Raw genomic sequence first — 119,391 nt, forward strand, 5'->3', positions numbered from 1 at the left:
TGAGTCATGTAAATGCTTCATTAATATAGAGAAAAAAATTATTAAGGATAATAAGAAGATGTAAGGTATTTTTGGAATAAAAAAAATAGTGAGAAAATATTGAATATTTTTAAAATAAATTAAAATAATAGAAAAGTAGAAACACCCTTATCCAAAAATTGGCAGGACTTTACCAGCCCACACCGAAACAATAATTAATCAACATAAAAAGAAATTTAATATAGGTTTAATTAAAAAGCTTGAAATTTAACTAGACTTATGAATAATTATGATTTTACATTTTTGTATAATTTTAACCTTCTTACTTGTTTTAAAATAAATAAAATACCAAAAAAGAGACTGAGAAAGGGTGTAAGTAAGGTATTGCTTGCAGCAATCGAACCGTGATTTCAACAATAGAGAGCAGAAGGAGCTATTCAATTCTCAACAACCGGAAGCACTCAGCACACAACAGATAAATCCACACATCAAATCGCAAATCCTAATTAATTCCATTTCCCCCTTTTCTCCCTCCAAGCAACGTTCACTCGTAGTTGGAATTGGCGACCAAAATGCAGGGGTGGTTCTCGGCACCGAGCGGTGGTGAGGAGGAGGCGAAGCCCTCGTCGTCGTTGCTTGCCGATTGGAACTCCTACGCCTCTAATCAATCCTCCCAGGACAGCTCCAGTTTGGGTCTTTCCTTCGATCTCGAATCCGCCGTCAGGTCGGCCAATGACACCGTTTCCGGCACCTTCAGCGTGTAAGGAACCTACTTCAATATCTTACCACGCCTCTTTTTTTGCTTTATGTGTTTGTATGCAAAAACAAATATGGTTTTAATTTTGTGTTGTGAGAATCGTGTAACAGCTTAGTGTTTGTAAGTGGAATTCCAGATCCGTATCTGAGAAGCTTGGGGTGGGAAATATTTGTCCCTAGTAATACAACATCATAATTATCGGTCGAATTAGGCTCAGTTTGGATAAACTTGTCTTTGGAAGCACTTGTAACTTATAGAGAAGAGATTAAGAAAGTATAATGGATTGGGAATCTAATTTTTTTAACTCACTTAGGCTCTGTTTAGATTAACTTTTCTGTTGAAGCACTTATAAGAGAAGAAAACAAGGAAGTAAAACAAGTTAGTAAAATGGATTTGGACTCTAAATTGAGTGATCCACTCTAAAACGTAAAAATAAGTAATTTGATTGTTGATGAGAAATCGACAGTGGATGTTATTGTACATTCATGCAAATCACGTTTGTCTTAAAATATCAAAGGCTGATTTTCTTTCTTATCAACAACCGTACTTCCTCCACTCCCTAAAGCGAGTTACTTGTTTTTGAGGAAGCGGACCCAATTAACTGAACTTGTCATTCGTATGTTAAAATCAACTTGTGCTTTTACTTTTTAAAGAAGCTCTTTTATACAACTTCTTGAAAAGCTGAGGACTTAGGTGCAAAAGTTGTTTTTTGTTATGGAAGAAATTTGATTCATCTTACCTTCATATGTTCTTTTCTTGTTAGTGTTTTAGGGAGAAATTTATCCTAACAAAGTCTTAGTTTATAAGCTTGAGAGACTTTGGTTTAGTCCTTGAAAAGAACCAATGTGACTGACATTGTGATTTCTGGGGACTAAGGTGGAACTTTTCTATTTTTAAGGATGGAGAGTGCCATGCCATTAGTCACTGGTGAAATTCGTTTAAACCTGAAGATATTGTCAAAATAACTTTAGCTTGGATTTTGTTCCCTTTATTATTATAGTTGTTGTTGTATTGTAGGTTTTGGTTGGTTGTACTTCTAGTTATTTTGTTTATTTAAGTATAACGTTAATTATTCAATGGATAATTCACCGGGTTTAGAAAAAAAAATCATTTTTAGAATGTTGATTTAATTGGAGTCATGTACACTGTTGATTCAGAAGGAAGTTTGACACACAACTAGATTTGTGATAGGCTAACAGAACCCTCAGTAAGGGGTAAGATAGATGTTGCTTGGTGTTATTAAGCTGCTTAAGGGCAGGCCTACACCAAGATGGAAAGCCTTATTATCTTGGGATTAACTCTATTGCTCGCAAGGTTTTGGATCAAGGAAGTGCCTAAGGTGTTTCATAACATGAAATGTGTTCATCATACACAAGGATAAATCTGTTTTGGTAACCATGTCCTGTAGACCAGGTGGATAGAGTGGACTAGAGACTTGTTTCGCAGGTCCCAACTTTTACTTTGACTCAAAACTCAGAACTGGACACCTATGTCTTTGATGCCACTGGAAACTTGAGCCTCCCAAAACCCACCTGTTAACTATAGTTGTTGAAATATAATGTCTTTATTTTATTATTAATATTTATGTTAGAGTTNTGTTAGGGGCTTCCCGCCCTTTTATTTTTCAGAACTACTGTCTCAAAACTCAGAACTGGACACCTATGTCTTTGATGCCACTGGAAACTTGAGCCTCCCAAAACCCACCTGTTAACTATAGTTGTTGAAATATAATGTCTTTATTTTATTATTAATATTTATGTTAGAGTTNTGTTAGGGGCTTCCCGCCCTTTTATTTTTCAGAACTACTGTCTTCTATATATACAGTAGAAGTTGTATCAGACCTAATTAATCACAAATCATTAGACTGTTCATTTTCTCTCTTCTCACAGTTTTTAAAATGGCTTCCTCTATTGGCAGTAATTCCTCTTTATCTGCTACCCCTATCATTACATCTGCAAAACTGAATTGGAAAAATTATTTTTCATGGTCCTCTACTGTGGAATTGTGGTTTCTTGGTCAAGGACACCATGATCACCTTGAACAAGATATTTCTATGGTCCCAGATGAAGAAAAATCCCAGTGGCAGAAATTAGACTTTCAGTTATGTGCTGTTTTGTGGCAATCAGTTGAGCAAGAGGTTCTAGATATCTTGAGACCTTATAAGACATGCTTTTCTTTTTGGAAAAGGGCCCAAGATATTTTTGCTAATGATGTACAACGTCTTTTCGATGCAACCCAAAGAGCAACTTCTCTCAAACAAGTCAACCATGATATGGTTTCCCATGTTGCCAAAGCTCGGGCTGCGGTAGAAGAGTTAAAGAACTTCTTTGTAGCTGATTCATTAGAAAATCTCAACAAAAAGCTGGACAAGTTTTACATGGTCCTAATTTTGAAAAGTTTGCACTCTGATTTTGATCATGTACGTGATCAAGTTTTAGCTGGTGATCAAATCCCGTCGATGGATGGCTTAGTTACTCGACTCCTTCGAGTACCTACATTGGTAAAAGACGAGAATTTTAGTGATGCTACTGAAACATTCGCAATGGTGACACCGCGAGGAAGAGGAGGAGGTAGGAGCAATCGTGGAGGACGTGGTGGTTGGAGTGGACGTCCTCAATGCTCATATTGTAAGAGAATGGGTCATACCCAAGATAAATGTTATTCCTTGCATGGCTTTCCAGACAAAGCTGATGTGTCTAAATCTGATAATTCAGAATCTAGAATTTCTGATGAAGAGTACCAAGAGTTTTTGAGGTACAAGTCTGAAAAATCTTCTAATCTTGGCCAATCCTCCTCAATGCCAAATGTGTCAACTGCCCGCATCTCTCAATCTGTGGAAGGTCATAGTCCATGGATTCTTGACTCAGGTGCCTCAGATCATATTTCTGGTAAAATCCCTTCATTTTCTTCCATGTCCTCTCCGAAAACTCCTTATTTCATTACTGTTGCCAATGGATCCAAAGTTGCATCTCAGGGGATTGGCACAGTTTCCCTATCTCCTTCACTAAAATTGAATTCTGTTTTGTATATTCCTCATTGTCCTTACAATTTAATCTCTTTGAGTAGACTGACTCGTTCCTTAAATTGTTTTGTAACCTTTTCTGCTAATTACTTTGTTATACAGGAACATGGTACGGGTCGTCTGATTGGAGAAGGACATAAGTCATGAGGACTTTATTTCTTGAAACCTAACTCCTCAGTTTCCTGTTTTGCAACTTCATCCCTAAAACTTTTGCATGATTGGTTGGGCCACCCAAGCTTATCCAAGTTGAAGATGATGGTTCCAAGTCTCAAACACATTCAAGTCTTAGATTGCGAGTCTTGTCAGTTAGGAAAACATGTTAGATCTTCCTATCCTAAAAAGTATGAGACACGTTGTAATTTTGCCTTTTCAACTATTCACTCTAATATTTGGGGACCAAGTCGTGTTACTTTTTTTGGTTTTAATTATTTTGTAACCTTCATTGATGAATTTTCTCGATGTACTTGGGTTTATTTAATGAAAGAGAGATCTGAACTTTTGGCAATATTTGTGTCTTTTTTTAATGAAATTAAGAACCAATTTGGGAAGACAATTAAAATCCTCAGAAGTAATAATGCTAAGGAATACTTTTCTGCAGCATTTTCTTCATTCTTATCTTCCAAAGGAATTTTACACCAGTCAACATGTCCCCACACTCCACAACAAAATGGCATTGCAGAGAGAAAGAATAGACATCTCATTGAAACTGCACGCTCCCTGATGTTGAATACTAATGTTCCTGTTCATTATTGGGGTGATGCAGTCCTTACTGCCTGTTTTCTGATCAATAGAATGCCTTCTTCCTCTCTTGAAAATAAAGTCCCTCACTCTGTAATTTTTCCGAATGACCCTCTTTTCCATGTCTCTCCTCGTATATTTGGGTGTACTTGTTTTGTTCATAATGTGTCTCCAGGTCTTGATAAACTCTCTGCAAAAGCTATTAAGTGTGTCTTTTTGGGATATTCTCGCCTTCAGAAAGGGTATAAATGTTATTGTCCCTCAACCAAGAGGTATTATATGTCTGCTGATGTCACATTCTTTGAATGTACGTCTTTTTTCTTGTCCTTCATGGAGGATCGTTCATCTGTTCAACAAATGTTTCCTCTACCATCATGTGATCCCTTGGTTACTCCTGCTTCCTTACCTCAAACCCCAAATGCAAATGACATTGTTCCTCCACCTCTTCTCACATATCAGTGTCAGACACAATCTCAAACTCCAAACACTGAAGATCCTCAAGACTCAGATCCTCCTTCATCAGTTTCCCAACCCATGGATCCTTCATCCTCTTCACCCTCTCTTGACTCAGATAATAATTGGCCTATTGCCCTTCGGAAAGGTATTCTTTCTACTCATAATCCTTATCTTGTTTATAAATTTTTGAGTTATCATCGTTTGTCTCCTCCATATTTCTCCTTTGTTTGTTCCTTATCTTCCATTAAGGTTCCTAATAATGTTCATGAGACACTTGGTCATCCTGGATGGCGACAAGCCATGATTGATGAAATGCAGGCACTTGAACACAATGGCACTTGGGACCTTGTTCCTCTTCCTCTTGGTAAGAAGCTTGTTGGTTGTAGATGGGTCTATGCTATTAAGGTTGGTCCTATTGGTGCAAATGATCGTCTCAAAGCTCGTCTGGTAGCTAAGGGATACACTCAAGTCTAGGGCCTTGACTATTGTGATACCTTTTCTCTTGTGGCTAAAACCAATACTGTTCATATTTTGCTTGCTATGGCTGCCATTCGTCATTGGCCCCTTTACCAGTTAGACATTAAAAATGCCTTTCTTCATGGTGATCTAGAAGAAGAGATATACATGGAGCAACCTCCTGGGTTTGTTGCTCAGGGGGAGTCTTGGTTAGTTTGTAAATTAAATCGCTCCCTCTATTGTTTGAAGCAATCACCTCGAGCTTGATTTGATAAATTTAGTCGGGTTGTGCAGAATTTTGGATTGAAACAATGTGAGGCGGATCATTCAGTATTTTATAGTCACTCTTCTCCTGATAGATGTGTTTATCTTATGGTCTATGTTGATGATGTTGTCATTACAGGAAATGACATCACTGAAATTGCTCAATTAAAGAATCATTTGTTCAACCACTTTCAAACCAAAGATCTGGGTCGGCTAAAAAGTGGCACAATCAAAGGAAGGTGTTATCATTTCACAAAGAAAATATGCTCTTGATATTTGAGGAAACAGGCCTAACAAATTGCAAGCCCATTGATAGTCCTATGGACTCAAATCAAAAGTTAATGAAAGACCAAGGTGAATTTTTCTCAGACCCAGAGAGATATAAAAGGCTTGTTGGAAAACTCATCTATCTTACCATAACAAGACCTGATCTTTCTTATCCGGTAGGAGTTGTAAGTCAATTTATGCAAAATCTACACGTTGATCATTGGAATGCAGTGATTCGCATTCTCAGATATGTAAAAGGGAACCCAGGACAAGGATTGTTGTATGAGGACAAGGGAAGCACCNGTGTTGAGGGATATTGTGATGCAGATTGGGCTGGTTGTCCAATTGACAAAAGATCTACCTCAGGATATTGTGTTTTACTTGGAGGGAACCTTGTGTCTTGGAAAAGTAAGAAACAAAGTGTTGTTGCTCGATCTAGTNCTGAAGCTGAGTATCGATCTATGGCTCTAACTACATGTGAACTTGTGTGGATTAGACAACTCCTTCAAGAGTTGAAATTTTGTGAAAATGAGCAGATGAAATTGTACTGTGACAATCAAGCTGCCCTTCACATTGCCTGCAATCTAGTGTTTCATGAAAGAACAAAACAAATAGAGATTGATTGTCATTTTATCAGAGAGAAGTTATTGTCAAAGGATCTTGTTACTGAATTTGTCAACTCTAATGAACAACTTGCAGACATTCTGACCAAATCTCTAAGGGGGCCTAGAATTCAACTTATACATTTCAAGTTTGGTGCATATGATCTATATGCTCCAGCTTGAGGAGGAGTGTTGAAATATAATGTCTTTATTTTATTATTAATATTTATGTTAGAGTTGTGTTAGGGGCTTCCCGCCCTTTTATTTTTCAGAACTACTGTCTTCTATATATACAGTAGAAGTTGTATCAGACCTAATTAATCACAAATCATTAGACTGTTCATTTTCTCTCAACTTCAAGTATAGTAAAGAGGGAGACATTGAACTAAAATCATGTGTTTCTGAGACAATACAAATGCTTTATTTATATAGAGAAAAAGAAACCAACACAATAAATATAGGAGATTTGATATCCTCTAATAATACTTAGTCTGTTTGTCTAGTACCTCTGCATGAGTAGCCTTTTCCTAAATATTGACAACCCACTCTTATTTAATTTGATTTGCCTTTGTGTGTGTATACGTGTCTCCCAATGTCCTATATTTTAGACATTGGCGTTTGTGATTTATAGTCTTGTAATGTTGGATATGATACTTAAGCATTTCATAGTATCCAAGTCCCCATCAGTATGTTGATTCCCATCAGTTGGGAATAAAGTTTGTATGTAATTGTTTTTTCCCTTTACACGCCACTTCCACCAAAGGATTTCTAACAAAATGTAGTTGTTAACATAGTATTTATTTTTTAAATACTTAGGAATGTCATTCCCATCATTATGTTCCTGGGATCTTATTCCCAAAAGTAAAATTTGATAACCTGAAACACAATTCATGTGTTTTGCTAATATCAACGTGATCATCTAAGTGTACACATGATATTTCTCTTCTCTCTCGTGTCAAAAACTTCACTCTAAGGTCAAATTTATTAGGCTGAATCTTGGTGTCAGGAACTTTTGTGAATTAATGTTACAACTGAACGCAGGTTTCTGATGCAATTGTCTATGGAATAACTGGCTATTTTGTCTGCCTTAAATGCATGTGATAAGGTGGTGGAGTCGGAAATAGCTTTTGTTAGACAAGAGCTCTAGCGGCTAAACTTGATCCGTTTAGAACTTATAAGCTTAGGTTAGCTTGAAAACTTAAAAATGTACGTTGTGGTAAGACTTTTTTAATAGGTAATTAGCCTAATTCTAAATAGGTTAATGGGCCTAAATTTATACCTGATGTAGTTTGGTGAACTTTACCCTTTAAACATGTCGAGTTATAACTTCAAAAAATCTCTGTAAAAATTAATAGCATTGTATTTATGATTTAAGGATGTCAGCGAGTTAGGCCTTACAGCTTTTTAGCTAAATAGATTTTTTGTGAAAGCCTAAGCTGGAAAAACTTGTGGTAAGTTAGCCTTTTTGGTTTAGGCTTGACTCGGTTTAGAGTATAAAATGCCGCAGAAAGAACATATATTCTCCTAATTTGTCTTAAATGTATTTTCTACATCTTGGCAAAAGAACATGCTGGTAAGAAATCTTTTTGTAACAAATAATAATGGTTTTTTGCCTGGGCTTATCAAGTAATTTTTTTCTTATTATTTAGGGTTTCTAAAGGCGTGAGAGATCTACCTGGCAATTTTCAGTCTGCTACTAGTAATGTGCCTTCTGGCAAAGCACTTGTATATTTTGGTTTGCTTCTGGCAAGTGGAGTCTTCTTTGTTTTCATAGCATTTACATTATTCCTGCCCGTCATGGTGGTTATGCCCCAGAAGTTTGCTATATGCTTTACACTTGGCTGTGGATTTATTATTGGATCATTCTTTGCTCTCAAGGGTCCAAAAAACCAGCTTACTCACATGATGTCAAGGGAGGTAACTTGCTAGAATTTCATTTCCTATTGCCTGCATTATGATAAGAAAACTTGACCTGCTGTTATGTTGCTTCAATGAATTTGTTTGGTCTCTTTGATTCCCGCTTTGCTGCTTCTTCCTTACAGTCACTGTTATAATTGTTTTTCAGAGGCTCCCTTTCACATTGGCTTTTCTAGGCAGTATGATTGGTACCATATATGTATCAATGGTGCTTCATAGCTACATCCTCTCTGTGGTATTCTCTGTAGTGCAGGTATCACCTTCACGTATCCTTAAAAATGCTTCCTTGTAGCTTAGCCATGCCCATTCCCTAAGGTCCTTGTGTTATTGTTTTGATTTTCTATTGATCTAAGATATTATGCTAATGGTTTTTTGACTTCTATTTTATTGAATTTATTATAACAATTAGGAACACTTCTTTCAATCTAGCAAAACCGATATAAAAATTTAGGAACTTCTATTTACACACTCTTGATAGTGTGCTTTATGTGATGTGAGTTGCTGGGTGTGTGGAGATAGGTCATCTGTACAGTTTTTTTTTTTTTTTTTTTATTCTTCTGTCATGTTTCTTTACATTAAAAATGAAATTTTGACTTTACTTGCAGGTTCTCTCACTTGGCTATTATTCTATATCATACTTTCCTGGTGGATCTGCTGGAATGAAGTTTCTAACTTCTGCTCTTACCTCTTCAATAATGAAATGTTTTGGGCGGTGACCAATTTTTTGGTTGACAGTTGAGTTGAGTTCGGACCAGTGTCTATAGAGTAGTTGACTTGTAAATTTATCTATCTGCTGAAGAGGCCTAAGAATATTACTGGGTTGAAGCATCATCTAACAATTTCCTAGGCTTCAACGTTTGTGAAAACAAAATAACATTGTCTGATTGATGAAGTTAATTCTACCTGTGTTGCTCCCTTTTGCAGTTGGAATTTGAAATAATCTTTGTTTGTTTGCGAATTTCATTTTTTGACTGAGAATTGATTTCCCCCTTTTGATTTTGTCACCTTATGTCAAGAAGATGCAGAGGTCACCCTTTTGGCATGGAGGTAGATTAACCCAGTGGCATCAATACTCCACCTAAATCTTAAAAAGACTTGGATGGGTATCACTTGAACTACAATCGGCAATATCTGATTTCCCACTAAAAGCAAAACCTAACGAGAGAGACCAATCATATATATATATATATGTATGTATTAAAATTCAATGGCTCTGCAACTGATGCAGAGTGCCACCTCAATTCATGGACTTGTCCGATATATACAAAATATAGCTATTTGATGAGGAACAAAAATGATGGTTGACAGAAGCAGAAGGGAAGACATCAAAGGCTCTTTCTTTCTTTGATGACCTCAGTTTTTTCTTATCCTTCCACAAATGTAGAAAGGGTCTAAATTATCTGAGATCGATAATATTCTGAATTATACGTTTTTAAACTGTGGAACTAGAAAATTTAATTGATGAATAATTTATATTTTTCAATACTAGATAGAGCTGCATGGAGAATTGATGAGGGTGGGGAGGGAGAAAGAGGGAAGGTTATTTTGGTGGATGTTGGTTGGATTGTAGCATGAGTGGTTAAAGTAGAATGATGAAATGGAATCTGACAGATTTGGTGATCCTGCCAAACAATATGCAGAAATTTGGTTGAAACTGGAAGCATCCGGCCCTTCCCCCCCTCACTCGTTTTGGTCCCCCTCTTCTTCTACACATTATTCAATTCAATACTATATACAGACATAACCTTTCCCGGATTTAAAGGGCCAAAATATGCTCCCCCATCTAACTTTTGACCTGGCTAATACATCATCTTACAACATATTATGTTTTTTATGAAAAACAAAACTATCTTTTTGAGTTTTGCATAAATGATACTGTAATAAGGTAAATGAAATTTACTGTTTCTGAGTAAAAAGGAAATGGAAACAACATCCTTCCCCTCTCCATCTTTTTTAGTTAAGTATGTATTTAGTTTTAATCTTTGAACAGAAATTGAAATTCTGTCCAAAAATTAAAAAATGAACGAGTTTTAATTCAATTGAATTAATTTTTTAACGTCTCAACTGATGTTTAAATTGTTTACATTATTTTAATAAATTTTAATTTAAATGTTAACATAAAATATTATTTAAAAAATAAAATAAAAAATTATAATCATTATATTAAAAGTAAAAATATATTAAAACATAAATAAATTTTAATTTCACATTCAAAGTAAGAAAATATGAGCCTTTCTTTTTAATTTTCAAAGTCCAATGCAGAAAAAAACTTTGTATACCAATGTTGACTGGTGGAGTTGATTTGACAAGTTGAACGAGGTGTGGTCTTGGTGAAAAGGAAGGATTTGTAATAATTTATAGTGATTGCAAAGTTTATTAGGGAGCATAAGCCCCGGATTCAAGGAGATATTTGGACATAATAATGTCTGAGACTGCGATTTGACCTTTTAATATGAAGATTATGTGTGACCAAACCATGTTTCTATTCGGCAAAAACCTTTTTAATAATGGAATTATTGATTTGCATTGAGAGAAAACAAAGCTTAAGTCAGTGGAGCACTTTGAAACTTTCAATGAACAAAAAGTAAACTTAACAACAAAATCAAACTTCACACTCACAAAGTAATCAAATATAAAACCATCTCATTATGAGGGACCCAATAATTTCAATTCTTCTTAATCAATTTTCTAGATGGTGGATTTCAATTCTCAAGGCAACATACATAATCAGAGAGAAATGTCTAAACTTAAAAGTATATTACTATTAGATAAGGAAAGGAAGTAGAAATGAATGGAAAGATGGTAGATGATTTGATTGATATAGTATAAAACAAACATAATAATTTAAACACATTAATTCAATCTAACAATAATCACACATAATAAGTACTTAAACACCGTATTAAGTACTTGAATACTGCAATTTAAATATAATCTTATTCATACATTCTAACTATAATCACACATAATAAATAGATACGATTGTTTGAATAATTACAAAGAAACAAAAATCGAAATCGGTTTTATTTTCTTATATGATTTATGTATTATATGAAATATATTCATTGAAGTTAACATATATTAATGAATCAGATTGTCTTACACTTTACAAATATATGATATTAATTATTGATTAATGTGTCATATTGTCTTACACTTTACAAATCTACATTAATTATTGATTATTGAGTTTGATTACCTAAAAGTAAAATGCACTAATGATTAATTAATGGATTTGAGTGTCATATGCCATATAAATATACAATTGATGTTTAGATAAAGATAACATTTTCTATCCTTTTCTAATATTAGTTTATCCTAATAAAAAAAGATCTTTCCATGAAACGTATCTGACTTTAATGTCAAAATATCTTCTGTAAGTCAACAATCTATAAAAGTAAATTGCATTTTTGAAGAGATTAAACGATCAAAATATAAAGCAAAACAAAAAGAACGACCAACCCTTAAACCAATTGAACCTAAACAATTTCAAAGACAAATACTATTTTGGATGGATTGATTTGTATGAGTGTTGTTGGGTACTGAAAAGTCCACGTGTGCCGTGCATATAAGGACAAAAGTTGTTATATGATATTGCAATACAGTAGAATAGCAATTGCAACAATAGAAGAGCATGTCAAAAGGAAATATCATAATGTAATTTGGCTACATGGAACCCATTCATTTTCATCTTTTATATACATTATACGTATTTCTCACAATTAAAATAAATAAATAATAATAATAATAATAATAATAATAATAATAATAATAATAATAATAATAATAATAATAATAATAATAATAATAGTGTTTCTCCATATCATTGATTTGATGAAATCCAAGAAGTCATGAGTATAATTACTCTGTTTAATATATACACATTCTTTTAGGGTTTGATTAGTTTTTAAAGACTCCTAAAAGAAAAGAGGAAATCCTTGGTCTCATAATTATCAACACACTCTTAACTTTTTATTTTTAGAAGAAACAAGTTTGGAACCTTACATTTTTTGAGTATTTAAACAAAAAGTTATAGTTTGTTAACATATTCTTTTAGGTAATAATGTATCTATGGTATGAAAAGTTTCTCATTTATTTGTTCCTCTTTTTCTTTTTACCCATCAATGTCAATGTGAGTAGAAGGAGTAGTTAAAGATGATGTACAACTAATGGCCCATATTGCACACGCCCACAAATAGTACTATAGTACCTAATTCATAAAGGCTTACCGACACAATAATCAACATTAATTTTTTAATTCATTATTGCTATCAAATAGAATGACGAAGGTAATGTGATTTTTTAATTGGATTTTTTCTAGGGATAAAAAAAAGGGGTCAAGTTTCACATATTAGCCTATGGGAAAAAGGCGAAGACAATGTTTTTAATTCAGAAATCTAAACTAATCCGGCTCATCAAGCCCCACTAATTACTTTGTGGATCAAATTGAACCAACTTAACAATTCAACTTTATTAAAAAATTCAATATTTCATATTAATACAATTCAGTAGCTTCGGTCAAGGTCTAATACAACTCAATTAATATTTGAAACAGTTCGAACAATAACTCTTTTCAACCTGGAACCAGTTTGACAATTTGACATCAACCCATTTACAACATGTTTTCATGTAAAAAATAAAAAGTTTCAGTTTGTTTATATGCTATATTAGATTTTTTATGACAAAAAAAATATTAAAGACGAGCTACTCCAACAGTTTGACGGGATGAATTTTAAAATTCAATCCGTTTTTAATTGGCAAACCAATATGATCTAATCTAATTTTGACAAAATCAGGTCAAGCTTAAAAGGGTTAAGTCAACCTATTTTGTCATTCCTAATTTCTTTTTGTCTTTTGTATCTCATTTTTTAATTACTTTTTATTCATTGTATTTTCTCTTCATTTCATTGCTTGCATTAGTCTTAACAAATATGTGGTCTGAAAGTTAAATTGAAATTGTGTTGTTGAGATTGATTTGTACATATGAGAATGTTGATAAATAAACAAAATATATTTATCTATAAATCCTTAATTTATGTAATGAAGTTATACTATAAGAGAATGTGAAATATCGATTTTTAATTGAAGTATGTGAATTTTGGAATTAGTGAATATTGTGAAAAGTAAACATGAGTTTTAGAAACCTTAAATATTGAAGTTGTAATTATTGTTTATTGTGTTTAGTACATGGATAATATGGTAACGTTGGTTAAAATAATGGATCCTGATATGTTAACAATTTTTTTTAACAATTTTTTTATAACAGGACACATGTCACTATTTTATTGGTCTGTTTGAATTTATTTTTAAAAAAATATTTAAAACAGACCAATCACAAACTATCACATATGTATTGTCAAAAAGTTGTCAAAAAAAAGTTGTTAAAAGAACTTTTCTATATTAAAGTTATATTGAGGTATTTTTAATATTTTTAAGAGTACATATCTCATGTTTGAGTAAGGACTTGCGGCTAAGCGATCATTTGTTTTGTTTTAAAATCTTGTAATTGAGATTTTGTAATCATGCAAATTTAATTATACAGAAAAATAAAAAGCCTACCATAATTTGTTTAACGTCCATCATATATATTAATTAAGATTTAAGTGTAGGATAAAGGTAGATATTCTTAATTGAGTTTTTATTAATTTTTTTTAGTTTATATTGAATATTAAAATATTTTATATTTTTTAATTAAGTTGTTGTTTAATTTTTATGTTTTCTAGGTGACATGGTTGTTATCTATGTCTTTCTTAGTTGTCTTTATATATTATTTTGTGTTAATATTAAATGATGTAGAATATATGACTTTTATTAGATAAGAATAAGTAAAAATGAAGAGAAAAATAAAACAAAAACGTAAATACAATTTGGGGAGGTTGGAAAACAATCGTGGGGTTGAACAAGGGAACAAACATAGAATAAGATTGAAAAGAAAGTGAAAACGAAAATGTATTGAATAAGGGTAAAAGAAAATGAAGAGGTTGCAGAGTAACAAGTAGTAAATATAGTTTTTTCTTAAGAAATTTGTACAACACTTACAACTCTTTTAATTCACAACTTAATTAGATACAAGGACAACAAAAACACAAGAATTTTTTTTTATATTTTTATCAAACAATTGGTGTGTAAGGAATATAAAGTATTTACAATTTGTTAATACTAGAGTTCATACACTCCATTCTCATGTATTAATAAACATTTCAATTCCATATTCATTTCAAAATCAACTCACAAGCATACTCAAATCCTATCCTTAGTGACTTTAAGTCTATCACAATTTATCTAGTTTCAATCCCTTGAATCCTCAACCAACAACCATACATGAAGTTCAAGAGTATAAGATTACTAATGAATCAAGTTATATTCCTAGATTCAAGCATCCATTAGGCATTTAATTTAAAGTCTAGATTCCAAAGATATTTTTCAACACCTCAAGAATCACAAATCAAGAATGAGAACAATCAACATCAAACCTTAAACATGAAAATTGAATAACTGACATGAATTGGAAAGACATATCTCATTAATAGCACATTATACAAGAGTTTCATGTTTTACAATTTATCTTAACACCCCAAACAACTTTCAAGGGTCTCTCTTAGTCGCCCTAGGTCGAGAGTGAAGTGTGGGAGGAAGAGAAATTTTCAAAGATCCCGAAAAACATGTTTAAATACTTCATTTTAACATGGCAGCAATGTTGGCGTTCAATGCCATATAAGTACCGCTCAACGCCACATCAGTTAAAACACGAAAGGAGCTCTATATCAAACCACCACTCAACGAAATTTCACACTCTCAACGCAAACACTATTGGACTAGGCGGTGCTCAGTGTCACGTTTGTGTCGCTCAACGCGAGACTCTTCTACAACACTGGTTATTCTTTGACTTTGCAACACTAGACGCGATTTTGGCAAAATGATCAATTCTTGTCCAAAACATGTTCCTTTGAATTCTATCTTGTTATCCTCCACTACAAAAGCTTTCTTGTCACTTATTTTAGACTTATAAATAAGAAAGTTAAAGATAAAACAAACATAAAACAACTAAAATACAAAATAATACAAAATGTCTTAAACTTAAGAATAAAACAAGATTAAAGTTATGAAAGAATTGATTTATTCATAATAATAAACACACAAAAACAAGTAAAAATGAACATTATCAATAATGATGAGAGATTACAATAATGAGATTTGAGTTACACCTCAAACCAAGTGAGAGATTATGGAAGAGAGGTTTTCTTAAGAAAACTAAGATACATAAATGACGTGAAGTTGTTGATACTTGTAATGAAAAATAGCATTTAGGTGGCAGGACAAGCTACAACTCCAAATGATCAAAACAAAATAAAAGAACAAAGTTATGCATCTCAATCCACGACCACATATCATGCAAACGATCGATTTGTATTTTCAAATAAACATGAGAGTTGAAGGTCTTTCTGGTGACACATAATTCTATGACAAGATATATGCATTCATCCAATAATTCAAATCATCTATTATGTTAACCACGAAATTAAGTTGTTTAATATTAACAGAATACATAGAGAAATAAATAACTATGGTGATCAAACAATATAATAATCACGTCACCTAATTAATAATAAATTAAACAATACACATTTAATTAAATTATTTAAAGCTTTTTAATATTCAATAAATCAAAAATTAAATTTAATATATATAAATTAAAAATTGACAAACATATAATTTAGTCTTTTCCAAAATTACTATTTTAGTTTTAACAAAATTACAGTGAAAGTAAATAATGATGTTTTAAAGCTTATCTAATATCTTAAAAAATATTTTGGTTCCATAGGAAAATGCAACTTTATAACATTTCTCTTTTCCTTTAGCAGTGTCTGTCTTAGGTTTGTTTCTCACTTTTAATATTCTAAGTTGGTGCTTCTGAGTCACAAAATATATTATAATGTGACTTTGGTAATCATATTTAATCTTCGCACATGTTTGTCACAAACCTTCAAAATAGGAAATAATTAATTATTCAAATTATGTGATCCAATCTCACCAACCACAATTAATTCCCAAATCACATGATGATGTTATTCAAATTATATTTATTTCTATATCATTAAGAGAGGAAAAATGGTAAAAGCAAAAGAAGAAAATTGAACTATCACTTTTCTTTTTCTTTTCTTTCTATAATAAAAAGCTCGACCTAATAAAGTCAAGATACTTCTTTAAGTGATTGAACATTGAAACTCTAAAATGTTTCTAAAAATTTTTGTGTGATTAATTATAGGTTAAGTGGATCTAATAATTATTTTGATTGATTAGCTTTTGTTCTTATTCTTCTAAAAATATGATTATTTTATTGATAGCACTTAATGGTTTTGCCTCGGAATTAGGAAGTGATGATAACAATGGTGGGTTGGAGTACCACAATTTCCAACTATACAAGATTTCTCATGTTGGAGTTTTGTTGAAGTGCAATTCACAATTTTTCTTTTATAATAATAATAATAATAATAGTTAATCAATTTTTCTCGTGAAAGTTATAGTTGGATATATTTTATATCAATGTTATAATTTAAAAACAATTTATGTTGTTACGTACAAGAAAAATTTATGAAATTTGAGTAGAATCATAACATTTTAAGTGATAATGATTAGGCAATTTACTATATTTGATACACATGATAATACAAGAAAAACGATAACATTCTGAGGGCATAAAAATAAGTTGGTATATGAATTCAAATTATACCTATTTACATTATTTTATTTATTATCATAATTTTTAATAGTTAATAACTTTTAAGAATAACTTAGTTAATATAATAATTAATTACTTTTTTATTTCTAAATTTGGTTTTTGGTTAGTGATTTTCTTATAGTGAAATTTTCAAATAAATAAAGATGAAACATCCTCCTGAAAATTTGTTTATGATAGAACTTTCCAATATTTAACAGATTTTTTAATTTTTTAATTAATTTATTATTTTTTTCCCATTTTAATTATATCTTAATTACTTTCAAGAAATTAACTCATTTTTTTTTTTAAAAATTGGTTTTTCAACTTGTTTCTTTTTTCTTTAAAACTTAAGTTGATTCATAAGTTGGAGATAAATAAACAATAAGAATAACCACTTCATTTTATTAATTATATAACTAAATAATAAAATTCTTAAACAAAATTAAAAAATATTTTAAATGCTTAATTATCCAAATTTATATTACAATTTCGTTATACTTATCATGAAAATGTATGTGTTGTATTATAGTATAAAGGGTTTGAATTTGTTATTTAAGAGGAAATTAAGTTTATTAGTTTTTAAACTTACATGAAATATTTTTATTAGTTGACCATTAATTCTTTTTATACTAATCATGCGTAAACATTACAATATGCATTAATAAATATTTAAAATATTCAAAATGTAAATATTTAACTTTTTATTGTAAAATTATGATTTGAAACTACTCAAACCCAAGTCCAAAAATAAATTCAAGAATCAATAATAAATAATAAATGTGATATTATATGGAATGATAAATATTAATATTGATTTGCATATATAACGGTTACTTCGTTATAAAATATTAATTTTAAATATCACCATAATATTTATATCAATAATAATTTTGATTTTAATTTTAAGAAAGATGACATTGTTCCATTTAAAAAAATATATTCAATTAAATAATATATATATATATATATATATATATATATATATATATTAAATTAAATAAAAATAATAATATTTCACAGAGAAAATATGACACTAATATTCACATAAAACATTTTTACAGGATTAGATATGAAAAAATAAAAAAAAATTACAAATTAACATCTAATATATCTTTAACTTGATTGATATGATAATTAATTGAATCAACTTTTAAAATTAAGGACTTTATTGAAAGAAGAAAAGAAGACCAAATTAAAACTTTTTAACTAAAACTAACTAATTAAACCCTTAAAATATTAATATAAAAGTTATTTTATTATTAATTAATAAAATATATGTACTAATAAATTATTTTATAATATGTTACTTTCGTTATTTTTAAAATATGTAGAATATTTTTGTTAATCAAATCAAAGTTATCTAATTTTAATTAGAAAATATTTTTTTTAAAATTTAAAAAATTAAATATATTTTTAATTTCTTAATTTTTGTGAAATTGAATTTCGTTATTATCTAATAAGTTTAGTTCAATTTACCATTAAACTTAAAAATATGTGAACACACATTTGACAATGTGGTTTATCACATAAAAAAATCTTTAACATTACAATAATTAAATCTATTTATTAATAAAATTTAAAGATAAAAATAATTTAAAATTTAGAATAAAAAAAAATATAATTTAATAAAAAAATTAAATAACTAAAAACATATATAATCTATATTAAAATTCTGTTTTTATTTTTTTATATAAGAATACAATTTAGGAGTTAAAATGACTTGTGAATTATGTAATTCAAAAGTTAAAAATAATTTTGGAATTTATAGTGCGAAAACTGAAAATGGTTTATAATTTGTAAGTAAAAAAATGACTTTCAGATTATGTGGACTATAAATGTTTTAGTCATCTTCAACTTCTGAAAATTATTTTTAAAGTTTTGGAATTACATACTTTGGAAGCTAAAATAGTTTCTAGATTTTACTTAAAATACTTTGGAAGCTAAAGTGAAAAATATTTTTAGAGTGTAGAATAGAAAAGCTAAAAATGATTTTTAGAATATATAGTTTGAAAAAGTTTGGGATGGAGAGGAAATAACTTTGACAGCCTTCAAAGTGCTTTTCAAATGTAACCAACCATACATCAAAATCCACCTTTTACTTTCCAACCTATCTTTTTTTTCTTCACTCTTTAACTAAATTAATTATCTTTTTTCTTTTCATTAAGGTGTGTTTAATTGGGGTGATCGGAAAGAGTGATGGAGTGATTTGAGAATAATTTTTTGTTGTTGTTTATTTGAGTGAATTTGGAGGTAAACGAGAGTGAATTTTAAAGTAAATTTTTTTAATTTGTCCTATAAATTAAATTTTACACCAATTCTCACAAACTTTACTTCAAAATACACTCTCGTTTATCTCCAAATTTACTCAAATAAACAAAAAAAAAAAAATTACCTTCAAATTCCCTCAAATCCACTCAATTACTATCTCCCAATCATCCCAAGTGAACACACCCAAAATCACTTAAATCTTCTCCTTAATTAGTACAAAACCTGTTTTAATCTAAATTTTCTAGTTTTAACCCGTGACTTCATAATGCTCACTAAGTTACAAAGAGCTGACAGAATAAAGAATATTTAAAGAGATGATAATGTTGATTTTTGAATTTACCATTTGAATATTGAAAAGATGCAACTTTCTTCCTTCCATTCATTCTTTTAACTAAACACTATCAGATATCAGAGCAGACAATATGATCAGATCTTTCAGAATTTTATATCACTTTTTTTATTACACATATTCTCACCTCTTCATCAGATTCCTCATCTAAATATAAACAAATCCTTTTAGTTCACTCCGTATGAATCAAGTTGAATCATGCAAAAGATCAGAAATCATATAAATTTGATAATTAAGTTAGCTGTTGTAAAAATTAGCAAAGATGTGATATCATATATGTTAAATTGATGAAAATAAAACTGTTTATACTTGAGATGATGAGTTAGTTATAATTGAGGAAAGAACATCTGTGCATTGTTTGATTACTCTAGGGAAACAAACAAGGTAAGGACATGAATGCCTTATCAAGTTGAACCACATAAAATAGGTGGACCACAAGATAAACAAAGGGAGAAGTTATATTCTTCAGTAAACAAATCAAGAACTATAAAACACTGAAAATAAAATGAAACATGTATCATATTGTCTGTTATGTTGGATGATCAGGCTATCACTATCATTGAGGTAATAACCTTAATGTTTCATTAGTTCAAAAGCCATTTTCCTAGTCTAGTGCTGACTACATTTACTTTGTTTCCTTCCACGTGGGGAGCAAAAACTTAGGAAATCTTTTTACATGATTTTCAGCTCCACCATTTTTGAAATGCTATTCTAGGAACCATTGAGACTGCATCTTACATGAGAGGTTAAATGTGAAATTTACTTACCATAATGAAAGACTAAGCAACATGGACATGTTTTCATTATTAAACAACAACTTCCATTACAATAATAAAAGCATAAAGAAGCAAGCTCTTGGACCCAGATCTTCTACTCTTCTTCCTCTATAAACAAAACATGGGGTTTCCCCCTCTACAATCCCAAAACAGATCAACCGTTCTCTTCTCTCAGCAATGCCTGCAAGCTTAAGGAATCTGTCACTTTCTCCCAAAATCTTCTCCTTCACCTTGCTTCTTTCATTAAACTCCCTTCTCTTTTTTCCATGTTCTTGTTACTCCCTTGATCACCAAGGTGAGACTCTTATAGCATGGAAAAACAGTTTGAACATCACTTCAGATGTGTTACCATCATGGAACCCTTCAGCCTCAAGCCCATGCAACTGGTTTGGGGTGTATTGCAACTCACAAGGAGAAGTTGTAGAGATAAACCTCAAGTCAGTCAACTTGCAAGGCTCATTGCCTTCAAATTTTCAACCTCTAAGGTCCTTGAAGTTTCTCATACTCTCATCAACCAACCTCACTGGAAGGATTCCAAAACAGATTGGAGACTATCTAGAGCTCACCTTTGTTGATCTCAGTGGCAATTCTCTCTTTGGTGAAATTCCAGAAGAAATTTGCAGCCTCAGAAAACTTACGAGTTTGTCTCTCCATACAAACTTCCTTGAAGGCAGCATTCCATCCAATATTGGCAATTTATCAAGCCTTGTGAACTTGACAATCTATGATAATCATCTCAGTGGTGAAATTCCAAAGAGCATTGGCTCCTTAAGCAAGCTCCAAGTTTTCAGAGCCGGTGGCAATAAGAACCTCAAGGGTGAGATCCCATGGGAGATTGGAAACTGCACCAACTTGGTCGTGCTAGGCCTTGCAGAAACCAGCATTTCTGGAAGTCTTCCTTCTTCAATCAAAATGCTGAAAAAAGTCAAAACCATAGCCATATACACAACTCTATTGTCAGGTTATATTCCAGAAGAGATTGGCAATTGCAGTGAGTTGCAGAACCTGTACTTACATCAGAACTCTATCTCTGGCTCAATACCAAGCCAAATTGGAGAACTCAACCAGCTTAAGAGTCTACTTTTGTGGCAAAACAATATAGTTGGTACCATCCCAGAAGAGCTTGGAAGCTGCACAGAGATCAAAGTCATAGACTTATCTGAAAACCTTCTCACTGGTAGCATACCAAGAAGTTTTGGCAACCTTTTAAATCTCCATGAGCTTCAGCTAAGTGTCAATCAGCTCTCTGGTATAATCCCTCCAGAGATTTCAAATTGCACTTCTCTGAATCAACTGGAACTTGACAACAATGCTCTCTCTGGTGAGATTCCTGATCTTATTGGAAACTTGAAAGGCTTGACTCTTTTCTTTGCATGGAAGAACAAGCTAACAGGAAACATTCCAGATAGTCTTTCTGAGTGCCAAGAACTTGAGGCACTTGATCTTTCTTACAACAACTTGATTGGTCCTGTACCCAGACAACTATTTGGGTTGAGGAACCTCACCAAACTTCTGCTTCTTTCCAATGAGTTATCAGGCTTTATACCACCTGATATAGGAAATTGCACAAGCCTCTACAGGCTGAGGTTGAATCACAACAGACTAGCAGGTAACATTCCTCCAGAGATTGGCAACTTGAAGAGTTTGAATTTTATGGACATGAGCAACAATCATCTCACTGGAGAGATTCCTCCAACGCTATCTGGATGCCAGAATCTTGAGTTTCTAGACCTTCATTCCAACAGTCTCACTGGTTCTGTTCCAGATTCTCTTCCCAAAAGCCTTGAGTTGATTGACTTGTCAGATAACAGGCTAAGTGGTGCGTTGAGTCACTCCATTGGTTCATTGGTTGAATTAACCAAACTCAACCTTGGAAAGAATCAGATAAGTGGAAGAATCCCTGCAGAGATCTTGTCCTGTACTAAGCTACAACTTCTGGACTTGGGAAGCAATAGCTTAGATGGAGAAATTCCCAATGAAGTTGGTTTAATTCCTTCATTGGAAATCTCACTCAATCTTAGCTTCAATCAGTTTTCTGGTAAAATTCCATCCCAGTTCTCTGGTCTTACCAAACTAGGAGTGCTTGATCTGTCTCACAACAAGCTCTCAGGGAATTTAGATGCCCTCTCTGACCTTGAGAATCTTGTCTCCTTAAACGTTTCCTTCAATGGCTTCTCTGGTGAGTTACCTAACACTCGATTCTTCCACAAACTCCCTCTTAGTGATCTTGCTGAAAATCATGGCCTCTACATTGCCGGAGGCGTTGTAACTCCTGCTGACAAAGTCCATGCTTCATCGACCATGAAGTTCATCATGTCCATTCTCTTAAGCACCAGTGCAGTTCTAGTGCTGCTTACAATATATGTCTTGGTCCGTACTCACATTGCCAGCAAGGTTCTCATGGAAAATGAAGCTTGGGAGATGACTTTGTATCAGAAGCTTGATTTCTCCATTGATGACATTGTCTTCAATTTGACATCAGCCAATGTGATTGGCACTGGAAGCTCTGGAGTGGTGTACAAGGTGACAATTCCAAATGGTGAAACACTGGCAGTTAAAAAGATGTGGTCATCAGAAGAGTCAGGAGCATTCAATTCTGAAATTCAAACATTGGGGTCAATTAGGCACAAGAACATCATCAGGCTTCTGGGTTGGGGATCAAACAAGAACCTGAAGCTGCTGTTTTATGACTACCTCCCTAATGGAAGCCTGAGTTCATTGCTTCATGGTTCAGGAAAGGGAAAAGCTGAATGGGAGACAAGATATGATGTTATATTAGGTGTGGCACATGCACTAGCATATTTGCACCATGATTGTTTGCCTGCCATTATCCATGGAGATGTCAAAGCCATGAATGTGTTATTAGGTCCAGGATATCAACCTTACCTTGCTGACTTTGGCCTGGCAAGAACTGCAACTGAAATTGCTGACAATACTAACTCCAAGCCACTTCAAAGACATTACCTTGCTGGTTCTTATGGATACATGGCTCCTGGTATTTATTTTACTTTTTCTACTAAAACTATTGAGTCATTAGTAAAATATGTTTTAGTTCCTCAAATTTTGGTAAAAAGTTTCATCTCAGTCCTTTGAAAAAATTGTAGTTTTAGTTTTTAAATGAGGTGGACTTGGTTCTTGACTTTATATATACTTTTTAACCTATGGATGGTGGAACAAATCTACCACATCTGAAAGAAATATAAAGAAAAAAACTACCCTTGTTAAAACATGAGACTAAAATTAATCTAATCAAAACATGAGAGATTTGAAACACATTTCTGTTGACCCTTTGAATAGTGTACTAATTTGTGTTGTCTTTGGTTTATTCACAGAGCATGCATCTCTTCAGCCTATCACTGAAAAGAGTGATGTGTACAGTTTTGGCATGGTTCTACTTGAGGTTCTCAGTGGAAGGCACCCATTAGACCCAACTCTGCCAGGGGGTGCACACTTGGTTCAGTGGGTTAGGAACCACTTGGCTAGCAAAGGAGACCCTTCTGACATTCTTGACACAAAGTTGAGAGGGAGGGCTGATCCAACCATGCATGAAATGCTACAAACTCTAGCAGTGTCATTTCTATGTGTAAGCACTAGATCTCAAGAACGTCCAACAATGAAGGATGTTGTTGCAATGCTGAAGGAAATTAGACCCCTTGAGACCTCAAGAACGGACTCTGATGTATTGAAGGGAGGTTTAACTTCACACAGTTCTCCACCACCTCCTAAGAATGTGGTTTCACATGGATCTTCTACATGCTCTTATAATTTCTCAGATAACTCAATCAGTTGAGCATGTATATGAAAACTTCATTCCAATTTGTACATAGTCTAATGCAGTGCCAATTAGAGGTGCCTCAATCATTAATTAAATGATATTATAGTAATATAGTGTGTTAATTTCCCCCTTTTTAATGTAATGTCACAGAGATGCAGATTTCAAGTATCCATATATATATATATATATATATATGTCAAACATTTCAACTCAATTACCATAAATTCATATTGGTATTTGAATTGTTCATACCGTATGACATGTTGTACTTAATATTTGAGTTATATCTATATCGTATGACACATTATGCTTAGTGTTTGAGTTATTTAAGTTGTTTACACTGATACTCTACGTGACACTCTACTATTATAAGATGAGTAGAATGTGGTCTAATTCTCGTTAACATTCTATCATAATTGTAATGGAATGAACATAAGAGAAATCAAAGACATTTTTTCTTTGCTTGTAGAAATTAAACTTCCTCAGTGGCAACTGAAACAGTGAATGCTGGTAACTGTATATTAAGAGAAAGAGCTCAAATCTTGTGGAAAGTTGAAACAATGATTGGTTGTTTTGGAAATATGTGTTTAGAATTTATTGATGGAGAACAATATTCCATGACTCATTCTCTTTCTCTCTCTCTCTCTCTCTCACACGTCCCCACAAACAGACATATCGAAGCCAGCCTTTCATAACTGTACTCACATGGTCCCATGTTCAACACCACATGTCCATGTGCTGTCTGAGAGAGACTCTTACTTTCCAACCATTGGAATGGAAACTTCATTGGATACATATATTCGGTGAAAAAGTCACAGAAACTATAGCACTAAGTTCTTCATTTTTTTACATTGATGTTTACAGTAACATAGTTGAACATATGTTTCACTTTTCATCATTTAAAAAACAGGAAAAAATGGTATGTGCAGTGTAAAAGACTTGTTCTTTGAAAGTGAAAAAGAAAAGATTACAGTGAAGATGAAAATAGTAAAGTTATGTAGTAAGTTGAAGTTATCTGAGGTTTCTGACACTGAAAGGTTGCATGCATCGTAATGAAATGCACATGCATATGTGCAGGATCATTATAAATGGAACAGTGAAAGATGACATTGAATAACTATGGCTACTTTACCTGCACCCAAACCAACTTCAGCATTTGTAAGTCAAAGTTTGTTTCCAATTATAAGGGCCATAAAATGTCACTGATTCAATGCTTTTGATTGTTCGTGGATATTTTCTAACCTAATAAAGAGATTATATCATTATATTTAACCAAAACAATAATAAGTTTGTAAGTTTTTTTTCTTTCTATATTAGTCAATTTTATTATTCTTTAAGTAATGTAAACTCGTATTCATATTTGAGTTTCTATATATTTTCGGTTGTAAACTTTCATGTTATTTTTTTTTTAAATAATGAATTCTTTTAGATAGTAATCATATATTATAACTATAAGATAATTATCATTATTTTTAGTTTTTCATATTCCAATTATATCCTGTAGTACAATTTTATTTCTTTATCAATTTTCTATAAATATGTAATAAATTGGTTGTGGAGACTTAAATGATGGATTGTTGATGAGAAATTTTCTATTAACTAGGGAATACATATCTTCACTAATGAAAATACTTTGAAAATGATATTTTAAAATTGAAATATGACTTAAAAATTATGAAATTTCATTATTTTAATATTAAATTTTTTTTAGTATAAATCATTTTGTTATAGACAAATTTTATTATTTTAAATCATACAATCTTTCTATAAACTATGTTTTTAGAGTTTTCTAACTTTTTTTTAGGAGTTCTTCCTCTTTGCTTTGTTGATTAAAGAATTGAGACCATAGGATTGATCCTCGTGGCGAGCTCTTCAATTTCTATCAATCAATTTCTCAGTTTAGGTAAGTTGAGTTTCAACCCTTAATCTCAATCTATTACTGCTTTTGGTTGCATGTAAACCTTCTTTCACTTGCATGCATTTTTTTAATCCTCTATATGACTTTCTATTGATTAGTGACTATAACAATATATTATGATCGTCTTAGTGATTTTTCTATGTATAGATAGAGCATCTTATGGAGCTGAAAGGGTTTTGGTTGTCTAGAGTTGTTTGAGTTGTCCTAACAATTTAGGAAAACTAATTCTTGATTTTTGTATGTTGGGATTTGTTAACGAGTACTATCATATATGAATGTGGTGTTTTAAGTTATGCATATGTATTTTTTGGTTCTATGATGATGAAGTGCATGTTTAATTGTAAAGTTATGAATTGAACGGTATGTTTGAGCTCTTGATTTGATTTTGAAGTTGTGCAGTATGCATAATTTTGTGTAACATGTTTTGTATTAGTGAAATTGTTTTTTTTTTTGTGCGTTTTTGAATCTGTGATGTTGTGGTACAACATGTATGGAATGATATAACTGAATAATTTTTGTTTTGGGTGGTTGAATTGAGATGTTAGCTAGTTTATTGGATTGTCTGTGAGACTTGAATTGGATAATATGACATTAATTGAGCTAAGAATCACAAATTTTATGATCATAAAGATGTTTAACACTTAGAATTGACTAAGGAAATGTCAAATTACATAAATCAAACTCAAAAGGAGAAGTTGACATTAACTATATTATTGGGCACCATTAATAGTGGCTCTACTAAGTTGGTTGTCGATGGACAATGATTCTTCTTGTTAGGCAATACCAAAGTTAAAGAGCTTAATAACTTGGTATCAATAGGTGTCGATCAGGACTATTGAGTGCTAGAAAATCAATTAAATTATGGGAGCTCCAAGAGTCCTCTCATTGGGCAATCATTAGACTCGCTGGGCACCTAGGCTAGCTTTGGGTAGCACTTAATTGGTGTTGAGCACTACTCTTCCAGGAACTCCTCTGTTTGAGTGGTTTTGGACAATAGTAATTGACATTAGGCGACGACTGGATGACTTTAAAAATGTATTCTAAACTTCATAATGGTTCTTTTATGTATATATGTGTATAAATATTTATGTGTTAATGCTATGAATGTATGAAATTTGTTAAGGTATGGTTTGTGTAGATGAATGATTTTTGTATGAGATAATGGTTAACAAAGATGAAGTAATGTGGTTTGTTTTGGAGAAAGGAATTCTATGAGGAAGTTCCATTTGTTATGTAGTATATGCATTTATGTGAGAGTCCATGATTGGAAGTTATCTTGATACTCTCCCATTCAACTCATATAGAGAAAAATGGTTGAGGGATTGAGCGAGACACGAGGTCTTGGTCTAAATAATAATGTCATTCTTATTATAGTATAGGATAAACCTTATAAGTGGAAGATAACCATCACAAGTGTAGAGACACCTCTAATGGTTGAAGAGTTAGTCGCATGGGAAGTTGAACAATATTAAGATCATATTAGGTATAATTTTGTAATAAAATCATAGTATATTAGCTTAAGAATGTATATAGATAATATTATTGTATTCCTATCTTGTAAGATTATACTAATATATAATATACATTGAATTATGATATTAAAATGAGATGTTACACCTAATGATAAAGGATTAAATAATAGTTAAATATATGAATTATATGCTTAATAAAAATTCATTATATTAGTCAGTAATTAATCATAAAAAGAAGTTTTTATCATTTATTAATATCATTTATTAACTTTTGAAAAAGTTGAATTTTGTTATTTGTGAAAAGAGATGTTATTTGAGTGTTATATATTTACTTGTTGATTGAAAAAAAAAATAGTGCAGAAGATTCATTAAAAAGGGTAATTAGGTTGTACGGTAGGTACCGGACAGTACCGAAAGGTACACATACGGACCACTCACATAACCACCCGACAATCAAGGCATAGAGCCCGGTCGGGACCAGTGTGGTCAAACGAACAAGCGGCCAATGACAGTTGGGACGTCAGGAGCTAGGGTTCACAGAGGGTTGCTGACTAAAGGTGGCGGACGCAGACGGACGTCCCATGATGGCAAGAGCTCGGTTCGGCACAAATCGATCAATAAGGACGTCTGGATAACTAACAGTCAGGGCCGGACGCAAACCGGTTATCGAGAACCTCGCGCTGTCATCGCGAAACGTGTATAACCCAGGACGATCGTTGAACGTCCGGTCGCCAGCGACCCCTAAGAATATCGTAAGTAATTCCGGATTAAGGTAAATTGGGATTAGCTTCCAAGGGCCTGCAATTGGGCCTTGATTAAGTATACACTAATTGTTGGCCCATAAGAAAANCTATAAATAAGAGTCAAAGGTAAGAGGTAGTTGGTTACATTGAATGCACATTTATTTCACTCTCTTTCTATCTCTAACTTGAGAACTAAAACTGACTTGAGCGTCGGAGTATAATTAGCAGGTACCCGACCGAACCCGACTAAGAGAGAGATAACTAAGAACGAACAGGAGGAAAACAGACGGTTCGAGAGAAAAGTGTGAAGGACTAGGAGGCATTCCCGACCGGAACACAGGTTATTACAGGTTTTTCAGTGTAATTTTGTTACATTTTAGTTGATACTTTTTACTTATATATTGATAACTTAGCATTTGTGTTTAGTGTCTTGTAAATATTTGAGTATTTTTTTTTTTATAAATATTTTTGAAACGTGTTTTATGATTTTGTATTTCTTTTTTACATAAAAATTCTTACAATTAAATAATTCAATATTTCGAAAAAAAAAATCAACGCAAATTGTCTAGATTAATTAGATAAGAATTTAAATAATATATAAAAAAAATTGTGCTTCATGGACTTCATCTTTCTTTCCTTATATTGGATTCTTTGTTATTGTTGGTATTCACCAGGTTACGCTTAATTTCTCTTATAACATCATGATTTTCTTTTTAATTTTAAAACTCATTTTTAAACTAATTCAGCCCCTCTTAATTATGTTCCCAGTCCTTCTTTATTTTACAATTAAATTATAGAAATTCTGCCAATTATAGAAAATATAATAAATAATTATCTAAAACATAATGAAAAAAAAAAGTATAAGAGCACGAAATAAAAATTCAATTTCTTCAATTGAACCTATAAATATTTCATAATTTCAATAACATCATCGGTTGAAATAAAACTATTAATTATTGTAAATTCAATGGTTATACTCCGTTCTTATTTTATTTATACGCAGAAAAAAAAGTACACTTTTGCTATACTATTTTGAATACTTTTACATCGTTTAATGATATTTTTTTTAGAATATTTTAAATTTAATTACATTCTGGCATTTTTTGTTTTTGGTTTTAAGATAAGAATATTTTAGAAAAATACTAGGACATTAGTAAGATTTAATTTAGATAATTAATTCGTTAATAAGTATATGAGTTCACTTTGTTTGCAATCCAAAATTTCTTTGCAGGTGCAAATAATGCAAAACAAGGAATTTTTTTTTTCTATCATTTGCAAGGTTTGACGAAACTTTGTACTTATTGAAATTCTTAAATCAAACTATTTCATAGTATATTTGAAAAGGCCATTTTTGGCTTTACCATGCAAAGAGTAAGAGAAGGACAAAAATCAAGAAACGTGAGAAATAAGATATTCAAGATATGTTACAGCAGAATTAGAGAACAAATTTGAGTGTTCTTTATTAAAAAAAAGGATAAATGTTTTGTAAAAATAACAATTTTTTTTTGTCTTTATAATTTTTTTTTTAATTTTATCTTTCAAACTTTATAAATTTAATTTTAATTTATATAAAATTAATAAATTTGAAATCCATGTAGAATTTATATTTTATCGTTTTAACTTTCTGAAATTCAAAATAAATATTTTTATCTTAATAGTTATTTTAAGATAGATAATGTAATTTAATTTAAAAATCTTGAACAAAATTTGTGAAAGTGTCATATTTGATCACATATAATAATTATAATAATAATAACTATAGTAATAATTACATTTTAGAATAATTACTTAATCTTTGTTCGTCATTTTCCTATGTACTTAAAGAGGTAAAAAAAAAAAAAATAGAATCACCTACTATAATTTACTGATTTTATTTTAGGTATAATAAAATTGTATTTAAGCTTTGGTAATGACAATGTTTCTCATAAATAAAGAGAAAATGTTATTTTTGATAGAAAAATTAAGGAGACTACAAAGTCAAAGATACTTGAGGTCATTTACATGTACTATACCTTAAGGAGATAAATTCATGGAATGTTTCTTCTTGGGAAAAAAAAATTCGTTATATTATTTAGTTATGTATTTAAATCCATTCAATAAATAGTAATGTTATTATTTAATAAGTAATGAACGGTAAACTGAGATATGAATATCAAATATGTTAGCATTAGGGAAACTTTTTCAATATAATGGTCTTTGTATTATCAACCTGTTAATTCATAATGTAAATTTTTTGAAGTAATTATTACAATAGTTTATTATCATAATAATATGACAAAAGTATAAAATGCATCAAAATATCCTATTCAATTCATTATCAATTTATTTTCAATAAATTATTAATGTAAATTTTTAAAATAATAATTTAAAAAGCTAAGTTATAAAGCATCATATTTTTTTTTCTTCAAATTATTATTTTATCTTCTTCTTTTTTTTTATCATTTTTCATCTTTTTCAAAATCTTATTACTCGAGTCGGGAAATACAAACACTAACAAGATCTGAGTCTAATCATATAAGAGATTGACGTCAATCTCTACCCAAAATCTTAAAATAATAAGTTATTGGATCTTTCATCTTTATATAGTTTTTTAAGCGTGCACTAAAATTGATCACTAATTTAGTCATAAATAATGACTAATATTTTCGGTCACTAAAATTGATTACCATTTAACTTTTTTTTAGTGTAAGATGATGGAACTTCAATGTGGCTTGATAGGTCTGTGCATCCAATAAGTTGGCAACTAATCCTTTTTACATCTCTACAGTTACCAACTTCACCTCATAATAATAAGAAAAAGACTTAAACACCCTTTACTATTGCATCATGCTATCCTCAATGTCTCTTCTATATAAAAGAATATGTAAGAATGTATTTTATGTATTACTTTTTTGTTGTGGAAGCTTATTCTGAAATGTTTTCGAAACATGTAATCAATAAGTCACTTTCAAATAGGGTAAAATGGTCATTTTGAACATTTGGAAGGTGCACAAAAAATTATGGAGGTGCAAGATGTAACTATGTTAACTTACCCAATCCAAGTTATCCACCGGTGTACAACACATTGTTGTCATTGTACATCACCACCACTGTGTAGAGGAAGAAGAACATGTTAATAGGGCTATTTTGGATAGAGGTAATAGTATAGTTATGTGTTTGTTTATGATTTTTTATAAATTATATGGTTTATATAATATTGTATCTAATAGTTTTGCCCTATTAAATAGAATACATAATTCATTATTTTCTTTATTCTAAAAAAATCATAAACATTATCGAATTAATTTATTCTACACAAAAATGAAATGAAACCAATCATTTAAAGAAATTTAAGAGTCTCACTGTTAATTATATATTAAGCAATTGAATACATATAAAAGTTACATTTAAAAATAATTTAAGAATAATTGTTTTAAGAAACTCCAGCAAAATTTCAAAATAGCACAACCAAAATAAAGTTTTCATTATCAAATAATTTTTAATTATTTCTTTCTAATTTTAACAATATTACAAAACAATTATAGTCAAAATAATAAACTTTGAAAGAAAAAAAAAAAAACTTCCCAATTACTACATACTTATTAGGATTTTGTATAACTTAATCGTTCATTGAGATATTCCATTCAATACTTATTTTTTTTTTCCTTTTAGAAGTATTTTAAATAACCGTGTTATTTTAAATTCTTTTTAATTAATATTAGTATGACAAAATTGTCCACTCCTTCTCTCTAAGCATTCATTTTTAATTAATTAATTAACTTTTAAATATATTTACTCTTCTACTTTTTTTTAACTAAGGTAATTCACCTAAAATACTGAATTAAAAATATTTTATTTTCAAAACTTAATTTAATATTTCAAAATTGAGTCCTTAGAAATTAGTCTGTAATTATATAGCTGAAGCACGTTTTCTACTATAAAAGGAACAATAAAAGACAATAAGCAATGAAAAATTGATGTATTGATTAACAAGAAGATCAAATAGTGTTGTATTGGTTACATTCTATGATTTTCTACTTTGGTAAGAATCAATGCTATCCCACAATTAAATATTGTTTTCTCAGATTCTATCATTTTCTGGTTACTCACTATCGCTATTCAATGACCTTATAAAGAAGAATCCCTAAATATTTATATCAGCAGACCTTCTGTTCAGCTAGCAAGTTAAAAAAGTCTCATTACTTAAGACTCTCACAAGCAGCTTGAACTCAAGATATATGAATTGCATCCAATCTAAATATTTATCCTTCTTCCTCACACATTCAAATTGTTCAAAATTTCAAATCTAGAATATTATCTTCTTATTTCTAACAGGTTTATTTTATTTAAGAAAAATATTTTTTTTAATTAATTCTATAGTCGTAGTTAAACTTGTATAAATTTATAAATAATATTTTTTTCACAAAATCCTCTTATTTTTTTCTACATCCAGGTGGATTCGTGAGTATGACAATGACTATTAAACAAACAAAAGTACTCATATCATTTACAATAAACATTTAAACTAACAAATTGTTATGAAATGGTTAAATACTCATATAACATTTAATTTTTTTTTTACGCAATAATGTTTGGACATATTCATTCCCGTATATTACATAGTTTCATTAATGCGAATCATAATTTTGGTTTTTTTATTTTAATTCAAATTTAACAATTATGGTAAAACTTTGTTTTTTTTTATCTGAATTCATTCTATAAATTCATTCCTAGCTCTCCTTTGTAAACATTTTTGATGATGAGAGAATTGTTTGTTGATGCATTTTCCAGTCCTTGTTAAGATATGCTAAATATTTTATTAAAGGATATTAGACAATCAAATATTGTGTTAGTTATAATTTAGATATTATTTTAATTTGTGCAGATTTGTGCACCTGTCATTCCTTTAATAAATGAAAAATTATAGGATCCTTATATGTATATATATGTATTCTACTTTTTGAAATAATACATCAAAATTATTCTTTAAACCTTTTATTATGGTATCAAGAGCCAAACACTGATATCCTCTACAATATAGGAATGAGTGCTTTTTTTCATTGAATATTTTTGATGGCTTCTTCCGATGACAATCAATCGAAGAAACATAATTTTGGAACTTCCACTCCTTCCAAGAGTTATATTTCTACTGCTGCCGAATTTGTGGCCAAGTCAGGTCTATCTAACTTTGCTCTTAATCTTTCTGTTGTTACTAAGGGTAGTGATTGGATAATTGATTCAGGTGCTACTGATCATATGACTTGTGATCCTCATATATTTACTAGTTTTTCCTCTAATTGTTCTAAAAGTGTTATTATTAATGCTAATGGGGTCTCATCTCCTATTGAAGGTATAGNTACTATATCCCTCTCACCCTCCTTATCAATTCCTGATGTTTTATTTGTTCCTACATTAAATTGTAATCTTATCTCCGTCATCAAGTTAACCAAATCACATTCTTGTGTTGCCTTGTTTTACCCAACCCATTGTCTTTTTCAGAACATACATTCCAAGGAGAAGATTGCCAGTGGTAGAGAGAGTGAAGGACTGTATTATCTGGAAAATGTCTCACGACAAAACCATAAAAGAGGATTGACTTGTCTTACGAATGATCACATACAAGATAAAAACAAAAAAGAAATTTGGTTGTGGCATAAACGATTGGGACATCCCTCATTTGGTTATTTAAAAAAATTATTTCCATCACTATTTCATAAATGCAATATTTCTGATTTTTTTTGTGAAACTTGTGTTTTGGCAAAAAATCATCGTGTTGTGTTTCCTTTAAGCAATAACAAAACTGATTTTCCTTTTTCATCAATTCATACAGATGTTTGGGGTCCTGCCCCGCAATCTACACATAATGGAAAAAAAATGGTTTATCAGTTTTTGTTGATGATTGTACTCGGGTAACCTGGGTATATTTGCTTAAACATAAAAGTGATGTGTGTGATGTGGTTCGTTCATTCTATCATATGAATGTTACACAATTTAACACATCTATTAAGGTTATTCGATCAAACAATGGAGGAGAATATTTTAAGACATAGAGTTCATGAACTCTAAAGGCATCTTGCATTAAACTACATGTCCTTATTCACCACAACAAAATGGAGTGACTGAGAGGAAAAATAGACATATATTAGAGGTGACTAGATCACTTTTGATAGATGGTAATGTCCCATCTCATTTATGCGGTGAGACTATGAGCTCTACCGTTTATTTAATTAATCGAACCCCTTCAAGTGTGCTTAACTATCAAAGGCCTTTTGATGTGTTGTCTGATCATTATAGCCTTCCTCCTATAGTTTATTTACCACCTCATATTTTTGGATGTGTTATATATGTTCACTTACACCCACATCAACGTACAAAGCTCGAAGAACGAGCGATCAAATGTGTTTTTGTTGGGTATGGAACAACTCAAAAAGGTTATCGTGTTTACCATTCACCATCAAAGAAATTTTATATTTCTATGGATGTGACATTTAATGAGCATGAATTTTTTTATGTTGATTCTGCACTTCACTTCAGGGAGGCAATGAAAGTGAAGAGCATAATCATGATGTTAGTATGTTTGATTATATATTATTGTGTGAGGATCATTCTGCAGCAAGTGAACCAATCCTAAATATGGACACTTCTTTTCTAGATAATACAATGTCTTATGATCATAACCAATTGGCTCAATCTTCTCGACAGGTTCAGCTTGACTCTTCAGAGGTACCTTCTGATCCTATCTCTGATAATACTAATTTAGATGAAATTGATTCTTGTCTGCCTGAAACCACCAGCACACCAAACACTGAGTCTACTACTGTTCAATATAATCTTCCACCTCGTTCTAACCGTGGTCAACCTCCAGCTAAATATGAATCAGACCTCCAAGCCAAAGTTAAATATCCCATTAGTAAACATGTGTCATCTCACAGGTTATCTCAATCATATGCATCATTTGTATCTCAATTATCTTTAATTTTTATTCCTAGTAATGTACAGGAAGCTTTGGCAGATCCTAGATGGACCGAAGCAATGGTTGAGGAGATGACGGTTTTAGAAAACAACAACACTTGGCATCTTGTATCCTTACCAAGAGGGAAGAAAACTGTGGGCTGCAAATGAGACTTTACAATTAAGCATAAAGTTGATGGAACTATTGAAAGGTATAAAGCACGACTTGTGGCTAAAGGTTACACTCAATCTTATGGTGTAGATTACCAAGAGACGTTCGCACAGGTAGCCAAGCTCAATACTGTGAGAATACTTTTGTCGCTAGCTGCAAACCAAGATTGGCCTCTTCTACAATTTGATGTGAAAAATGCTTTCCTACATGGAGAAATTTCAGAAGAAATTTATATGGATTCTCCACCAGGCATGACAGATTCAAATGGAATGAAGGTTTGCAAATTAAAGAAGGCTCTATATGGATTAAAAAAATCCCCAAGAGCATGGTTTAGAAGGTTTACCAAGTCTATGAAGGCTTTTGGCTATAGAGCAAGTAACTCTGATCACACCTTATTTTTAAGAGAGGAAAATGAAAGATTACAACTTTGATTATATATGTAGATGACACGATTGTTACAGGAAATGATCAAGATGAGAGTTCTAATTTACAACGATACCTTTCATCTGAATTTGAGATGAAACAACTTGGAAACCTCAAATATTTTTTGGGTATTGAAGTAGCTAGATCAAAACATGGTATTTTTCTATGCCAAAGAAAATATAATATTGATTTACTATCAGAATCTGGGCTGCTTGGGAGTAAACCAGCTGATACACCAATTTGAACAAAATCATAAACTCTTTCAATGTTCAAATTCAGCAAGCATAGACAGAGGAAGATACCAAAGGCTGGTAGGAAAATTAATTTATTTGTACCATACACGTCCAGATATCACCTATGCAGTGAATGTTGTTAGTCAATTTATGCATGACCCACGAAAGCTTCATATGGATATTGTTGAAAGAATTTTAAGATATTTGAAGTTTGCTCCTGGAAAAGGAATTTTGTTCTCAAATAATGGAAACTTAAAGGTAGAAGGGTACACTGATGCAGATTGGGCAGGTTCAAAAGATGATAGAAGATCTACCTCTGGATACTTTACTTTTGTAGGAGGGAATCTTGTAACTTGGAGGAGTAAAAACCAACCTGTAGTAGCAAGATCTAGTGCTGAAGCAGAATTCAGAGGCATGGCACTAGGTGTATGTGAATTTTTGTGGATTAAAAATGTGTTATCAGATTTGGGATTTAAACCAAATGAAGCTATGAGTTTGTACTGTGACAATACTTCGGCTATTACAATTGCTCATAATCCTGTTCAACATGATAGAACAAAGCATGTGGAGATTGATAGACATTTCATCAAAGANAAGATTGAAGCTGGAATAATTTCCTTTCCTTTTATAAGATCAGAGTTATAGTTGGCTGATGTTCTCACCAAAGGAGTGTCAAGAAGATTGTTTGATGAGTCTCTATTAAAGTTGGGAATGTGTGATATCCATGCACCAACTTGAGCGGGGGTGTTAAGATATGCTAAATATTCTATTAAAGGATATTAGGCAATCAAATATTGTGTTAGTTATAATTTAGATATTATTTTAATTTGTGCATATTTGTGCACCTGTCATTCCTTTAATAGATGAAGAATTATAGGATTCTTATATGTATATATATGGTGCTCTACTCTTTGAAATAATACATCAGAATTATTCTTTAAACCTTTTATTATTTCTCTTGCACGAAAGTCACCTTTATTGAGCTTTACCCATCCATCTAGCTTCCTTCCAAGTGAGGGCCGTTTGAGCTAGCTTTCCACCATCCACCGAGAGCTCTACCTCCACCAAAATCCCCCACTGAAATCCATTCTCTTTGCTGCCACTTGATTCTGTGCAGAAGCATCAACTCTATTCACGATTTCATCATCTTCCGTTGCCTTAAATCCACACCTCTACTGGAGCATCCATATCATTTACGCGGGGCCAAGTCCAATAAATAAAATCCACCAAACCAAGAAAAAGGGCAAAGAAGTCATTTACACAAGAGGGGTTGACCTTAGTAAGTATGGAGCTGCACCAGCGCATTTCATCTTCAGCTTAGCATCAGCAAATCCGTTTCCTTTCTTTAAGCACGTGGAAGGGATGCTTATTCTAGAATTTCAACAACACACCTCATGCTTGTACACATGGCACTTGATCCATCTTTGTAGGAGTTAATTGGCACCGTAGATTCAAGTACTAGTTTTTCTTTTGTACGTATTCATAGGTGGACAAAAGAATAACCAAAACTCCAACCCTTTTAAAAAACTCCTAACTTTCTTATAAGGTTTTCCCCCTACCTGCCTAACTGTTAACTGAATAGTTAACCATTTTACATCTTTCTAAATAGCGCAAATGGTCTATTAATTCTTCTTCCTTCTCTTATACACTCTTAATCTTAATATTCTATCAGTTGGCCAATTTTTCCAATGTACTCAATCTGTCTCTTCTTTTTTTTTATTCAGTAGGTCGAACCAATTGTTAGGTTTTTTTATGACAAGACTTTCCTGTGTTTCAATAACATCAAGGAAACAATCTCCCTTCTCACATGTAGAAACCTATCCACAACAAAGATACAAAATCGTGTTTGTCTCAAGACACCTTCCCCTTTATATAGCTAAACCTCAAAGAGACACTACATAGCCTAACAACCCCAACACCTCCTAACAAACTATGTTTTGTGTTTATTCTCTTTTCTCCTAAACTCTCATGACCCTATCAAATTGAATTTGTGATTATGGTCGTTTCTTTCTTTTTAACTGTGTTTTAAGAGTAATATAATAGTTTTATGTTTATTATTATTTTTTGTTTGGACAAGAAGGAATTCACTTGCACTCACGATTTAAACTTTTTGTTTTAACTTTAGTGAAGAATATAAACTTATGTGACGATGAAAACAAACATTTATTACACTTCTATTGGAAATCTTGTTGTCGTGAAGTGAAATCGTCACAACCAAAACCAAGTTTCAAATAAATTAAGTTACCTTTTTACTTGATTGTGCCCAATTAGTATTTAATAATGTTCATAGAACTGAAAATATATTTCCTTGAATTTTATTTACCTATTGTCCATTAATAACATGAATTCATCATTTCAGGTTGTGTGTAACCTCAAGCCATGGTCGAGTAGAAATAAATGATATTCAACATGCATCATTTGAACCATTGGTAGGTGTTGTTTCTATTCTTAGCTATTATTTCTTTGCAACATGTTCCATTATTTTTAATCGTGTTATGTATGAGCTCTTACATATTAGAAAATAATTGCCAATAAGAATGAATACATTGAGTATAACGTTTGCAGATATCGTTATATTTTCTTCTTATCTCTAAGGATACATATATATGCATATTTTAAAATATGTCCTTAAACTAGTGTTTTTCATTGAATTACATAATAAAGGTGTACAGACCAAATTTTCAAACACTCGTACAAAAATCGCGTACAATGTCGAATATTTTTTGTCTTTCACATTACTTTAACTTTGAATTTTGTACGTCGAATTTTTTCAATATACGACATTAATCAAATTTTTTTTATATTTTTTTAAATTAATTGTGATCCTTTTTTACAACTGTACAAGACCTGAAAAGCAAAAACAACAAATTTCAGTTTTTGACATTTTATAAAGCATGAACACGGTAATATAGGATCAACAAAAAAGAACAATAACAAACAACAACAAACAAGTTCAATCATAAAACAACAAAGTTTTAAAAAATAACAAATAAAGGTAAACCTCATTTCTACCGGTTAGATCCTTTCTCACCGATTAAAATCACTTCTCCATCGTTCAAATCCGCTTCCGCCTGAAACCTTAGGTTTTGACCGAACAGATCTTTGAATCCTAGGGTTTTCTCCGATTTGCATCTTCCACTGCGTCTTCTATCCGGTTATCTGCTCGATCTGAGCCAGATCGACAGTTCCTCGCCGGAGTGGACCATATCATGTGGTATCAGAGCCACCGGTCCTTTTACGTCGAATTACAATTCTAAACGATGTTTAATAATTGCATTTATTTACAAAAATGTCACCGGTCATTTTTAACGTTAGCTATTGAATGGTTGAAAATTAAACGCGTAACATTATATGTTGTTTTTCACTAGTGAAGTAACCGTTGCTTCATTATGTGACATGGTTTAGCTTCAAAGCATCCAGTTTAAGTTAGCCTTCGTTTATAGGACATGTTTTTTTAACTGGTAGAAGAGATAACTTTCCTATGGTAAATACTTGATTCATAGTTTTGTTTAATATGTTATCTTGTTTTAAGCTGGATTTACATGTGAATAATGACTAAAGTTTTCCATGTGATTATTACAAATATTACCATGCAATTTTTTTTCCACGGTTAGTTTATTTTGTTAGTTGTTATTTATCCCTCCACCACTTCCGTTATTTCATATACACATAATTACATGAGTTCATCTTTTTTTTATTCTTTTTCTTTTTTCATTTTTTCCTCTTCTGTTTTGTATAAGGGAACTTTGTTACTTTTTTTTTTATATAAATATATTTATTACTCTCTTGAAAAAAAAATACAAGCTTCCAATTTCAAGTTCATCTAAATTCGTAGTTTAGGTGTAAAGGTGTAAAAAACAGTGTTAGAATAGTTAAATATTTATAAGGAATTAGGCATTAAATTTTGTGAAAAATTAGGATGATTGGTTACTAGTTATTAAATATATTTATTAGTATTTTCTTCATATAAATTCTTTTGAATTTTAATAGGATATATGTTTTTAGTTGGATATGAGGGTTGTGTATAGTTGGATACGAGAAAAGGGAGTCTACCTTGCCTACGGTTTAAAGAGATGTGGAAGATCAGGTTATCAAGTGTTTACGTCAATCTATTGCATCATTTTGTGATTATCTAACTTGTTTATTGTCTTCTGTCAATATCATTTCACATTATTTCATATTATTTTCGATGAGGAAATATCTAAAAAGGTGTATACATGCAACATTCTCACCGGAAGAGATTTTGCCAATAAGGATTTAATATGCTTAATTGACATATGACTTCTAAGATAATGCTATTTTTAAATTATACAATCTAAGTGATGTTATTCCAACTTATTTGGCTTTCTAGATAAGTTGGACAGTAAGCAAAAGGCATCTGATAAGTCTTTTCTCATATATTGCTTTTATATATTAATCTGTATTAATTAATTCTAGTGTGAAGACTTAAGCTAAGTCATTCATACATATTTTCATGCAGGGGTGCGATCTTATATAGCCATCAACAATATTTGTCTCAATTTTCTGTCCAAATCAATCAACCTTTCAGTTTAATAACTGTTGGTATCTTTCATGTGTCTAAAATAATTAATTATTTATAGTTGTATTTTGTGAGCTAATAATAAAGGCTTTAATAATATTCTATATACCTTTTTCTGAAAATTTTTATGTACTGGTGATTTTCATAAGATTGACCTACTTTTGTGAAAGGTAAGTTAATTCGTTTTTAAATCAAAAAGAAATATATAAATTGAAAAGGATTTAGAGTGTAAATATAGGAATCCAGTTGATAACTCTCAAATAATAACTCTATCAATTTCAAAAGACGAGATGGGTGGACGTAAGATTCCGATAAAATAAAAATATTTTTGTTTTTAGTAATTTGATCAATGTACGGGAAATGTGTTATAATGTAGTATAATTAATAGCTTGTTTTGTGCTTGAGTGTCCATTGAAAAGATGGTGTGTAGGTGAGTGTATGACTAAGGCCATTGTATGGATATAAAAATGACATTTTATAACGTATAAAAATGATCTTTTATAAAGTAGTTATTGAGAACATAGTTGTTGGCGATATAATAAGTCTGCGCATTGTTGAACATATTATAACGTAGTTTTTGAATTCTCTCATAATATGCGCAGTTTATTATGACAAATTTTCATTTGTCCATTATAATAGGATAGAAGGTATTATGGCGTAAAAGTTTTTGTACATTATAATATATGATCTATTATTACGTATATATTTTTGTACATTACAAATCAACATATGCTAACGTACATTATTTAGTACGTCATAATATATATTTTTGTACATTATAATAATATTCTTATATTATGATCTCATCCAATTAATTTACAATCAATATAACTTCAAATAAACAAATTTAATGAAACTAACAAAATAAAATTTCTTTCAAATATTAAATAGTCTAATAATATTTAATACATTATTTATACATAAAACTATATATTAAATCCAAATATTATATTAATATAAATACACTATTGAATTATAGCCAAGTTTCTCCTAACAGTTAAAATAAAATAAGTTGAGTTCCTTCTAATGTCTTCAGCTTATGAATCATTAAAGATCTACCAATAAAATAATAGAATTAAAACAATATTGTAATCAATAATTGGATAAGTATTTTAATACCTTATCCCATGATTCATTTATACAAATAATGGTCTGCATGTGTTTCATTACATATTGTCCAATTTGTAAGTAGAAAATTTAAGCAAAAATTGAAAAAAAAATATTTTTTTTTTATTGATTCAATTTTCAATCAATTTATTAATAAGAATAAGAAACGAGTAATTTGTCTCAACACTAGACTCATTCAAACTCAGGATACAAAATATCATATTATATTCTAACTAGCCTTTGCATTGTGTAGCTTTGTATATTTTGTTAAATGAAATTTCACAAAACCAACAACACAGCCAATTCCTCACCAAAAATAACAATCACAAAATAAAAAAAAAAAATAACTTCTGTTACGTTACATTAAATGTAATTATTTGTATCTTTCTAGATGGAACACCCCGCATGTGATTATTGCAATAAACTAAGTTAATCAGGAATGCTTTTCAGACAATTTGTCAGCACAAAAGCAAATGACGATATTAGTTTGAACCTGCAGTATAGAAGGTCACCAAGAGGTTCTGTAGAAAGAACATGGCCTTAGGTATAAGGGGAGAAAAAGGAGAAAAAGGAGACTAACTATCGTGTAACATATCATGACTTCATATTATGTCATATATTAAAATGTGGTGGTATGATTGTAAAACCCAAAGCACAAACTCTTATTTGTACTAAGTATATCATTGGTCCCTTAGTGGAGAGGGTATACCTTGGTACAACTAAAAGGATGCCACTTGCTATAAGTAGCAGAAAATAGCTAGCTCTATAACGGAAAATAAATTCTGAATATGGCATGAAAGAAAAATAGATATGCAATAAAGGAATCCTTTTACAATAAGCTAAATAAACATCATATAGACAGAGCGAACAGATGTTCAGCGAAAAATCTACCACAATTAAAAATAAGTAAAGCAAAAAAAATAGCTTGTTTCTTTGAAAGGTGTATAATACTTATATTCTAACCTTTAAAAGGTGTATAAAAACTTCAAACTAAATCTTACTTTGGACAACAGCTGCTGACTTTCGGGAGGCTGTTTGCTTAAACTTTGTGGTAATATAACTCTAAGCAACTCTGGTTTCTCTGCCACCTCGGATAACAGCAGCATTAGTCCCAGATGCTCCAGATATGTATATATATGATTTTTCTAGAAACAGAGACATAAGCTTTTTTTTAACAAAAAATCATAACTAGTATTGAATAAAATTGTGTCCTAAACCTAAGATATTCTCGAATAAAATAAAAGCATCTTACAGTTATAACAAGAATCTCAAAATGAATTCCATGTTCCGTGTTCCAAAAAAGCCAATAGCTCTAGGTCCTTGTTGTTGTATGGCCAATAACTCCTGTTCCAAAACAAATCTGAGTTCAAAATAATGTAACTGAGCTTGCAATAATTTAAGATTACGAACATTTGTCAGCTGCGTTAAAATGAAATGTCAAAAGTTTGTAGGTTTTCTTTTCATGTTGAGGTTGCAAAGCAAAGTGAATAAGGAGTGGGGTTTTATTGGTTGCCTCGGGTCATATAATATGATAGTAATAAGTTCAATGAAAAGGAGTGTCTTTATGGGTTGGAAAATTAGAAGTTATACAAGGTGGGTCCACTTCATTTTCTTCAGTAGCTTTTATTTAGATAATATATGGGATTAGCAATTGCAGTGAGGAGTGTTTTGCTTTGTTGCCAAATGAGGTTATATAGGTGACGTGATGCAGAGCAATTATAAAAACTAACTTTTTATTTTACTTTTGTAATTTCTAAAATTAAATATTTATTTATGGTCGGTTATATATATATATATATATATATATATATATATATATATATATATATATATATATATATATATATATATATCATACCATGCTGCATACACCTTTATACAACATATATATCATATCAGGCCAATGCTCAGTGCCACTCATATCTCTCTATATAAGAACTTATCAAGGACGTTACACATCTCACCAATGTGTAGTGATTGCTTCCCACCGCTCGCCTATAGAGTTTATTAGCGCAACTCCCACCATTTATCTAGTGAGCTTATCAGTAACATCATCCCAATTGTAATGAGCTTATTAAGACCAACACTCTGCATCACTCCCATCACTCTATATATAAGAGCTTATCAGGGCCGATACACACCTCCCTCGATGTGTAGGGTTGCCTCCCACCACTTATCTAAAGAGCTTATCAGGGAAGTTCCCACCACTCATCTAGTGAGCTTATCAGAGCCGACAACCACAACGCTATTGTCCACCACTCAAACAACGAGACCATTCTAGGCCAACATACATACCACATATCTCATACCAAATCATGTCATATTCACAGTGCACTCACATAGCACAATTCAATCATGCTTAACATGCATATAACAACATCGCAACACCATAGCATACACATCACAGTTTCCTCATATCACATAACAGTCTCACACATACCATATAACAATTTCATGATCATTTGATGCATCAAAACAACATAATCATACAATGCAGTCTCAAACAGACAATACCACATGTTCACATACATTAGATGCATCAAATACAAAAACCATTCCCATCAGAAAACATCACAAAACAGCTCCCAACACCCGAGACAATAAACCATTAGAACCAACAGCATCTTCTCATAACAATCCAACCAAAAACGGAAGCATAATCTTGTTCTAAAATCATTCACCGATTCAAAATGCATAACATGCACATAATCTCATTCAAAACTCATAAACAGGTTCAAAATCACCAAAACACAAGCGTATCTTCATTCCAAAACCTTTCCCCTATTCAAATATAGATCAAAAGCATAATCTTATTCCAAAAACAAAAATATATTCATAATCACAACATGTTCATGGATCAGAAACTCATAGAAATGAAAAGCAATCAAGGTTAGCTCCCCTTGTGGTTTTCTCCTTAGCTAGCTCTTCAAAAACACTTTGCAGACGTTTTGTTTAGGAACACAGCTCCAAAGTTCACTACACCCAGATCACCTCGCCACTAGCCTCAGGTTCCATTTAGGAATCTTTCCAACCCCAAAACGTCCTTAAATAGCCAAAATGACTTTCTGAACTTGAAAGCAACTCGCCCAGCGAGCTGTCACTCACCCAACAACCTGGCTTCACTCGCCTAGCGAGCCAAAAGTTTCTGACAGCTTTTTCTGTTGTCGGCAGCCTTCCAGAAGGAATGTTGACTTTGGTGGCACGAGGTCACTCGCCCAGCGAGTCTTCCAATTCTCCCTACGAGTGGAAAAAGCTCCAGACCACACTATTTAGAAGGAATCTTGCCCTTTCCACGTTAGCATCTTGCCCAACTACTGATCTGGCTCGCCTAACTAGTGGCAAACTTTCCATACTGCCATATTTCCCTTTAAACATTCTTAGTCTTCCAATGATCTAAGACTACTCTTACCCTCTGAATCTCAAGGGTCTTACACACACAAGAAGGTTGGTTGTTTGACAAATCCCAAAGCTTTACCTACAACATATATTAGCAATTATAGGAGACAGTTCCAATAACAAAAAGTAGTAGAACTATACACAAACAACAAAAGTGCTTTCATTGTTACCATTTTGTCCTCTGATCCAGTAGCGAGAAGTTGCATGAGGTCATTTTATGAAAGTTGAGTAAAACTAAAGTACATAACTTATAGAAGTTATAATTAAAATATTGAATATACATGCTTTGATATAAAAACTTCCTCTAACTAATTTAAGTACACAAAAAGCAGGGTTTAGTGATCAAATTGAATCAATACAGCTCAAGATGTAACTATCTAGAATAATCAAAGAAAACTAGGATTTAAAAGGTAAAAAGCTAAGGAATAGTTGATTTTTGTTCAATATTCAATGCAGAAATAATGGTAAAATATAATATTATCAAAGCACTGATCAGTAGAGACTTTTAAAGAAGACTCAAATACCACATGTGATCCTACGTGGTTCACATGCATAAGAAGTCTAAACAAAGCAAAGAAAGTGACATAAAACCAAATAACTCTAGAAATCTGATCAAATGGAAGTGGAGAACTCGTCTCAAGGATCACTTTAGCGGTCTCCGATCTTTAAATAGATGCACAAAGGGTTAGAAATTTTTATAGAGAATTGAGAAAGATCTAAAGGAAAGGAATTTAGAGAGATGATGTAATTTAAGATAATGAAATTTGTTTATAGAAATTTTATTTATACTTTAAACTTTTAGTATTAAAATAATTTATTCTCATTATTTAAAACACACTACCAATTTTAAAACAAGATTTTCTAAACTCTTACATTAAGATTGAATTTCACAAAATTATCCATTCAAAATTTAGAAATAAACTTACATTAATAAAATATAATCAATGTACTAATTTATTAAAATCTTAATTCTTTAAGAAACATAAATGAAATTAATTTATTATAATCTTAATATTTCTTTTTTTACCATTATAACCCATCAACAATCATCATAGTTAGAGTTTTGTTATATATATTATTTTTATCTTATATATATCTTTTATCTTTTGTTATTTGTTATTATTTTTTATTTGTATTTTGGACTTAGCCTATATTTCTTCTATTATATATATGGAGTATCCTATACAAGGGAGATTAATCTCACATAGTTTTTCATTCAATGTCATTTAAAGCCTAAGTTTCTTTAGAGAAAAAAAAACTTATGTTGCCTCTAGCATTACACCCGCCCGTCGCTGATGTTGATGACGACGCCCTTGTCTATTGTTGTCGTCTATCGTTGCAACTACCGAAGTTTCAGTTTTGACTGACGACCACACGATTTTGATCGTCTCGACCAAGCGACCATCATGTTGTCAATGACGCTTTCATCGAAGCTCCTACGCACTTTTAGCACCTTTTGAAGATGTGGATCTGCTCCTTTTGAAGATGTGGATCTGCTCCTTTTTTCGTCATTCGTGGTGACATTTCTCGTCTCCTCTCAAACAGTGATTTAGAGCATTAAGGTCGCTCTTTTTCCTCTTTCAGGTTCATCGTGCATGGTCACACGCCCCGTCTCCTCTCAGGCAACTATTTAGAGCATCGAGGTTGCTCTTTTTCCTTTTTCACGTGCCTTGACTGTAGAATCTAGTATTTTTAAGGTTTCTCTCTCACAATTTGTATGCACCAACTTGAGGAGAGAGTTAGATATATTATCTTTATTTTATCTTTATCTTTTATCTTTAATTAATTTTTCATTGTTTCTTATTTGTATTTTGGACTTAGTCTATTTTTTTTTCCATTATAAATAGAATACCTTATATAAAAGAGATTAATCTCGTGTATAGTTTTTCACTATATTCAACAAGTTCGAAAAATCTCTAATTAATTTAAGTCTTATTACATTCAATCTTAAAGAAATAAATTAAACACTCATTTTTTCACTAGAGAGAGAATTTTGGATTATCACTCAGAATTCTAAATTTATTTCATACTCTAAAAATTGTATAACATGTCTCCCTAATAATAAGAATTTTATTGGACCCAAACAAAATATTGCATACTTTCACAAAAAAGAATAAAAATAAAGTGAAATATGCACACAAGCTTTAAATTAAAAAGAATATTCAACAAAAACATGTACACAAGAAAACTGACTCAGAAATATGTATTGATATACCAAGCTTCATATTACAAAAACATGCTCAAAATACAAGGGATGGGTGACACATACATATTAACCTCAAAACCTCAGTTTGTATAGAATTGTGTGTGAGGAACTCAAACATTGATTGTAGTTCCTGTACAAAAAAAAAATACTATAAAAAAATGCTCACTGTGTATCATGAACTCCTCAAGATAAACCAAAAAACTTTCCACGTGGGGTAGATCTGCTTCTTCTAAATTCAGGCGTGGATGCATTGCTTCCTTCTTTAAGATTGCTGGCTGAACCATTCAAAACTTTGTTTTCAACTTTGCTAGCCAATAAATGTTCTCCTGCTTGAACTATTCCTCTGCATGTGGACAAAATGGTTCTATTATCAATACCAGTAATGCTACTATTTTTGCATATGCATTTACAGAACTAATATTGAATCCACATGATTTTATATAATTCATTCTAAGTAAAGGTGAGTTTGTAGTAAGATGCTTGTTCTGTGGATAACAAAGAGCAGAAAATTGATTTTGACACTATTGTTTGGGTACTGTAATCAAATCGATTTTGAGCGTGTAATTACCAAAATAGCTTTAGTCAAACAAAGGTATATATAGGGCAAATAATAGCAAAACAGTGTTCATGCAAAAGCTACTTCTGATAGTTATAATAAGTAAAAATAAGAAGAAAAAGTATAAACTGTTCTTTGATAAGTTAGAATTAACTAAGTTTAAAGTTATTTTTTAGAAAAGTTAACACAAATTTTCTTTTACATTACTTTTTCTAAGTGTTTTTCAAAAAGTTCATCCGAAGTTTAAAACTTGGAATCATGTTTCAACATATTGCAAACATCATGTGCGTCCTAAAGTCAAGCTGAAGTATGTCATAAGTTGATCCAAACACACCCTAGTGTTAGTCATACCTTGATTCGAGGTTCTGAAAATTCCTTGCAAAGTTCTGACGTATCTTTTTGAGACTTAAAGCACCATGGACAGCAGACTCCATAAATATAAGATCATTTTCAGCCTCAGAGTAATCATTCTTTGGAGGTGACTCCACATTACTTTCACCAGCAAATTCCATGTCAGGAATGAATGGTGAGGTCAAATCAGGCTTTTGAATCTTGAAGGGTGATAGTTGATTATGCTTGGGCTTAGCCTTACTCTCAACCTTGCTTTTTCTGATGGCACCTTGTCTTACTGCACTAAGTGCTTGCTTGAATTGTTCCTCTTCATGTTCTTGATGAACTTTCTTATAGTTGAATTTCTGGAGGTTGAAGATTGTTTCTGAAATGTTTTCATGTTTTACAGTCTCTTGTGAATTCACATACATTCTTGAGTCAGTGGATGCAACCACTGGCATTGTGACAAGGGATTTGTTGGCAGCTGGAAATGGATGCTTTAATATTGGTTGGTTGTCCATTGTTTCAGTTTTTACTTTGTTTTTAATGACTGTCCCTCTATCATTGGATTGTGATCTTCTCACCGGAGGAGATGGTGATCTTCCCTTCACTGAGCTGACTAACTTTTCTTCAGTCGGAAAAGACATTTTTGGCATAGAATCCTTCTCCATTAGTGTTGAGGGAAACCTTGACCTTCTTTGCTTACCTGAAGAGCAACTTCTAGACTGAAAAAAGAAGTTCAAATTAAGTTAGAGCCTATATGAATCTGCATCAACATGGCACAATGTCCAAATGCATATTTACATATTTCTTACAAGTGGATACATATTTTATTTAACTACCTCCAAGCTTCTATCATCCATAAGTCTTTGACCAGTTTCATGCTTCATGTTGCCACTGGTACCATATTTTGGTAATTGAAAAGGTGAAACAGCTCTTGGTTTTTGAGAATCAATGCCGTTTCTAGCATTCCCAGCCTTCCACTGATCCAGTTCTGCTTCCTTCCTCTCCAATGCCAATTTGAGATTTGATATCTAAGAAAATAAAGAACCGTTTACATATGTTGTGCATGTTACGTTCAAAATTGCACTACTTGTGACTAAAATGCAAACCTCTTCCTTTAGTTCTCGGATTTCACCAGTTTCCTTGTTAGATTGAGCAGCCCCAAGTTCAATGGATGAAACCCTCTCAGCAAATTTGAGTGTGCTAATTGTCTCTCCAAAAGCATTAAGTTCAGGATTTACATGAACAAACATCAAAGTTTTTGCATGCCCTCCTATTGATAAAAGAAAAGAAACACATATCTCAAGTTAAGTTTGCAGAAATTCAAACAAGCAAACAACAATGGCAATAACCAAATTAATACCAGTATTTAAATTTCTAGTCACTTATCAGCCTAATCTAACAACCTGGTCCCAAAAGAAAGATTGTACATATAGTGGTCAAATAGTATTATAACAATATGGTAGTCATAAGAGAAATGGAAAAAAATTCCAAATCTTAATGCTGCCATAACCTATTGTTATAGGTAACTTGCATCAAAGGGGAAAAAATTACATGGCAAACTGTTACCTAAAGAATCTTGTAACACTTGTGTGAGCTTGCTATTTCTATAAGGGATATGTGGACTCTTCTGTGCCAAGGCAGAGATAACATCCCCAAGTGCAGAAAGTGATCTATTTATATGTTGCGCTTCCTTTAGTCTCTCACCTACTGCCTCAGATTTGTCAACCCTCTCACTTCCAGCCAAATCCACAAGATGGAGACAACCTCTTAGAATGGAGTTGGAAACTAACTCCCTTCCTCTAACATGAACAGTCAAAACACTGCAAAAAGTAAGAACTTAGTTAAATATATTTGATGATTGTTGGTTATCCATCTATGTTCATGAAGATGTCACTTTACCTATGGGAACGACTGCTTCTCTCATTTAGAGCTGTAGCACCCACGGCACGGTTCTTCTGACCAATTCTCATCAAGTCTAGAACATCTTGAGTACAGGTAACCGGAACTAAAAATGCATCAGGCACATTGATGCCATTCATTTGAGAATTGTTTCGTATGTCTAATGTATATCTTGTTAAGGAACTGCAATAACTACATAAATTTCATTGTTGATATCTGTATAAAATTAAGAATTTGAACTGCCTTGCTGAAGAAAAAATTATGATAGAGCACTGCTTAAAGGATATCTTCTGTTAGAGCCATCGCTGACTAGCAAATCTCTCACTTGTTCATTGTATATTTCAATCATCTGAACGAAAACTTCATATTTTACAGAATCAGACCTTTCCTTTGATATATGAAATAAATCACCCAAAGCCCTGTAGTTTACACCCCATGTCTCTTCTGTTGTAAGATCAGGTCCACTCTGCACAAGCAAGTTAATCGCATTAATAGGCATGATAAAAAAAAATGATGGAACAAGAAAATATATCGTAATTGAACTTATTATAGACCTGGTTGTTTTCTGATGTAGCTATAGTTCCAAGGTCTATAAAATGGACGTTTTATCAATTTATTTTGACAAAGAACAAGATAATTTAAATTTGTAAGTAAGCTGTTAAGTTAGAGGTTGAGTAAGTTTCAAATAAGGAAGTTTTCAAAAGAAATGGCTCCAAACCAAGGTTTGAACTAGTACTACTAGAGTCTTTAAACCCAAAATCGCGTGATGGTGTCTAACATGTACCATAAAATACAAAACTAGAAGGAAAAACATATGATTGGTAAAGAATACATGGATATCCCATGAAAAGAAATCCAATGGTGGTAAGTTTAAAACCACATACATTGTGTTATTTTATGTGTAAACAACAGTCAATAATAGCCAAGTAATTTAAGATACATTACTTTAGTTTAATGAATAAACATTATGTAAAATAAACTAGAACTGCTATGCGTGTCTCATACCATTGTGTATGTTTTCCCGGAGCCAGTCTGCCCGTATGCAAAGATGCATACGTTATAACCATCTAGAACGGATCTGATCAAGGGCTGAGCGTCAGCATAAATTTGTTCTGCACATGACAAAAAAAATATCATGAAAAGCATCAAATAAGAACTAACATAATAAAAACTCTAATAAATGCAATTTATCAGTAAGAAAACCATAAATTCACTATGAAGCAAGGAAAGATTTTACTGACTGAATATTAAACAGGAGAAAGAACATTCCTCCAAGTATTTCAATTTCCCAAAGAGACAGTGCTCAATTTACAAACAACAGAGATAATGAATCTCTTCCTTCAATCCGAACCCGTCCCTCTAACTAACTAATATTTCCTAAATAACTGTGATAATTTTCTCCTAACTTCTAACCTGAACAGTCCACCTGTCTGAGGAGTAGAAATGTGGACATGATTCCAACATTGATACCTTTCCAACACTTTACAACACATCTTAGACGATCCTCAACACTTGACCCAATACCTTCATATGAATGGATACTCCAAGAACACTAGTACTATTAAACATTTGAAATTTATTTTAAACATTTAGACAAGTAAGTTTAAATCTAATCTAAAGTATTTAGGGTAAATGATCAATTTGAACCTTAAACATCTGTGACAGTGCCAATTTAATCCTTCAAAGAACGAAATATTTCCATCTGGAAGGTATAAAATCCTTCAATTGCGTCCTATCATTAAGATTGTGTGATTATTTGGTTAGCGAAATATAATATTAAGAACCAATTTAATAGTCCTCGACCACCTCGTTCTTTTCCTCTAATGTCACGTCCTCCTCTTCTTTGTGTAACAACCATGACAGATGGTTCCACTAGTTCATGCACTTCCTGAGTTTGAGGTGTCGGGACAAGTAGAAGGCGAGTGGTCAATGTTTCCATGGAAGGGACCTCATGACTGATTAGAAGTTGATCTCTAAGATGATCAAAATCGGGATGTAGGACACGAAGAATCAACACCATGTAAAATTTGTCTAGTTTCTTCTTGATATCCTCTAATGGATCCGCTTCCAAAAACATCTTAAGTTCTTCGACAGCAGATTGGGCTTCAGCCATAAAGGACAACATGTCATGGTCTGCCATTTTAAGAGATGCAAGCTTGGTTGCAGTGTCATAGAGACGTTGAATATCGTTGGCATAGATGCTTTGAGCTTTCTTCCAAAAGAACTGACAAGTTTTGAAAGCCCTCAGAGATATAAGAAGTTTGGGTTTCCACTTATTGCCATAATAGGGCACACAACTAGAAATCTCCTTGTTTCCACATCAGCTTTTTGAGCAGGCACATGGCTTCCATCTCGCTCAAGGTGGTCATAATGCCCTTGGCCAAGGAACCACATTTCAACGACAACAGACCATGATAGATAATTTTTTCCATTTAGCTTCTCAGAGGTAATGGATGGACTTCCTGAGAAAGAAAGAGTATTGTTAGACGCCAACTTTGAAGAAGACGAACTGCACCAACGAGGAACAAGAAAACCCTAAGGGTTTAGACAAACGAAATTGTGACAACGGTTGGTGGTGGATGATCGACGACGATGAACGGCAGCAGCGGTGGAGGGCCAACGACGATGGCCGGTGACGGTGGCCGGCGACGACGGACAGCCAGCGGTGGAAGGCTGGTGGCAGGCTGCAACGAGCGGTGGCAAACAGAAACACCGGACAAATGCAATACAGAAACCAAAGCATAATCGACGAGCTCTAATACCAAGTTGAATATAGTGAAAACTCCCTTGTGTTCAATATACACATAGGGTCATCTATTTATAATAAAACAAATATGGGTTAAGCCCAAAATACAAATAAGAAATAATAACAAAATAAAAAATAATATATCTAACAAGTAAATTAGAGACTATTTTGTCATTGGGCTATAGTATTAGGGATCAATTTGAATATTTTACACATTCAATAACTAAAGCATATTTTTTATTCTTCTAAGGACTAAATTTACAGTGTCTCATATTTAAGAATCAAATCCAAATGTGAATCTAAGTTCTCATTGGGTAGAAATGACAAAGTTAAACATCATATAAGAAAAAAGACCCATGAACCCAATGCCTTAAGGTTTTAGGTTAAAAGTAGTGTGAATCCTTATGTGGGTTGGGCTTGTATCACATATATAATCTCTCTCTAATGAAACTATCCCCTCAAAAATCATAAAATTCCCATCAGTGGTATCCTAAACCCAACAATGTTTAATGGGTATCAAGTTTCACGTCTACTAAAGATACTAAAGATAATGTCATAATATAATATATAAGGGAGGGAAATGATCCTAAACCCTCTTTATAGGAATACATAAACATAATATGCCTATATTGGATACTTATCATATTATATTGCCTAAACCCTGCACAAATCATTATTGTCCATTGAATTAGAGTCATAATACAAGATCTATGTAGAACAAATCAACAAAGTATATCCTGAAAGATGTAGAAAATTAAACTACCTTGTGTTACAGTTGTTCCAAAAACCTTATCGAATGAAAATACTCGTCTAGCATCTTTTCCATGCTTAAGGGGATTTATGATCATCAAATCTCCATTTTCTCCAATATAGTCCACCGTAGACTGCCCGTTTGATTGTCCTGGTAAGAATGGCCTCACTCTACAATACACCCTGATGGCTCCTGCAAAACAGAAATTTAATTAATCACATTTTAATTAATAAGTTGATCCATGAAACTCGTTGTTAGGAACCTGGGTTCTTATGCACCTTTAAGGTCTTGTACTTCATTGTAAAGAAGGCGGTTCTCCTCCAAAACTTTGTGGTAGGAAGTGGAGGCCACTTCAAGGCTTTTGATATGATCCTCTAAGTAATAGAACTCGTGTCAGTCCAAATAGTACCATGTTAAAACAATTCTACAAACAAGATATTCAAGGAAAAACAATTCTTAGATGGTTACCCAGCCTACTCAATTCTTCTTCCCACTCTGATTGAATTTGTTTGACCTCCAATTTTGTTTCTTTAAAAAAGTACTTCATACCCTGAAGCCGGATGAAAACCTTAGCACACTGTGCTGAACAGCTAATCCAAACTCATGTAAAAGTAACAACTAACATTAGCAATAACTCCAATGATCTAATTTATACCTCAAGTTGTTTCTGTTGAGTATTAATTACTTCAGCATACTTTGCAGAATAATTGGCATTTTGTTGAATACTATCACGTTTTCCACCACAATTGCAGAATTTGGAGAAGTCATTTGATGCCAAGCTACTTCTTTGGTTAAGATATAGTGAGATGGTTTCTATGAACTCTCTCTTTGAGAGACAACCCATGTCACCTTTCAAAATTTTCTTTAAAAAAAGTCCAAGCTGCAAAGAATTGTTGAGAAGTGTACTTTGGAAAACCATTAGAAGGAAAAGGAAAATGTCAAATGAATGGCAATTGTGAAGTTTGGAAACAGATGTAAGTTGCATACAAGAATTAAACTATGGAGTACCTGAGTGCCTTGAGAAACAAGCAAAGACGAGAAATCCTTGACTACCTTGCTGAGTAAGGTATCAATTACCTACAAATTGTCACCCATATCACAGATAAGACTGCATAAAGAAAAGAAAATCCTTATGCAGATTATTATTGGAAAAATTCTAAAACAATAACCTTATTTGCCAGTCGTATACTCTCAATAGCAGTGCAATTTTAGTTGACATTATATTTGTCTATCTTATTTTCTTAAAATGTGGCTTAGACCTAACTTAACCTACAAAATCAACTGTGAAATTTACATCTTATTTATATACTTTATTTTGATTTGATCATATTGATTAAACATCTGTAACTGATCCTATATTGACCAAATAGCAAGTGGCTTCATAATCCCATCAACAATCACTAGGTTTAAACGAAACTTAACACTACAAAACCAGTTTGTTTGGTGAGGTTTGTTCCATTTATATATTTTAATTCTAAGATTGTCTAAGTAAGAGATTATCATGCTTTGCTTAGTGAGTAACATACTCTTTTTATAATATTCATATATTAATCTTTTCAGAAACACGTTTTATAAAAATAAGAATAGAAGTTACAGCAGTACAACAAACTGAAAAGGATCTTACCGACCATTGCATTCAGAGGCAGATCTTCAATCCCATTGGCCTCTCTAAGGTAAGCCTGAAGAAGTCTGAGTCCAAAGTGATCATAAAGGAAAGCCAAAGCATTGGAAGTTCTGGTTTCTTCAATCAAGAACTCTTCAGATAATTGAAGAAATTCAAGCAGTTGTTCATACTGTGATGATTCTGACTCATCTAATGATTCATCAGCACTTTCACTGCCAACTATGGAGGAAGGAGACTTCTTTGGAAAGGAAGTGATCCTCACAGTTCCACCATACCTCCACACACCAACCCCACCAGATAACTTCCATTCATAAAACCCCTTCAAACATAGAATGCAGTCCACAACTTTATTGGATGAACCTCCCTGCATTTTCAAGTTTTAAAACACAAACCCCCTTTCAACAGAAAACTCAAAAGTAGTGTCAAATCAACAAATAGATAAACTCCATCACTAAGGTACCATCTTCAATAGAAAAATTGAAAGATGTGCTCTGAACAATCTATCTAGCATTGGTTTCGTTTGCCAAAATTGTTTGTTTGGAAAAATATAAAATTTAAATAGATTTTATGTGATATTTAAAAAATATTGTAAAGAAAAACCCATATTTGGTTGAATTTGAATGGAATTGTGTTTTTTTTTTTAATTATTTTAATTGACAACTTAAGCTTTATTGTTATAGCAGTACCCATAAAATAAGAGTCATATGGTTATTATTTCTTGGATATTTTTAAATTAAAAATGTAAAAAAGTAAATAACTTGTATGAAGTATTTAAAAAAGTATAGAAATGTACATAATCGATTAAAAATATGATTAATTCAAATGACTTTATATCTAAAATTATGAAGAAGAAAATATGATTAATTCAAATGACTTTATATCTAAAATTTAGAAACCTTTTTCAAACGTATATGGGTTACAATAAGAAATTTAATAATCAATATAAAATATTTTTAATCATCCAGTACTTTTTTCTTAGTTATTTTTAAGTACTAAAAAAACAATAATGAAAATATTTATTTTCAAGAATATTCAAATATTTTATTTTCATTAATTCTTTTTATAAAGTACTAAAAGATTGAACATATTAGTTAAACCAGATAAAATTCATTCAATCTTGAAACTTAATTAATTTACCAACCAATATATACTTTTTTATTCTATAATCCAATTAGAGATTACCAACAAATGTATTAATTAATTTATATAATCTAGACTTATTAACAAAAAGTGTTTCTCCTTTTTTTTAAATTTCTTTACATGCTGTATTGCCAATTTTATTCTTATTAATACAACTTATGTCATTGGTTTTATTATTTACATAAAAAAAATAATCTGAAATAAATAATAATTTTCTTTATAATATTATGAAATATGGCCCATTTTATTATTTTTTATTCTTTTTTACTATTTTTACTTTCTTTTATCCTAATTTTTGTCAAACAACTTTTTAGCTTCTGTAATATGTAAGAAATACCGGATTAAAAATATTTTTATTGTATAACTATTAACACCTAATAAAACTAATATTTGTAACTAGTTTTGATTTATTTATTCTAATTCTATTTTTTATATCTGGATACTTATTTTTATAATTATTATTATTAACATTGTTATTTTTTATTTTTTATTTTTTATTGTTATAAAAAAAGGGTATTTCCTGTAGTAACTATTGCAGCAGTAATGTCGAAAATCGTTTCTTATTAGGTGAGGGTGTTAAAAGAAATAATGATATTTTGAGAATATTTAACATCATTTAATAATAATAATCATAAAAACCATCATGGATCAATTATCGTAATATTAAAATATTGTTAAAAAATGTTGTTAAAAGTATAATCTAATTTCCTTATAAAGTAATTCATTCAGTAAAAGAAACCTGACAATTAATTCTTTTATTGTTTAAACAATAGAATGCACATCGCACTCCAATTTTTTTATTTGACGAGCAAAACAGAAAATGATTTTATTAATTATTAATAATCTTATTTATAATTATTTTTAATTAGTTATTATTATTGAGTAAACCAAAATAATTCCATAATTAAAAGATTAAAAAGAGAATGAAAAGAAATAAATAGAAAATCCAAAGGCCGAACCTTCTCCAAATCAGATGCTTCAAATGTGAGAAGCTGCATCTCCTTAACAGCCTCTAAGAAATTCCTCATGTTTTCAAAATACTGAATTGCTGAGTGGGCCGCACCCTCTGCACATTGAACAGCAAGCCCAGGATTCTCCACCACCTATCCAGCCCAATACATAAAACAACCAAATAAAAAACATTGTCACCAAATTAACACTTTAAAAACTAGGCTTTTACTTCCTCCAGCCTCATAATTTCTTCGTACACCTATCAACTTTTCAAAATGACCATTTTGCCTTTTAGAAAAGTGACTTCCGGATTACACATTCCAAAAGCTTTCCAAAACAAGCTTTTCAGAATGAAATTTTTAGAGCAAAATTTTAAAAATAGAATTTTAGAAATATGATTTCCAGAACAAAAATTTTGAAATGGATGAAATAAACTTTCTGGAACACATATCATGTCTTCCGCAGCATTCTTACATGATGTGTATCATGGAAAAAACTTTCCAAAATATATGAAATATTCCCAAAAGAGCTTTTCGAAATAAGTTTTTTTTCCTGCATTTTCTCTCTTCTCCTTCCTCTACAACAGAGATAATGATGGCAGTGTGGTGCAGTGACAAAGGGTGTTTTAATCTTTTCCTCTTATATATGGAGTGCAATTAGTAATTGTGCGGGTGCAAAAAGCAATAGTATGAAAACCAAAGTCTTGTCCTATTTTGACCGATTTTGTGTTTGATCAGGTCAAAAATAAGTTTATAATGTCTTATTTGTCCGACATAATATATAGATACTAATAATTTTTTATATTAAAAGATTATAATTTTTCAGTTAAACTTATATTTATAAATAAAAGAGGAAATTATAAGTTTTGAAAAATGGAAAAAGTGGACCTTGAGAACAGCACCGGGGTTGACTTTGTTGAGGACATTGCAGAGAATGAGACCATTGCGTAGAGCAAGGCAAAAGTCTTCTTCCGAGGGTGTTTCAGTGAGTGACAATGATGCAACATTGTCCATTTGGCGTAGCCATTCTGTTGCTTTGTATCTTCTCCAAGCTTCCACCATTCAACAAAAACCAAACCATTTTCATCACAAAAATGAAAGGTGTAATAGGAACTCACCAAAAAGACAAAGAATGGTTGTATTATGTCAAAATCATCAAAGAAAACTTAAGAAACTGTTATTAGAAGTTAGGTGTAAAAACATGGACACTAACAATGATTAATAACAGCAAAGTGGCATTTGAAATCTTACAAATTTATGCTGCTTCTTGCTTACTTAGATGTAGGGTCTTGATAATCGATAATGCTTAACATTATGCTCTAAAATCATAGTTGGGAAACTTATAATCATGATTATGTTCATAAAAAAGTTAAAAATATATCTCATAATCATAATAATAATATCTCACTATAATGATAATGAACCCTTTAGGTTATAAGTAAGATACTTGATTGCACAAAATTTGGACCCGACCCTTATGGACAAGGGCACAGTCCTACACCTTAATTGAGTGGTGGGGTGGTGATCCATTTTAGTACAAACACTTTCCCCCACACACTATTCTTCATCATCAATCTCTTGCTACATCTCATTCTTTTTTCTTTTCTAGCCACCCCCACTTTGTTTAACATATAAACCTAACTTTTTGTATTTTGACATTGCTTTTTCTGCTTTTGTTAAGTAAAGAGGTCCAAGTAATAATTTGGTTGACCAAAAATGAAAAGAGAAAAACAACAAATGAATTGTTAAAATAACCAAATGATATGCTGTTTCTTTTCTTTTCATTGGGTCATAAGAAACAAACATCACACCTAGAAACGTGCCTCAACTTAAGCATCTTTTGTCAATTATCTACTTTTTCACAAAGAGCTATTGTCTTCTTTCTTTTTTTTCTTTTCTGGAAGAGGAACTACTCACCAAAGATATGTGCAACAATTTTTTCTTAAGTTATGCCTACTTTCACAAATTTGCAGATTGTATGCACCCTTTTGCTACTTCCAATAAGGTTTTCCAAGAGGAGAAAATCTTATTCCCATTTCAGGATATGAACTCTTTCAGTAAAGTGAATTATTCCCTCAATTTCAAATTGATCCATGTTAAAGTTTTTATACAGGAACAAAAACAAAAGTAACCACTTTAAGATAATAGTATGAGTGAAGGGATAAAATGAATAAATTTTTAACATTTATTAGAACAAAAAACACAAAAAATACTAAAGTGTAAATCAATTTGAAATATCAACATTTTTTATATTGTGAGTGAACAAGTTTTGTATAGTATCAATCAATCTCTGATCCCCATGTTCCTAAAAAAACATTAACAATTGTAAAATATAAACATAAAATTATTCTATTGAGGGATATTGAAAAATAACTCATACCAGTAATAATATATGAAGATTAAACTATAATTATATTTACATATCTGGTATTAAACTGCATTATTACACACCTGTATTTATATTATAACTAGATATTAATGGCATGCATGGTGTGTGACATTAAACAAGCATACCTGCTTCCTCTGCCTTCCTCTGTGCCAATTCATTGTCATTGAAACCTTCCTCTGTGACAGTGCATGAAGCCTCCTTGTTCATGGTGGTGACCACCAAACCCTTCAATCCTCTCTTTGAAGGAGATGTGAAAAATGAGTTTTGGCAACTCTCTTGTGGCATCTCAATCTCTCTGATAATCAACCAAGAAAATTATGTTAGATGACAGCATAATGTATGCATAAAAAAAGTTCCATACACAACAAAATTCCCATGTAAATAACAGAATCAAAAAATTGATTGTGGGTTGCTTCATAAACATAGCAAGAACTAAACTTTTCATCTGATCAATTCTTACTTGGATGCAAACAAATAAAAAAACAAAAACTTGACCAACTATATTATATGGGTTTTCCTTATCGATAAAATTTAAAAGAAAAACAAGAGATTGCAGAAAGAAGAATAAGATTACCTGGGGAAGTGAAAGATTGAGAACAAGAAAGTGAAGCTTGGTGGATGAGGAGGTTATGGAATTGGAAAGAGGGTTTTTGTGTGATGGTTTTTGTGAATGAATAAGCATTACAGAGAAAGAAGAAGCTTAATATGTGCAATGCATAGTAGCATTCAATGGTAGTGTGAGAGTGTGGAAACTGAAGAGAAAAAACAGAAACACATGAAAACTTGCAAACGTCGTTATTGGCATTCTCTGACTAATATAGGACAAATGACGGCGTCATTTCACGGATTTTCTACCCATTCTTGCCGTCATATCTATTTTAATATTCTCAATAAACTAAATTTCAATATTAATGAACTAAAATTTATTATGGAAATATTTGAAATAATTTCTTCTCAAATAAACAAATTTAAAAGTTCATTTATTTAAGAAATATATACAAAAGGACATTTCTCTTTAATCTGTTATTAAAATGAACACTTAAAAAGCATAAGTCTAGTTATTTTTATCATAATACATTTTAAAAAAAATAAATACAAACAAATTGGATTTATATATATACATATATATATATATATATATATATAACTTTTAAAATGATTATTTACCGTATACAATAATCTATAATTGGATGACACTCAATTCTAAATAAATTCATATATGGTGATAAAAAAATTTAAATCTAACAAACAAATTTAAATATAATGTTTTATATTTATTTTAATCTATACAAATTGAATATGTATAAAAAAATATTACAATAATTAATGTATGTTAACTAACTGAACTAAACTTCATTCGCAGTTTTATAATCTTAGGTTTTACAATCTTATATTACATTTTTTTTATAAAATAATAGAGAAAAAGGATGTTACTTTTATTTACCAAAAAATTGTAAAAAAGGTACTTCAATAAAACTATTACTTTTTTACAGTATAATAGTAATAATAATAATAATATTTTAGAAAACAAGTGTAAAATAATTTATAATTATAAAATTAGGATAATGATATTTAGACAATATTTTTTGACAATATTTAAACATTGATTACGTGACAATATGTGATTGGTCAAAAATTACTCCACATAATCATAAACATTATTATGGAGTAATTTTTGACTAATCACATATTAATATATAATCAATGTTTAAATATTTTAAAAAAAGTTATCTAAATATCATTATCCATAAAAATAAAAATAAGTATACGAGACAAAGAATTAAATTGAAAATTAAGTAACTTTTAATATATTTATTATTGACTATACCGACAATATTATTTACTAATAATAAATAAGTAATTAAAGACAATAAGGTGGTGTATAAATGACATGAAACACACTTCCTACCAGTATTATTGTCTACTGCGTGTTGTCTCTCCGTACTACAGTATTCAAAATACAATTAATTTATGTTCTACACTGTTAATACTCTTTCTATTAATTTATAAGTTACATCTAATTAAAGTTGATCATACACAAATACTCTATTTTTAATTTAGCAACTATTCAACAATAATAAAATAATATTTTTATTTTACAATATAAATTATTTAAATAAATCAATTAGAAAAGTAAAAAAAAATCTTCATTAGATGTTAAAAAAGAATAGGAAATTTGAGAGATATACTTGAAAAGAAATTATTAATTAAATATAAAGAACTTTTTCCCTTAATTTAATATCAGAAATTTTTTGTTGACTTCTATTTATTCTTATATATCTATTTGACTTAGTATATTATTAGAATTTGAAATTTCATTTATCTTTCAACTTAAAACTTAAACAAAATTTATCAATTTTATGTATAATTAAGCAATTTTTTTGTTGTATAAATATTCTCAATTGATGAAGAATGACATCCTTTGTTAATCTATTAATAATTCACTTCTCAAAATTAGAAGTAAATTTATAACAAAGTCAATGAATATTTTATTGCATTCTAACTCAAATCTTAAAACATTGCAAAAGTTCTCTAAATCTTTGGTATTCTATCTTAGCTTCCTGATGAAACAATTCCGGAACTAAGAATCACATTTTTTTAATTAATCACTAGAATACTTATTCAAAGTTTTATCATTTTAATCATGTTACAATGTAAACTAAGTATATTTTTAGTTTTATTTCAAATGCAATGTCTTTAATTTTAATTTGTTTGTTATCTCCTTGTAGAAATATCATGTATCTAAATCTCATAATATCATTCTTATCCAAAAAGAAATCATGTGATCAGCACTAAAAAAAATTCGTAAAATGTTAAAGATAGGATTTACTAGTTTTTTTTTATTAATTATGTCGAGAAAATCGTTACAATTAATAACTATCACATCATCTGAATAATGTATTTACATATTCGTACTTTTAAACTACTTATTCTTCTAATTATTTTAATATAATTGAAAATAGGTTTAATTATTCAAGAGATTTTTTTTTAAGTTTAAGATGGATTTTTTTTATTCAGTCAGATTCCTAATTTTGAAAAATTAAAATAATATAACTCTCATTGTTAAATTAGCTCAATCTAGAAGAACTCAATCTTGGAGAGCTTAACTTAGAGGAACTCATAAAAGGAGAGTTTGACCTATAAGAGTTCGACTAGTAGAGCTAGCGTGGTCTAGGAAAGCTCAACTTGAATGAGGTCAGCCTAAAGAGGTTGGCCTAGAGAAGTTCAACCAAAAAGAGCTTAGATTAGGGAAGCTTGGTTGGAGGATCTTGGTCTGAAGGAGCTCGATTTGAGGGAGCTCGAGCAAAATAGTTCAGCCTAGAGGAGCTTAGCTTGAAGAAGGTCGACCTAAAGAGCATGGCCTAAAGAGGTCGGCCTAGAAGAGCTCGTCCATAAATTCTTGGCCTAGGTGAGCTCGTTTTGAAGAGCTCGATTTGGAGGAACTTGGCATGTACAAGCTCGACCTAAAGGAAGTCTGCATGGAAAGCTCGCCTTAAAGGAAGCCGACTTGGAGAGCTTGGTCTGAAGGAGGTCGCCTTGTTTCAAAATACACGTTGTAATTAATTGACACTTGTCCAAACTTTTTTAGTTACTTGCATTCGTACTGATTTGACAGTTTACTGCTTTCAAAAAAATTGGAACGCAACACTTCAATTATGTGCTCATAAATACCCATTGGTCGTCCTAAAGGAGCTCGATTCGTAGGAGTTTGGCTTAGAGAGCTTGACTTAAAGAAAGTTGACTTGTAGGAACTCCGTTAGAAGAAGTCGACCTAAAGAGCTCGGTTTAGAAGAGGTTAGCCTGGAGGAACTCGACTTGCAGGACTTGACCCATAAAAGCTTGGCTTAGAAGAATTTGGTCTAAAGAAACTTAGCAACGACGAACTCAACTTATATGAGTTTGGCTTGTTGGAATAAAACATAAGTACAATTACTTTAATAATAACAATTACAACAATACAACCTTTTTTTTATCATGTTCATTACATAATAATTTTAATACTTTATTATTTTTACATATAAAATAAAAATAATTATTTACAAAACAGAAAAAAAAAACAACTGTACACGATTCACTCGACTAGTTTAGATAAAAAGAATAATAATTTTAACAAGATTTATTACGACAAAAAAAAGAAAGAAACAAGAAAATGCATTATAATAAGCAATCACACCAATTCCATTATAATTTATAGAGTAGAAAAAAGAATGAAAAAACCAGAGAAGCATAAATCAGCATTATGTTGATGAAAAGGACATAAAACTAATTAAAATTTGGTTAATTAAACAGGAAAAGGTAGAAAATTAACAATCTTTTGACTGTGGATTAATGAACATGCTTAGCACTGATTTCGATCAATCAATGGTTGGTTTCTTAAGAACAAAATATGATTCATTGTTTCTTTTTCTTTTTTTTTTCTTTTTCTTTTCATGCGATGTGAAAATGAAAATGATTGCAGATGTTAGCTTTGTGCTTTTGGTGGTTTTACATTTTGCACCCCATTTAGTGGACCACACAAAAGGGGACCTTATCGTTTCTCTTTCTCTCATTATTTTGTTCATTCACTTTCATAGCCTTTCTTTTAGGTTGGTTGGTTAAAGATACAAGAAACTTCACCTACAAGCATGCATCTTACTATTATACTCATTTTACACTTTCTTCTTTCTCAAAACACCTTAATTACAAATCGATTATTACTAATCATCAAACAATTTAAGAGAATATATCATTTCATTTCCTAAATTTATGTGCAATTTAAATATTTACTTAAGATTTTTTAAAATTCTAAATACTTATCAATAACTTATTAGTTAGAGTGCTAGTGAATTTTGTTTTCATATAGTTTTAGGAAGATTAATCATAAATAAATACAATATATAGATAATCTCACTTTATCGATGTTGAGAAAATGAGTTAAATTTAAACTTACTAATATGACATTAAAATTTATTTTGTCGAGATTTGTTGGATTTATTATATAATTTTCTATCATATCATCTATTAATATCTAGTCTCATATATAATATGTATATATTTTGGTACGAGAATTGTGCTAAATATTTTATATCAAATAAACGTAAGATTAATTTATAATACATAAATCTTATAAATTGGTTTTATAAAAATGAATTAAATTTAAAAACTATTTTTCAATATAATATCAACGAAATAACATGGTTATTTTACTTATGAAATGAGTTTTATGAATTGAGAAAAAGGTTGGTGTTCATATATTTAAGATTGACCACCTTAGCTTGATGAGTGGAGAAAAGGTGGATTGGAAAATGCACCACATAATCAAAGAGTATTATAATTGGAACCAAATAAACAAACCCTAATCCTTTGTTGGTAGGAAAAAAAAAAAAAAAAAGGCATGACATTCTTAACATATGTTGATGCATGTGTGAAATAGAAATTGTTGTTGCTCATGATTGATTTGGGTCCATTTGGCATTGGAAATATTGCACACTAGCATGCATATTCATATATTATCATCATTTATTTAAATAATATAGATATCATGGAAAATAGAAGACCTGAGAAAAATAATCTATATGTATATATCTTCTGTAAATGGGTTAGAGCATTACCGTGTTTCATTATATATATAAATATTTATTTATCGATAAAAAAACATTTTTAAAACCATGATATGTAATTAATATGTGATTTTGTATAACTTAGAATTACTATAATTTTATATAACTTATTTTTAATGCATAAAGTTAGTGTAAGAGATGCGATTTTGACATTGCTAGAAGAAGGGAAATAAAATTACGTTGCACTGAACTTAACTTCTTTTCGGTTTCTGTAGAGACACTTTGAATAATTCAATAATCAAAATAATTCAATTTCCAATTTTGGAAATAATTATAAAATTGTCAAAAAATAACTAGGTTTCTACTTCAGAATGAACCTATAAGGTATATCTGAATAAGTTTGATGTAAGAATTATTCTAAAAAAAATGGAATATATTTTTTTCATTAACTAAATTTAAAGCTTATTGGTATAATTTTTATGAATTCATATTCTTAACTGATTAATTTATTTTAATTTTCCAAACAGTTTTTTATTTTTCACTTATAAAAATTTGTCCAAAATGTATATATGTTTGTATAATGTATCTAACTTTGAACTTGTCCTTTGTTTATAGATTGATTGTATCTGAGATACAAGTTTTAGGGTTTTTCTTTTTGTATCCTTATAATTTTAATTTGCACTGGCATAAGTATAAATATTCCAAATATAGTTCTTGATTTAAGATTTTCAGTTTCAGTTAGAGATATTTTAAATTATACAATTTAAAATGTTAACATTTAATGTTTATATTATGAAATGTATTTTATATTATTATACAATTCAGAATACAAACTAAAAAATGCATTATTTGATTGCATAAATACAAATATAATTTTATATTATTGATTGGCAGGTGTTGGAAGAAGAAGAAGAAAAGGATGAAGTTGAGAATATGAAGATAAATTGATTATTTGACCACTTCTCCGAGATGCAAGTTGAAATTACGAGGGTGTAAGAAGAAATGTTCCAAACAAAAAACATCCCATGTCTTGTTACTGGGCTATTACTTCCTGCATCCTTACAAATACTAAATGCACCACTATCGTACTGCCACCACCGTCGCAGAGGAAAAAGCTGCCTGAGAAGTAGAGAGAATTTGGTTCATAGGATAAAAGATGAAGTTGGAGAAGATGAAAGAATTTGGTTCATGTTTTGTTTTCTATTAAAGGTAAACTGGACATTTTATCCCTATGGAGCTGCAGATTGAAATCATGGAAGTGCACGAAGAATTGGCCAGCAGCGTATAGGTTTCGGCTTGCAAGTTTCAGGCCCAATGAACACATGATAGTTACTATTTCCATTTTAATAATAGGATAACGATACTTTGATATAAAAAAATGACAAACTTTTGACACTGCATAAGTGTTGTGTTTTGAATGGTTCATTTGTCAAATAAAAAAAAACAAAATGACCTGTTGAGTTTGAAGTGGCGGGTTTCACTTTTCGAATTGAAAATCAGAACATACATGTGGGATTAAGAAAACCCTTGAAAGAAGAAACACCCTAGCACTGCGTGGCTGGTAGAAATCTTTTGTTTGAGTGATTTTCCACATTTCATCTCTTGCGCCGTAGTTGTTGACCGTTTATCGGAACACTTTCTGAAACTATTCTGTCATTAAATGAAACTAACAGTACATCCTATAAGGTGTGTTTCTCATGGTTTATGCAACACAAAAAAAAATCAAAATGATCCCGAAATGGTAGCAAAATTAAAAAAACAACTCATACTCACTGAAAAAAACAAAGGAATCGCAAAACGAAGGGCACAATGATAAAATGACATAGCTTTCGATAACTTGAACTGCTTCAGAACGACGAAACAATATCAGAAATGCTTCGAGAAATGATCAATGATGACGAATCAAATGAATGATGAAAAGTCACTCAAACAAAAGATTTACAAATTATTTTGTAGTAAATAAGGACTACAAGATTATATTACAGATAAGAATTAAAAAGTAAAATTCTTTTAATTATACAAATAAACGAATGGTTTAATTTTAAATATTTTATAAGAAAATAATTTTAGAAATCATTTTTCGTGAAGTGTTTGACGGTGGAATGAAGGAAATTCAATTGAGAACTGACTTTGGTTTATCGAAAGAAAGAAACAAAAGAAGTGTTATGTCAATGGAATTACGAAAGAACTTTTTGTGTGTAAATTCACAACAAAAAGATCCTAACATATCACTATGCACTTTATTCTATTATACTATTTACAAATACAAAAGTATACTAACACCGTGACCAAATAAACCTTCTTTCTAATTTTGCTACATTAGAAACTTCAACATTTAAAATTCTTCTACGTATGAATAAAAATAAAATAAAGCATATAATTTTTTAATAATTATATTCTTTTATGTAATTTGTTAGTGTTTTTTTTTTCAAATGCCATGACGAAGTCGTTTCAAACCAAACCAAAAAATATCTCAAAATATAAAGAGCTTAACAAATAAAAAAAATTAGGTCATTTTTATTTTTTCAATTAAAAGTCTCCGTACAAGACAACCTAATTCAATAAATATTCATTATAAATAAATAAGTGTTCCTCTATTAAGTAGTTTTAAATATCATAATTTAGAAAAAAAAAACACATTCATGATATAATATAGGTTTAATAGGTTCGGAGGTCCGTATATTTGGAGGTTTGTTTCAATTGGGTCCTCCAATTTTGAAAGTGATCAATTAGGTCCCTAATTTTGTCAATTTGAATCAATAAAAGTCTTTCCGTTAAATACAGTTAACGTCGTGAAGTTTTTGAACATGTGGCACGGTGACGCTTCCAGGTGGCACCGTTTCAAGTGCATAGGTGGATTATAAAAGGGTGAAATCCCTTTTAATATAGGAATTTCACCTTCAAATACACCCTTTTAATTTAGGGATTTCACCATTTTATAATCCACCTATGCACTTGAAACGATGTCACCTGGAAGCGTCAGCGTGCCGCATGTTCAAAAACTTCACGGCATTAACTGCATTTAACATAAAGACTTTTATTGATTCAAATTGACAAAATTAGGGACTTAATTGATCACTTCAAAAATTAGAGGACCTAATTGAAACAAACCTCCAAATATGGAGACCTCCAAACCTATTAAACCTATAATATAAAAGTTAATTTATTTTTCACGTATACATAAAAATATATAATTATATTAAATATATGAGATAATATAAAGAAATAGTAATTATATATATATATATATATATATATATATATATCCATAAAGTAGAAGAAAATAAAAAATTCATAACAATTGCCTTCTCAAAAACAAATAGTAAAAACAAGATTAAATTATGTTTTTGTTAACAATTATTTTAAGAAAATATCTAATTAGTCCATTTGTTTTTATTTATTTCAATTGAGTCTTATATTAAAAAAATTGATACAATCATGTCATTTTTATTAAATTTGGTTAAATTACGTTTTGAGATACTTAGGTGGATTTCTCTAACGGATACATGTTATTTGTCTTTGAAATGCAATTCAACATCATGTCTTTATATGTTTATTATTACACCTTTTTTTGGTTGAAACCCTAAATTAGTAGTGTGGGTCTTAATCATGGTTCTTTTTCTTCCATATTTTGGTTTGAGTAAGTGAGGTATGTCTTTGGACCACTCATGTTCATATTGCACATGGTTGAGGATGCAACACCTAGTGTCTCATCTCGTGGTGGTGGTAGGTGTAGGAGTTTATGTGTAACACTCATTTGTTATTGTGGAGAAAAATGGTCTTAAGAACTGCGAGAACTGTAAAGAACCCAAGGAAACAATTTTAGTGTTGTCCTAAGTACAAAGTAAGATACAAGGAAGTTATCCTATGGTTTGTCTGATTTTGATTTTAAAAAAGAGAAGTCATTATTAGTATATTGAAGGTGGCATTATTGGTGATTTTTGAACAAATTGGAAGTAAAGAACTTGTTGGGTACAATTACTTCAAATGGTGCATTGAAGATGTATTTGAAGAAGAGGGTGGTGCAACTGTGAAGATTGAAGAAATGGGTGGTTCCATTGTGAAGATTGAAGAAAGGGGTGGGAATTTTGTCATAAGTGAAGAAAGGGATGGTGATGGGAAGAATATATGTAATTTGGAGAAATCTACTAAGGTATTTGAAAAATGGATTAAGGTGTCGATAAGAATGGTTTGTATTGTTTGTGTAATTAACATAATCATACTTTCGATATTGATGACAAATTCATGATTTGTTGTAAAAGTTCTATTGCAATCTTGTTTTATGTAATGTTTTTAAATGGAGTGTTTCATCCTACACCTCCAACTCTTTCATCCTACACTTCCAAAGTTTTACAAAATGCCTAAATTACCCTGTAATTAAAAAGCTTTTAATTTAAAAAAAAAAGACGAAAAAGTGATTAAAGATTTTTCTTTGAACGTTGTTAGTGTGCAAAGGTATTTTTCGTCTTCCTCAAACAACCGGTTTTATTAATAATCCTAAGAGACACAACTATGAAACTTGAAAAATTATTCTAAAAAGCTCTTTAAAACCAGAGAAACAACAATGACAAAAGCTTCAGTGTTATTACCATGCTTGATGGTTTTATAGGATTTGGTTGTAACAACCCTTGCCGTGACCCAAGTGCTTGTGCTAAACTGCCTGCTCCTGACTGCATGATATGATGCCGCCACATTACAAGTAGATCTGGATGTCTAAAAAAAATGTAAAAATATATGCATCGTGTTTCCAAATGCGATAAACAAATCTTTCCCATATGTATTGACTATCGACATCAGATAAAGAGTAAATCGGATATCCAGATCCGAAATTCTTCTTTCATCTGATATATCTTCATACCTGAATAAATAAAGGAACACTTTAAACTGCTTTAATAATCCCTCTTAAATCTCTCTCAAGTATCAAAGCCATACTCACTAATATGGAATACAGAGGAACTTAATGAAAATAAAAGAAATAATGGAGAGAAACGAAAGAGAAGAAGAGGTGCAATTCAAATGGAGTGTAGGGGTTCTTAATAGTAGATAAATGAGGTACATGTTTCGTGGTAGGAAAAAATGTAGTGCAAGGGTGTATGTTTGCTGATAGGGGTGTAGGATTTCAATGCATAAACATAAAATTATTAGATAACCACTTCATTAATTAAGGATATTTTAGGAAATTGGAGGTACAAGAGGTTGAAGGTGTAGGATGAAACATCCTTTTAAATGAATTAAAAGTTTGAGTATTTTATAATTCTTCATTCCAAAAAATTGTTCATTTATGATTGACGAGATGAAAAAGTTTAATTACTTGGACTACTTTAACTAAATTAATGAAACAAATAATCATACTTAAATGTTGTTATACATACATATAACAAATAATGTCCAAGAGTCCAACACTTATATATAAAACCTGTTATATAAAAGAGCACTTGTTTCATATTGATAAACAAAAATTAAATATTGTCTTTTTCACAACAAAGTTAGTTCAACAATTAATAATGACATCATAAAATAAGTTGTCCACCACTTCATAATAATATTATCATGTCTTAATTAAAAATAAAAAATAAAATAGGTGCTATAAAGTCTTTAAGGTTCAAAAAACTTATACAAAATAACATGATATAACAATAGTTGTAGCTCATGGGTTCCATATCCATGCCCCCCTAGCATTGAGTTTCTACTTCTCGTTTGGTCTGCCTCGTGATGAGTTATTTGGTGGACGAATTGTGACAGAAGATTGTGATAGTTGGTTTGCTTGTTGGGATGATTGAGTGGAGGGTTGTGATGGTTAGTTTGCTTGATGGGACAATTGAGTAGAATGTTGTGTTGCTTTTGTTGGAGGCACATGGTGCATTAAAGTCAGTAGCTTCAACATTCAGAGTTGATGGAAGGATGTAGGTCCATCTGGTTGAGTTTAAGTTTGTCTTATATGCTTGGAGCAATTGCTTATGTTGTATCCAATTTGTTTAAATATGTGATTATAGACGAAGTCTTCTCCATTTATATTTAAAAACTCTATTCCAACAAGGAAATGATAGTATGGAATCTCACTTATGCTCCACTTTCTACATATGCATGATGTTTGGTCAATATTCACCATAAACTTCTCAACGTACGAGGAGGTGCGCTTGACTTCAAATATCTTCTCTAGTGACTAGTTATCTAAGACTCAAGAAAAATATTCATATGAAATAAAATAGATAATAGATAGTAATATATATTTAAATTATTATTGTTGTATTAAAATATTGTGATCATTTGTTTGGTGTGTCCAAAGGTGTAAGATATTGAATTCATAGTATTATTATCTATAATATTTTTATTTATGTTTATTTCCTTGGTAATGCAAAAAATTTTGAAAATTTGGGTTAATAATATTGTTACGTGAGTTATTATAAATCTATAAATTTATAATATTTGATATTTTATAGAGGAAACATTTGAATAAAACTATATATGCATTACATAAGCATTCTATGTGTTAATTAAAAAAAAAATTATGTTGTATGTGACACTCCAAAATATAGCAAAATACTATATAAAAGAGTCATCATAGATCTAATATGATAGAACAGTTATTGACCAAAATATAAAGTATCAACTTTACATTTATCCCAAAAACAACTATAAAATTTAAAAGTTTATTTACAAACTGGATAAGCAAAACTATTTACAAACTAGCCTAAAGAAAATCTACGCCACAGGGTCTCCTCCGTCAAGCGTATGCTCCAGTGAAACCTCCTCTCCCTCTACTCACACCCACAGAATGATCATTGCAAAGGAAAGGACACTACAACATACAAAACACAAGCATAAGCAACAAGGTAAGCTAGTTTAAATAAAAGAACAAACATCCATTACATTACACACAATCACACATAGTCATTTAACCACACAAGAAACTATATGCATGACCCTAAAATTAATTGACTGTCCGGACATAGAATGATTGCCAAGCTATGATGGGTTGTGCACTTGTGGTGGCTTCTACAGCTTTGCAAAGCCATTGCCAATGGGTTTCACCCTACCACACTCACAAGGTTAATTTGTTCCATGCCTTGGAGCATACTGGAAGCCCCCAAGACTAAGACCTCATATTACTCCTCACGACATGGATCAATCATCTCTACGTGAGAATGAAAGACCATTGGAGTTTCAGGATAACCCCCACGACTAAGCTCCTGCATTCATTCTAAACATACTTAAACCACACCAAGAAGTTCCACCTTGGAACCAACATTTCCAACCTCGAAACCATTGATATCATTTCACATTCACATAATATACCAATACATGAGACTACTAATCATACATCAAATAAATAGAAACACTCATACAAGTCATCAGAAATCATACAATAACACAATTTCTTCATGGCATATTGATACTCATATTTAGGTAAGGAAAACAGCTCTAAAACCCTCACCAAAAGCTCTAAAGGGTCCAAAACCCCTAAATAAAAAAAAAAGATCGTCCAAAACGGATACCGGAACCCTAAATTTGAGATCCCAAAAACTGAAAAAAAAAAAAGAATCTGCTAAGTTGCGCCCGGCACCTCAAAAAGGGTGCTCGAGTGCCAGACCTCTGGAACAAGGGCGTTAAGGGGGTGCCAAGCGAATTCTTCTCGCAAAAACGCCCAAGGGCCTCTTTAAAGGGTGCCCAACACTGCACCAGGTCCTAAAATTCACCTATTTTAACTTTGGTGACCCTTTATACAAGTTTAAATGATACCTAGACACTTTTAGGTGTTGAGAAACATCTAAAAACATACCTCTTACTTGAATTGACCACTCCAAACCCAAATTAACCTATGAAAACCCAAATCCATTCCTATAAACTACCCAAACTCAAATCTACCTCTTATACCACCCATGTTACTAATTTTACTACACAACCAATCTTATATTGACTCAATAATGGACTCTAATCCGACTCTCACCCCACAAAACTGCCCCTTTTTAAACTCACTATCCAACACCCTCTTAATGGACTTAAATTCACTTCAACCAAGCCTCACCATCACTTTTCTGCATAATAAACCAGATTTTATTGGTTTAATCACCCTCACAAGTCCAAATTAACTTCAAAACAATCCCTAAACATCCATTTTTCCCAACCCAATGCTTACTCAAAAATCCACCTACCAAAATCCCAAATTTCACTCCAAAATAAGTAAGATTTGAACTCATTTTATCTCCCTCCCTTAACCCTCTAAATTTTGACTATCTAATGATGATAACCAACCATAAATCACTCCAAAACCAATTACAAACTGCAGATTCCACAATGTGATCATAAGTTCGAAATTTGACATACCCACTTCATCAATTTAAGCTATAAAACTAGACTGTAGTTTTCACACCTTCCTAGCCATCATTATTAATACCCTTTTATTTCAACAACACATTAATTTCATCATATCATAACTCATAACAGCAACCATAACTTCATAATTCTAAAACACATCACAATGTACTCGCATTCAACATTTTTCCCAAATTTAACATCATAAATTACTATATAATTCAATACACACAACTCACAAATTTCAAACATCTTACAATACCTATGAAAAGCAAATTAGCTTCCCTTACATTGAGGAAAGCTAAGACAATCCAACAATTACTCGACCGACGTTCCCACACCATGAAGAATTTTAGGTAAATACCTATAATTGACAGAATGATAGTTGGGATGAAATCTTAGGACCATAATTAACCAAGAATCAAAGAATAAACACACTTTATACATGAGGGACAAATTTGATACACATGATCAAAGACCAAGATAGACCGAGAAAAAAGGACAAAAACTTACTTGCTCTATTGCAGAAATTGATTGGTGAATAGTGAAGACAACTCAGCGGTGATCACACATGAACTTTCTGATCATCAAACAGATGATCAGAGAGGAAGAAAGGGTAGAGAAAAGGTAGAGAGTGTTTAGAGAATGAGTTATAGAGAGGTGAAGTGTTTTTAAGTAATGAGACAATATATGAAATTTTTATCTATACCATAGACTTATTTTTAAAATAAAATAATCAATCTCAATATTTTAAAACACATATCTATTCTAATACTCTATTTTCTAGATTCTTACATTATAACTTTTATATAATAATAAATAATATAATAAATTATCTTTTTTAACGTGATGTTAGAGTCATTTAAGTTTATCTTAATTGATATTTAAATATTTTAAACTTCGTCAATTTTTAATTATCCTACTTAAAATTTGATTCTACACTCAGTGTGAAAATATACATTAAAAATCTTACCTTCATTAAAATAAAATCAAATTAATATATATATATATATATATATATATATATATATATAATATGGTCAGTTTATATTAAATAACATATTTTTAAAATACATAAATTGTAATGAAGCTAATACTCTTTTCTGATAGAGAAATAAAATTTCAGTATTTATAATATTTTAATAGTTTATGCAAAAAAATAAAAAATTAAGAACTTATAGAGACTTCAAAATATAAATAACTCTAAATTCAAATATTCGTTTAAGTGAGATAAGATGATAAACATGAAAATTATTAATCACATAAATATAATTTTCAAATCACTATTTATTTTTAAAGCTATATCTAAAATGAGAAATTATAATCTCTTAATTTTTTAATGACAATTTGTGTTCATTGTCATGATGATGTTAGTCGGCAGGGGTAGAGTGGATCCAATCGAATCTTTTCAACGAATAATTTTACGGAACTTTCTAAAATGACATGATGTGAAGTTTTGAAAAAGATACATTATATTAATGTCTAATATCATAAGATTATATATTACTTCTTTTCTTAATTTCTAGTTTTAACAATGAAATTTCACATTTTTATATATTTTATATATTTTGTTACTTGAGTTTTAGTTTGACAAATTTCTATTTAAGGTTTATCAAACATTTAGCATTGCAGTGACTTTTATAAATGTGTGGATTGACAAATAATACATGTTAAATTTAAAAAATATAAATTAAAAAAGTAGAAATTAAAATAAATATTTTACTCAAAAAAGCTTCATCATATATTTTACATTTTACCATTCAATTTTTAATTTAATAAATATTACCAGTAATATTTTAAAAAGAAATATTTATTTTATTTTTTCTAAATTGGTCAAATTATTTCAATTATAATAATTGTAACAACCCAATTTTGTTAAGCATTCACATAATAATAATTATATATCATATTTTAACACCTTGCTAACATCAATCATTATAAACTAAAATTGTTTTATTACAGTTAACAATCTAAAAATGTGATCAACATAACTCATAGAACTAAATATTTGAACTAAAAGCTCAACATTCTCTTTTCAAAAGGCTAAAAAATAACATCTAAGATATTTTTATACTACTTCTTTAGTGACATGTTTTAACTCTAGTATTATTATCACGGTCAATTCCTATATCGGTTTCCATATTCAAAGTACAATCATCGAAAAAAAAATACAATTTTACAAAAATAAACTAATTATCACAAAAATAAATTTCAATTTGAAAATTCTATAACTTTTACAAAAAAATATGAAAATAAATCATTGAGATATATACAATAAAAATCACTCCAAGATTTAACTAAAGAGTAATCCTAGACTTAGTATTCTAGAAGATTAATGCATTGAATAGACTTGTGAGACTATCCACCTATCATAGTATCTCTTTTCTTTTTTATTTACAACCTTTTATCACATGTAACTCATACATTTTAACAAGTATTAACAGTGTTAACTTCACTAACTCCTTAAATATGATTCTCTTTTTATATCATACCGTCTGTCAAGTGAAGTCTTTTTCAACTCTCACCACCTAGTTATCTTTCTCTAAAGTTAGATACTAGTAGAGTCAAGATAGTCCCATAGAGTAAATTTCCTTAAATACACTTAGGCTCACCATAGATTAACATTTCTTTCTTAGAAATAACTAATCTGACAATTTGAACACATTAAACATTCATAATTACTCATGCACTATCAAACATAACTCAACATAATCATAAACATAATCGGTGGCATAAATATATAAACCATTTGTAATAAAAATAATTTTTAATACATCATTTAGTCCCTACTTTGGGAGTTTGGTTCAAAGTGATCCTACCTTTTAAAAAAGTTCAGTAAGACCCCATATTTCGTTAAAAAATGTTCAGTAAGGTCCTTTTCGCTAACGTCGTTAAAAACATAACGCTGCAAATGCCACTATGGCTAAACCTGAGTAAGCTGCGCAGTTTGATGAATATGTGGCACTGTGTAAATATTTTTTAAAAATATATAATGATGTCAGCTAGGTTTAACGAAATGGGTTAAATCAAATTATCCTTATCTAAGAATCCTATTGCAATTTCTAGGTTTAACAATCTGGTGAAACTGGTCTTGTAATCACTATGGTGTGGTGATTCATTGAAGGTCAAATTTGAAGAGCGTACGTACATGAGGTAAGTGTTGCTAACCCTAGCCTACTTACTTGATGTTCTTGTTGTTGGACTTGGGGGTTAGGGTTTGAGGTAGAAATAGAGGGTGGAGTGGAGATGGAAAGTGATGGTGGAGAGGAAGTGGATGGTGGAGTGGAGGTGGAGATAGATGATAGACTGAAGGTGGAAACTAATGGTGGAGAGGAGGTGGATGGTGGACTGGAGGTGGAAACTAAGTCAGATATCTATCATGTGTTTTCCGTTGATGTCCATTGGGGACCAAAGTACACATTTTTAAATTGAAAAGGGGACCACATTGCACATTTTTTTACTAAAGGGGAAACTAAAGTTAACATTACGTATAAACACCTGAACGTAAACATTGAGCTTCACCTTCACACTGTTTCTGCGTTTCTAGCTTGTGCAATTTGCAGGTTGGTGCCCATGGATGCTGCTTATGAACTAGGGTTTTTGGGATTTGGGTAGTGATTATGTATGTTTGTGGTTTGCTGCAGGTGTGAATTGGGTTTCTAGGTGTCATAATTGTGATTTTCTTGCTCATATTTGGGTTGGAATTTCTAGTTTGTAGGTTAGGGATTTCGATTTGGTTTTTGCTTAATGGTGGTGAGGTGCAACGCATGGTGGAGATTTTGCCCTGATTACTGGCAACGCAGTTTAAGGTTTCATGGTGACTAGGGTTTGATTTCTGGGTTTTCTGTTGTTTTTTTCTGCTTCGAATCGTAGGTCTGTGTTGATGATGGTGACGACGACATGGTGGCCTGAGGGTTTAGTGGTGGCGCGTTTCGTTCTGCGGCAACAGTGACAACACTGATTAGAACACCACTTTCACCATAATGTTGAACCCAGAAATGGCGAAATCACTCTTAGATAAGGGTAATTTTCTTTAACCCGGACTTAAACCTACCACCTACCTTATGTCCTTTTATTTTTTTTAAAATATTTACACAGTGCAACCTCTTCACAGTGTCACGTATTCATCAAATTGCATAACTCACTTAGGTTTAGCCATTGCACCGTTATGTTTTTAACGGCGTGAGCGAAAATGACCTTAATGAACATTTTTTAACAAAATATGGGGCCTTACTGAATTTTTTTTAAAGATAGAATCACTTTGAACCAAACCCCCCAAAATACGGACCAAATAATGTATTAAACCTAAAAATAATTTCACAAGGTTACAACAATCACACAAACCTACTATTTTCTTAAAAATATAAGCATAATGTCACATTTAATACTACATTATTCATTCTCACGTCTATACTCTCTACACACTGGATTAACAAGTCAAAGATGTCTCTAATTAATTCATCAATCAAACAGAATCCATAAGAATAAAAAAACAACATCAAATACATTTAATCATTTAAACACCAACAATAACTCCACTATAACATCATCAAGGTCACATTCGTTCCACACTTTTATTATAGGTCATTTCTTTTATAAGCCCCTCATACAATGTCATATTGTGAATATTTCATTCACAACTAATTTTTCTATTTCAACTATCACATTCACAGTTCAAATCAAACACGTTTACTCAAATTTTCACAGCCTTCTCTATTTATAAAATACCATACCACTAACACTATTAATCAAACTCACTATTCTCGAATATTTTTAACTTTACTCAAACAAGTCATCACACTATTTGTATCATAATTTATGAATTAAGTATAAAACATTAAATTTTCAAAAATATTAGTTCCTCTTATCTTAAAGAATGTGTTTAATATTGTTTTTCCCATGCAAAACTCCACTCCTTACTATTATTCTAACTACACAACAAAAAGTTTATCAATGATCATGGTATGATTTTTTAGAATCACAACTAGATGGAATTTCATCTAGAAAACATAGAGATTATATGCAATCTAGAAAAAATTGCATGTATATAAGGAAAACATATTTCCTCTACAAAAATGACAAAAATTTGAATTTAGTTAAAGATAAAATTAATTGAGGTATTTAGTATAACTTTTCACAAAAATCGCTTTTAAAAAATAACTAAAATGAAATAAGTGTGTTTTAACAAATAATATGCATCACAGTTAAAAAATCATATAATTTTTTAAATGGTCGCTGACGATAATATTTATATATTTGCTTCTAAGAAAGAAATTGGAGAAAAGAAATTATCAATTTGAATTTGTAGTTCTGAAACAGAAACTTGAATGAAGATGGAAGTAGAAGAAAAAAAAAATCCTCAACCCTAAATAACACCATTAATTATAATTTAAATAAAAAATAATGATTTCTGAAATTTTCGTAAAATATCATCTCTCGTTTCTCATTATGGTTCCATTAACATTTCCCACATACACTTAAAGATATCAAATATACTTAACTTTTAAGCAATAGTAGTAAAACTCACCACATTGAAAACTAGATAATGAAATGAACAAAAGTTTGAAACGTTATAAGTAAAATATATAATTAAAATTCGAATGAAAAAAAAATCATATCTTTCTTTCTAATTGAGTATGGATTATTTGTAGAACATAATTATGTCACATCCTCATAATGTTAAACATTTAATGAATCTTAAATAAATAGAAAAAGTTTGCTTAATTTTTAAACATTAGTGGTAAAAATCACGAAATTAGAACTTTAGTGAGAAAATTGTAAACTTTTAGTAGTAAAATGTTCAATTAAACTTATATTTTTATGTCTTACTTTTGTTTTATGATTGCATTAATGGGTATAAAAAGCTTTTATTTCTTTATTAAATTGACATGTGTAACATTTCTAAACTATTTATATTAAGAAAAATGATATATGAACAACACTTTTGAACAACATTTAGACACGGGACACGTGTTTAAATGTGAGTGGTCCACGTGGAAATCAATTTTTAAGAAGAATAATGACGTGGAAACAAATTTGGGGGCAGAGTTTTGAATCTGAGGTTTGGGAGTTCATTTTCACAATTTAGATTTTGAATTTGAGACTTACTTAGAGAGAGAACCGCGCTTAGAGAGAGAGCGCAAAATCAAGAGAGAGTCCCATCTTCCTCCCACCCACCCATTTTCGTTGTCCACCGGAGTGTCGCCTAAGGAAGTATTGTTTGTTCCGATGACTGGCGTTGTTCAAAGCTTTGATTGCAACGGCAACCGAAAAAGATGCTTTTCGCCATTCCACAGTCGTATCAGCTTCGCGCGTCTTCCTCCCACCCAACCATTTTCGTGCCTCTTCTCAAAAGCGTCGCTTTCCATTGTCAGAATTTGCAGTCCGCCAGAGTGTCGTCAGTAGTTTGTAGCGTCACTTTTGTGTGTCTCATTTCTTGTTGTCCATTTGACTTTTTAGCTTTAGAGTTTATTATGTATATTTACTCTCTAATCTCTTACTAAAGATTTTATTGTGCTGGAGAGGAAAAAAGAGAGGTACAAGCAGGTACTGATTATTGATTTGTTCTAAAAACTTAGTAAGCGTTGAACGTTTTTGGTGAAAATGTTTATGATAATAATTTGCATATTGCTATGAAGGCATTTTTTTTTTCTATGTTGATACTCTATCTGAAGGTTATAGGTTGCTATTGGTATAATATGTTATTGATAAATATTTCTTCTAGATATTTTGTCTGAAAACATAATTGGTAATTAATCATGAGTACAACATGATTTATTGGATTATGAATGTTGCTTGTATATGATATAAGATATAGAAAATTAACGCAGTGGTCATACTGGATTTATTATCGATAGTGCCCATAATGATTTAATAGAGATGCAATGCAACAAAACTAATCTACCAAGTATGATGATATTAGACCTAGTTATGTTGTTTCATGTAGCATTGGATTGTTTGCTATCTTGTGACTGTAATAAAGTGTGTGTTTATAGAATAGATGTTGGCTGTAGAAAGTGATTGGATTATGACTGACCTTGGCGTTTTTGGGCAGATAATGGAAAATTCTTCTGTGCTGGAACGGAACATTAGAGTAGTAAAAGCTTGTGATGGAAATAAAACTAAAAATAACGTTGTTTACATTCTCTACGTATTTCTTTCTAACAGGTACTAATGCCGATATAATCAAGGGTGGTGGCTATAAGCTATCTGCATTGGAAATTGAATCAGTTATCATAGAGGCAAGATGCTACCATTTCCACATTATGGGTTGTTAGGTGTTATCAACCCATGTATCTGTTACATTTTTTTTTCCTCCATGGAAGTGTTGAATATATGGATATTCACAATCAGAACATTTTTTGCAGCATCCAGCTATCTTAGACGAGTTCTAAAGGTCAAAAGAGAAGATCATGACCTATGTATCATATGATGGAAAATTATTCTAAAAATTGAAATGCACTTGATTTATTTCTTGACTATTTCTCATACTAACCAAACAATTAAAATGCACCATCTGTTTTTTCTTGGTGTTTTCTCTGTTGCTAATTACTTTACTTTTTGATAATTTGTTTATTATTTTTGTCAGATTCCAACTAATCTAATCCTGTGGGAAAAGCTCCCTCCTAATGCCATGGGGGAAGGTAATTTACTTTTGCTTCTATTTTGTTCATATGGACAAAATTTCCATTTTTTCACCTTGACATGCCTTCTGAGATGGAAAACTAGTTAATTGTTTCCCCTGTGAAATTTCAGGTAAATAAAAAGGAGCTGAAGAAGCTGGTGGTTTCAGAACAGTGAACACCATTTGAGCTTTATTCACTGGTCAAAGTTTAAGATTCTGAAGCCAGTTTTTTAAGAACACCATTCCAAGATTTGTTGAGAGCTTCGCCTCTCCCTGCCTAACCATCTTCTATCTTCCCTCCTCTCTCACTTTTCCCCTATCTTTTTTTTCCTTGATCAATAACCACTTAGAGGTAGGCTTGCCCATGAAAAGAACTGCTACAACTGAATAAAAACCGTTAACCCTAGAACAATTCATTCCTAATTCAGAACCTAATTTCTAGTTCTCCTCTTATAAATTATAAGAGGCCTATGAGAAGCATTTGAAAAGCCAAAACATTTCACATTATCAAATTCCTTATAAATATATCAATAGTGAGATATTCATGTGCAATAATTGGAATGCTTGATTGATGTTAATGCTAGATTTCCATGTGGATAGGTTATATTTGATGGTTTTACTCATGTCTAATTTGCTGGACAAACCTCACATATGTGTAGAATGAAAAACAAACTTACCATACTATGTGTCTCTAAGCTTCTCATAATACTTGTTACCGAATTTATCAACACCAACAAGCGTTGCCCAGACTCGTAATTTTTAGATCACAAAGTTAGTTGCAGTAAAAATTTTAAGAACAAAATTTTAATCACGTTTTTTTGTATTTTCAGTTATGACCTTTACTGATTAATTTGCTTATAATTCTCTCCACATAACTTCAAATGAATAAATTCTTTTTGGGTTGGATAGTAGACTCAAAGATATCTCTAATGACTATAAATTCATAAATTTTGAAGCAGTGAGCTAATTATGGTTAATTTTTCAAATTTTCGTAACTGTGCACAAAATTTATAGACTCAAGGAAATTTTAAATTGAAATAAGGAGCTGGACAGTAGCTTGAGAAAATTTTCACCGAAAGTATGGTCAAACCCCATAAGCCAAGTTGTATTAACTAGACCAATAATACCATGGGTCATATGACCAAACATTTCTAAAGTTATGCAATATCAAATGGTGTAAGACCCTATGCTTATCATTTACTCACGGTCTTATGGCATTTAGAAGAGATTTGAATCTCTAACTTTGTCATTTATAATTAAGGAACCAAAATTTTAACAATTTCAAAACATCATCCAAAGAGTTTAGAAAAAACATATAGCACAGATTTGCATACAAGCCTTTTATTCTTTCTAAACTCAGACTTACAAGGTATTTATGCGGTCAATCATCTAGTTCACTCTTACAAACCAAACAAATTCAAACTTTCCTCACAAAAACCACATCAACCAATATATGTTCTAGACAATTTCATGCCACATTAAACCATACCACCAAAAACACCCAAATAACAAAAAAAACTCATAAATGCCTAAACAAATTTAAATGAACAAATTAACCAAACACAAAAAAATGAGTTACCTAAAACAACGAAGACAACCTTCACAAAGCACCTCCGATGACGGTATCCAAGTACGTTGTTTCAAAACGACTAAAGTTTGGTGCCTACAACGTTGCCTTCAACAACGACAGTCCAACCAACGCCAACGCTTCTCCGTGGCTGGGAGGGAAGAATATTCGTGGGTGGGTAGACGTCCACGACGACACTCCGACAGACAACAGACCGCAAAGCTCCAGAGAAGAGGCACGAAAATGGAACGGTGGGTGGGTAGAGACGTAAACAACGGGGCGACAATGGGTGGATGGGAGGGAACTCCTTCTCTCGTAGGTTTGGTGGGTAGGAGGAAGTGACATTCTCAAAGGCTTCCAGTTCTCTCTAAGCTTCGGTTCTCTCTCTAATTAAGTCTCAAATTCAAAATCTGAATTGTGAAAATGAATCCCCAAAATGAACCAAACCTCAGATTCAAAACTCTATCCCAAATTTGTTTCCACGTCATTATTCTTTTTAAAAATTGATTTCCACGTGAACCACTCACATTTAGACACGTGTCCCGTGTCTAAATGTTATATTAATTGAATATATATATATATATATATATATATATATATATATATATATATATATATATATATATATATATATATATATATATATAGACACACACCCGTAGGCTGTTTTTCAGTTGATACATTTTAACAATACCCTAAGATATTATGGATTCTAAGTTTTAAAGTCAAGGATATTTAAATAATTTTCATTCTCAAATCTAAAAGAAAAAGAAATCCCCAGATCCTTACATTCTCTCATTCCTCTCAATCTATTCTCTTTCATCTCTCTCAATCATTCTCTTTCATCTCTCTTACTCCAACCTTTTTTCTGTCATGTCTACTGTAGCCTCAATTAAAAAAAATCAGAAACACGAACTATTAAGCAATTTCTTAAAAAAAATGTTATATATATATATATATATATATATATATATATAATATTTTTAAATAATATATATATATATATATATATATATATATATTAATTCTTAAAAAAATCTTAATTCTAGTTTTAAAAACGTTTTTTCTATATGTTAGGTCGAATTAAAAAGAATCAGTTAAGCAATTTCTTAAAGAAAATATATATATATATATATATATATATATATATATATATATATATATATATATATAAAAGTTAAGTTTAAAAGCTGAAATACAAATTTTGAAAATAATTTGATCCATAGAAAATATATTAATTCTTAAAAAAAATCTTAATTCTAGTTTTAAAAACTTTTTTTTCTGTCATGTCTACTTAGATCTAATTAAAAAGAGTCAGAAACACAAACTCCTAAGCAATTTCTTAAAAAAAATATTATATATATATAAAAGTTAAGTTTAAAAGCTGAAATACAAATTTTGAAAATAATTTGATCATAGAAAATATATTAATTCTTAAAAAAAATCTTAATACTAGTTTTAAAATAACATAACTTTTCTTTAAAAGTACCGGGGCCCACATCCGAATCAATTCCACGTAGATTGTGAAAAACGTGATAAGCTTTGGGTCAGCAGTAACGTATAGAGACGTTTTCAGCTTACTGTACAAGTCAATTTCAAATACAGAAATATTCTGGAAACTTTCAACATTCATCTATTCAAACCATAAAATTCAAATATTAAAAATATTTCGTTTTCAAAAATTTGTTTTTTATATAAATTTAGGATTTTAAAAAAATTTTAAAAATTACTTTCTACTCAAAAAATTAAAACTATCCAAGTTCACTCGAAATGTTAAGGATTAAAAACATTTTTTAAAAATATTAGATTTAATTGTAATTTTTATTATGATTCGTGTTCAGAAATTTGTAAATACTTTTCATAATTTACATTTTTTTTATCAACCTAAATGTTTTAAATATAAATATTAACACTATAAAGCTTTTTAATTTTTTTTTTCAATATTTATCACTTCATTTCCTAGATATACTACGAAAGAAATAGGTGAAAAATTATCGCTATGAGAAAGGTAATTACATAAGTTGATTAATTATGAAATTAACCACACTATATAATTCTAACGTGATGATTTATTTTATAAAACTCCTTAATTTATTGATTTTTCATGAGTTTTCGATTTTATAACTTAAAATATAAAATTTAAATATTTCAATAATTGTAACATTTAAATTGTCAAATAACTAAATAAAAATTTAAACTATATATTTAACTAAAACATAATATATTTCTTGTTTATTTTTAATTTATCATTTTACGCATTTTTGAACTAAAATATAATTAATATAAATTACATTAATATGTTTAAAAGGTGTGATGAATTACTCGTATATTTACTCAATTTTGTCTTTTGTGATACACAACTTTTTATGATTGGTCTAGTTGCCATGTAGTTACAAGGAGAAATAGTTATGTGAAAGATGTTAAAAACATATTTCGATAATATTTTGCATTTAATTTATTAAGTGAATATAAAAAGTAAGAATTAATGTCTAATAATAGTAAATTAATACTTAACTTGAGATTATTTATAATGTAATCATGATATATGAAAAAAATAATTAGTAGTTTGAAATTATTCCACATTTGCTAAAAAATAATTAATATGATTTTAAGTAACTATTCACGTTTAATTGCAGATTAAAAAATTCACTCAATATGAAAAATTAATTTTGAATTAAAACAACTTTAATAATTTTTATTATTAAATAGAGTTTCATATTGGGTTTTTGTACCCATTTATAATTAAAATGGACTATTTAAACATGATTTGTTCAATTTTAATTAAAATCAATTTTACGAACGCAAATTCAAACTTAATATAAATTAATATAAAATCAACCCAGACAAAACAGAGAAAGGATGAATAGATAAGTTTCAGTTCATCCTCAGAGAAAAAAAAACTTTACAGCAGTATGTCTGTCCATATCCGAATCTTTTAAAAAAGGTAAAAAGTTGTACGATTACAAAAATATGGTAAAATGAAAAAAAAAACGAAAAAATGAATATTTAATTATTTATTTTATTTCTAAATGTTATGAATTTCATGGACAATTGTCATCAGAAAGAGAATAAAATAAAATTTAAATGGTAGGTGAAGGTGGTAATTTTGTGGAAAAAATGGGGTCCATTTGCCAACAACTATTGTATATAAACCAAACCAAAACAAAGGGATTGCATAAAACCTTCATACTTAACTCATCTCTGTCTGTTTGCAGTAAATAACTCACCCTTCTACTGTTTCTGTGCATCTCTTTCCCTCTTTGTCAAATTCTTCCACTCAGCCGCAGGTATGTTAGGAATCAGCATTTGTCTATTTGGTATAATAATTATTGTGTGCATTGGTTGGATTGTTTGGGGTTCAACTTTGATGAATTATGCAACTACAATATTTGCCATTTTTTTTTCTCTTTTTCTTGGATCTGGATTTCGCTGTGGGAAACCTATTAGAGAATTTTGGGCTGTGATGACTGGGGTTTGTCTGTTATACTCAGTGGTGAAGTGGGTAAGCATAAAGTTAGTTTTTTTTTTTATTATTTATTTTTGTTTTATGGTATTTGGTTGTTACTTGCATAGGTAGGTTCTTTATCCTATTTGCCCTCTGTGATGTTTTGTTATTTGATAAGTGAAACTTGAATTATTGCTGGCTACTTTGTTGAAAGGATTTTCATGTGTGGGTGAGCACAGTTTTGTGTTTGATGTATATGCTGGAAAAGTAATATGATGTGTTACTCTTTTCTGGTCCATAATAGACAAGGGCAAAGTGAAAGTGGGATGCACAACTTTATGATATACTTGAGGAATTAGAGGAGCTTAGCCTATTTATAGGGTTCGGGTAGATTTACGAAAATGGTGCTGGGAGGTCTGAGAAACCTTTTGGATTCCCTTGGTGTATACATATATGCTTTGAAAGCCTTAGATAATCTGCAATTACTGAAAATGGTACCAAAATTACCAAGGTCCAAAGATAGTGTACCGGAGAATCTCAATCTGTAATGATAGTGGAAGATAAATGGAATGACATGCTACTTTACTCTACTTTAGTCAGTGCAAAGTCATGATATGCAAAAAAGGAAAAAATGATTTTTAGTCTTCAATCAAAAAATAGTGACTAAAAGTACCAAAGGTTAAAATGGTTGACTTGATCCAATCGTTCACATTTAACAGTTTATGTACAACTTAATATGAATGCTTCTTCAGTTAGTGGCAAACTAAATGAACTCCAATCTTTAATACATTAGTGTGTAAGTATACGTACACTATAAAGTTGGTTAAAAGATGGTGGTTAATCTGTTCACTATATCTACTCATACTAGATTCAGATTAGTCTTGCTGACTTTTATTGTTTCTATTTTCATTTCTCTATGTGTAATTTTTAACTATTAGTTTTTTTTCAGGTATCTCTGCCTGCCAATGGATGCTAAGTCGGCTGTAGAATTAATGGAGTCTTCTAACGAGGTTCATTTTTCTGGATTTCACATGGATGGTTTTGAGCAAAGAAAGGACAGCATAGAACCACCAACAACCTCGGAAACTGACATGTATAAACAACCTTTTGTCATAGGTGTGTTTTCTTGTGTTTCAGAGTAACAAAATCACTTCTGTTAAAGCACAATTTTGTACTAGTTGAAGTACAGAGTTTTTTGACTTGAAACCTGTGTCTTTGTGTGAAAATTGACCTACTCAGGGCAGAAACATGTCTGCTTTGAATATAAATCACAAATTCATCTTGCTGGAGCTATTAAAAATTGACATGAAATTTAGTTACATAGCTTCTGATATGTGGCTTAGTTACGGGATGATACATTTCAACTAATATCGATGTCACATGGTCCTTTTATGCTTTTCATTTTCTGCCAATTAAATTGGACTAGAGCTTTTTCATAGCTCAAGGTGCTAAGTTTGGATACCTTGCCTTCAATTCTTACAGCTTCTCCTTTATCTTAATGATTCTAACTTGCTTATGTTTTATGATGCAGGTGTTGCTGGGGGTGCAGCATCTGGCAAAACAGCAGTTTGTGATATGATCATTCAACAGCTTCATGATCAACGAGTTGTACTTGTTAATCAGGTATTGAATTATTTCTGTTTATACTTCTCAATTATCAAATTGAAAAAATATATTAAAGGGATCATTGAAAACAAACAACCGATTGGTTTCTACATTAGGCCCTATATGCATCCTGTTCTATCCATGATCCGAATCTCTTGGGATTCAGTTTTCCTTTGATATTCAAAAAATTTTAAGGAATGTTTTTATTTCCATTATTGTAAATTTGACCCCATTCACAACAAAATACATCATTTTTGTTTATTTTTATTCTTTTAGTATTTGTCTAAGCTTCTTTCTGACATTTTCTGATATCAAGAGCACACATGTCTCTCTGGCTAATATAGTCAAAATATACTCTTATGTTATTTCTTTGCCAATCATGTCATTGATTATCTCTATTTATTCATTCTATTAGTTATCCCTTTCTTTCAACTTCCTTTTGGGTGGCATGTTGCCAAGTTTGGTCCATACATTTCTTCTTGTGCTTATTTTGATACATTGAGCTTAATAAATATACTATTTATGACAGGATTCCTTTTACCATAGCTTGTCTGAGGAGGAACTTACACGAGTACAGGATTACAACTTTGACCACCCTGGTAGTTCACTTTTTGGTCATTACTGACATTCGTTCATATTAAAGTATAATGGAATGTTCTATGGCCTTGTCTCTTTTATTAACTTGAATTTTTTTTTTTACTTTTGAGAATGAGGATCCAAAACATTTGTTCATTCTCATGTTTTTGTTATTCTAGTAAACTAATTATGAACTCGTCAACTAAAATTACATGCTAGTGAATTAAAACATTATTTAATGATAATGCACTGACAGTGTAAAATAGTTTTACAGTATTATCCAATCACAAATCGTGTTGATATGACTTTTGAGATGTTATTACAAACTTACCACAGTGATTGGATGACATTGTAAATATATTATAGAGTGAACACCTTTTTCTTTCTCTTAAAATGTTTCTGAAAATTGATGGGGTAGCGAGACAATTGAAAACATCGACATTTTAATTTTATTAAAGGAACTGTGTTAATATTCTTGTACTTATGTTTTGATATTGAATCAGATGCTTTTGATACCGAGCAATTGCTTCGCGTTATGGACAAGTTGAAGCATGGTGAAGCAGTAGATATTCCGAAGTATGATTTTAAGACTTACAAGAGTGATGTGTTAAGAAGGGTATATCTCTGGAACTTCTGTTTATATTAGAACTTTTAACCATTTGGTTAAAATGATAAACAACTCAAGATAGACTTAATACTTGTGAAGATGCAAATATCATTCAAAAGAAAAGTTTTCTTCTTTTAGTACAAATTGAAGTATAAAATATATCTATGTGATAATTGAAATGCATATTTTAACTTATAAAAAGTTGTTGTCATTCTCTTTTCATTGTGTTGCTTTAACGTGTTTTCAGGTGAACCCTTCAGATGTCATAATTATAGAAGGCATCCTTGTTTTCCATGATCCACGTGTCCGGGAGTTGATGAATATGAAGATATTTGTTGACACAGGTCCTTTATTATTGTTTTTCCATATTTAACTCTATTTATTTTAAGTTGTGCTGCATCTGTTAATTAAAATGAGATATGTTGTAAGATTAACCTTTTTTCATCTCTTGGAATTAGTTTCTTCCCTTCCCCCTGTAATTCACATTATGATATAGGAAAATTTGTATTCTTCATATTGTTTTATATCATTTAAGAAACTTTGAGGGTTTGGGGCACTATGAGCCTATTTGTTACACTTTGACCCATTTTCATATTGTTACTTTTTTCATTTATTTGTTGGTTCTTTGTTACTTCATTAAATTATTATTGTGTGAATCTCCTAGGTACTTTCTAAGCCTGTATATAAACTTAATGTTTAAAATTGTTAACCATTGAATTCCAACTTGTACTTGTTTTACTTATGTGTCTTTGTTGAAATACTGAGTGAAGCTGTTACTTTACATTTTAAAATGTTCAGTGCAGATGCTGATGTTCGATTGGCAAGAAGGATTAGGCGTGATACTAATGAGAAGGGTCGGGATATTGGAGCAGTTCTTGATCAGGTAGCAACTTTCTACCGCACCATTTGCGTGACATCTTTTGACTATTTCTTAATTCTTTTTCACCTTGCCATATTTACTTCAATGCATGGATTTAGAAATATTACTTTTAGTTTCATGCTGCTGGTTGGTTACTGTGCAAATTCCTTAATATAAAACATATGATTGTATGGAATGAAGTCATTAAGGATTCTTTTTGTTTACAAATATTTTTCAAGCTATGATATCATGCATTAGATTTTCATGGTTATTATTAACCATTTAATGGATATTTTGCAGCTGACTTTTATGTAATACTTATTGCAGTATTCAAAATTTGTGAAGCCAGCTTTTGATGACTTTATTCTTCCAACAAAGAAGTATGCTGATATAATTATACCCCGTGGAGGAGATAATCATGTGGCCATTGATTTGATTGTACAGCATATCCGCACAAAGCTAGGTCAGCATGACCTGTGTAAAATATATCCAAATTTATATGTCATTCAATCAACTTTTCAGGTACCCCTTGATCATGGACATTGTCGGTGATACTGCTTAGTAAACACCAATATTTGATTCTTACTTTTAAGTTAAACCATCATGGTCAATGCTACTCTGCAGATACGGGGTATGCATACGCTGATACGTGATGCTCAAACAACAAAACATGATTTTATATTTTACTCTGATCGGTTGATTCGATTGGTAAGTAAATAAGTTTGTTTTTTGTTTCTGAATTTAATGGCAATATGACATCATAATAATTGAACTTGACCAGGTTGTTGAACATGGTTTGGGGCATCTGCCATTTACAGAAAAACAAGTAGTCACTCCCACTGGTAATCTTATTTATCTTTTTAAATACTTTCCTCGTAAGATTGTTGTGATCTGCACGTTTCTGTGCTATTCTTTTCTTTCTGATCTTTGTGGCAACGGTATTTAGATGGACATTTTTACTTCCGTATCTGGTTTTTTATTGCTGTTGTACATGCTCCGTTCTCTCCTTTGAATGCAAATTGTTGTGGATAAAATGTACATTTGATGTCGAGGTTATCATGTGTTGGTGTATTGTCCCAAATGAGGAATACATAAACTACGAGTGCTTTGCTATATTCTACAAATGGCTATGGCTATAATTTTAGTTTGTCTATTTTCTGGTGTTAGATTTCTGTTATCTTATGCCTTAAATGGTAGCCTTGGCAGAGGTTCTAACATTATTGAAGTTGATTAAAAAATGTCATCATTCGTGTATGCCCTCTAATGATTTTTTTTTATGCCTCCATTTGATATGAAATAATGGTATGATGGCATAATGCTCTACTTCATGAATCAATGTGGAAAGGAGACAACAAATAATTCATTCATTTTGGGTTCTTCAATGTGGGGGAACATTTATTGATGGTGTGAACAAACCAAATTTCTGTCATATTTTGCGTATGTTTCCATGTAGTCGTCATATTTGTTATTTGATTTGTCTAAAACAGTTAGTTTGTTCTCATTAGAACCTTCGTATGGTAACTGTTGATTCTTGTCCTCATGTGCAGGTTCAGTATACACTGGTGTTGATTTTTGTAAAAGGTTGTGCGGTGTCTCTGTAATCAGAAGGTATTAGTCTTGTCCAGAGCTGAAGTATCAAGTCCATTAGATTGAACTTACCTTGTATCTGCATGAGGAATTTTAACAATTCCAAGAAATTGAAATACTTAAATAGTTTGAATTACTCAATTGAGTTCCTTTCATTTCTTAAATAGTTTGTTTGGATATAATAATTGAAATATCTTAGATTTCAATTTTCTTGTTTCGATAAAACAATTTAATTTCTATTTTAAGACAAACTCAACTCTATCCTTGAGCTCAATTGAGTTAGTTCGACCTTTGATTCAAGATGATTTGTATTGACTTTTAGTTCAGGTTATCTCGGCTCGAAATCGAGCCAGATTAACTTGGCTTGACTTTTCTCGGCTTGATTGTTGGTTTGAGTTAACTTAGCTCAACTTTCTTGATAGTCAATTCAGCCCGACTTTCGTTCTAGACTGGCCTGGTTCAACCTTTGTGAGTTGAGTGATAGTGAAGTGAAATTTCAAATTTTTTATACTTTTTTGCTTGTATTTGAAATTCTTCTATTTTGTTAATTTGAAATACCTTCCAAAATTCTTTAAATTTGAATTTCTTTTTATTTTATCTAAACAAGTCATTTTCATTTTAGTGTAAAGAATTTTAAATTCTTCAAATAAATGAATTATCCTTCTAAATTACTTCATCGAAACACAACAGTAGTGTCATTCCTTAAGAAATGGGGTTGATGTGAACTTGTGCCTCTGCAGTTTATAATTTATTAGATTCATGTTCTGTTATCATATAATTAACGTACTCTCATTTCAGTGGGGAGAGCATGGAGAATGCTTTGAGAGCATGCTGCAAAGGTATCAAGATTGGTAAAATTCTAATTCACAGGGAAGGCGACAACGGTCAGCAGGTTTGTCCACTGCATGTATGCTTTAGTACAAATCTCAGTTTCATTTCTTGGCACTGATATCTTATCTTTGATCAACGAGCAGCTAATATATGAAAAGCTGCCAAATGATATCTCAGACAGGCATGTATTACTGTTGGACCCTATACTTGGCACAGGTTTGTCATTCTCTTTTGTTTTGAAGTTGCAAGTATTGCTGCCTATTGCCTCTACATTGATATTTGGTTTTGCTTCTTTTCATTGAATTAGCTTCTTAAACATTTTTCATCCTATAGGTAATTCTGCTGTTCAAGCAATTTCTTTACTCATAAGAAAAGGTGTACCTGAATCCAACATTATATTTCTTAATCTCATATCTGTAAGTGTTGCCAATGTCTATCTCTTTTTCCTCTATTATTGTGTTATTTATATAATTTTAATCCTATCTCTGCATCTTTTCAGGCTCCTAAAGGTGTGCATGTTGTATGCAAAAGTTTTCCAAGAATAAAGATAGTAACATCTGAGATTGAAATCGGTTTGAATGAAGATTTCCGTGTCATACCTGGCATGGGGGAGTTTGGAGATAGGTACTTTGGAACAGATGATGATGATGAAGAACAAATGGTTGTTTCTTCACAGTAGTTATAGTTTGGCAAAATCCATGATAATTTTTTATTACTGTGCTGGGGTCTGAATTTTAGTTCTAAATCAATTTTGACAAGGTTGGACCTTAGATCACCCTTATATTATACTCCTGCTTATTCAAGTTTATGGAAAATTTTACAATATTACCTTTTTACTGCACTCTAGAAATTTTCTTTGAACTTGTGTTGAAATTTGAATACTGAAACCTTACCCTGTATATGTTGAAATTAATCTTATGTTTATTTGATAGATTGCATCTTTGGATACCCAAATCTGGTTTAGCTAAGTTTCTACTGCACATGCATTAGAAATGTATAAATATGTCATATGATTAAGAAATATTTATATAAAGTAGACAGTAACTTCTAGGTTATCTAGATCCTAAGATAAGTAATCAAATATTTAAATTTAAGAAAAAGTAACTCATTGATATGTTTTTCGCAATAATGTAAATGGGTGCAAGTGTTGCCTACAACATTTGCCCGAAATTTATTTATGGCTGTGAAAGTTCTGCAAACAATCTTTTATTTTTCTTACATTTATTTTGACAAATAGTTAATTCGGTATAATATTGATGTATTTTTTTGAACAATAAAAGAAATTATGATTTTATTATATATATTTCTTATTTTATTAATTTTGTTTGAATTTTATTAATAATTAAAATATCTTAGTTTTTAGATATTATTATGTTTGTTTATTAAAATAAAATAATCTTAACATGTAATAAATGTGACACTTCATTTTAACATATTTATGACTATCATAAAATTATCACAAATCTAATAACACAAAAAATCCGATGATAAAATAAATATAAAATTTAGTTATTATAATTATTCAACCTATATTTTTACTTTTTCTTTTTACAACAAAAACTTCAAAAAGAAGTTTGAATGCAAGATTTGAAGTTTTTCAAAAAGTTTTAAATAGTAAAATAGAAGAACTAAGTACTTATCTATGCATCAAACTCTTTACTACTTAACAGTAACGTAATTTCTTCCTCTATTTTCATTGAAGTTGACAAATTCTTTTAAAAAAAGACAAACACAAACCAAACAAAAAAAAAAGTTAAATTTCAAAAGAAATTAGCTATTAAATCAATTAAATAATAGTCATAGTTATATTAACATGTTTATATAATATATATATATATATATATATATATATATATATATATATATAACTTATTTTTAGATTTGATCATGATCTTATTTGCTTTGTAGAATCATTACTAAGTTAGTTTTATATTATTATCATAAGGTTAATCCTTGAATGTCTTAGATTACTAAATCTTAAAACTAGGATTTCCTGTTACAGTATAATCTACTTGTCTCTATTTAGAATAACTTCCTTATTGGATCTCTACATCAATATTTACACTATTGAAATTGTCACCATAAAATCTTCCAAAGAATTCTATGGAACTACGTCGTATATATACATATACATATCTTAATTAATCAGTTCATAACAATCGTCATTATCATTATATGTTCAGTATTTCAAGTGTAAAATCATTTTATAATATTTTGGAAACAACAACCACATAATAACACAATTTTCTTCAGAGCATCTCGGTATACATACTAGGCAGGAAAAACAATTTGGAAACCCTCACCAACAACTCGAAAAGGTTCCAAAACCCTAAAAATGACCTAAACAAACATCCAAAATTGATATCCAGAATCCCAAGTTTGAGATCCCAAACAACTTAGTTATTACCAGAAAACCTAGATTTACTAGACTATTATCATCATACGCTTATTGTAACACCTCTTCTTGGAGTTTCATAGGAAAAATTTTCAAAAATATTCTTTCACAAGAGAATAATTTCTCATACCATTACCAAGTCGAGTAAAATAAAAACCTTACAATACTAAATTCATTTCAAAATAAAACTGAAAGTCTTTTAAAAGTACACTACAGAAACAACACTATTCTTAATAAAAATTACATTTTAAACTTTCCAGAAGTTTTCCATAGTATCTCCTCGCTCTAACCGTTGTACCTAAAATAATATTTGTTCTTGTATAACAACATGAGTTATACGATCATTGCACAAACACAAACATAAATAAGTAGGGTGAGCTAATCAAAACAACACCGCATGAACATATAAAACAATAAAATTCATCCAATCTCAATTTGTTTCACAAATCAATCCTACCTCATTACCTCTATTATGGTAATGTTTAATATTTATGTCATTCTTCTGTAATCCATCGTCACACTAATCCTACTTACCAAAGTAGTGTCCGACTCCAAACCTTCCCTTTATCCTTCCCTTAACATATCATTATATCACATTCAAAACAAGCCACTAATTCAAATCGAGTGTCACATCAACAACCATGTCTTAGCACCCAAACTGTTATATGATGTGCCACTTTGCACTACTCTATTCAAGGGCTTCACTAGACAAGTATATTTTTCCAAACAATAAATCATGTCACTTTCCACCATTCTATTTAAGTGCTTCATTGAACAAGTATTTTTTTAATCTAAGAAATCACGTCTCTTTCATCACTCTTTTCAAGAGCTTCACTGGATCAGTACATGAGTTATGTCACCTCTCATCATTCTATTCAAGAGCTTCTCTGGACAAATATACATTATCATATCAATATGAGGTGTTACTTTCCATCACTCTTGTAAGAACTTTCTCAGACCAATGCGTAGTGTCACCTCCCAAACGCATCTAACAACCCAAAAAACATTCTTAAGACTAACTACCCATTGTGACACCACGACTACCCTTAAATCAAGACCAAAAGTTTTTAGCAATAAGTAAGACTACTCAAGTCTTAAATGGAATAGAAACAGAATTCTAACATTCAACTTATTCAATAGACAATTCTCACAGGATTTCGCTTGTAAAACCACCCACTTCTAAACCATTCCTCAACCAACTCTTAATCTATTAATAAACCAAATATCCAACAATAAGATGATCTACCAATGTAGAATTTCTCAGCAAAAATAATCACATAATAAACAATTAGAAACCAACATTTATCATACCACACCATCAATTTCAACAAGTTGCACAACACACTATCATACAACTCAAGCTCAAATTCAACCATCACCCCATACAATTGCAACATACCAAAATAGTTCAACAAGTTACTCAAAATTTAAAAGAAAACGAGGCATTTAACTTTCCTTACTAACAAGTGACCAAACCGCTCTAAAGAGCCTAAAACAACCCAAATGCACAGGAAGTCAAATATGGTCTTACGAAGCACTGAATCATGATGAGGATACACTGTTAGGGTCATTGATCAACATATACTTAAATTGAAGACTCAAAAGACACATGCAAGCTAAACGAGGTCCACATGCAACAAATATAAGAAAAGATAAAAAAAAATGGTTGAAAACTCAACTTACTCAAATAGAGAAACTTATCGATCTAGATTGAAGATCTTGTCACAAGAATCAATTCTACTCGATTCTTCAATCAGATAAACAAGAAGGAAGAACCTTTAGAAAAAAGTCAAAAAACTATAAAAAAAGTAATTTGGAAAAAGACAGTATATTTTTTTTTAAAAAAAATTCATAACGAAACTATTTATATTAAAATAATTTAATATTAAAATAATTGAGTTTTACTATTTTTAAACCACTAATCACTTTTAATATATATATATATATATATATAATAATTATCTTTAAAAGTACTTTTTTTTACTATGATTTTGTAAAAGTAAAAATCTTTTAGGTTGATTGTATATATTAAGGTTAATTGTTTTATAATGAAAATAACAATTCCTGAAAGAATATATACATGTACATTGATATTAATTATTTAAAATTAATGGAATTAAAATTATTAAATTAAAAGTGTAATTTATTATTACATTATGAAAGAAATATATTAACAGTTGCCGTAGTAGATGGAGTGTTATCTTATATTTACTATAATTTATTTACAAGTAAATGAACAGAAATTTTAACGTACGTAAAAAATGTTTTGTTTTTTTATCATTTATCGTTAGTTTGTTAGTTTTGTTAATAAAAAAGGGTCAATGTTATATACGAAAAAAATTAGTTACATTAGAATTTATTATTATCTATTATCATATAATATCATGCCGTCTTGTAAATAAACATGTATTATTAGTAAAACTTATACTATAAAATTATAAAACTAATCTAAACCATTGCTTAAAAGTTGATTTTATTTGGTTCAATATTTAAATGAAATTGTTTATGATTTTTATTTTACATTTAGGATTCAAAATTTTCAAAAAAAATTCAAACTAAATTACTTACACATATATCCAACCACGTTGTAAGCTTTTTTCTTGTGCCATCTTCTCGATTCTTCCTTTAAGTGATTTTCTATTTAAAAGCTTTTAAGATATTTGTTCGACTGAGTTTTTGGTCTTGAATCTTGTGTCTTCTCTTTCTTATGAAGCAGTCGTTGGTTAAAGTCAACTTATCAGAGCATTACATGTTTTTGCAGTACTTTTCTTGAAGTAGGTGTTAATTTCTTTCATACACTTTTTATGAAGAAAACATTTTGTGAATGTCTCTTTTATCTTTAACGTCAACTTCTAATATATGTCTTATCTTTTATTACTTTTGTTGTTTTTGAACATTAAACATTTAATGAAATTTAATGCTTTTTCAGGACAACAAAGTGTCTTTTCTATTTTCTACCGTTGAGGCGTTTATCAATAAAGCTTTTTCTAAGATACCAAGTGTTGAGTTGGATCTTCATCATTGGATGATGTAAAGATTTTGGCTCATGGTATCATCTAGGCTGGTGTAAATGCTTTTTGGAATTGCCTTTTAGGGCTTGAGCGTTTAACATGTTTCTTTCTTTCTTAAATTTTTTTAGGATTATAGAGAGTTTGGTCAGAGACATTGTCTCGACATCTTTTTGCTTCTTGAGAGTTTAACTAAATACCCTCGGGTACAAATAGGTTTTACACGTTTAGGCTAACTCTCTTTTGACTCTTTGACTTGTTTTCATACGTGTTTTTCTAAGGCTTTTCTATGTTGATGGGTGATTTGGGAATCTTGTTTCTAGCATTTGTGTTTCTCTTTATCCAGTTATTTGGACTTAGGTATTTTCAGATTCTCATCTTGTTTAATGTTACTCGATTAAACTTCAAAACATTAGAGTGTCTAGACGTGTAGACGATTTTGTCTTAACATCATGGATTAGAGCCTATCCTAGCGAGATTCATGATTTGTTGGACATATTGTTTCACTCACTATCGGGTCGCTATCTAGTGCAGAAGCATAATATAGAACTATGACATCAACCACTTATGAGCTTGTTTGACTTAAATAATTGTTTAGAGAGTTATAATTTGGAGATGTCACTTAAATGACGTTTATATGTGACAATTATGCTACTCTTCATATTATTTTTAATCCTATCTCTCATGAAAGGACCAAACACATTGAGATTGACTGTCATTTCATTTGAGAGAAGATTCTATATGAAGACATTGAGACTGAGTTCGTTAATTTAAGTGAGCAGTTAATAAATATTTTCATTATATTTTTACTGAAATTGAGAATTGATTATATTTGTAACAAACCTAATATATACAATTTGTATGCATAAGATTGAAAAGAATATTAAATATATTATTTTTATCTTTAATTTATTTATTTATATTTTTTATTATAAATAAAGCATAAAAAAATTACTCTCATACATAATTTTTTATTATATTCAACAATATAAAAAAAGAAAAAAAAAACTAATTATTTTAATTTATATCCAAGGCATTTCTTCCACGCAAAAATACTTTGAGCAAGTTCCATGATGTCCACGTTTAAATTCTCACGAGGCACTAAAAAGAGAAGATTTTTTTTCATTATTCTCCCCCATTTTCTTTTCCTTCAGAATCAATATTATGATGTAATAAAAGCTTCCCACTTTTGTTATTTTGATTATTTTAATTACATAGAAAACCTTTCATAAGCAGGATTAGTGATATAATTCACTTTCTTTGGATAACAGTGGGAAATCATTTTTCATGAGTTGGTTAACAAGACATCCAAATCATGTTTATATAATTTTAGGGTGTTACAAAAGAATTGTAATTTTAACTTTAATGTTAATGGTATGATAAATAAATATAAATTACTAAGAGTTAGAAATATGTATAGTATGAACTGTAAAATGATCACTCCTTAAAGCCAAATTCCAATTCAGTTTTTGAAAAAAGAAAAAAGTAAAAAAAATAATATGAACACTACAAATCAGAACTTACTATATATTTTTGCATATTTTTCAAAGGAAAATGATACTTTGACAACTTGAGATTGACAAATTTTTTACACCAATGACGTGTCAGCTTCCTATTGGTTCACCTTTTTGAAAAAAAAAATAAAATTGAAATGACGTGGATTAGTTGTGGGCACGGGCAGAAAATGGAAGCAAAGATTTTCTAAAATTCAAATTTCATTTTCAGAATGTGAGAAACAAACCCTAGTGAGAGAAAGTCTCTCTCCAGCGTCATTCGTTCCCCTTGCCACCGTCGTTCGCCGTTGAACGGCCACCGGCGCCGATCATCTTCGCGGCTCTTCCCACCGACCATCTTCGCGGCTCTTTCCACCGATCATCTTCGCGTATCGTCCAGCATCAGTCGTCCCCTGTCCCGTTTGCACCGTCGACGACCCAAGGGCTCTGCCAGCGCCGGTCCCGATAACGGTCCCCTCCGTGCTATCTCCTTCCGCCGGCTTGGCTTGTTTTCTCATTCCGCCGTCTTACCGTTGCTTTCTCAAAGGTATTTAAGGTTTTTCTCTTTAGTTTTTAGTAATTTTTTTGTATACATGGAAATGTTTGCTTGTACTGGCTTGCTTCTTGATCAAGTGTGAGATATGTTCATCATGGAAATTTGAAAGCAATATTGATGTTGTTAACTGTTGATGATTTAATTTGGAATTGTGAGGAAATTATAACAGCATAATGTTGAGGTCCTTAGGAAATTATTAATAAGAATTTATTGCGAAAGAACCTCTTAAGTGTTTAATACTTTCTGTTGAAAGAGATTCCATAAGACTAAAGTCCTTGACAATCGTGTTTGCAACTTGAAATGCTAAAATACCAATTTCATTCCCCTTCATCACAGAACCAGATACAAACCCTCCACCACCTAAATTTGTGATGCTGCTACCAAGAGTGTCCAAAACATAGCTTCAATTTTACCCTCATGTTTAGTCTACTGAAAGTATAGGAACACTATAACAAAGATTAAGAATGTTTGGCAAGGTTAAATTAAAAAATGAGGGAAACAGACGAAGAATGTTATGTGACAATAGAAGAAAGTACTTCAATTTCAACCAAAAACAGAATACTAGTCCACTTGATTCATTAAATTTAGGACATTAGTCACTCAAACTTTTATTTTTCTCTTATTATTTCCTTGATACTTTTGTATAAAGTTTTGTATTTCATAGTCTTCAATTTTTCCTTGACAACAACAAAGCCATTGGTGGACAACAACAAAATCCAAGAAATACTTGACAAACTTGTGCGTCCTTCCCACGAAGTTGCTGTTAAAGATATTGACGTCAAAGAATTTGCAAAAGACAACCAAACCAAGGAAACAACAGATGCGAAGAACTGCTCATCGAAACCCACAAAGACACGCATTGATCGAAATTCACCTTGAGGGAAGGAATAATAAATATTAATTACGCTACTAATGTTTTCTTTTCTTCATGTAGTATTGTGCAACATGTATTATAATTTCCTTGAATTAGTCCATTAATATATTTTTGTTATTTGACTTCCTTTCATATAGTGTTATTATATATCATTCAAATTATTGTTCAAAATAATCCTGTAGGAACAAAAGTGGTAGCAAAGGCATTATAAGTGGGTAGTGAAGGTTTACTTTTGGCACGACCACAGCCTCTATGAATCTGCCATTTATATTCAAAATGCATACTGTATTTTGAACCAATTATATTGAATAAAATTCATTACGTATCATTTAATAAACCATTTATATTAAATTGCATTCCCAAGGAAACGTTTTTGTTTAAATTCATGGTCAATGAAAGAAAGTGGTTGCAAAGGCATTAGAAGTGGGTAGTTTAGGCTTACTTTTTACACGAGGATGACATCTTTTATTCTCTCATTTGTTTTCAAAATTCATACTTTATTGGTAAGCAATTATATTAATTAAAATTCATTAACTATCATTTAATAACACATTTATATCGAATTGCATCTNAAGGAAANGTTTTTGTTTAAATTCATGGTGCATGAAAGAAAGTGGTATCAAAGACATTCAAAGTGGGTAGTTTAGGTGAACTTTTTACACGACATGGCCATCTTTGATGCCATTTGTTTTCAAAATTCATACTTNATTGTTAAGCACTTATATTGAATAAAATTCATTAAGTATCATTTAATAACACACTTATATCGAATTGCATCATCAAGGAAACGTTTTTGTTTAAATTAATGGTCAATGAAAGAAAGTGGTAGCAAAGACANTAAAAGTGAGTAGTTTAGGCTTACTTTTTACACGAGGAGGACATCTTTCATTCTCCCATTTGTTTTCAAAATTCATACTTTATTGGTAAACAATTATATTAATTAAAATTCATTAACTATCATTTAATAACACATTTATATCGAATTCCATCCGAAAGAAATGTTTTTATTTAAATTCATGGTGCATGAAAGAAAGTGGTAGCAAAGACATTCAAAGTGGGTAGTTTAGGCTTACTTTTTACACGACATGGGCATCTTTGATTCTGCCATTTGTTTTCAAAATCCATACTTTATTGTTAAGCAATTATTGTCAATAAAATTCATTAAACATTATTTAATAACACATTATTATCGAATTTAATCCCCAACGAAACGTTTTTGTTTGAATTGATGAACCATGACAGGAAGTGGTACCAAAGGCATTATAACTGGCTCAGTAAAAAAAAAAGACACCGAACTATTATCTTATTTATACGACCATGATGCAACAAATATGTACAATAATGGTCAGAAAATCAAGGAAATACGAAGAACTTAGTACTTGTACAATAACTATCATTCAGAGCTATATAACCTGAAACTGTTTCCACTGACCAATTCTATAATAAATAAGAATATCACGAAATTCAACTAAAAATTCAACTAGTTAGATAGTGCTAGTTAGCCAAACTCATCTCCCAACAAATTCAACGAAAAATTTCACTTAAAACAACACTTATAGGATTCTGCAGAAATGTTACAAGCATAAAAACAGTCAAATGGTGGTTTTCAAAACAATGATATGTAAAATTGAAGCTATGTACTCAGATATTTGTATTTCAGGTCTCAGAGGTCAGTTTACGCCTGGGTAGAGCTGGTATTGATGTTTTTGACACTCTTGGTTGGTGGTGGAGGGTTTGTATCTGATGCTATCATTAAGGGGAATGAAATTGGTATTTTAGCATTTCAAGTTCCAATCACGATTGTCAAGGGCTTTAGTCTTATGAAATCTCTTTCAGAAAAAAGTATTAAACACTTAAAAGAAGAGGTTCTTCCATTAAGGAGTGTGCAAGATTTGGTGTCAAAGGATATGGATGAACTTCTCAGAACTGTTGCTGCTCATAAGAGGTAACTATTGAATTTAGTCAAATTCCTAACAAGGGGCCTTCCTGACCAGGACAACTTCCAACTGTTAGTTTACCACAACTTTATACATCCCAAACTCAGTGGCACAACTTGGACCGATACTTTGAGAAGTAATATAAATTGTACTCACTCAATTCATCTACATATTTAGTCTTTCANGTTAACAAATTTTATCATTTCGAATTTTCATTCTGACCCATCTTTTGGCAAACTTTAGAATTAGCAAAGAACATAGTTCTACAAGACAATCAAAGGAGGAGGCTGGATTACTAATGCAACAGTTGATGAGATTGGTTCAGTTTACAGTTGTACTAAGCTGGTTTTGCAATAAAAAAAACTGATGTTGTACTAATATAGTTCACTAACGGTTCTAAGGTTCGAAAGTGTATCACACACGACTATGGTTAAGGAATGAGCTTATGAACTAAAGCTATACATCCAAATAGTATTATGCCCCAACGCATTTCCAACACATATTTGAAGGGCTCTCTTAGTAATTGATTTTGGATAGGTTGTACTTCAATTTTTTTTATTCCAAACCACATTTAACAGATCTCATTACAACAATTTCAGATAGGTTTTAATTCAAATTACCACCTTCAAATTAGCAAGCCAAGCCGGCGGAAGTAGACAGCACAAAGGGGGGACTGTTATCGGGACTGGCGCTGGCAGAGCCCTTGGGTAGTCGACGGTGCAAACGGGACGGGGGACGACTGACGTTGTACGAAACGCAAAAATGATCGGTGGAAAGAGCCGCGAAGATGGTCGGTGGGAAGAGCCGCGAAGATGATCGGCGCCGGTGGCCGTTCAACGGCGAATGATGGTGGCAAAGGGGATGAGTGACGCTGGAGGGAGACTTTCTCTCACTAGGGTTTGTTTCTCACATTCTGAAAATGAAATTTGAATTTAAGAAAATCTTTGCTTCCATTTTCTGCCCGTGCCCACAACTAATCCACGTCATTTCAATTTTATTTTTTTTTAAAAAGGTGAACCAATAGAAAACTGACACATCATTGGTGTCAAAAATTTGTCAATCTCAAGTTGTCAAAGTATCATTTTCCTTTTTGAAATTGTGAAAGAATAACTTTATTGTGCAATTATCATGAAAGAGTAGAAAGAGAAATTACTCTTACTTTGCATTTTGCCAGACTCTTGCAGTTACATTCTCCAGCAGTATTCTCCAACTGTTGTCAGACTCTTGCACTTCCATTTTCAAAACATGAAGGAATCAAAGACGCAACAATGGCAAACTATTCAAGAAGATGAAGAAGATAATGTAAAATGGGTAACCCACTATTCCAGTGATCACCAAATATTGTTGGTGGGAGAGGGTGATTTCTCTTTCTCTCTTTCCCTGGCCAGATCTTTTGGCTCTGCTGCCAACATTGTCGCTTCCTCTCTCAACTCCTACGGTCTCTCTCTCTCTCTCATACCCTTCAGTTATTGTTAGTGCTTTTAGCTTGCACAGCAAGTTTCCTAGATAAAGTTTCAATCTTGCTGAGAAATGCATGAGGAAATAGTTTAAGTTTTCCTCTTTAAAATATTATGTGTGTTGGGATTTGATCATATGTGGTTCTTCTTTCTGTTTGTCATAATTGTTATTCATAAAGTAACATTTGTTATTCATAAAGTAACCCTAGTGTGTTTTTATTTTTGTTTTATGATATTATTACTGTTTTTATTTGGTTGTTTTGAAGATGATGGAAAGTAGTTTCTTGTTGATACTTTTTAAATTTGTTAACAATTTGTGTAGCATTTTTGTGGCTTTCCATGATATTACATTATCTAAAAACCTAGACTCCAAGGCTAACATTGCAGATTCAAACGAGATTGTTGCAGCTGGGACAGGTTGATATATTTTATCTTATCACTGGGAAGTCAGTGCGGTGGTTATTTTAGTACAATGAAGACATTTTTCATTTTGTCCCTTTTTGGAAGTGAAGCCATTTTCATTTTTGGTTTGGATTGGTTAAATACTTTCATATTGTAAGTTATTTTGACTTTTAGGAATGATCTGTTTGGAGTTTTGTCCTTTTTCAAAGCTTTCTGCCATGTTCTCATTCTCCACAATTTGGGGAAGTGTTGCTTATGTTTTTAATGTTTCGTTCATTCTCTCTATCTGTCTATTTTGCTGCTCTTGTTTCGATTGTATTTGCTAGGACAATGTGGAAAGCTGATTAATGAAAATAAGGGTACATTTTAGAGTCGCATAGCTCACTAGTTCAAAATCCAAATGATCTCTCACATGTAGATAATGTTACCAAGATGTACAAGAAGGCAAAGTCAAATTTAGATGAATTGCACAAGCTGGGAGCATTCTTATTACATGGAGTTGATGCAACCAATATGAAGCTTCATCCAGATTTAAAAATGCGAAGGTTTGATCGAGTCATATTCAACTTTCCTCACGCTGGCTTTCATGGGAGGGAAGATAACTCGTCGCTGATTAAGTGAGTTTTCTAGTATTTTTGTATTTTATTCTTGGTTCTTCTTTGCTGATATTAGACTAAGATAAGAAGAAATATATATAGTGTAAAAGTTTAGCATGCTTCTCTCTTCTCTGTGGAAGGCTGGAAATGAGAGCTTGAATTTCATGTTTTTGCAGAATTGCTGGTTTGTATTTTCTGTTGTGTTAGATTTCTTTGTTTGTGAAAAATGGTTTTTAAGTTTCACATCCTTATCAACCATCCACTTGATTGCATTCAGTTTCCTGTGTTCTTGAATTTACAGGATGCATAAAGCCCTTGTGCATGGATTCTTCAACAATGCAAGTCGCATGCTTCGAGCCAATGGTGAAATACATATCAGTCATAAAACTACANAACCTTTTAGCTACTGGNACATTGAGAATCTTGCTGNACAATGCTTTTTGACGTTGNTTGAGNGTTCTGACTTCAANANANAAGATTACCCNGGTTACAATAATAAGAGAGGTGATGGCTATAGATGTGATGAACCCTTTCCACTTGGTAAGTGCTGCACATACAAGTTTGTCTACATCCCTGAAGGTAAGAGAAAGCGTTCGAAGATAAAACGAATGATGGTTCCTAGACACAACAGAAATCTCCCAATTGAAGAGATTGAGTATGCTGTGGAGCAATTACCAACTTCAGCTCATTTCAATTATTGCCCTACAGCAAGTCACTTTCTAAAACTGAAAGAAGAGACATTATTCACTGGGGTTCACTCAAGTAACATGACAGAAGTGCATGGAAGAGGTTCTCCTCCCTGTGGTTATTCTTCTCTTGGTATGAGTCGAGGCCCTCCAAGAACATTTCAACCATGGCCAGCTTCTGCTAATGTTAGATGCTCTCTGACAGATCATATTAGAACAATGGAAACTGTTCCAGAACCACTGTATACTCGAAGAACATTGCAACCAATGGAGGAATGGCAATCTCTGCAATCAGGGCCAACATCTGCTCATATCAGATACTCTTTGACAGATCACTTTAGAACAATGAAAACTGTTCCAGAACCACGGTATACTCGAAGAACCTTTCAACCAATGGAGGAATGGCAATCTTTGCAACCATGGCCAGCATCTGCTAATCTCACATACTCTCTGACAGATCATATTAGAACAATGGAAATTGTTCCAGAACCACTGTATGCTCGAAGAACATGGCAACCAATGGAGCCATTGCAATCTTTTCAACCAGGGCCAACATCTGCTAATATCAGATACTCTCTTACAGATCATATTAGAAAAATGGAAACTGTTCCCGAGCCACTGTATACTCGAAGAACAGTGCAACCACTGCAGCACTTGCAATCTTTGCTCCCAACATCAACCGATGTCGGATTCTCTATGATAGATCATGGTAGAACAATGGAGGCTATTCGTGTATCACCTGATGCTAGAAATGAAGGGTACTGGGTTAATGGTGGCAGGTCGATTTATTTTGGAGAAGAACATGGTAGAACAGTGCATACTTCTCCCTTATCACATGGTGATAAAAATGAAGGCTATTATCAGGTCTATGGTCGCTGCTCAAATGATTGGCAGCAGGATCATTGCAGAACAACAAATTTAGAGTGGAAGTTGTCTTGATGGAGTAAGTTATGACTTTGACAGACTTAGAATTGCTGAAGTGCCTGGGAGGAGTTTTCAGAGTGAGCTTCACCGATTGAATATTTTGATGTCAGAGAGAAGGGTCATTGTGCAGTCCTGATCATTCAGTCAACATTGGAAAGTGCAGTAAAGGAATTTCACTACCAGTTACACTGTTTTATTATTATTTTTTTTTTGTTTCTTCTGGCTGTTTAAAGCCTCTTTTATTCAAGTGCTTGCTGAAGCTGGTATAATTTTGTCATTGACATTTTCCATTTGTTTACCTTTTGGAGTATTGACTTTATGCAATCAAGAAATGTTTACTTTGCTATCCAATTATATAATTTATTTTAGATAAGTATAAAATTTGTATAGTGTTTGATAATAAAAATTTCACAAAATCATAGATTTTGAATAATAGTTTTTATTTTCTAAGAAATATAAAATTAGAGTTTTTATATGAATTGAATTCCTTCAACTGGTTCAGTTATGAGTAGTCATCAATTTTATTCAGCCTGTACTTCAAGATTTGAATTTCGAAAACCATGTCACGCTTTCATTTGTTATTTGGGCGTGTTTTCTTTTTCCTTTGTGTTCTTAAGAGACTTTAAGGTTATCTTCATAAGGGAAATGTGGTAATACTGTGCTTCTTCATGATAAAGAAAATAAGAATGATACTCAAATGAAAGTTTATCTTGATACTGAAAAGTCGCTCGCACCATGTTATGCGTGTTGGAATGAATTCAGATCTTACTTTACTGAGTGAAATAGGAATCTATCAAATCATGTTCTCCAGCTGCAATCTTTGTGAAATTTGTTTACATTATCATCCAATCATTCAGTTCTATGACAGCAATTCTAAAAATCATAAATATCCTGATTTGTAATCTATTTACAATGTTCTATATCAACAACATGTAAAAATTAAACTGTTTCTTATCTATCAAGTAGATTCCAGACTTCCTTTTTAGCTCACTGGTATGGTATCAGTACAAGTTATATATGAAACCAAACATAGAAAGCAATAAACAAGCATAAAAATTCTACCCTTTACTTTCATCTCTTGGTGATGCACTTCCTAGCCACCAAGACACCAGTTGGTGGAGCAGTCATCTCTATCTGGCATCTGCTATGCAACCAGTAAGACAAGTGGAATAACCCCATAGTTACTCTCACTTTAAAGGTTCCTCTCACATTGTACTTGACCATGTTACTTTGCACCTGTCCTTTAAGGTTCACACCAAGATCCTTAGGCAAAAACACCAAGCTGGATATGAAGTGCAGTGATTCCAACCTGCTCTCCCTTCTCCTCTGAGTAAAGGGCTGAATAGACTGTGTTGATATGATGCTGTCTGAGAAGAAAAGTTCAACATCCAAGGACTCAAACCTCACATCAATCTTCCTATTGGGGTTGGTGATGTTTGCAAGGAGGGTGAAATCACCATTGAAGTATTCTGGTGAGTCAAAGTACACTGAATTAAGGTTTGCATTGGGGATGTCAAAAGTGGGGTTCCTTGGTTTGATGCCTAGGAAGATGATCAAAGTTGCAACTCCAAAGAAGATAAGCACAAGGCTGAATATGAGACACAACACTGCAGCAAACCATATGATGGGGTTGGTCCTTTGAAATGGAGGCTGCCTTAGTGGTGGTGGTGGTGGTGGCCTAATTGACTTTGTTGCAACATAATTTGGTGCTTCTGGTTCCTGAGAATGTTGTTTGACGGGCTGTTTTGATATGACAATTTGATCAGGAGACACTTGCTTGGTTTGTTTTCTTGTGGCTAGGGGTGGTGGAGGAGGTGGTGGTGGAAGGGCAAGCATGATTCAGAATGAGTAGAAGCTGCTAGAAATTTTCACACTTCCCTCAGACAAACAAACAAACAGTATGTGTGTAGAGATCAAGATCATGACTGGTTTCTATATATTTATTGTTCTGAGTGGACTGATGGGTTAAGGAAAGTGAAGAAGGATAAAGAAGCTTTTAATTTAGTAGTGGGGACAATGTGGTTTTACTTTTTCTAGGTATTGACAAAAGTAAGGAACATTAAGAACAAAAGTGGAGCTGCATTGAGATTTGGATTTTGAATGTTTGTGGTATTCGTACGTGCTAAGATTTGAGAAAGTTCTGAACAATGTGTTGTAGGAATGAGAAAATGTCCTAAACCTATCGAATCCAATTCAACCGTAGAAAATTTGAATATACAATAGGTTATTGATAAAGAAAAACTTCATTTAACAACATTTTTTTAACAACTTTTTGAGAACACATACTTGGCAATTAATGATTGGTCCGTTTTAAATATTTTTTAAACATAAATTCAAATAGACCAATAAAATGATGACACGTGTTCCGTTGTCAAAAAATGTTGTCAAAAAGTATTGTTAAAATTATCATTGTCCGATTGGTAATTTGATAAAGTGAGATAAATAAAATGGATAATTATGGTTGAATTTTAAATAAAATGTTATAATTTTATGAATATCCGAATTTATAATATAATATTGTAAAAGTATTTAAATTTAAAATTTTACCTTTAATATAATATTAATCTTACTTTCTTAGTAAAAAGAAGAAGAATATCTTAAGAGTTTCGATGATGATGATTTATGGACAAATGTTTAAGAGTTAAAAATATTTGGTTTAAAGAATATATTAAAAACATAATAATTTAATTGTTGAACTTTTGTAGTGTGTATTGTATTTAAAATTAATAGATAAGAATCAATAAGTAGAATCCAAATAACAAAACACTTAAGAAAAAATTTATTATTCTAAAAACTTTTATGGTAATAGATTATCTTAATCAAATTTTGAAACACTAAAAGCTTGGTGGTACTCGATTATATAATTGATTATTCTTAGAAAAATATTTTTTAAAAAAAATAAATTATTAGTGATAGTTATGAAATGAACTCTTCAGTTTCTAGCTTAATTTTTAAAATATGAGTTTATAAACATTTAACTTAAACCTCATTTTTAAAAAATATTTCATAGATGTTTAACCGCTCTATGTTAGTAAAACTATATGTGTTTGTGAAAAGGGTTTTGAAAAACCTAATGTAGGTAGAGAGAAAATTCATTAAGTGTGTCTTGTAATTGAGTGCTTTTGTTGTTACTAGAAAACCTGTTTATCATTTGTGTGTCAAAGAAGGTGTTGATCATCCTTTGTGTGTCAAAGAATGTGTTATTCATCCTTTGTGTGTCTAAGGAAGTGTAAAGAGAGATGCTTTCTAACCTTTATTCTACTCTTTGTTATTAGATTAGTTAATCCATCTTTAGAGAGATTAACAAATGGACTTAGGATTTTTTGATCCGAACTAATATAAAATACTTGAAAAATTCTCTCTTTCCCTATACTTCTTACCTTTATTGTTATTAATATAAAGAATCGTTTTTATTTATAAAAAAGAAAATTTTTGAAAGGCATAATTCACCCCTATTGGTTTTTTTCAAACACTTTAATATTTTGTTGCGTACTTCTAACAATTGATATCAAAATTTGTTTTGATAGTTTTTCAAATATTTTCAAAATGGTTGGACAAAATCAAACATTTGTTGAGTGTGCTTCAATTGATAGACCTTCTATGTTTCCAGGGAAAATTATGCTTTTTAAAAAGTAGGACAAAAAATTTTAAAGTTGTTAATATAGGTATTTGGAATGCTATTATAAATGGTCATTTTGTTCCTACTATTGTTAACAATGAGTAGTGAGTCTTTTTGTAATGGATTGCAAATGAAAATCAAAGGGTTCAATATGATGTTAGTGCCAGAAATATAATTTCATATAATTTAACTCTTAATGAGTTCCACAGTGTGTAAATGCTCAAGAAATGTGAACAACTTTAAGAGTTACTCATAAAGGCACAGATGATGTTAAATGTGCTCAGAAGAACTCCTTAATTCAAGAGTACAAAATGTTTCAAATGATGTTAAATGTGCTCAGAAGAACTCCTTAATTCAAGAGTACAAAATGTTTCAAATGAAACAAGATGAAACCATCTATGATGTGCTAAAGTGGTTCACACACATCATCAATCTTCTCAAAGAAGTGGTTCACACACATCATCAATCATCTCAAAGGGTTAGGTAAAACTTTTGATAATGAAGAAATTAATGTTAAAATTTTGAAATCTCTGAACAGAACATGGCAGTCAAAGGTCACGACCATCACAGAGTCTCAAACCTTGCAACCATGTCTATGGTGACTTTTTTTGATAAACTAAGAGAGCACGAGCTTGAACTTGGAATGTTGAATGAAGAAGAGACCTAAGGAAGAAAACTGAATATTGTTTTTAAATTTGAGGTTGTTAAAAGAAATTTTTCCAAAGAAGATAATGACTCTGATTGTAAGAATATATTTAATTATAAAAATTTCATAAACTTTGTGAAGATCAAAAGTAGAGGACATCACAAAAGAGAAGGGAAGAAGGGTAGAATGTTCTTCAAGAAAAAGAAATTCGAGGAGAATGACTCAAGCTCTTCATGAAGTTCTTTGTTAAGCTCTAATGATTCAAATGAAGAAGCTAACATTTGTTTGATAGCATAAACACATAATCAAGTTGTAGAAAGGTTAGTAGTTCTAGTACTTTTACTAAGTCAAATAATTATGATTGCATTTCAAGAATTATATATTAAATTTGAAAAATTAAATTATGCACATAAAAAATTGAAATCAGAATATAAAACCTTGACAAAGAATTTTGAAATATCTTTAGAAGAAGTAGAAATTTTAAATAGCAAAATTTCAGTTTAGATGATAGAAGAAATATATTTTTTGAGTGTGGATGTTACAAGGAGCGTGAATTGAAAATGCTAATCTTGAAAAAATCAATTTCAAATAGTTCAAAAGTTAAAAACAATTTTCATAAAAACAAACAAGCTCTTAAGAATAAGAGAAACCATAGAGTATAAGTTAAAAAATGAATAACTTATTATAGGAATCCAAATGTTGTTAGATGCTTTTATAAGATGAAAAAGGGGCTCACTTCAAAATATTTTGATGTTCTTAAACAAATCAATTATTTTCACTGATATGTTTACCTATCACACAAAAACTAGGTGAAACATCATTCCTTTCATACAAAGAAGGTTTAACACTCGAACATCATTCTCTTTTCTACAATCATTGCTAAAGAGAGTTGTTATCCCGTGTCGGACGAAATAGTCTAAGGATTTACTATGTACAATAAACAAACGCATCTCCCACGTCTCATGTTTATTGATCAATCACACACCTTTGTGGATTCCATGACACATTCATGCTTCATCACCAATCAAAAGTCAACCTGACCTTAAACACATCAATTATTTTCATTCCCTGCTCAACAACACGTTCTACAACTCTTGAAACTTGGTCCATATCCAATCTTCATCAAAAATGAAGTTTTCAGTAAAATACAATGTGATAATCGATTATTTCAGAGAGATTTTTAGCCATTCAAAATATACTATGATAATCGATTATCAATCCTGATAATTGATTATTGCTAATCAATTATCGCTAATGATAAATAATTATTCCAACAAGTTCAACACACCAAACATTATAGAATCACAACGCATGAAATAATAATCGATTATCATTCCAGATAATCAATTATTGTAGAGAATAATCACACATATTATTAACCCTTCTTGGAATCATACATGGTAAAACCCCCAAACAACATATTTTTAACCCTTCTTGGAATCATACATATTATCATGGAAAATCCAACAAAGTCATACATACTTTCATAGGAAAAACCTAAAACAAACATGATATAGACCTTATCACCATGCATAACATGCTCTCACACATACACATGTATCAAAACAAACATTACCTTTCAAGATAATCAAGAACATACAACATACAAAAAACAAGGTAAGATTCCCCATACTCCTCAAGAAAATCAAGAATATCCTCACATTCATCATACAATAAAACAAAGGTAAGTTTTCTCATACCTCTCCTCCTTCGCACAATCCTATATGTCCAGGAAACAGAAACATCAATCATGGTCTGATGCACATACAATAATAACAAAAAAGTAAGCTTTCACATACATTGGTCAATACTAGGATTTTATCTACACCTTGAAACACATCAAATCTCCCATTACACTAACGTTTTCTATAGTCTCCTTTTCTTTTCTCCCTCCCTCTCTCTTTTTTTTTTTCATGTTATCTTTTAGGTTTCCAAAGCTCCCTTACTCTCTTATATTTTTTCCTTTTATTTTCTACCATATCTTTATAATAATATCTATTTTAATTTCTAAACCCATACCAAGATTATATTCCCTATTTTCATTTAAGTAATTTTTAAAATAACAACAACCTAATCTTTATCTATCATTTATTTACGTAAATTATAACTTCTAGTTTATATTTTCTAACTTTGCATGTTTTTCCTTCCTACACTCTCTTTATTTTAAATAATAAAGGGTTAAAGAGTTTTTTATCCTTAAGCAAAAATATAAATAAAATAACACTAAGGTTTTCATTAAGCTTTTCTCGTAGGAATTGAATCCATAATCATTTAATCCTAGACGACATATCTATTTTACAAACTAACACATAACATTTATAATAACACACACCTATCACAATCCAACAAACATATTGACACATGTGTTACACTTTATTAAAATTAAATCAAAGAAATAACATAACAATTATATTCTAATAATGAGATACACAACCAATTACCAAACAAAAAGCATCATCGAAGTTTTAAAACTACTTTATTTCTAATTACTATATTTGATCGGAATCTTATAAAATACGTTCCAAAACAAATAATATTTCAAATCAAAAGTGACTCACTCTACCGACATCCTAGTTTTGAAACACCTATTCCGTAATCAAAATATATTGTATTTCTAAAAACTTTATTTGAAGAAAACTTGAGACCTTAAAAAAAGAATATAGGGTAGGTGTTTTTTTTTTTAATAATTTGTTTTGCAATCAAAATATCATCCTTATACAACATGTAATAATGCTTAGTTTTTGTTTTTTTTAAATTAAAAAAAATTGTAAAGCTTAAGATAAAATACCGTAATTTCAAGGAGGAGGAGGGCGTGTGATGTAGGCAATTTGTTCTCGGACCTCCATCGTACAATCTTTCAATTTGTGTAAATCAAGAATAAAAAATAATTTCTAAGTTGTGTGATTAAAAAAATTTAAATTATGGTTTTGTATAGGTTTCGGGTTCCAGATTTTGAAAAGGGCAAAAATATTTGTTTATATAAAAGTGCGGAAAAAGAAAATTATGGAGATGCAGGAAGAGATTGTCAGTCAGTTATTGAAGGCAACTGCTATCAATTTCATGTATGAATATTATGAAAAATTCATTTACAATATGTTCTGGAAATTCTATTTTGAAAAACGTATATTGAAATGTATTTCACGCCTTTTAGAAATTTTATCTTGAAAATTTTGTTCCGGATAGTTATTTTTCGAAAATGTTGTTTGAGAAATATTTGGGAAAGTAACTAATTTTTGAAAAGACTAATTTAGATTAGAGATGATAAAATAGGTTAATCTAATTTATAACAAGAAAATATCATTTTGAAAATTGAGGAGGTGTAGAAAGAAATTGAAGAATGCACGAAACAATTGCCAATTATTCCGTTATTGAATATCTCAAGTGAGGGCCAGTCAGGCCCACATCAGAGTAAAGAGCCCAACGTTAATATTTATATACCCAGCATGGCCTCTAAATAATAATATATAAAATGTGCTAATAGTATTTTTAAATAGTTTAATATAGGGGTTAGCTAATTTGCGTACGCCTGTTTTTCAGTTGATACATTTTAGCAATGTGTACCGGTTTTCAGTAGACAAAAATACTCTTATATCATGAATTCTAAGTTTTAAGATTAAGGGTATTTTAATAATTTTCATTTTCAAAATTAAAAAAATAAAAAAAGAAACCCCAAAACCCTTACCCACCTCTTTCATTCCTCTCAACCCTTTCTCTTTCATCTCTTTCATTCCAACCTTTTCTCTGTCATCTCTACCCCCAATTGAAAAAAAATCAGAAACACTTGTCTTATTTTAATAACTTTCATTCTCAAAACTAAAATAGAAACATCAAACCCTTACTCACCTCCTTCATTCCTCTTAACCCTTTCTCCTTCATCTCTCTTACTCAAACATTTTCTATGTCATCTTTACATTAGTCTCAACTAAAAAAACACTCATTATTACCGCCGACGGGCACAACTTGCACCAAGACTTATGAACATCCTTCTTTTACATTCCGAGACTATTACGTAACATTGCTCTGTGGCCATTTAATTTCATTATCTTCACTATATATATTACCGCCGACGGGCACAACTTGCACCAAGACTTATGAACATCCTTCTTTTATATTCTGAGACTACTACGTAACATTGCTCCGTGGCCATTTAATTTTTTTTGGTAGAAATCCATTAACTTGTTTTCATTTACTAAAGAAAAAATAAATCAAAATACAATAAAATTCTCAACAATAAAAATTCTAAATCTTGAAATTTTATTTAAAATTATATAAAGAAAAAATTAGGTGCTTTATTTTTTTTTATTTATGTAAGTATTTTTTTCTCTAACCATTTTATTTAATAATGAGTGTTTTTTTAGTTGGGGATACTACATAGATGACAGAGAAAAATGTTTGAGTGAAAGAGATGAAGGAGAAAGAGTTGAGAGGAATGAAAGAGGTGAGTAAAGGTTTGGGGTTTTTTTTTTTTTTTAGTTTTGAGAATGAAAATTATTAAAATAAGACAAGTGCTTCTGATTTTTTTTTTCAATTGGGGCTAGAGTAGGGATGACAGAGAAAAAATTGGAGTGAAAGAGATGAAACAGAAAGCGTTGAGAGGAGTGAGAGAGGTGAGTAAGGGTTTGGGAGTTTCTTTTTTTATTTTTTTTAATTTTGAGAATGAAAATTATTAAAATATCCTTAACCTTAAAACTTAAAATTCATTATATAAAGATATTTTTGTCTACTGAAACCCGGTACACATTGCTAAAATGTACCAACTGAAAAATAAGCGCAAACTCATATATATATATATATATATATATATATATATATATGAAAGACTTTCTAGGATATTTTGTTGTTACGAATTTTATTTTGTTTTCTTTTACATTTTAACATTTTTTTAAGAAAATCCTATAACTTAGATATATCATTATATAAAATCTTAAATTAATAATTAATTCGACAATTAAAGCGGATATTATATATCATTAAATAATGATAAACACTATTTAAAAAACTAAAAACAATATAATTATGCATCCCACTCCCAATTTATTACATGTTTAATAATATTCATTTATATCTCTCACACACTCTCTTATCTAATAATATTGTATCTGTCATACACTCTATTAGATATACCATCATATATAGTCTTAAATTAATAATTGATTTCACAGTTCAAGCTAATATTATATGTCACTAAACAATGGTAAACATTATTTTAAAAAATATAAAAAAATAATAATTATACTTCCCACTCCTAAATTATTAAATACGTAACCATATTCAATTATATCTCTTAATAGACTCTATTATTCTTACTTCAATATCACATAATCTCTTTGATGTGAATCTTCTTTTAGATGATAATTCCTTTTACTTCATCTTAAGATATTAGGTTTCTTTTTAAGATTAAAGAGAAAAAAATATATTTAAACTATTATTATTAATAAAAACTAAATTAACAACAAATTTTAGGTATTTGAAATCAAAATTATAAACACTTACAATATTAATATATATTTTAACTTGTCTTTTAGCTTATTATTACCAAATAGATAGGAAAAAAACTAATTATTTTAATTTCCATCCAACAAAAGCATTTCTTTCACAAAAATTCTAACTAGTCACTAAAAAGAGAAGAATTTTTTTTTTTTTTCATTTTTTTCCTCTTTTTTCCCACTCAGAATCAATATATGTACTAAATGCTTCCCACTTCAGTTATGTTGATTACTTTAATTGCATAGAAAACCTTTCATATATCAGTATTCTATTGTAACATATATTATGTAAGCAGATAAATTATATCCAAACAAAAGTGACATAATTCACTTTCTTTGAATAACAGTGAGAAATCATGTTTATATAATTTTAAGGTGTTACAAAAGAATTGTAATTTTAATTTTAATGTTAATAGTATGATAAATAAATATAAATTACTTGGAAGAATTAGAAAGAGCTCATATGATGAACTGTAAAACAATTACTTCTTAGAGTCAAAATCCATTTCAATTTTTGAAATTGAACACTACAAATCAGAACTTAGTATATATTTTGCACATTTTTGAAATCATGAAAGAATAATTTTATTGTGCAATAATCACGGAAAAAATAGAAAGAGAAATTACTCTTACACTGCATTTTGCAGACTCTTACACTTCCATTCTCCTGCAGCATTGTACAACGGTTATAACTTTGAAGTTCAAATCTTCTGCAATAAAAAGGGTGCAGTGGTGGTGGTGGCAGCTATTGGTGTTCTCACAAGCTCTTGCCATTTCCATTTCCAACATGGAGGAATCAAAGAAGCAATGGCAGACTATTCAAGAAGATGAAGATAATGCAAAATGGGTAACCCACTATTCCAGTGATCACCAAATACTGTTGGTGGGAGAGGGTGATTTCTCTTTCTCGCTTTCCCTTGCTAAATCTTTTGGCTCTGCTGCCAACATCGTGGCTTCCTCTCTCAACTCTTACGGTCTCTCTCTCTCTCTTACCCTTCAGTTTTTTGTTCGTGCTTTTAGCGTGCGGAGCACGTTTCCTAGATAAAGTTTCAATCTTGCTGACAAATGTATGAGGAAATGGTTTAGATTTTTCTCTTTAAAATACTATGTGTGTCTTGGGGTTTGATTATATATAGTTCTTCTTTCTGTTTGTCATATTTGTTAAGTAACCCTACCTAGTGTGTTTTTATTCTTGTTTTATTGGGTTGTTTTGAAGATGATGGAAGGTAGCTTCTTGTTGATAAGTTTTAAATTTGTTAACAATTTGTGTATCATTTTTGTGGCTTTCCTTGATATTGCATGTTTAAAAAACCTAGACTCCATGGCCAAAATTGCAGATGCAAATAAGATTGTTGCAGCTGGGACATGTTGATATATTTTATCAGTGGGAAGTCAGTGCCTTGGTTTTTTAAGGTTTCCAGTAAAATGAAGACATTTTTCCTTTTGCCCCTTTTTGGAAGTGAAGCCATCTTCATTTTTGGTTTAGATTGGGTAAATACTTTGATATTGTTAGTAATTTTGAGTTTTAGGAATAATCTGTTTGGAGTTTTGTTCTTTTTCAAAGCTTTCTCCTATGTTCTCATTCTCCACAATTTGGGAAAGTGTTGCTTATGTTGTTTAATGTTTCATTCTATCTATCTATCTATCAAGCTGATGAATGAAAATAACGGTACCTTTTAGAGTCATATAGCTCACGAGTTCAAAATCCAAATGATCTCTCACATGTAGATAATGTTACCAAGATGTACAAGAAGGCAAAGTCAAATTTAGAAGAATTGCACAAGCTGGGAGCATTCTTATTACATGGAGTTGATGCAACCAAAATGAAGCTTCATCCAGATTTAAAAATGCGAAGGTTTGATCGAGTCATATTCAACTTTCCTCATGCTGGCTTTCATGGGAGTGAAGATAGCTCATCGCTGATTAAGTAAGTTTTCTAGTACTTTTGTATTTTATTCATCGTTCTTCTTTGCTGATATTAGACTAAGATAAGAAGAAATATATATAGTGTAAAAAGTTTATCTTGCTTCTCTCTTTGTGGAAGTCTGGAAATGAGAGCTTGAATTTCATGTTTTTGCAAAATTGCCGGTTTGTATATTCTGTTGTATTAGATTTCTTTGTTTGTGAAACATGGTTTTGAAGTTTCACATCGTTATCAATCATCCACTTGATTGCACTCAGTTTTCTTTGTGTTCTTGAATTTACAGGATGCATAAAGCCCTTGTGCATGGATTCTTCAACAATGCAAGTCGCATGCTTCGAGCCAATGGTGAAATACATATCAGTCATAAAACTACANAACCTTTTAGCTACTGGNACATTGAGAATCTTGCTGNACAATGCTTTTTGACGTTGNTTGAGNGTTCTGACTTCAANANANAAGATTACCCNGGTTACAATAATAAGAGAGGTGATGGCTATAGATGTGATGAACCCTTTCCACTTGGTAAGTGCTGCACATACAAGTTTGTCTACATCCCTGAAGGTAAGAGAAAGCGTATGAAAAGAAAACGAATGAGGGTTTCTAGACACAAAAGATATCTCCCAATTCAAGAGATTGAGTATGCTGTGGAGCAATTACCAACTTCAGCTCATCTGAATTATTGCCCTACAACAAGTCACTTTCTAAAGATGAAAGAAGAGACACCATTCACTGGAGTTCACTCAAGTAACATGAAAAAAGTGCATGGAAGAGGTTATTCTTCTCTTGGTATGAGTCTAGGCCCTCCAAGAACATTTCAACCATGGCCACCATCTGCTAATGTCAGATACTCTATGACAGATCATATTAGAAGAACGGAAACTGTTCCCGAACCACTTTATAATCGAAGAACATTGCAACCAATTGTGGAAAGGCAATCTTTGCAACCATGGCCAGCATC

General features: G+C 31.0%; 6 protein-coding genes and 1 long non-coding RNA gene across 12 annotated transcripts; 4 read left to right on the forward strand and 3 right to left on the reverse strand.

Annotated features, from left to right (window-relative positions):
- Nucleotides 1–335: 335 nt before the first annotated feature.
- On the forward strand, nt 336–9,416 carry LOC106776001 (protein transport protein SFT2). Of its 5 annotated transcripts, none has more exons than XM_014663288.2 (4): nt 340–739; nt 8,191–8,458; nt 8,607–8,711; nt 9,064–9,416. In XM_014663288.2, exons 1-4 carry the CDS (start codon nt 552–554, stop codon nt 9,172–9,174), a joined length of 672 nt encoding a protein of 223 aa, XP_014518774.1. In that variant the 5' UTR covers nt 340–551; the 3' UTR covers nt 9,175–9,416. The 5 variants fall into 5 exon arrangements, with proteins under 5 accessions (XP_022642437.1, XP_022642438.1, XP_014518774.1 ...); XM_022786718.1 differs by lacking the exons at nt 8,191–8,458; nt 8,607–8,711; nt 9,064–9,416 and adding exons at nt 3,861–5,097; nt 5,202–5,316; nt 5,812–8,184 and having other exon boundaries at nt 601–739; XM_022786716.1 differs by lacking the exons at nt 8,191–8,458; nt 8,607–8,711; nt 9,064–9,416 and adding exons at nt 2,654–3,624; nt 3,861–4,263 and having other exon boundaries at nt 336–739.
- A 10,967-nt stretch (nt 9,417–20,383) lies between these two features.
- Nucleotides 20,384–24,608, forward strand: LOC106775983 (LRR receptor-like serine/threonine-protein kinase). Its single transcript, XM_014663257.2, has 2 exons — nt 20,384–23,565; nt 23,903–24,608. The coding sequence occupies exons 1-2, from the start codon at nt 20,748–20,750 to the stop codon at nt 24,358–24,360; spliced, it is 3,276 nt and encodes a 1,091-aa protein (XP_014518743.1). The 5' UTR covers nt 20,384–20,747; the 3' UTR covers nt 24,361–24,608.
- Nucleotides 24,609–42,904: 18,296 nt separating this feature from the next.
- Nucleotides 42,905–44,781, reverse strand: LOC111242676. Its single transcript, XR_002669965.1, has 3 exons — nt 43,848–44,781; nt 43,136–43,227; nt 42,905–43,028 (listed from the first exon to the last, which is right to left on the reverse strand). It is a non-coding gene; the product is annotated as an uncharacterized LOC111242676 (long non-coding RNA).
- A 2,674-nt stretch (nt 44,782–47,455) lies between these two features.
- On the reverse strand, nt 47,456–60,670 carry LOC106774392 (kinesin-like protein KIN-14F). Its single transcript, XM_014661370.2, has 18 exons — nt 60,451–60,670; nt 60,002–60,171; nt 58,376–58,539; nt 57,497–57,640; nt 55,402–55,761; nt 54,782–54,850; nt 54,429–54,653; nt 54,242–54,323; nt 54,052–54,147; nt 53,786–53,965; nt 51,282–51,388; nt 50,564–50,742; nt 50,277–50,441; nt 49,944–50,197; nt 49,484–49,647; nt 49,214–49,405; nt 48,393–49,096; nt 47,456–47,828 (listed from the first exon to the last, which is right to left on the reverse strand). Exons 2-18 carry the CDS (start codon nt 60,159–60,161, stop codon nt 47,669–47,671), a joined length of 3,405 nt encoding a protein of 1,134 aa, XP_014516856.1. The 5' UTR covers nt 60,162–60,171; nt 60,451–60,670; the 3' UTR covers nt 47,456–47,668.
- A 25,406-nt stretch (nt 60,671–86,076) lies between these two features.
- On the forward strand, nt 86,077–93,361 carry LOC106776213 (uridine kinase-like protein 3). Of its 2 annotated transcripts, none has more exons than XM_014663591.2 (15): nt 86,077–86,207; nt 87,315–87,481; nt 87,897–87,988; nt 88,500–88,569; nt 89,050–89,162; nt 89,401–89,497; nt 89,957–90,036; nt 90,340–90,534; nt 90,637–90,720; nt 90,794–90,854; nt 91,560–91,620; nt 92,398–92,491; nt 92,574–92,646; nt 92,764–92,846; nt 92,930–93,361. In XM_014663591.2, the coding sequence occupies exons 2-15, from the start codon at nt 87,331–87,333 to the stop codon at nt 93,107–93,109; spliced, it is 1,434 nt and encodes a 477-aa protein (XP_014519077.1). In that variant the 5' UTR covers nt 86,077–86,207; nt 87,315–87,330; the 3' UTR covers nt 93,110–93,361. The 2 variants fall into 2 exon arrangements, with proteins under 2 accessions (XP_014519077.1, XP_022642394.1); XM_022786673.1 differs by having other exon boundaries at nt 86,100–86,207; nt 87,304–87,481; nt 92,930–93,109.
- A 9,095-nt stretch (nt 93,362–102,456) lies between these two features.
- Nucleotides 102,457–106,773, forward strand: LOC106774751. The gene is made up of 4 exons (XM_014661791.1): nt 102,457–102,701; nt 103,878–104,131; nt 104,971–105,169; nt 105,450–106,773. Exons 1-4 carry the CDS (start codon nt 102,457–102,459, stop codon nt 106,771–106,773), a joined length of 2,022 nt encoding a protein of 673 aa, XP_014517277.1.
- A 775-nt stretch (nt 106,774–107,548) lies between these two features.
- Nucleotides 107,549–108,915, reverse strand: LOC106774752 (uncharacterized protein At1g08160). Its single transcript, XM_014661792.2, has one exon. The coding sequence runs from the start codon at nt 108,592–108,594 to the stop codon at nt 107,830–107,832; it is 765 nt and encodes a 254-aa protein (XP_014517278.1). The 5' UTR covers nt 108,595–108,915; the 3' UTR covers nt 107,549–107,829.
- Between the last annotated feature and the right edge of the window lie 10,476 nt (nt 108,916–119,391).

The sequence above is a fragment of the Vigna radiata genome, chromosome 10 (assembly GCF_000741045.1).
Source record: "Vigna radiata var. radiata cultivar VC1973A chromosome 10, Vradiata_ver6, whole genome shotgun sequence".
Taxonomy (NCBI): domain Eukaryota; kingdom Viridiplantae; phylum Streptophyta; class Magnoliopsida; order Fabales; family Fabaceae; genus Vigna; species Vigna radiata.

Bases quoted from the DNA above. Each gene is read 5' to 3' on its own strand.
- LOC106776001 (XM_014663287.2), top strand. From the start codon at position 4,011: ATGATGGTTCCAAGTCTCAAACACATTCAAGTCTTAGATTGCGAGTCT. The intron at 5,317-5,811 runs GTAAGAAGCTTG...TTGTCATTACAG, and splicing joins CCTTGTTCCTCTTCCTCTTG to GAAATGACATCACTGAAATT.
- LOC106775983 (XM_014663257.2), top strand. From the start codon at position 20,748: ATGCCTGCAAGCTTAAGGAATCTGTCACTTTCTCCCAAAATCTTCTCC. The intron at 23,566-23,902 runs GTATTTATTTTA...GTTTATTCACAG, and splicing joins TTATGGATACATGGCTCCTG to AGCATGCATCTCTTCAGCCT.
- LOC106774392 (XM_014661370.2), bottom strand. From the start codon at position 60,161: ATGCCACAAGAGAGTTGCCAAAACTCATTTTTCACATCTCCTTCAAAG. The intron at 57,641-58,375 runs GTCCACTTTTTC...TGGGCTGGATAG, and splicing joins ACCCCGGTGCTGTTCTCAAG to GTGGTGGAGAATCCTGGGCT. The intron at 54,148-54,241 runs GTAACCATCTAA...TCTATTACTTAG, and splicing joins AGAAGAATTGAGTAGGCTGG to AGGATCATATCAAAAGCCTT.
- LOC106776213 (XM_014663591.2), top strand. From the start codon at position 87,331: ATGGATGCTAAGTCGGCTGTAGAATTAATGGAGTCTTCTAACGAGGTT. The intron at 87,989-88,499 runs GTATTGAATTAT...TATTTATGACAG, and splicing joins GAGTTGTACTTGTTAATCAG to GATTCCTTTTACCATAGCTT. The intron at 90,037-90,339 runs GTAGCAACTTTC...TACTTATTGCAG, and splicing joins TTGGAGCAGTTCTTGATCAG to TATTCAAAATTTGTGAAGCC.
- LOC106774752 (XM_014661792.2), bottom strand. From the start codon at position 108,594: ATGCTTGCCCTTCCACCACCACCTCCTCCACCACCCCTAGCCACAAGA.